At 41.7% G+C, this 144179-nt stretch overlaps 4 protein-coding genes and 1 long non-coding RNA gene across 15 annotated transcripts; 3 read left to right on the top strand and 2 right to left on the bottom strand.

Annotated features, from left to right (window-relative positions):
- Positions 1–2518: 2518 nt before the first annotated feature.
- LOC117737190 lies at positions 2519–9004 on the bottom strand. The gene is made up of 3 exons (XR_004610022.1): positions 8656–9004; positions 8444–8572; positions 2519–2851 (listed from the first exon to the last, which is right to left on the bottom strand). It is a non-coding gene; the product is annotated as an uncharacterized LOC117737190 (long non-coding RNA).
- A 7357-nt stretch (positions 9005–16361) lies between these two features.
- On the top strand, positions 16362–24224 carry march1 (membrane-associated ring finger (C3HC4) 1). Its single transcript, XM_034543582.1, has 6 exons — positions 16362–16406; positions 17270–17343; positions 18728–19552; positions 19796–19976; positions 20086–20230; positions 22320–24224. The coding sequence occupies exons 3-6, from the start codon at positions 18804–18806 to the stop codon at positions 22640–22642; spliced, it is 1398 nt and encodes a 465-aa protein (XP_034399473.1). The 5' UTR covers positions 16362–16406; positions 17270–17343; positions 18728–18803; the 3' UTR covers positions 22643–24224.
- On the bottom strand, positions 23811–26116 carry tma16 (translation machinery associated 16 homolog). The gene is made up of 7 exons (XM_034543596.1): positions 26010–26116; positions 25794–25903; positions 25523–25560; positions 25332–25416; positions 25047–25195; positions 24900–24942; positions 23811–24677 (listed from the first exon to the last, which is right to left on the bottom strand). The coding sequence occupies exons 1-7, from the start codon at positions 26010–26012 to the stop codon at positions 24491–24493; spliced, it is 615 nt and encodes a 204-aa protein (XP_034399487.1). The 5' UTR covers positions 26013–26116; the 3' UTR covers positions 23811–24490.
- A 4087-nt stretch (positions 26117–30203) lies between these two features.
- Positions 30204–37430, top strand: tmem154 (transmembrane protein 154). 2 transcript variants are annotated; one of them, XM_034540815.1, is made up of 9 exons: positions 30204–30467; positions 31115–31222; positions 32084–32137; positions 32360–32413; positions 32776–32955; positions 33283–33337; positions 34589–34665; positions 35226–35268; positions 36289–37430. In XM_034540815.1, exons 1-8 carry the CDS (start codon positions 30380–30382, stop codon positions 35255–35257), a joined length of 648 nt encoding a protein of 215 aa, XP_034396706.1. In that variant the 5' UTR covers positions 30204–30379; the 3' UTR covers positions 35258–35268; positions 36289–37430. The 2 variants fall into 2 exon arrangements, with proteins under 2 accessions (XP_034396706.1, XP_034396715.1); XM_034540824.1 differs by lacking the exon at positions 30204–30467 and adding an exon at positions 30831–31011.
- A 1729-nt stretch (positions 37431–39159) lies between these two features.
- On the top strand, positions 39160–141273 carry fbxw7 (F-box and WD repeat domain containing 7). 10 transcript variants are annotated; one of them, XM_034540748.1, is made up of 17 exons: positions 42293–42853; positions 52256–52404; positions 57377–57453; positions 63846–63931; positions 66729–67060; positions 73822–74070; positions 74336–74860; positions 121892–121974; positions 123326–123467; positions 125860–125994; positions 128009–128132; positions 128311–128447; positions 129099–129212; positions 134333–134514; positions 135852–136077; positions 136832–137042; positions 138699–141273. In XM_034540748.1, the coding sequence occupies exons 5-17, from the start codon at positions 66911–66913 to the stop codon at positions 138965–138967; spliced, it is 2547 nt and encodes an 848-aa protein (XP_034396639.1). In that variant the 5' UTR covers positions 42293–42853; positions 52256–52404; positions 57377–57453; positions 63846–63931; positions 66729–66910; the 3' UTR covers positions 138968–141273. The 10 variants fall into 10 exon arrangements, with proteins under 10 accessions (XP_034396696.1, XP_034396639.1, XP_034396625.1 ...); XM_034540734.1 differs by having other exon boundaries at positions 42293–42862; positions 138699–141199; XM_034540740.1 differs by lacking the exon at positions 52256–52404 and having other exon boundaries at positions 138699–141199.
- The last annotated feature ends 2906 nt before the right edge of the window (positions 141274–144179 follow it).

The following is a 144179-nucleotide window of genomic DNA, read 5'->3' as shown; positions in this document are numbered from 1 at the left end:
CACGCAGCAAAGGAGGCAGCATTTGCTTTGCCCGAGCCGGATAATTTAGGGGACGGATTTACCTAAATCCCGTGTTCCGCGGCTCGTGACCAAAAAAGTGTGAAAGACTTAAGGTCAACTTGTAATTACACGTGATCGGGTAAGTGCTGTGACAATTTACAGATTGCCCTAGAATTATAATGTAATGAAGTTAAAGTTAAGGGGGACAAAAACTGTATTTTGCATCAAAACTACACATTTTAATTGAAATTGTCTTTATCTGCTGACGTGGCCGTTAGATAAATGTTTCTACTTTTGTGTAAGATGTTACTCAGATACCACTTCATCCATGGGGGGGGGGAGTTTATTGCATCCATGTAAACATATATGTGCTATATCATGGCATTCTATAGTAAAATAAACGACAACAAACCAATAAAATGAGACATTTTCAGTTCATTTTGAGAGATTTGTGAGTAGTTTACATTGAACGCCTGCAGGACACCAGCTCACGGTACAGATCTCTGACTTTTACTCAATGGTTTCCTTGCAGCTTGCTTGGTGATCACTCTCTGCTTTCTCTTCAACTTCTTTTCTTTAAAGACACCTTCTTCTGAAACACAAAAGACACAATGAGCATCATCCAGCATTAGAGAAACTGACGCCATCTGTATCTGACCACAGAGGGGGGGAGTGTGTACCTGGATGTGCTGCTTCTGGTTGGATGCAGACTGAAGCCAGGCAGAATATCGAGAAGATGACGAAGGCAATGATGATGAAGGTCAGCTCAAAACCAGAGAACGGCAGTTCCATTTACTGGCCAACACAAAGCAAGCCATTACTGTCTGTAGCATCTGCACACTGCAATGCGTGACACCGGGGTGTTTAAAAAAAAGAAAGAAAAGCTCTTTACTATGATAAACCCACAACGGGACCATAGTTTACTAAATGAAGAAGACTTGGAACAAGCAGTTGAGACCATACACTGTTTACAATGTTTATACCGAGGTAGTAAATCATGCGAGAAGGAGAGTCATTTTCCCATAGACTTCTATATAGTAACTTATTTTTGCAACCAAAAGGAGTCGCCCCCTAGTGGCTAATTTCATATTGCAAATATGCATATACAGGGGTCCAGTGAGCATAAACAGACTTTTCTGAATCTTTATATGTCCGCGATTTAAATGTTGGTGCATCACAGCCCCATATTGTACTATTTACATTAAATCCAGGTGTTCAAATACAACAACAGGGCTATCGGGTATACATCTAAATGCTTGCATGTAAGGAGGACATACTGGTTCTGCTTCATGGAGCCAGATGATCAGACTGAACAGATCTTTTATTTTCTTCACTTCATCCGTTCACTGTTTGAACCACTTCACAAATCTGAGATGTGGGCAGTGAATCAGATGTTTGCAGCCCGACTGCATGTAAAAATGTGTATCCAATTAGAACTTGACTTAGTGAAACTACAGATGTTTGCTTTCTTAAATACACATCCACTTACTAGAATAGATGCATGTGTTCTCACAAACGCCACTGTTTGTGCATTACATACATAAAAAGACGTATTTGCATAGCAACACTGCTTATGCAGAGCCGGAGGTGCAGTGGCATGTCCCCTCCACCAGAGGGCCTCCCAACCTAGTTAAATGTAACTGTTCAGTCACTCAGTTTAGAATGACTCATGCTTCAATGTACCTACAGTCCTCTTAGTCGTGCTAAAAAAAAGTCTCTTTTTTACAGTAAAAAGAAGCTTAATTTTTTTTCCCATGGTCATGGAACCGTTTATTGCAGAATCCTCTATTAATGATTACTTTCAGCCTGAAACGGAGCCAGATGCCAAAGATAAGGAATACACTCCAGTATCACAGAAAGAGTGGCCGGTGGAATTGGAGGCATAAATAAAACAGTCGGTGCTAAAAATCAAAGTAAAACACAGAAGTTCTTGGAAACTTTCAGGCGAACCTTACTTCAAATTAAATATTTGTATTTTTTTAAATCTTCAGCAGCACTTCAACTCCAACTTCAACCGCATGTTTACTATCCTAACGTTAATTGTTAAGTTATGAATCAGTATGAATCCCCGACTAAGCATTTCTTGGAAATGACTGCAGTAAAGGAGGAACAGGAACTAGAATCCTGATGAGGCATCAATGAAAACATGAGCAGTTATGAAGCCACGTGGTTTCATACCGTTTCATATATTCATATTATAGAGGCTGAATGAATAGTCCTGGACATAAGATCCACACATGTTTCTTAGCTGCTGTCAATCTGCTCATTCCCACAAGCTGACCCCCGACCAGGAGCCTCGTTCGTGCAGAATAAAGTGAGAGCTCACTCTAAACCTTCCACACATTAATCACAGATGACCTTCGTGTGTCTCGATGAGCAAATCCAACAGAGAGGTAGACGCAGAATAAGTTGGTCAAGAGTGTGAGACTTACCAGTAGGAAGATTCACAGCAGCACACACACACTCACACACTCACACACTCACACTCTCTCGAAGAGGAAAGCAAGCAGCTGTGTGATACTGTTTGTTGAAGCAGGCGTTTGTTTATTAACTTTTTCTTTTTACAGTGTCAAATCTAGGCCACTCCTTTGTGTGCCACATCCTGGAAGCAAAGACTGGATCAAGTGACAACGTGCACACGCCGTCGGAGAACACGAGTTAGACTTTTTCTGACGACACACACGCGCACACGTCTTTTTCTGGCCGACTCGTCCTTGTGAGGACCGACAGGAAGAGAGAGGCCGCTGTTTCCTTCGGAGGGTTTTCATTCGCGATCAGACGATCAGTTCCTCGCGCTGTGGCTGTCCGTCGGTCTCTGAGAGGTAGACAATAGTCTGTTGGGTTTCTTTAACTGCATTGAAAGAAGAAACGTACACAATCGACGTGATTAGCACTGGTTTTGTGCCATCCATGACGTATTAAAAAAAGAGTTGTGTATGAATAATGTATTGGACCATTTATAAAAATTTTAAAAATCATAATCATTTGTGAAATGCAGTGGACTTTTGAGCTAAGATTGTTCCTCAGATGTTTAAACTACATGTCTCTATTCTATACATGACTCATTGTATACGTCATCGATCGGTTTATTCGGACTGTTGCAGAGGTCATGAATAAACCTGCCATTGCATATGTTAACATTATTATTGTATATTAATTATTAGGACAACTTCTGGACTAATTCTAGAATAGCAAATTATTACACAACAATTATTACATGGATGTAAAATGAAACAGAAAGACAATGTCAAGGACAGAACTGGGACATGTTCTATAAAAACAGGTTTTCATGGTGAACTGGCGGTTATGAGGCATTATATACTGAATTCACACTAATTCTGAAAAGGATGAAAGGATGCAGTGATGACATGTTGGATAGACATGGATATGGATGTAAAGGCATACAGCCCTCTCCTATCTCTAAAGGCTAAACTTCTCAGAAATGCAATAAATGCTATAAATTGTGAAACTGATAATGTTCACATTTTGTTGCTACTGTCAGTGAAGCTACTGTAATCCCACTGTATCCAAGGTATTTCTAATAATCAGTTTAATCCAATTAATATAACTCTGCTGGACAAAATATGAGAAATACTAAATAATATAATTTTATGTCGCAGAAAGTCTTTCCAGAGGAAGTCAGACAGAGGAGAGGAATTATATTTCAAAGGAGACATTTGGAGGCCCCCTGAAGCCCCCTTGAAGGCCCCCTGAAGCTCCCTTGAAGGCCCCCTGAAGCCCCCTTGAACGTCTCCTGAAGCCCCCTTGAAGGCCCCGTGAAGCTCCCTTGAAGCCCCCCTGAAGCCCCCTTGAACATCTCCTGAAGCCCCCTTGAAGGCCCCCTGAAGCCCCCTTGAAGGCCCCCTGAAGCTCCCTTGAAGGCCCCCTGAAGCCCCCTTAAACGCCTCCTGAAGCCCCCTGTAGGCCTCTGAAGCCCCCTTAAACGTCTCCTGAAGCCCCCTTGAAGGCCCCCTGAAGCCCCCTTGAAGGCCTCCTGAAGACCCCTTGAAGGCCTCCTGAAGGCCAACTATGCGTCTCTCCACAACAGTTCATGAGCCCAAAATCCTTCTGATGTAACCACTTGATGTAACATAAGTCATCAAATCCAATCCAGTGGATTTTTTTTTCGTCCCAAAAATCGGAAGTACTTTGTATGTTGTGGTAAAAAACACCAAGTGAACAGCTTCCCATGTTACATCCAAAACTGGAACCGCCGATTCCCACACGCTGCGCACCTTGCCACAAATGATGAATTTATAGTCTGGTTCCTTTAAAAAATTAAAATTAAAATTAAAAACTGGACAAGATTGGCCTGGGGAGGGTGTTCAAAGACACTCTTTATATTTCCACTGTTCGACTTTGTGTCCCTCTGGATAAATTAAGGTTTGTCGTCTCATCTTATGACTCCTTCGATACACTTGAACCTTTGTCATTTGTCTCCTTTTCCCTACGGTGGTGCTTCTTTGCGCCGCCCACGTGCTCCAATATCACATTTCACCATTTTCAACAGCACTAATCTATTTTAATGGAATGCGTGTCATATATTAAAAAAGCTGAAAAGCCATTTTTGTCATCAGGCTCAGTGATCCTGGGAGCTATGTTGTCCGGGGCATCAGCCCCTGGTAGGGTCTCCCAAGGCAAACAGGTCTCGGGGGAGAGCCCAGACTAAGAGCGGTTCAATAAACCCTGATGATAAGCAGCCCACGGACTGAAGCTACCTTGCCCGGACAAGGGAAACCGGGGCACCCTCCCGGAGCCAGACCCAGGAGGGGAGCTCGTCGGCGAGCGTCTGGTGGCCGGGCTTTCGCCCATGGGGCCCGGTCGGGCTCAGCCCGAAAAAACATCATGGAGCAGCAGTCACCCTGTGGACCCACCACCCGCAGGGAGAATTATCGGGGTCGGGTGCTATGTAGACCGGGCGGCGGGCCAGGCGGGAGACCTTGGCGGGCCGATCGCTGGCGGCATTGACTAGCTCTAGGGACGTGGAACGTCACCTCACTAGCGGGGAAAGAGCCGGAGCTGGTGCAGGAGGTGGAGCGGTACCAGCTAGATATAGTTGGGCTCACCTCCACGCACAGCATGGGCTCTGGAACCAAGCTCCTGGAGAAGGGTTGGACTTTGTCCTTTTCTGGAGTTGCCCAGGGTGAGAGGCGCCGGGCGGGAGTGGGGATACTCACGAGCCCCCGGCTGAGCGCCGCTGTGTTGGAGTTTTCCCCGGGGAACGAGAGGGTCGCCTCCCTGCGCCTACTGGTTGCGGGGAGTAAGGCTCTGACTGTTGTTTGTGCTTATGCACCGAACAGCATTTCGGAGTATCCGGCCTTCTTGGAGTCGGTGGGAGGGGTCCTGGAAAGGGCGCCGCCTGCCGACTCCATAGTTCTCCTGGGAGACTTCAACGCTCACGTGGGCAATGACAGAGAAACCTGGCGGGGCGTGATTGGGAGGAACGGCTTGCCCGATCTGAACCCGAATGGTGTTTTGTTGTTGGACTTCTGTGCTAGCCACAGTTTGTCCATAACGAACACCATGTTCGAACATAAGGTGGCTCATAAGTGTACCTGGTACCAGAACACCTTAGGCCGGAGATCAATGATCGACTTTGTAATCGTATCATCTGATCTGCGGCCGTATGTCTTGGACACTCGGGTGAAGAGAGGAGCAGAGCTGTCAACTGATCACCACCTGGTGGTGAGTTGGATCAGATGGCGGGGGACTCGGTTAGAAAGACCTGGCAAGCCCAAACGTGTAGTGAGGGTGAACTGGGAACGTCTGGCAGAGGATCCTGTCCGGGAGGTCTTCAACTCCCACCTCCGGAAGAACTTCTCACAAATCCCGAGGGAGGCTGGGGACATGGAATCCGAGTGGACCTTGTTCAAAGCCTCTATTGTGGACGCGGCTGCTCTGGGCTGTGGCCGGAAGGTCATTGGTGCCTGTCGTGGCGGCAACCCGAGAACCCGGTGGTGGACACCGGAGGTGAGGGAAGCCGTCAAACTGAAGAAGGAGGCCTTTCGGGCCTGGCTGGCCCAGGGGTCTCCTGAAGCAGCTGACGGGTACCAGCGGGCCAGAAGGGCTGCAGTGGCGATGGTCGCGGAGGCTAAAACTCGGGCATGGGAGGACTTTCGGTTGGCCTCAAGGAAGTTCTGGCAAACCATCCGACGGCTCAGGAAGGGAAAGCAAGGTCTACCCCAGGCTGTTCTCAGCAGGGGGTGGGGGAACTGCTGACCCGGACTGGGGACATCGTCGGGCGGTGGAAAGAGCACTTTGAGGAACTCCTAAACCCGGCCAACAAGACTTTGGGGTGGATTCACCCATATCCCTGGCAGAGGTCGCTAAGGTAGTCAAAAAGCTCCTTGGTGGCAAGGCGCCAGGGGTGGATGAGATCCGCCCTGAGATGCTGAAAGCGCTGGACATTGTTGGGCTGTCTTGGTTGACACACCTTTTCAGTGTCGCATGGGGGTCGGGAACAGTGCCCATGGACTGGCAGACCGGGGTGGTGGTTCCCATCTTCAAGAAGGGGGACCGGAGAGTGTGCTCGAACTATCGTGGTATCACACTGCTCTGCCTCCCGGGAAAAGCTTATGCCAGGGTGCTGGAGAGGAGGCTCCGACCGCTTGTCGAACCTCAGATTCAAGACGAACAGTGCGGATTCCGTCCCGGTCGTGGAACAGTGGACCAGCTCTTTACCCTCGCAAGATTACTGGAGGGGTCCAGTAGACCTGGAGAAGGCTTTCGACCGGGTCCCTCTGGGGTTTTTGTGGGGGGGTGCTGCGGGAGTATGGGGTGCCGGACCCGTTGGCACAGGCCATCCGGTCTCTGTACGCCTGCAGTAGGAGCTGTGTTCGTCTCCTCGGTAGTCAGACACGTTCCCGGTGGGTGTTGGCCTCCGCCAGGGCTGCCCTTTATCACCGGTCCTGTTCGTGACCTTCACGGACAGGATATCTAGGCGCAGCCAGGGGGCGGAGAGTATCCGGTTCGGGAGTCTCGGGATCGCCTCTCTGCTGTTTGCGGATGATGTGGTCCTGTTTGCCTCCTCGGACCGTGACCTCCAGCATTCACTGGGGCGTTTTGCAGCCGAGTGCGAAGCGGCAGGGATGAGAGTTAGCACCTCCAAATCTGAGGCCATGGTGCTCTGCCGGAAACCGGCGGATTGCTCCCTCCAGGTGGGGGCAAACTGCCTGCCCCAAGCGAAGGAGTTCAAGTATCTCGGGGTCTTGTTCACGAGTGAGGGTAAGGTGGAGCGGGAGATCGACAGGCGGATCGGTGCGGCTGCAGCAGTAAAACAGGCGCTGTACCGGTCCGTCTTGGTGAAGCTCTCCATTTACTGGTCGATCTACGTTCCAACCCTCACCTATGGTCACGAACTCTGGGTCGTGACCGAAAGAACGAGATCTCGGATACAAGCGGCCGAAATGAGCTTCCTCCGTAGGGTGGCCGGGCTCAGCCTTAGAGATAGGGTAAGGAGCTCGGACATCAGGGGGGAGCTTGGAGTCGAGTCGCTGCTCCTTCGTGTCGAAAGGAGTCAGCTGAGGTGGTTCGGGCATCTAGTCAGGATGCCTCCTGGACGCCTCCCATTAGAGGTTTTCCGGGCACGTCCAACTGGTAGGAGGCCCCGGGGAAGACCGAGGACACGCTGGAGGGATTATATCTCCCGGCTGGCCTTGGAACGCCTCGGGATCCCCCAGAATGAGCTGGAAAGCGTTGCGGGTGAGAGGGAAGCCTGGGTCGGCCTGCTGAACCTGCTGCCACCGCGACCCGACCCCAGATAAGCGGGTGATAATGGATGGATGGATGGATGGAGAAAGTCTTTTCCAGAGGAAGTCAGACAGAGGAGAGGAATTATATTTCAAAGGAGACATTTGGATAGATTTATGGAACGGGAACTTTTATCAAAGATAATATGATGGAGGGCTGATAAATAGAGAGCCGAACAAGTATTAGGCTTCAAAGACAGATGGGAGAGTGCTATCATGTTCTGTCAAATGGGTTTCTGGCAACATTTTAAAAGAGTTACGGAGAAAAGAGCCACTGCCTCAGATCCATTTTTTAAATTAATTTCACTATAATCTTTGAGGCTGTAGTTTTTAGTGCAGTAACTACATTAATGGATGTTGTGGGATTTGTTTGTATTGTACTATACACTCCGTTGCCAGTTTATTGGTATCATTGGTATTATATTGGATTATACTGAATTTTGTCAATCACATTTATATCAATGAAGGTAGACACACATTAGCCTGCAAAATGAGCATCAAGTTGTATCAACGCCTCCCTGAAACAGTTTCAACAAAACATTTTTAAAAAATCGAGAGACCTGAAAACAGTGGTGTACGTAGATTTTTCCTTTTCTTTACACCAATATTATCCTTAAAATCCATTGATATTTTAGGCGCAAAGTAAATTTGCATCTGAAAAGGGACTAAATGGATGTGTGTGTTTGCAGTCGTACCATTGGAGCGGGCACAGTCCTCGTTGAGCATCCCAGTGAGCGTGAAGAGGGCGAACACCAGGAGAGAGAACATGATCGTCAACACCTCCAGCTCCGTGAACGGAGATGCCATCTACACCCCGGCCGCTGCTGTGGACGTCTCATTTGTAAAACCACCTGTTTTCCCTTCAAAAGTGACATCCTCTCCCACAAAATGAGGTTGAATCACTTACCCAGACTGTGTAAGTGGAGCGTCACACAGCAGCCTCATGTCACACGACACACCCTCTTCTTTCTTTGTCACACACTTGCTTGAGCTGTGAAGAGCGGACTGACACTTCCCCTCTCAGGTTCAAGTGAGATCATATTAACCCTAATTATTGATGGGCCACCTGCCTGTGTGTGCGTGTGTGTGTGTGTGTGTGTGTGTGTGTGTTCTTAAACAAGTGTTTAAGAAGCGTCCCATGCAAAATGTATGAATGTATTGATTTTTAGGATTTGTGATTGCTCTCCGGTTGCTTCAGTTAATAAATGTGTGAGATCAAAGGGCTTGTGTGTACTTCAGAGAGTATGAAACTCACTCTTGGCAGGAAACCATGTGGTATTTATGTGGCTTTCCTGTTGCATTGGTATAAAATCTATCGGCAAATGTGTTGCCACTTCCCCATTTCCAACACCGTTGAACGATATTGCAGCAAGGTCTATGTGCATTTGTTTATGCGTGTGTTCATATGTATGGGGCGTACACCTGGGAGCACTTCTGCTTGGTGGAACCAGGGCCTCGGCTGCTTCTCATGCATCCGATGCAAATGTTCGGGTTACAAATCCACATCCTGCTCAAGAACAGGAAAGAATAATAATGTTCTATAATAGAGAAGTGAAACTCGAACAGTTAATTTCAGATAGTAAGTAGTGTTATTTTCAGTGAATCCAGCTGTCTAAACAAAATGAACAACCAGACAGTTCAACTGATTTGGGGGCTTTTCATTTTAATAAATCGAGTAAAAAGAATCTGAGACACAAACCTGAAATAGTGCAAAAGTGGAATGAAACCCATATAATGATGTACATACTTTAGTGATGGTAGTAAAATAGATATTGTATGTGTAGGTATAAACAGGAAGTAGTATATTATACTAGCAGAGATGCAGCATGAACAAGTAGTGACTTAATGCTAAAATGACGCTGAATAATTGGGCAAATGTATGCTTTTAAATGGGCTGAGCCTAAGCAGAGATGATAAATGTTCAAAGCCTAAAACTACGACATGTAATACAAAACGTGAAGATTGAAGAGTAACCGCAACCTGTTTTTGATGCGATAAAATACAGTGCATCTGTAGAAAAACTCTACAAATGTTACAATTGAGCACAACTTGTCAACTTAAAAGTCACAAGACAAGAAGAACATCAGTTCTGAACAATATAGCAACACTAATAATAACAGTAAGGGGTCGACAGTTTTCTCTTCACCTCATTCAGCGGCTGCTCTTTCGCGTTCTCTTTAAGCCACCAATTTTCCCGTTATATCAATCGTAATCCTCAAGATTTGAGACCGTTTGAGATAGGATTACACTCTAGCCACAAACACACACACACACACACACACACACACACACACTCTCTGTGAAGAGGCCTTTACGGCTGTGTAGGTTTCTCACTTCATGGCCGTTCGGACCATTAATGGGCCTTTATTTCTTTAACGTGACAGAAATGAGGCGGTTTATCTTCTATCAATGCATTGTTTCTCAGCAGGCAGGTAGGCTGTTTTTGTGTGTGTGTGCGTGTGTGTGCATTTGTGTGTGTGTGTGTGGCTGGCTACTGTCCATGTGCACACATTGTGTAAGCTTATTAGCAGCAGCACTGGTCAGAGGAGGAGATTGAGGTTAGTCTAAACCCTAATCCTTATGGACCGTATGGACAAAATCCTGGCTCCGCCCCACCGAAAGAGCCACCACATACACACACACACACATATATATATATACACACACACAAACACGCGCACGCCGCGACAGCGTACATTTTCCCTTGTTTACTGCTCGGCTCCATCTCAACTCTTCTTCTCGCCATCTCTCTCTCTCAGCAGGAGGGCAGAAGAGGAGGGAGAGGAAGAGGAGGAGGTGGAGCGCACTGTTGAGTAGTTTCCCAGTCGTCATGACGACCTCACACCCCACCATCTCTGGAGCGGTCTTCCTGTTGCCACGGTGAACTGATCTCATTCCAACTCGGCTCCTCTGGTTGATCCGGATTGGGCTGAGAAAGGAGAGCGAGCGCCTTTGGCTTTCCCCTAAAAAAAAACGTCTCGTGGATGGGCGAGCGGATCACAGGCAGAGACGCGGATCGGACAGGAATGCTGTAGGAGTACCACCGGAGCGTTGCCTGGAAACAAGCAGCATGCCAATACAACAGATAACTGTGGCCAAGGAGACGGCCAGCAATGGCAAGAGTGCCGCTCGCTCCAAAGACAAGACGGAGGTGAGTTTCTGAGCTCTTTGCTCTCTTCTCGAGCCTCTGAGGTGCCTGAAAAAACCTGCGGCTTGATGTTTTTTTTGGTCTTTTTGTTTTGCAGTTAAGACTTAAAACTAGTAAAGTTGGTCAGATTACAGAGTTTTAAGATTCCAGTATTTTGATGGTCCTTCGAGCATCGATCTTGATTGTGTGTGAGTTTCCAGTTCCAGTCTCTTCAACGCGCATACATTACATGTGGCCTTTTATCACTGTTCCCTCACTTGGGGTTTGATGCTTTCAACTGCCTCTCCCATAGAGCCGGACATCGTGTCACATCTTAGAACGTCTTAGAACGTCAAAGAACATCTTAGAACATCGCACTAAGTCCTGTTTTTTTTCTGGTAGCATTTAAAGTAGAGTTAGTTTGTGTTTACGCCGTCCCTCACCCGGACCAGAGCAAGAATTAATTTTGCTCTTCTTCACTACCAATCTACTGTGGCATGAAAATGGTTTTACTTTCTCACATCTGGCCCAATATTATTGTGTCTTTTATTCAATGCCCTACATAGATAACAAGATCTGCATCTAAGAGTCTTAGTTGCGAGCTTTTCATTCGCCAGTGACCTAAATAAAGGAACAACTCCAACCACAGCCCGTTCTGTAAGTTTGATCTCGACACATATTGTACATAGCTAAGCCCAAGGTGATGAGTGGGTGCATCTGTTCACATAGAGTGAAAGCCACATCAATGTATACAGAATCCATCATGACCTTAATTAAGCTTCAGAGTGTCAGTTATGGTTATGGAGAGAATGGAGGTCGTTGGGCTGTTTGGTTATGTTTCCACAGAAACATGAGGTTTCCACAGAAACATAACCACAACAACACAACCCTGGTCAACATATTTCCTCACGGATATCTCACGTTATGAAGAACGACTTTAGATTTTTAAACAAACTGCGATGTTTCAGTAAAACGTGTCATGGCCAAGCGTAAACGGTGCAGCTGCAGCTTCATGGCTGGTCGTCTAAATGTGGCTGTGGAGGTTTTTTGATCCGAAGCCCAGAGTCCAGAGCCAAAATATAGTCCTCGGTCCACGCTACACCACGCAATCGCCTCTGCAGAAACATGCACATGTCCACACTCAGACTCACCAAAGTCTGTTCTGTGCATCAGTCAGAGTGTCCAGAGGAGCAGACGCTGATGTAAGCAACAGTGGGATGTTGTCTCTGATGCAGCGCCTGATTACCACTGATCAAGATCACAGCGGCGTGCTGTGATCTTGTGTGTAGTTAACTCTTCTTGCAGTGTTGTCAATAGGTCGGCCAGTCAGGTTAAGGTTAATTGAGGATTTTTTGGATGTAACATAACATGTTATTTGCTTGTGGTGAGTATAAAACCTTTAGATATGTATAGTTGGGACCATAGCCTGTATGTGTGTTAAAGAAAGACTGTGTAGCCCGGTATACAATATTGCCTCATACATTTAAGGGAAAAGATCATTTGCATGTTTCAATATTTCTATTCTCTATCTGTGTTTATTGGGTGTGAAAGTTGGGAAATCTGAGTGTGTTATGATACAGATGCATCCACTGTACAGATGCTTCACACACACAGAATACTTTATAGGCTTTATCAGACAGGGAAAGTAATAAGACTGAACAGCAACTACATGTTAAACGTATTGACGTCTGAAAGACACTGTCGCTAGCTTACCTGCTTACTTCTTCAGAGTTAGATGATTAACAGATTGGTGTTTTCAGAAAAGTGTTCCAGTTGTGTTGAGCTTAGCTTGAAACCAAGCAGAGGAAAATGGGCAGCTGAGCTCCCCGTCAAACAAGTCTTCCAGCAACAATTTCAGGTTTAGCACAGTTTAAGACACCTTTCTGTCAAAGTTGGTGAGCTTTCACACACACACCAGGGGATTGTCAGCATTTTAGGGAGCTAAGCAATGCCACACACCTGTTGGACCAGTCTCTCACCAGGAAACTGGTTGCAAACTTCTCATCCTACTGTAAAAAAAGAAAGAAAAGAAATGTGTGGATGACACTGGTCATGTTTACCTGTTCTAGACAGTAAACATTGGCAGTTATTGAAACCGCCCACTCCAAACTACTGATGACCACAGTGTGTAGGATACAGTATACAGTACACACTGTGTTCGTCAGTAGTTTGCAGTGTGAAACTGTTGAGTCAGTTAATTTTGTTAAACAAGCTCTTTAAGAACTCAACCTTTTGTTTATGACCTCTGCTCGTTTACTTTAAAAAGGAATGCATGGTTTAGCTCCCCCGACCCTCAATCAATGTATTCTTTGGCATACTGTATATGTTGTTTTTGTTACAGAGTGCAAACAACACAAATCAGTATATTTCTGCTTTCAGGAAGAAAATCTACCAACTCCTCATTATTCTTATATATTCTTAGAATCATGACCATTTGTGTTTATTGTTTGTTTTTCAAGTTGTATCTTCTGACAGCTTTTTGACAGCCTACACTGATGTTTACATGAGCACATGAACGCACCACATAGCTAAGGCTATTACAATGATGAAGTGGCACAAACTTGCACATTCAGACGAAGGAAAAACCTTCTGAACTATTTTTCTTTAACTTTTTCTAACGACATTATGAAGATAATTGTTGGCAGATAATCGGTTTTGTGACTGAAAATGAGTGTCTGATCTCTCCTAAACATCACAAGCATGCACCCTTTGTCCAGGACTTGTCTCCATGTAGTCTAACACCCAGAGGAGGCTACAGTGTGCTTTGACTTCTGATTTAAACCTGGCTACCAGCAAATCCCTTGATCAGCTTAGAAGATGCAGTCCTCTACTTGTCAGTGTCTCTATTTTCACTGATTTGCACAGACTGTTCAAATCAGGTTGCTTTATATACTGTATATATATATATATATATATATATATATATATATATATATATATATATATATATTTGGGCAAGTGAGCATTTATTATTGAGTCGTGCCTATAGGCATTATACATTGCTTATATTGCATGTAAATTAAAAATGACCATCAGTATTTTAATAAATGTGACCATATACCAAATATTAGAACACCGGTTTCCTCCTATAAGATATATTTATGACGATAATGAAATAATCAAAACTCTAGCTGCGTGTTGAAGCTCCCCTTTCAAAGTTTCCACTGTGGGAATTTTAAATGATTCGATCAAGCTTTGTCGATTGTTGTCATTGCACAATATCGTTGTAACCTCTGGTGTTGTGTGTTTGTTGTGGTTATGTTTAAACATAACCACAACAAACACAACCCTCGTCAACGTATTTCCTAACGAATATTTCACGTTATAAAGACAGACTTTAGATTTTTAAACAACCGAGATGTTTCTGTAAAACATGTCATGGTTAAACAATAATACTCAACAAAGTCCTTCAGAAAATCAAAACAATGAATTGTAATTGAAATTGAATGCAGTATCTGTATAGCCAAAGCCTTATATATATATATTATTCATATGTGCCAGAGAACTCCATTGCTTCCAAATTGAGGATGACATGTTCTCTTCCTACAATGAACATCAACACTAGTTCATTTTCAGTCAATCCCAGCTGCACTTCCTGCTGCTGTAAATACACATATCAATAGTCCTTATTCCTGTTCAAAGAAAATAACTTGGCCTTTAATAATAAATATATATATATATATATATAATACTTTTTTAAAGCCCAACATCAGAAATCGCAAATATATATGTAATGATATCTATACATCTGGACATGTTTTTTGTTTTTTGTTGTTGTTGATTTGGAGGGGGAAAAAAATGCTAAAAATCGAAGAGAAAATAAAGAAAAAATGTCCAGAATGTACAAACAAAACTGTAGTCGCTGAAATATTGTCGCACACTTGATACAGATAGGAAAGAATATACATACACATATGCAAATATGAATTCACACACACACACACACACACACACACACACACACAGCAGTCGACATGCGCTCATCTGTGATGGTTACGGTTAATATTTACATAAGGGGCTCGGGAATGCATCATGTCGATGGGTGTCCTCACAAAGATAGAAGTAGGGACGTGTGTGTGCAATTTTTAAACATAGCTCCTACAGAATCCAGCTCCTTTACTCCACCGTGGACCGCTGAGCCTGCAGGTGTTTCCGAGACAAGGCGTATGTAATCCCATAATGCACCTGGCAGCCCGTAGCATCATCAGTGTTGCTCGGAATGAAAGCCAATTGGAACTAGTGTTTGAGGAAAAGTTGATTGGATTTCTTGCTGCAATTATTCCTTCAAGTCTGTATATTTGCTTGATAGATCCGGTCATTTCTAAATATAGCTTTCCCAACAAAGTAAGTGTTAAGTCAACGTTGTCTAATCCTCACTCACTATGTGGGCCAAATCTCTGCAGCAACCATATATAAGCCTGAATCCATTTATTTAAAGAAAACAGGATTTAACTCATGTGAACACAGCTCAACATATATATGTATATGTTGAGCTGTATATATATATATATATATATATATATATATATATACTCTACATCTACTGCTGACTGAAACTTGTGTAAGATGCTGCAGGAAGTAAAGGAGGCCACAGATGTCCGAGGGTTGAGTTCAAGGTACCACTGTTGAGTTCGGACAATTGGTACTCTTGGAAGTCCTAGAAAAAGTGCTATTAGTTTGCTTAAAATAGAGACACATTGCAGAGCGGCGTCTCGTACACTTAGAGGAGGACGACCAGGTAATAGGATTGACCGGCTTTAGCTCGGGTCACAATGAAATAACAAGCACACGTGGCCACGCATGATTTCTGATGCTGGATTTGAACCAATCAACACACCGCCGGTCAACACTGAATAATTATTTAATTATTATGTTGTTCTTTTGCTGATTTAAAGCATTAGCTTTTCTAATTTGTCTTTCTATCTAATCTTAAACTACCTGAACCACACACAACTCAAGGAATTGTCCCACATTTCACTTATTTTTGGAGCCTTTTTGGAGAACAAAGTCTTGGAACAGTGTCTGACGTTAAAATATTTCACCAATATGAAACTGACAGCTGTTTAGAGCTGAAACGATCGGTAGATTGAGCGACTAGCTGATCGACAGAAAAACAATAGCCAAGAGTATCAATAAACCATTGGAAACAATCTGGTTTCAGATCTTGAAGAAATGTTCCGCTTTCTTTGTTTTATAATATATTTTAAATAAACAAGACATTTTAAGACGTCAGCTTCTAAACTAATAGCCAATTTCCTAATTATTAATCTGGCAGATTCTTACAGCAGATCACACTGCAATGTTATGGTGAGATGAATGAGCCCCGAGCTCCGATGTTCATGTCAGTGCAGTGAAATATTGTTTGAATGGTTTACAGAGAGAGAAATCTCTGGTTCACACCTCAGGCTGCATTGACATGTGCCAGTGAAGCATCACATATGTGGTCTCTAATGGTTTTCTGTGTCTCCTCCTCCCTGCAGCGGAGGAAGGTCCCCGGGCGCTCAGGGAGTCGATCCAGCAACATTTCCAAGGTAACCGTCGAATATCAGAGCTCTTAAAGGGACAATATCAAGGTCACAGCTCCCAGAGTTATGATAGCATTGTTTATTCAAGCAGAATCTAATGTGCAAGAATGTGCCAATGCTAGAAGTCTTACTTACCAATCAATACAAGGTATGCTCTCAGTACACATGACTCATGAGACACTACGTTATGATTGACTTTGTGTAATGTGGAAGAGTTGCTTGTAGTAATAAACCCACAGAGAATCAACATGTGTAGCTCAACAGGTCACGTTGGCCTTTATGCATCTCTTAGCAAATTGTTTTGTATTTACAAAGAGCAAATTCACATTTCTAACAACAACAAAAAAGATAAATTATGACAAAGTTAGAGTATTTTGGTGGATCTAACAGCAGAAATGGAATAAAATATTCATAATCTGTGTTCATTAGTGCTGGAGTTTTTGTATTTTTGTTATCTTAGAATAATCCCTTCATATCTACTGAGGGAGAAGGTCCTCTTAATGAGTACCTGTCCCTTTAACCACGAGCTAATGTACAAAACCTCTAAAGTTTTTTTAACATTTCTCATGAGTTGGTGGAGACCAATCCAGAGCTATAAAGAGAGTGAATAGAGGACTGAGATTTGTCAGGTGGCCAGAAAAATGAATGCTGGATGCTTCTGGATGTGTCCACGCTAATATATTAGCAATACTTTATAAGGCTGTCAGCATATCTCGGGCTGTTTTCCCGCAAACAGTAAAACAGATCAAATAATTAAGCTCAAAGACCCTTTATTTTCATTATGTGTTGGTGATGGTGAATTGAAGGGCATCGTTGTACTCGCAAAGCAACGTGAAAGAGTCATGAATTGAGTCTGTTGGTGGTTTCAGGCCAGCAACTCCACAACAGGACTGACTGCAGCCTCGAGAACGTCCATCACCCCGTCTGCTCAGGACATATGCAGGTGAGCGCCAACACAAACATTTCCCTAAAAGCTCGCGAGCAGCCACAGTTCTCTCTGTGATATTTGCATGCACAGTGTCGTCTCCACTAATGTTCTGCCGCACCCAAAGGGCGTTAACAAAACTAACATTGATGCGTACATGCAATGATGCTCCCCTAGGGCAATCAATGAGGGGAAGATGGCCCATTGCAGGGATGGGATCCTTCATATTATTATATCCTTTGGTGGTGCGGTTACAGCTGACAGGCTCAGTCCTGTGACTTCCAGTCGGTTTTATAGCAGTGTGAACACATGCGCTGGGTGTGAGTGTCTGGACCTCCATTTGTCGAATAGCATGCTCGTTCCATATTCATCATTTCCTATTCTGATTACCCAGATAATCAATAAATTTTGTTTTCACTTCATTGTTGAATTATGGCCAATTATTTGTTCTTCTCTATATTATTTGGCGTTTACACGGAAGCTGGTGGGAGTTTAAATGAACAGCTAATTGAATGTGTTTCACCGTGTTTTGAAAAATGTGCTGAATTTAGATTATTATTATTAGTAGTATTGGTCCTGATGCTCGTACAAACAGATCTGTTCTCAAGTGGCTTGTTTTGTGTTTAGGACAACTTTCACTATGTGAAATTAATCCGTTGTTATTCAGGCAAAGTTTTTCACTAATGGATTGTATATTTTCATTATTTTTAGGCAATTTTGAGTTTGAAAATGTTATATAGATAACATTTCATTACTATATATTTTGATTCTGCAAATCAAAATATAAGCTAATATAATTCTAAATGTATTTATATAGCCTAATGCTAACCTATTCATTTAAATTGGCTATTGATGCTGTAGTTGTAGTATACTATTGCAATTACTGAAGACTTAACAACTTTACAATTATATAAATGTTCTTGCATAAGGGGCAATGTCTCAATGTTTCAGGAATACGACATTCATTCAAACCTCTGTTAAGCTGTCAAAAAGACAATTGTTACAACCTCAAGTGGTATCTAGTCAAGCAGGTTAGTGTGGTTTGTGAGGCTTGTATGACTGTGTGTGTGTGTGTGTGTGTGTATGTGTGTACAATAGGGTCAACTTTAACTTTATCGGCCAAAAAAGGTAAACTCTCTTGGTCAAGGATGCAAAATAAGCCCCTGAAAACAAAATCAATCCATAAAAATAACACAAAGGCTTCATATCCTGACCTGCTCTTATATGTGTGGTATGTTGGTTTATTTGTGTAAAATATTACTCACGATAGGTTTCAGCCCATTTGTTTAATGTCATTACATTCATGTCTTATCCATCTTGTTTCACCTTATCATATATCTGTGTGTGTGTGTGTGTGTGTGTGTGTGTGTGTGTGTGTGTGTGTGTGTGTGTGTCTGTTCAGTGCGAGCCAGCTGACCCGTTTAGAGGAGGAGGTTTCTGAATCACACAAAAGCATCAAGCACACACACGCCTCTGGGATGACCGTCGCCAGCACCGCTCTGGGCTCGTCCGCTCAGGCGCAGAAGAAGCAGGTGAAGCGGCGCCACCGGCGCAAGAGGAACAGCTGCACCGCCAGCGACTGCGTGGAAACCAACGGCCAACGGGAGCAGAGAGACCGCAGCCTCAGCTCGGACCGCAGCGAGCACGGGGAGAAGAGGGAGAAGAGGGAGGAGAGAGAGGAGAGGGAGCGGCCCTCCAAGACCCGGAGGGAGCTCCCCGCTCGCCTCCGCTGCTCGGGGGCCCCGCAGTCAGACTCGACCTCCGACGACGAGGCGTCGCGCGAGGCCCGCAGCTGGAGCAAAGAGAAAGCACGAAGGGGTCGCCGCAGCGGAAGCAGCCGAGAAAGGGACGGAGCGAACGGGAGCAAAGGAGGAGAAGACCAAGCAGAGGTCATGGAGCTGCTGTCGGTGGGCTCGGATGAAGGCAAGGAGAACCTCCCTCTGGTGGAGGACAGCGGGGGCCTTAAGAAGCGCCTCAGGGCCTCGTTTAAGAGAGACGGCCACGTCTCACAGAGGGAAGGCTCACACAGCAGAGGAAAGGAGAAGGGTCACAGGTCTGGAGACAGCTCCTCTTTGGCAGAGGATGCCGAGGAGCTCATCACCAAGAGCTACCAGGAAAAGGGGTCAGGGAGTGGGGACATGTCAGTGCCCACGCCACAGAAACACTGCGGGATGAATGGAGGCACCCTACGGCAGTACTCTGATGACTCTGAGATGGAGGTCTGCAGGTTAGTGTGTGTGTGTGTGTGTGGGGGGGGGGGGGGGGGGGGGGTTTGACTGTGTGTGTGTGCACCATAGGGTCAAAAAAGGAAACTCTCTTGGTCAAGGGTGCAAAATAAGCCCCTAAAAACAAAATCAAACCATAAAAATGGTACAGGCTCTTATGCGTGTGTGGACTGTTTGTTTATTTTCTCTGTGTGTGTGTGTGTGTGTGTGTGTGTGTGTGTGTGTGTGTATGTGTGTGTGTGCAGGATCTGCCACTGTGAGGGGGACGACGAGTGCCCGCTGATAATGCCGTGTCGCTGCACTGGGAGCCTGATTTTTGTCCACCAGACTTGTCTCAACCAGTGGATCAAGTCCTCAGACACTCGCTGCTGTGAACTCTGCAAGTTTGACTTTATTATGGAGACAAAGCTCAAACCTTTACACATGGTAGGCACACGCTCATGGATCTTAGTCACAGCTATGAGGAAGCTGTCATAATGAACAACCAATGCCCCCCCACCCCACCCCCACCCCCTCCATCTCTCCATCTCTCCAGTGGGAGAGGCTAAACATGTCGAAGGGCGAGAGGAGGAAGATCTTCTGTTCAGTGTTGTTTCACCTGATAGCAATAGTGTGTATGTTGTGGTCGATCTACGTTCTGTTCCAGAGAACCGCGGAAGAGATCAGACTCGGGAAGAGCGGTGAGTACCGTCCTCCATTCTCTCGCTCTCTCTTTCTCACATACCAGAGACACACAGAGTGAAAGAGTTATTATCTAGTTTTTAATGTTCACCTGAAGGTATTATGAGTAAGGCCGAACAAACATTTTTACTTCAGTCAACATTTTCAAAACGTTTTTAAAAAATGTTTTACTTTTTAAAACATTTTTTATGTGTACCTATAAGATTTTAAAGGTTTTATTTGTCACATGGTCATACAAAGGTGGAGTAAAATTCATTGTGGCTTACTCGTGAAGCTAAAACGTAGGGATGCACTGATCCTGATAGCGATACCTGGACTTTGGTTACTGATTAGTGATCCGATACCAGAGTATAATTAATACGCTGAATGTCTCACTGTGTGGAAGATACTGGGAGCATTCTTTGATCTCTAACTTTGTAAAAAAAACTAAATATAAGAAATACATACTAATAAATGTATACATTTGTTATTTCATAAAATAATGGTAACCGGTATCAGAACGGTCTATTGTCACCGATATTAGAATCGGTGCATCTCTACAAGAAAGGCCAGTTTACAGTAAAGAAAAATACTTAAAATAAAATGTGATACTCCACAGAAGTGTGTATCACATCCTGCCACCTAAAACAATACAGGACCATTTAACTGCACTATAGCGCCCCTTGTGGAAAGAAACTCCGCTGGGCACCTGTTGATCTCTACACCTGTCTGACTCTGGTGCAGTGATTATTGAAGATACATTTCCTCTGTAGTCACCCACAGTTTTCATGTTTTCTCCAAATCAAGTAAAACTAGTGAAACATATGTGTATATTGTTCAGCATAAACAGTTTAACATATTCATGAATCCAAAGATTAGATAATACAATTTTATCTCAAAATGACCAGACGCTTGTGTTTAAATATGGTAACAAAGTGCAGTAACTTTCCGATAAAGCTACTGCTGCATCAGAATGCTTCAGAATAAATATTATATATTATTATTATTATTAAATTATTATTATTATTAAATCAGGGCATTTAGCTAGACTACATACTTAGCCTAATAATTAAAAACTTAATTAACTTCAGACCACCTGTTTTGATTAATGTCACACTTTTTAGGCAGTTGTTGACGTGAGGACAGTGTTTTTTGAGAACTTTATAGCTGACAATATTTGTAGGAAAAACATTTTATTCAAGAGCAGAGCAAATGTCTCGAATAAAGCTCACGTCAAGTTTCAGATATTATATTTCATCACAAAAAACAGAGTTCACCAGTTTTTCACTACAATTTTATTTGAGTTTGGAAATAGACCCCTCAGTACTTCTGTCTCTTTGTTGTTGTGTTTGTTGATGGCGTGGTGTGTTGTGCTGTGATCACAGCATAACTGTATTATTCTCTGGACCTCAGATATATTAATTGTATCTAATAAATAATAGCCAAACACATTATTTGTTCATTTGGGGATGCACCGATCTGACTTTTCAGTCCTGATACCTGAGCTTTGCGTATCGTCCGATACCGAGTACCGATCCGATATGTCTTTTAATAAGCTGTATGCCTCATTGTGTGCAACGGGATCATCTTTTTATGTGTGAGGCCTGAATAAATATTGCTTTCCTGAGTTTGAAGAAAACATAATAATTGCATACATGGATACACATTTACTGAACTGGTTTGTATCATTAACGTAATAAACTGGCACCAACAACTTGGTAAAACCTTCCTTCGAAATTAACAGGAATTCATTTTTAATGCAGCAATGAATTGGTCAAAAATTCCAATGCATAATGTGTATAATAGAGAATTTAATTGATTAGATCAATTGTCAGTGATATCCAAGCCAACTATATGAGTCAGTATCGACCTCATATACAATATCGGTATCGGTGCATCTCGAGATTATTCAGAGCTCACAGAATTAAAGAGAAATTACACTCACTCTTGGTTGCAGACGCATTTTGGAGAGTTACTCTTCTGAAATACTATACGCCAAATGGTAAGCACAGCTCTGCACAAACCACCATCATGATCCATTACGCGTGAAGCAGGTCGACGTACAATGTGTGTGTGTGTGTGCGTGTGCGTGTGCGTGTGTGTCCTCAGGTGTGCTCGAGTGGCCCTTCTGGACCAAGCTGATTGTGGTGGCCATAGGCTCCACGGGCGGCCTCATCTTCATGTACATCCAGTGTAAAGTCTACCTGCAGCTGTGGCGCCGCCTCAAGGCCTTCAACCGCATCATCACTGTGCAGAACTGCCCCGAGAAAGACCTGCACCACCCCCAGGCCCGGACCGGCACCCTGACCAACGGCCGGCACGAAACGGTGGAGGTTCCGGCCAGTCCGCCTCCTGTCCCGGATGCAGAGGCGCAGACGGACTCGGACATGTCGGTGGAGGGCGCGGTGGCGCCGGCACAAAACCCCGTCTGAGTGGTTCTCCTCCCACCCGGGAAAGAATTGTGAATCGCTCCCTGTTGGCCCAACGACACAAGCTAGACTCGTACAATATGTTAGTGATGTTCATCTCGGCTCCTGTGGTTACTGCACCTTGAGAGACAAGAGATGGATTTAATGCCCTTCAGTGATCACGGAAAGCTGGAAGACAGGAGGGCTGCAGTGACGGGAATGTGCAAAGTACTGAAGAATGTGGCAGCGTCGAGAAAAGAGGAGGCGGAGGGCTGTTAAGTAGAACACAAAAAAAGCCATCAGCAAGAGAAGTTTGTAAAGACTGTAGTTATGTGATATATTTACTTTTATTCCTATATGCACTTTCTCCAACAGCACTAACACGAGAAAAAGTTGTGAACACCCTGAAGATGCTTTTCAAGGTCTCAGAATGCTTCAAACCACGGATGTAGACAATCAACCATTTAACTGTTATGATTTCGATTTTTTTTTTTTTATTGAATAATGCTGTCAGTTAAACAGTTAAAATAAATATTGAAAATGCTTGGTAACTCGAGAGCAGCGGCTTGTCACAAAGGCTGTTCACACCTCGCACGCCAGGCTAAAGGTGCATTAAGGGTTATTGCACTAAAACGTACGCATGCGGTTCTGTTTTTACCACATTTGGTGTCTGATGGTTAAAGATAAAATTGCTGGAACTACCCGGGTATTTTAGTTACTTTTAGATATCAAATTTGCACTTACTCAAGGCCCTCAAACGTAAAAAAACAAACATCTTAAGATACTTTAAAAAAAATGTTTTAACCGTTTTCCCAAACTGCGACACACATCTTAAACCTGGACTGTTTCTCACTTCGGACGTCATTTAGTGCACTCTGATCTTACCTACACAGTAACTGAATTCAGACAGAGTCCTGTAATCTAAAATCAATTCTAAGATCAATCTTTGATCGCTTCTTTGTTTTAATAGTAAATCATAACCGGGCGAAGCATTACCGCCAACAGTGGACCGCTAAATTATCTGCCGCCTTGTTTGCTCACTTAACATTTGAAATGAAACGAATTAACAATAATATGATTTTTCAGGCCTTCAGACACCAAAGAGTCAACACACGATTAGGAGAAAGAATTATTTAGCTCGGTCTAAAATCTGAAAATGTGATGTTTGTGGAGAAAAAAAAAACAAAGAAGAGAAAAGAAATGTATTTATTATCGTAAGAGTTTTTAATATTTCTTCAAATAGCTAATCTTAAAAGTATATTTTTGACGTTGTTTGGACAGTTTGCAGTTTTATGAGGTTGTGTTAATCATACATTAATGTAACTTTGTTCATGGTTGTCATCCGTTCATGTCTTTACATCAGACTTGACCCAATGTGTGTGTGACTGACCGGTTTGCCTCTAATAAGGCGACTGTTTACACGTATTCACTTTTCTACAGGTTTAATTTGGTTTTTTATCCATGTCATTTCACACAGATTCTCTCTGTGTCTTGTAGCCACAACGTCTATCAAAACCTTTTTTTTTTCTATCCCCGATTGGATAAAATTGAGTATTTAGGTTACATGCAGTTTGTTTGTGCAATAAACAATGAATGTAGAACCCTTCACAGGCTAGTGTGAAGTTACTGAGCAACAAGAAGACTTCAAAGGAGGACAGACTGATACAAGTTTAGTTTGATGTCTTTGAGAATTCAGCACCATCTTCTGGACAATAATGGAGCAGCCGCATTTTTTTCCCCCACAGACACACAAACACACTTTTTATCTATAAAAAGTATTTTCTGAACTTGGTCTGATGTCCAGCGCCAGTCGTTTGTGATGAATGGACGAATGGAGCTTTGAGCTACAGTCAAATACGAAGAGTGTCAGTTTCAGTCCGACATCAGCACCATCTCATCCACCTGCGCGTCATCGTCTTCATCATCTTCATCCTCGTCCTCATTATCATCTTCTGCGACATCTTCTTTATCCTCTTCTTCATTTTTTGTTTCCAAACCTTTGTTAGAAACCTTTCGAAGTTTCAAATTCGGAAGTTTCTTCCGATCACCAGTCCACTCGCTGCCGAAATAACGGATAAACAAAATGTAAAAAAAAGGATGTTTATGAAGACTTAATACCACAATTGTAATCAAAATCAAGTAGTTCTAGAAAAAATGAATACTCTAAATTTCGGCATTAGCGTGATCATGTTTGTCAAATAATGGAAGCTGAATAATTACGGCTACTTCTCAAATACAAAGATTGTAATAAAACAGACATCTGAAATCTCTACCGACTCACCTGAATGTTTTCAGATTCTTTGCATTAATGATGTCTGGAATCTCTGCGAAGACGATAAAACACAGGATCATGGCGTTTTTTCCAAAACAAACACTGAATGGTTGCATGTACAAGATACAGTATGTGTGTGTATTCATATCCACTCACCAAACCCGACGCCCTCATACTGCGCTCTCTCTCGCTCGATGGTCTGTTTAATGACAGCCTCTCTGGCGCCATGGAGACGACCCTGCCTACCTTTGATCCCGTTCACCAGCTCAATCTGCTCTAGTTCCAAATCAAACCTTTGGAGGTATCTACACATACACAAAGAACACACACACAAGCTCACTAGATGGCACAATGCTTCAAATTAGAATATTTTGACGCATTTCACAAGTTAAATGGTGATTGGCAAAAAAACTAAATTAACATAAATCTTAAATCTCTGACCTTTCAACCAGGTCACAGGCATCTTTTCTGGTGTAAGTTGTCTTTTCTGGATCCAACTGTTCCTGAAACCACAACAGCTTCTCACCTGCGAGTCAAGAGACAAATAAATAAAAGAAAAACCAAGGTGTTAATAGAGAGCAATTTGATTCTTGCTGACAACAAGTGTGCTATGAATGATAAAAGGAGCTCACCAACGCCGCTCAGACGTGTTGCTTTGTCACTCCTCTGCCTGCAGCATCAGAAAAAAAACATTCAACGAAAGTAACCAGATTCTGCAAAGCGTGTGCTAAGCAATGATGAATTGCATACAAATGATTAACGAATTGCATTTACTGTTCTTTCTTTAAGTATTTCAATGTAATGCTACTTTAAACTTATACTTCACTACAATTCGGGGACACATATTTTACTTTATAATCCACACATTTATCTGTTGGCTGTTTTTTTTGTTATTCCTCACACCTTTCTTTCTTTTTAAGTCGGATTTCTTCTCGGTTCAGGTAAGCAGCTTTCCTGCTGTACGGGTGAACAACCTTGTCCGGAGCTTTTCCGTTTCCTTTCTGAGGCCTCGGCTGAAACACATTAATACATATTCATAAGGTTAATAGTCGAGCTACTGATCTGTCATAATCATGAATAGTACACTGACAGAAATACGTTGCAGAGCACCAGTTTTACCATTTTGAGGGATTGAAAACACGTGTGGTCCTCTTCTGTTGACAACTGAACCGGAAGTAGGCTGGTCCGTCATCCAAATCTGTCCGTAGGTGTTGCGTTGAAAAAACAAAAATGATTCCGGTTTCTAACGCGTCACAAACTTAAAATGATTAAACGGTTCATTAAAGTGATTCAACGTATTATTTGGATAACTCAACAGCCAGATATATACTTATTCAAATTAAACCGTGAACTCGTTGGGATGGATGTGCTTAATTTAAATGATGGTATATATGGATGTATGACCATAATTAGATGAATAAAGTGTTTTTTTTAAACCCTGAAAATGAATGTAACTCTGCATTAATGCACGACGTAAAACCTCCTCGGTTGCTGCACCGTTATTTATTATTGTACAATTTAAGGTTATAGTTTTAAATTGGTGTTTAAAATGCACTTGGCTGGTATCATCCATGTCGCTCCACTGCAATTTGATTGGGCTGTTTTCCAAATTACTGTTGTCGTCATCGTGGTTTTCGTTATCAAAAGTGTGGAACGTTGGCTGGATTAATTTCTCCCTTTTGAATCATAAACGGATCAAACAACTTTGTATTACGTTATAAACCAAACCGCAGGTTAATAAATAAACAAATGATCAGATTGAATGTGGAGTGGTTCTCCACAACTAACTGCTTCCCTTCCCTTGTGCGTTGTTCCGAGTGGATGATGTTTCCAGGCTTTCAGTATCACAAGCATCTTTCCGAGCTCATTCGTTACCGGAAGTGAACGCAGCAGGACAACACGGTAAAAATGGGCCACCATAGTTCCTCAAGCTGACAGAGCACACAGGCAGGTGAGGCGCGAGGAAGAGGCAGGTGTTCAGTCTGATTATCACCTGTTTTAAGCTGCTTGAGAAACGTGAAACAGCCCATTATGACACATTGTAAAATGGTGTTATGTGTTGTGTTTTTTGTGTGCATGTTTTATGATAAACAAATACACACACTTTATTTGTGCAACACTTCATTTCTAAGCATGACATAGTGTTTTTGCACACTGATGAGTAAAGCACAGACGTAATGAGGCCTACACATTATTATCTCTCTACATGTGTATTGATGATACTGATCATCGTACCAGGTCAAGCTGCTGCAGCAAGGCTAGTTGAGACCAGTCAGGCTCCTGCAGCACCTCAGGCTTTGCTTGGTTCCTACGTTTAAAAGATCAGATATGAGGCAATGGAACAAGCTCTGGTTTGCTTCACGCTATCATTTAAAAAAACAACAACAAAGTAATTTTGAAAGTCTGTTGATGTTAGGCCCAACACTTGTATTTGTTGGTGGTATTGCGACACTCGTACCGTTCAGATACTTTTGTGTACTTTTATTCGTGGGGCTGTTGTTCACAGTTTTAAAATGCTTTGACTCGACAATAGCGCCTTGTGCATAAGCAAAACCTATTACAGAATTTCCCAGTTTTGAGGCCCTGACCTTAAGATGGGATGCATTGAAAGATAATTGCCCTACTTCAGTGTCACTAATGCTCTTGTGGCTGAATGGGAGAAAATCCATGCAGCCAGTTCCCAAATCGTGTGGAAAGCTTTCCAAGAAGAGTGGTGGCTATTTTGGTTGTTTGATGTAGATGTTCAACAACCACCTATTGATTTGATGTTCAAAAGTCAATATGCTTTTCGCAATAAATGTGTGTCTTCACCTTTTTGTTCAACAGGAAATTTCATGTGCGTCGTTGGTGAACTCGGATTTCTTCACAATGCCAACGGAGGAGGAACATAACACTTCCAAGGTCGGAGACGCCTGGTATTTTTCACTTCATCAATGAAATAAAATTCTTATAAAAGAAACCTTTCTGGGGAACAATGAAGTTCAGAGTTGGAGGGAGAACCTTTATATAAAAAATACCTTAGTACAAATACAACTAGTGCATTGAAAATCCTTCGTAAACACAAGTACAGACTTTTTATGAAATGGTACTTAAAGTATCAAAATAAAAAATACAAAAATGTACAAAAAAATTGTACACTATGGCAGATGCATTATTATATATGATATTATTAGATGTTAGTACTGATACTTCGGCAGGAGCTGGAGTAAGTTTCATTGATTTATTTTAATCTAAATCTTAATCTAAATCTTGTGGTCCATCTGACGTGAGATGATTAATGGATGAGGAAGTAAGAAAAAAACAATAGTACTAATTGGTGAAACTACAAATTAACTCTGAACACCTGGTTCAGTCATTAACAATGTTTTTTATTCTTCATAACATGATCTTAATTTCTGGTTATGTAAAATTGAATCTAGAATCAGTAAAAAGTACAATATTTCCCCCTTGTTGTTGTGGGGTATAGAATAACAAAGTTCATAAAATGTACATACTCAAGTAAAGTACAAATACCTCAATACTGTACTTAAGTAAAGTACTTTTCCACCACTAGAACGCCACCATCAAACTCCCAGTAATAAAACAAGTGTGTGTCCACTGACTCAGATCTTATGACGCAGTTGGATAAATATATCTCTTGAAAGAGCAACGACAGCCATGGAGACTAAAATGATTCCTTTGACACAGGCGAGAATTAATGAGCAAGAGATTCTTCAGAAAAACATCATTAACTTCCAGTTTTCCCAGAGGCAAAAGTTCTGAGGTGACGGTTATGAAATGTGAACTCACACAATGAGCTCAGCAATTACTGTCTAATATATAAATGTGTGTGTGTGATATTCAATGTTTGTGTCACAGGGCGGGTATGAGTATGACGCTCCCAACATATTATTAATTTTTGAAGAAATGTCTCGATAATTTCTGAAAGGATTTTTTGTAAAACTTTGAGATGCATGTAGATGTCCCTCTCAGAATGATGTTCAGTCTGCACAATATCAGGGGTTGGCCCGCTGAGGCTCTCTCTCTCTCTTTGCCTGCGGTGGGCGGTGCCTTCATGATTATTTATTTTTTGGGGCTGTGTCCGGCCGAGCCCCTTGTGTCACCAGAAGCACGCCCGGGAGCTCTCCTCACAGGTCTTGCTTGGTCTGGCCCCTCCCTCGGGACCCTGCCAGGAGCTATTGCCCCCTTCAGCTCCCAGGGTCACTGGAGCACACACACACACCTCCACCACCTGGCTTTTAAGGCGATAGCCCTGTTGTGATAGCCCAGGTAGGGCTACAGGATAGGCTTAGACCCAGAAGAGACCCCAAGGTAGACCAAAAACACGCTGGAGAGATTATTATTATTTGTACTTGTAGTACATACTGCAGCCGCCCTTATAAAGCATGTACTGTTGCATGCAGTATGCAATCAATTGGGACACACTACTTCCTCATAATGTGACACCTTGAACTTTGACTCTCTTGCTCATATATCTGTGGCACAGAGGATTGTGGGTCATAACAGCCAGAAAAGGATGCTGGCTTGCGTATTGCAAAATGCGATTCAGTACATCCTGGTATATTTGGCATACTGCATTTGCCATACTATGCTTTGGGACACGTGAAATCTTTTTTCTGGCATATTAAATACCCATAACCAGACTGTAACATATTGTTTTAGAAGTTATTTACTATTTTAACAGGAAAATGTTTTTTTGTTCTCGGAGCATGTCATGTCCTGGATCAATTAACCGTTAGTTAGATTTCTCTCATGTAAGAATCAGCAACTATTGCCTAATTCTTTTCAGGCTTAGCAGAACTGACAACCAGTCTTCAAAGGAAGTTGCAGACGAGGGGTTTTGTATTGATAATAATCAAGAGTTGATAGAAACCTCAAACCCCCGCCATCATGTGGGAACATCATGTACAACCTGTTTCTTCTCCGAGATGAAGAAACAAATGTAGTCTTCTCAAAGTAGGCCAACAGTCTTCATCCGTAGAGAATCATAACAGCATGACTATTATATTCAAGACCAGTTTTTTTACAACACAACAGCGACTGCCTCTCATACATACAAACAAACAAACAAACATGGAGCACATTCACAGCCGGCGAGTTATTTTAAGCAGAAGCTCAGCACCTTCACAATTCCTTCAAGAGATATACACCACCAGCTGGCCCTTTGCTGAGCTCACACACACACAAATAGTTTATTTTCCTTCCTTAAAGTTTGTTCAGCTTCCCCCTCGCTCCGTAGGGCTGCATACTGGACCGGCAGGAATGCGATTGTACTGCAGCTGAAGAGCCGTCAGACTTGTGGCGACAAGCACACAGTCGATTGCATCACATCCGAGTGAGTTATCTGAGGAGTGAGTCTGAGGGTGTGTTCGTGTGTGAGTGAGTGAGTCTCTTTTTTTTCCCCCTTTTCCGTCCTTTTAACATATTAAGTCAGATCAGGAAGTGTGATGCGGTGACAGTAGAGAAGGAAGTGGGCACACAATGGCATTATGTTTGCTCCTGGGACTAGTAGCATGAGAGGGCCCCGGATGAAGACCCCTCTGCTCCTGCTGCTGCTGGCCACTCTGACTGGAACAGGTAGATTAGTTTCTTTACCCTCACCTTCGCTTTCCTGTCTCCTCCCTGCTTTCTCTTTTTGCGCTTTAATTTCTGACTTTGTGACCGTGAGTGCAACTTCTTGATAGGGTGGATGAATTAAATAGCAATGCTTGAAGACCCAAAAGTACTTACAGTTTAAAGCACTTTTTTTGTGAAAACTATGCCACGTGTGGCAACTTAATCCCTCCTGTATTTCAAATTAAACAATGTAACGTTTTTTTTAAATCCTGGATCAGCTGAAGAATTATATTTGCACGCTGTCGTCTTAGTATTTTAAAAACTGAACTTTTGCATTTCTCTTTGGTCCTAAAGCAAAAGGGAACTTTTTTTTCTCACAAAGTGACATTGTGACAAAGCTCTGTCGGGAACTAATTGCTCAACATGTTGCAAATCTCCACCTTCTCTGTGCCGTCCAGAAGGTGCATTTTGCAACATTTTCGATCTTTGTAGCAACAGCTTGAAAACATCCTGTGTGATCCGACCGTGACAGTTTGTCAGATGTTGTTTTAGAAACCCTGCAGAAGTAACTGTCCTCATTCTCTTTGTGTTTCACTTTCAATATAAACGCTGCACATGTTTTCCTTGAATGGCGGTACCATGAATTAATGAGAGGCGTTGAATTGCAGTGATATACAACGATGGATATGATGATGCAGACACAGAAACGCAAACAACCGAAGAGGACGCCATTGTTGCAGAGACAGACGTGAATGGTGATACAGAATTATTATCAGGTGAGGCGAGAATAATAAATTCAAGAAATAATAATACACTCTGTGGTCAAAATGTAAGTGGACACTGTGGGGCTAGACCTTGTAGTAACATTGTTTCCATTTTTTAATAAGATACAATATCTTGAGATGCAGAGCAGCACTGTTGCTGATGATGATCAAACGTTTACAGATGTAAATCAAGAGCTTTCAGAGCAAAATACCTTATTAACGCTAATGTACTTTTGTTCAATGAAAAATAAACCACACACCATGGGAACATTTTTTTTTAAATTGTGGAATATAAACTCTTTTTTCGCCTTGTTTGTGGTATCCCAGGTCACATCCTGTGAAGGGGCTATGGTCAGTGGACTGAGTGGTGGTTTCCTTTTTTCTATCAGAGACAGATAGGAATACATCTTTTTTTTAATCACATACACTGATAGAAACACAGATGGTAGTTTTGTGATGAAGACTTCTGAGTTTTGTACTTCTCCTCATTCTGGTCAAAACATGAGGTTTGCTGTCTTCAATACTTTTGAACCTATCTGGTCTTGCCTACAGTCAAAATGACTGTAAAGGCTTTCTGCACGTTATGACTTGTTGTAAACTCTTTAAAAATTTTTTTTAGAGGAGTGGAAGCTCTAACAGCATATTCGTGTAAGGTAGCCAGTGGTTTTGAAATGAGACGTCAAGCAACCAGATAATGCTCACTTGTGTCTACGTACTTTTGGCCATGTGTAATAAATCTTAAAAACTCATGGGACTTACTCGTTGCTGTCATAACAATCATGTGCTTGTCTCTCTCTCTCTCTCTCTCTCTCTCTCTCTCTCTCTCTCTCTCTCTCTCTCTCTCTCTCTCTCTCTGTGTGTTTGTACAAACAGAACCATCTGATTCTGATGCCACTGCAGCCCCGGATGACTCCCTCACAGTGGACAGTAAGTCCACAACAGCTTTTAATATACACGGTGTTGTTGTCCATCTACCCTCAGGGAGGCTATAAAAGAAATGATTCATTGTTCAGTCGTTCAGAATGTAACAACGTAAAGCAATTTCATGTCACTGCTTGGCACAATGTTGTGGAGGGAAGAGAAACATCTGAGTACTCACTAACATGTTTCAGTAAAATCCTCCAATCTTTCCTCTGTGGTTGCTTTCAGTTCAGAATACCGATGAAGAAGGTCGTGGCTCAGGAGGGACCGCTCCCGGTAATGGTATGTCATGGTATAAAAAGTATTTCCGCCTCACCCTCCTTGGATGGTTCACCCCTATTGATTTTATACAGGTGGCTTTTCTTAACAAGAATTTGCACCAAAAAAAAGCTGTAAAAAGATCTGTTTTCACTTTGACAATAAAAAAGCTTTTTTTGGTGCAAATTCTTGTCAAAAAAAGCCAAATTATACTGACCATGATTTCATGTATAAAAGCAACAAAAGGGTGAAACATCCAGGGACTGGTGAAAGGCACTGTACTATTAGATAAAATGTCAGGACAAAGATAACAACCCTGCAGCAGCACACATTTATGACAGAAGTAACAGATCTAAAGACAGACAACCGTTGCCTTGCTTCTGCAGAGACCTTCGACCCGACAGCGGACGGCAATGTTACTGATCCTAGGGAGGGGTCGGGCGATTCGGAGAGTTTGAGTCCCACCATCATCCTGGTCCCTGTGGTGCTGGTGTTCATTATCATCGGCATGATAGTGTGCGGTATTTTCATCAACCGCAGGTGGAACCAAAAAGTGAGGAATCAAGGTATGTCCATCACAAGAGGGAACACTCATGGTGGCCAATGTATTTATTTTTTTATCACATCAAAAGCATTGGAAGATATCTCTGTATTTTAATTTATAACTTCAAATTTCCTGCTCAGTCATAAACATGTCAAAATGTAGCAGCATTTGAAAAATAGCACAGAAAATGTCCTATGGTTTCCTATATTGACTTACTATTGTTGAAAATAACTTGACTACTTGTCAGTGTTTGCTATTTATATAATATGAAAACTCAACTTGGCTCTTTTAAGTAAAATATGGCAATTTATCATCATGAAGATGACTGAGCCGTGTTCTCTTCTCATAGAGCTGAGAAAAGAGGATCCATATTTGGATGGGTCCAGTACAGAGAAGGTGCCAATGTAAGTATTGAGAATTAAATTTTCTTTTTTACAGCTGCTAATTTGAAAGACAATTATACATTTTAAAGAAACATTCAGGAGCCCATCTTAATGCTTTAATGCTTAGAGAGATGACACTTTTCCTGTTTGAAAAACATGACCTTTGTGTGAAAAAGGTTAGGTTTAGGTTGCATGCGCTTACTACCGTGAGAGTTAAGTTGAAGTAATGTAGGGTTAGCGATGTATCTGTCTTCACTGCTATAGAACATCAACAACATCTCAAACATTATATCTTGATACATTGAGTTCCCCAAATTACACATTCTTCCTCTCTCGCCATGTGCGTCGGTGCACGGCTATGCAGGGAGCCGAAAAGCACCTCAAATAAAGGTTGAAGATGGCCGTTGGCCTCGAGGTCTGAATGGAAGCAATTGTGAAACTGTGAAAAACAGTCTTGAACAAAACACAATAAATTCAATGAAAATAGTCGACCTAAGAACAAAGGAAGCCTGTAAAATGTAATTGGTACAGTAAGAAGGAAATGGGATTCACAAAACTCTATCACCAATAAAAAGCATCAACATTAGGTCATGGAAGGAAGTACAGTAAACATGCCACAAAAGTACAAGTAAAAAGAGTAACGCTGCTTTTAGCAACACTGTTGTGCTAACAAACCTCTGAATGCTAACAGCTAGGTTAGCAACAAACTGATTTCAGGACAACTATCAACAAAACAATTTGAATAAAAAGAGTACTTCCTCCAACAATGGCATTATGGGTTGAAGATAAAAAGATGTCGGCCATTGCTTGGTCACTAATCTGACAACATGTTGTCCGTAACAACGTCCGTTAAACTGGAGCAGTGGTTGCTAGCAACAGAACGTTCAACCGAAACCACTTGCTGGTGTCAGAAAATACATTCGAAGGCTGTTTGATCCTCAACATTTCAGTCCTGGTTGATTAAGAATTTATATTTGAGTGAATGGAATTATGCTCAGAGTTTAACAAGTGTGGAGTTTTTTTGTGCAATGGAAGAAAAACTGTAATAGGCCTACAGCATTTTCTTTCTGTGAATGTCACCACAGACACCATATTAGTAAAACTGCAAATATTCGCCAGTGGGCCATAGGCTCACACACCACTGTGTTGCCTCCTTTGGCGATTGAAAGTGACCTAACAGACATTTTAATCAATAATAATCTTCAAGATTGACACTTCAACCTTTTTTTTGTTGTGTTTTTTATTTGATGTCCATGACTTTGTACCTTCCAGGCCCATGTTTGAAGAAGACGTGCCCTCGGTGCTGGAGCTAGAAATGGAAGAGTTGGACCAATGGATGAAAAAGGATGGTAGGTATCTCTAAATAAAGTATGTAAGACATTAAAGTATAAACATCTGTCAAAAAAACAAAACAGAAGGGTGATGTTTTATGCAGAAAAGGTTGGATTCACTCTGAGGGGATCTATTGAGGAATATTATATATATTCATTATTACCCATGTCTGGAAGTTGAAAATGTATTTGTTTACACTTTTACTATCTTCAAATTTGTATTGTTTGTATGTATTTCCGTTTCCTGATAAATGTGTGTTGGGAACTCTTTTATAAGCCTAGTTATTGTTTTTATGATCTTCTCTACTGTATAATTCTTTTCTAATTGCACTATACAACATCCTTTGTGTCTGATTGCCTGCTCTGAGATGAAAGCTAGAAGAAAATGATCAAAAGTGGTAAAATGGATCCTTTTCTTACAGTAAGATTAGTTGGCGGAGTTTATCCAGCAGAGGTCACTGTTACTCTAATTGTTGTCATTTTATGCCAAAGTCATTTTTTGTCAACAGAGTATTTTAAAGTGTGATGATTTAGTGACTATTTGAGTAACCTCATGTTCATTTGTTTGTTTGTTCTAGTTGAACCTGCAGAGGACTCTATACACGCATGAATATATTTATGGTGAGTACAATTTTCACTTCCCTTAGTTTATGAAGACATACAGATTTTATATAGTTTCATGTCATCATGATCAATAAGCATGTTCTCATCTTCAACTTGTAAAAGTATCTCTAAATTATCACCTTTAGTCATAATGTGCCTTAAAATGTTTGATGCCTTTGAATTTATCAGCTCTAAAATATTGTTTTTAGATATCAAAACAAATGTAAATGCATAAAATAGTGCGTATGTATATATTAGCTTTAGTTAATATTTTCTTTTCCGTAAACCTTAAGAGGTTATTTGTTATTGTTGATGACTAGTCAGTAGCAATGTGTCACAGCAAGGGTAATTATTTATTGAGCAACGTTCCTGCAGGTGTGAATACGCCTGCTTCTTTATTATGAATACACTCAAAACAATAATGCAACATATTGCAGATCAACAGTCGTGTTGGACTGTTTCCCAAACGTTTGCTGTTTCCTGGCAGCCCGTGTTTGTTTTGATGCACCAGCTGGTTTCAGAATAGCTAAAATGAACTGTGACCCTTTCGTCACTGCACACTGGTAGCGTTTGAACACCTGCTAGTCATTACGCCAGGTATGTATTGAAGTGTGCGATAGTGTCCTTACTGGAAGCGCTAGGGAAGGCGGGGTCAAGGTCCACTTCAGCATAAAAGATGTTGACTAACATAATTTACACACAGCTTTTTTTCTGAGGATTTTATTTCTAAAGCTGTGCAAAGGTTAGAGGGTACTTTCATTCAATGTGGCGGCCCTCTGTACACGTTAGGTTACACAAGAGAGGTCAGAACAACAGTATGTTGCTGCTGCAGCGTGGAACCGCAGCAGCTCTTCTGCCCTCTTTTTCAGGGCTGTTAAAAAGAAGAAAAAAAATCTTCAAACCAAATCAACAAAATAGCTCTAATCGAGTTGAAGGTCAGAAAAGAAAATGGCCTCAGGCCACCAGCGTTGAGATATTATTTAGCAGTAACCTCTCTGATTCTAACATTGTCACCTCTCTCTCTTTCGATTTCTGCAGGTGAACAAAGGACGCTCTCCAGGCGCGCAAGAACACACAGTCCACAATGTTCTGACCTTTTCTACAAAAAAAGGACTTAAAGGACACTAGCAAACATCATTTTTATTTTTGAAGAAAAAATGAATTCTTAAAACAACATTGTCACATGTTATTCACCCTGAAAGTTTTCAGTGGACAACAATTGGACTTAAACTTGTTAAATAGTGTCTCTTTGATCAGTGTTGTGCCTTTCATGTGTTGCTTCATTGCATTACATTACATTTATTACGCTTTAATCCAAAGCTACTGACAATAAGTGCATTCAACTATGTGGCTATAACTCCAAAAAGCTATGACATTGATTTCAAATGTGGATCTACTTCAAGTGCTACATTTAGAGACAATAACAGATGGAAAAATATTGTATTGTATTTCATTTGCCAAGGTGTAGTCTGAACAAAAGAGTTTGTACGGTAATCTCTGCCAAAATCAAAGAAACAGCGGGAGAAGTAATTAGATTGAACTTTTAAAAAAGCCCTGTGCTTCCCTTTTCTTCAAATTCATGCTGTTAAAATGAGGCTGTGGTCACCACAGATATGACCGCTCATAGTTTCTGCTGATGGCTTCTCTTCAGCTCAATGCCTCATTGTTGTATTACACTGTGTGACTCCCTCCAGCTGCAGGTTTTAATGGGGAAATATCCTGCTGAAGATTGCAGGCATGCATGACAGAGAAGGCCACTCCTTTGCATGCCTGTGCCGAGCTGGTTAGGACTTCACTTTAAGTGTGAAAGCAGTTGCACTCATTTCTAAGTCTTTTGATGAATTATTACCGTTGCTGAAGCGGCTTTTAAAAAGCAGCTACTGATAAGATTTTCATCTCACCGTACAGTAGATAATAACTCTCTGACTGAATACTTTATGTCTACAGATGCTGTTGTGTTTCCGGTTTGGGCTTTAAATGTGTTGAATCTAAGCAGTCATGACACATGAGAGTGTCAGTCAGTATTTTTGCATTATCTTGCACAGTAAATATGAGAATACAGTAAACCAAAAGATATTATTTTCAAGGAATGCCTTTTGTAAATATTTCATATGAGGCTGTTTGTTGTCTTGTTGTTTTGCTTTGAACACAATTTAATTAAATAAACTCTCTTGATAAAATCACGATGCCAGCGTGGCTCAGGGGATGGAAACGTTGCTTTTGCTTTTCAAATATCTCCACAACGAATGGATTGATCGCCATCAAATTTAGTACATGCATTCATGGTCCCCAGAGGATGAATCCTACTGACATTGGTGCCCCCCCCCCCCCCACCACCACACACACACACACACACACACACGCACACAACTTTTCATCTGGCGTCTCCACAAGGTTGACATTTGTGGTTTTGAGTTAAATGCCTTGACAAGAACTTAAATACACACATTCACATTATATAAAAGTTGTATATTGTGAAAGTTTGGTGAACTCCATCTCAATGTATTACTTTGCGTCATGAGCAAATACCTGCAGAATTAAGCTTGAGCTTTCCTTGGTGCTATTTAGCATTGTTTCCAGGCTAAGATTAAGAACCTGCCAAACATTTCACCTGCTACACATCCACATCGTACTCTTGCTATTGTGAGCATGTTAGCATGTTGACGTTTTCACTCAAAGCACCACTAAATAGCTGCGAGCAGTCTTGTCTTGTTTAACGTGTAAGATGAATGGCATATTCCATCCAGGCACACGTGATAGCTGCTTCCCGTTTTCAACTACATTAAATATAAAACGGCGTGTTTAAAGGGCCTCACATCTGCCCTGTATGTGTTGCTGTCACAGTACCGCTCTCGACTATAAATCCACTGATGAGCTCTGTATGTGTGACGGAATTCAAACCAGTGGAAGGTCTGAAGGTCTGAAGGGGTAAGGGCAGACAATCCATGCAAACCAATGAATACAAATGAGTCTCTCTCTCTCTCTCTCTCTCTCTCTCGTTAATATTTCCAGACAGCAGTTCTGTCTCCCACCTCACAGCGTCTGCATTGCCAGTGCTGTCTGGCTGCTGACTAAACGTTGGCATTTTTCATAATCGTCAAATAACGCGTATGAGGAAGTACTGAGTTACTGTTTACACAGGTACCTCAAGCCTGCTGCCTTTTGTCTGGAGGTCACTTAAGTGTGGGGTGTCATAGCTAAAGGATTGTCTAGTAATGTTTTTATCAACTCGAAAGAAAGATATATTTCACATTTTAGAAAAACGCACTCCATAATAATAATAATAATAATAATGCATTATATTTGTAAGGCACTCTTCATCCAAGAATCTCACATTCTTCTATCTTTTCACACCTTGATTGCTGCATCAGCCTCTGGTCTTAAGAAAAGGACTATTGAGGTTACAGACCTCCGCTGCCAAGGTCTTTTTAATCAGAGCTGTGTGATCACATTACACCTGTTATTCCCTCTTCATACTGGCTCCCAGAAATGTATTTTATGATGTTATTAATGATATTTAAAGAGGCACTCCAGTGAGTTCTAGTTGTGTGTCGTGCTACTACTCGGCCTGTGAAAACAGTTTGATTCTGTGGCTTCGGAGTAGCTCTGTCAAAAGTACTGCTTTTTGACATCACCCATCACTTGGAGACGGAAATCTTGTAACATTTTGAAAGACGACGGGGATGTTCACTGTTTACCTGCTTTTAGGGCCACTCAAGGTGTTTATTTCTGACCTTTTACGATGCGTAGCTTGAGATCTTCGGGCAGAGGTCTTTTGTTTGTTCCAGACTTAAAACGGGTCAGAGTCGTTGCAGTTGAAACCCAGAGGCTGTGAGATGACCTGAATGAGGAAAAAAGGGGTTTCCTCACTTCTGTTATGTTTGTATGTAGGATTTGTTTTGTAATATTTCATCCTGGGTGAGTGTTAATGCTTTTTTTGTGCTCTAAGTATTTCACCATCTTTTATTTAACCCAACTAAGTATGTCACCATCTTTTATTAAATCTAACTAAGTATTTCACCATCTTTTATTTAACCTAACTAAGTATTTCACCATCTTTTATTAATCAAACAATTGGTCAATTAATTGAGAAAATACTGATAAAGGAGTGCTCGTTAAATACTCATACTCAGCTCATGAATATAATGTTACCTCATAGATAATGTACATTAGATGTTCTACAGCAGCACGGGGAAGGTTTTTTGAAGTGCACGTGCAACGTGACTTTTAAACAGCATTGTTCCCACTGTGCCAGATTCTGCCCTGACTGGTTTTATAGGCAAATAAAACAGAAATGCCTCTAATATGACTGTGTCAAACAATACGCACATAGTCTCAAACCAGGTACGATATATATTTCCTGGTGTATGTGACAAAAGGTATGTTTATAACTTTGATTGAAGTCATGTCTTTAACAGTGAACAGAAATGGGATGTAATCCTCCAGAGGTTCATAACATCATATTTTCAGTGACCGTCAGATCTGAATTTACTTGTCGACTGAATCACATTCTGCCCAGCAGGCACAGTGGCTGCTTGTCACACTCTATCAGTCCCATTTCACAGCTGTGTTTGTTTGCTTTCAAGAGCTGTGATGTTACAGAGCATCGTCCGTCTGTCGCAATCATCGCATTCAGTCGTCATTCTTGGGTAATCTTTGAGTGGAAAACACAGCGTACACCAGGGAGTGCGTGGGTGTGTGAGTGTGTGTGTGTGTGTGTGCGTGTGTGTGAGAGAAAGAGAGCGAGCGAGCGTGTTTGTGTCATTATAGGGGACTTACTTCACAATAGCTTTGAGTTTGGTCCTTTTGTAGAGTCGTGATGAGCAGTTTACAGCGTGTGAAACTTTCCTCGGCCTCTTATGAAAGACTGCCTGTTGCACCATTTGGAAAACATGTGATAAGACACGCCAACCAGGGCTGAAGCTGAGCACACCGGGGTCATGCCCTCTGTACTGTTTTCCCAGGAAGTTTGGGAATCTGAGGCACATACTTTACATTATGGTAATTTTAAATGGTTGAGACTTTGTTTTAGACTTGGACATTCACAAAAATCTGAATAAATAATAACAATTAAACCATGTTATTATTATTATATGGTTGTTTTTTTTTAGGAGGGGAAAAAGCTCCTAGAAATTTGCTTTAAGACCACTGGTTGCCAGTCTGGGGGCCGGGTACCCTCAGGTAGTCTCAAGACAAATGTGAGGGGGTCACCAAACACTTACTATTTATACACTATTGTATATTTGCAGTATATACATATGAAATCACTCTCTAGATGACTTTATTTTAAGAGGTCACTGTTTGGACGATAGGGAAACTGTTTACATGACATTGTACACAGTTTCATGAGATAAACATAGTATGTCATCTGCAGTTTGTATGTGGATACAATCTCTTTTTTAAAGTCTCTGACACAAACACAGACAACACACACGATTATCAAGTATTTGAGTGTTTAGTGTCACTGACAAAAGGCCTTAAACAGCACATAGAGAGATGACACCAATGAAAATCTCAGACTTTAAGTTCAGATTTTAGAGAGTCCACTTTCAGGAGCAATTTTCATAAAAGCACACAGCTAGAGAGTATTTAGTGGCAAAGTGAGGATTTTTACAGTCGTTCTTTGTATCCCAGGGTCTGTGTTTCGGTCTTCGTTGACTAGATGCCAGTCTCAATTCCACACTTCTCAGGAATCACATGTTTGGTGCTTAGTGATATCTCAGGGTTTCAGACTCTCCCTGGAGGATCCAGATACAGGGCATGACAATTACCGTGAGCCAAAGCTAACCATGACTGGCACAGCAGGGCTAACCTAAGCAGCTGCAGCAGCAGTAGTGGTCTAATCCATTATACATTTTTAAAGCTTTATTTTTGGCCTGAGTAAATGTGGCGCAACAAAAAATTAAGTCTACATTTTCAGCGTGATTTCTGAAATGATGCACATTTTGATCTACCTCCCATATACAAAATATTTCTTATCTTCGACTTTCCTTCAGAATAAGTAAGGTTTTGTGCACAATTTTAGTAATCCACCATTAAAGGTATTTTATTTGCTCAATCTTGATGCTTTGCTTACGATGAATTCATGGTGGCTTAATAGAGAATTTGCATCTGTTTGTGAAGCTATTGCATATGGTCTGTTTTATTCTCTAAAAAGACTTATGGGCTTTGAAGTCATTAATAATTTGAACCACAGAATATAATAAGTGGTCTAGATAACACTGATTAAAGTTGCACTAATTGGCATTTAAAATACACAAATCCTCTTGGAAATTATTTTGGATTGAATTAACTGAAGATAATAACTGGAATAACAAAGGGGTCATTAACATATACATTCTGCATATACAATAATGCTTGAGAAACGCATACAAAATCCAGCTTGACATGTTTACCCTCACTAATGTTTTTATTTAGGCTTTATTTATATTCATGTCCATCAGTGAACTTTTAACTCCGTACTGTCCAAAAAGGCCTCTCAGATCTGCTGGCTTAGTCCTGCAAGCTGTTCAAGAGTCCAGGTTAATTTCAAAGGCTTATCAAGCGTTTGCTGCACTGCTTTGGAACAGTCTTCCAGTTAGTAGTCGCTTGTTTCAGCTTTTGAGTGATTTATTAGTACATTTCATCCAGTCTTTTGACTGTCTGCTTGTATTTTGCTGTTCTGGAATTTTTTTCATTTTTAATTTGTGATTGTTTTTTTCCTTCTTTTTATGCTGTTTATGGAAATCCCTTTGTACAAATACTTAAAAAAAAAAATTATTATTATTATTATTATTTATATTATTAATTGAAAATAGAGACATACATACGTGTGTTTATTTATTTAGTTTATATTTAATGTTCCCTTCTATCAAAGGTTAGGTATGTTATCATTAATTTGACATATATGTCATTACACATATAATTAACCTGTTTCCAAGTCCATTTGCGGGTATCTGAAAGGTTAACCGTATTATTCCTTTATTTTAAATGTAAAAACAAACAAACACTCGAGCGTTCCCCCTCACACGGACGTCTCCCAGGGAGTAGACCGTTACATCACATTCAAGCGCCCGCGACCAAACAAAAACGTGGCGTCATCACGTCGCGACAGCCATTCTCTCCAGTCGGCGGAGAGTCAGGAGACGAACAAACCTGGCGGTTGTCGAAGAGCCCGTGAGCGGCTAAATCACTCGCAACCGACACGCTGTTAGGTCTCGGTGGACGCGCGCCCCCTCCTCTTGCAATGGTCGGACGCCTTCCAGCGTCGCCCAGTGAAACAACGGAGCCAGTGGGTCGAGCAACAGTCAGTTTTGACACGGCGGCTAACGTCAGCGGTGTTTCACCAGCCAGCTAACGTTACACGAACTTGGGGTCTGTGGAGGCTAGTTAGCTCCTCCAGCTAGCGTGCTAGCTCCTGTTCGTCGGGTAACACTTTGACGTGCTGCTGCTGCTGGAAAACCGAGACGCGAAAGAACGAGCGTCGCCACCTCACCGGAGCCCCGTCGCGTTAGCGTCACCGAGCTCCAACGGGGATATATATTTCTGTTTTGGATACACAGCCAAAAGGAGTATCACCGGAGAGGCCTGCTTGCTGTCTTTTGTTCGCCTCCACACTTCTGAGGTAAACACGGTGTGTATGATTACAAAGTGCAGAACGCCAATAAGTAATAATAATAACGGGGACACGGAGCGGTGGGCCCGAGCGTTAGCCCCCCTCGCCGAGTGGCTCGGTCGGGGGAGTCGGGTTAGCGGCGCTCACGCTCGCCGTCTGAACGCACTTCTGTTGATGTGGGAGAGCTGGTTGACGACTTGAGAGAAGTTATCGGTGTCGGATCCGGCTCTCCTCCGTGGGTCGCACCGTTCTTTTAAACAATCGGACCGAGTTTGGCACTTGTCTTTCGGCTACAACTAGAACTAAAACTTTTTTGGGCTTTTGAACGAGCCGCACAAACTTGAGTCAGAAGCTGCAAAGTGCGAGGAGGTGAATCCGCGTGCAACATGAGCACAAACTTTAGGTGCAATTTGGGTGCTGGGCGGTCGAGTGTTCTTTTTATGCTTTTTATGCTCGCAGACCACATGCGCGGTCAACATCTACCTTACTTGCAACATAACTTTTATTTGTAGCTAAATCCAGATGTGCTCGTGGGCACACTGATGAGAGCAGTTTGTTCAGAGATATGGGGTGCTAAAGTTTAGGATCCCTTGTAGATTGTTCTGTTTTCGCAATGCACAGGAAACCAATTTTACTCTAGATGGGTGCATCTTTTGACGTAATAGTTTGACTGATTGTAAGAAAGGTCGAACAATCTTTTCCCCCGTCTAGTTGCCACTTTATTAGGTACTCCGAGCTCAAACTAATCAGGTCTGCAACATCAGCCCTCAAATAAATCATACCCTCATCGAGGTTATGCTATTCAGTCTAGGTTGAATTGGTTTGAGAGATGTTTATTTGTCATTTTGTAAACTGTAGTTTGCTGATCCTTTGAATTGCATAATGTTCTACTCTGAGTGGTGTTCATTACATTTAGTCTGTTTATTGAAGTATGTTGAAATATAATAGGAACCCTAGTATTATAGTTGTGAGTCTCATTGGATGCCATTTGTGATGTGGAAAATGGACCACAGAGAGACCTGGTTATTTATGTCACTGTATAGGATTCTAATATTATCAAAGTTTATGATCATCTGCAGCAGTACAGCCCTGTCTTTGACTTCTTGGCATCCAGAAGATCTGTAATTTATATACTGACCGAGTGAACTCAGCCTTTGAGGATGAACTCAGTTTGATTTCTTGCTGCTTTTTCAATTTTAGTCTCCAGTATAATCTTCTGTAGTGGAAGAAGAACAAAAGAATGTCAACACAATTCATTGTCTGCTTACTGGTGTCAGACTTTTACTTGTATGTAGACCATCATTATGCATTTTGTGTGCTCAGTTTTTGGTTTTCTTGAATTACTTTCATCCTACACGTGACAGAAAGTTGAGAAACTTTGATACAGTGTTTATGTGCCACGGTGTCCTGGTTTCCATCGAAGGAATCCAGGTGGCAAATTCAGGTTTTTCAAAACGGGGATAACATTTTATCAAGGTACCTGATAACAAGATATATTTACATGTGCTACACATAACCAGGATAGTGCCAGAGTACACTCTCTTTCAAACTTAGTTTGACCCCATTGCTTCACATCTATGGTTAGAGAAATCTGTGGGTGTGTATATTCACACAGACTCAAGTCTGGAACTGTTACCACACACACTACTGCTAAACAATAGAAATTACATAAACACCAAATAGATTTTCAGTTTAATTTATCTCCACACCCCGATCCTCTCTAGGTGAACCGTATGGTGTCTTTCTCTCGTGCTGTTTTCCGAATCTGTATGTCAGTTAAGTTTGATTCATACAACACTAACATTGAGATGATTTACCATCCGTAATAGGAAAGGCATTTCACAAAAGTTGTGTTCAACTGTTGTTAAACCAAGGTCATGAGGGGGGTTGTGAAGTCGGGTCAAATGACACTCATTGACACAGTTAATACAGGTTTAACCTACTACTACACTGTTACTTTTGAAAGAGGATGTAGACAAGTGGCTCTTATTTCCTCTTCAGGAGAATACAGCTGCCTCTCCACCCTACCCTACCTGCCAGTTACCCGCCATCCCCTGACCTCTCAGGTCTGAGCATGTCCTTCATGAGACGAGTAGAATAAGGCACACATCTATCTCTGTCACCACAGGGGATTTGAGATGCGACACAAATAGCATATTCAAATGTGTAAGTTGACCTGATCAGTATGAAAGCTTTGATGAGGAAATAAGGAAATGAAAGAAGGATATTCAATACTTTTGTATTTGGATCAGTGTTTTTAAGGACCGTGTCAAAGAAGAGTCATGTTGACTCCACATCCTCGGGGTAAGAAATGGAAACATTGTTTTCTCTCCCGGGGATTACAAAAGTGGAGCTGCAAAGGTGCTTTTCTTTTTGCACAATATCCATGTGATTCCCAGAGCCTAACTACAGAATCCAACTTGTTACAGGCAGTCGTTAGACTGAATAGATACTTTATTGTTTACTTGTCAAATTAGATCAAGTAATAGGCTTTTCCTTAATGTATCAATTTTAACAACCTTCCGTATATATGTTAAGAACCATAGCATGAAGTACACATTTCTCTGACTCACTGTCAACAAAAGAGGAACACACAAAGCCCAGAGGTAGGATTCATTTCAGTGCTGTTATATTGGTCTTTGTAAGAGTCATCTTTTTTCTAGCTAACAACATTTTCATTTTTCCCTCTAATAATAACAATCTAGCTTATTGTTGTCAAAAAAAATAAAAAAATATCAAGGTCTCGTCATATGTTGAGTAACTTATTTTGTTCAAGGCCTCGTCATATGTTGACTAACTTATTTTGTACTGAGCCAGGTATGTCCTTAAAAGAGATTATCCATTGACGAGGGTGGGGACTTTGTGCTGTTGATTTGTTGTCAAATTTTGATAGTTGAATAATTTCTTGCCTCGTACACTCTTGGTCTGGTCATGGTCTAGTAATTGATAATTTTGATCCCAGTGTGATGAATGGACGAGGCCTTGATTTTATTTATTTTTTACTACTCACCAAGAGTCAAAATGCCCTCTGTGTATCCCTTCGAAAGAGCATGAGCAAGTATTGAATCCTCGGTTGAGGCGATTATAAAGTTGTAGTGGTGATGTGATGAACCATTTTTTTTCTTTCTTCTGTCTGATTGCTGCTGCGAGGCCTTGGCGAGTGAGAGACGAGGGGGTATCCTTGACTTTGTTTGCGGAAAGCTTCACATTCCCACACTCCTAACTGTTGCTGCGTAACTGACCCCAGGGCCTTCCTCAAACCATTCTCATATGGACAGTGAGATTTCCTGGCTTTGAAGCTTATATTGACAAAACATGAAGGGGGTATGAGTCGGATTGGTTATTAAGGATGTCTATAGATGGGAAGTGTGGTATACATTCCTGCAGCCAAGACTGATCTTAGTAGCTTCATGCGGAACTTTTTATGATGCTTAAGTGAGACTAATGTTTGCTGATAATCACTCCTGGGATAATAAGATATTTCCTGTAGGCAACCACTCAACCCTCTGAATTTTAACGCAGTTATGAAACTGATCATATACTCTTGGGTTATTGAGCAAAGCTGCAACTGCATGTAAAGTTTTTTCGATGTGTTGCAGATGTTTTTCTCCTTCTTTGTAATGCCCAATGTGCTTTGTAATGCCCAATGTGCTTTGTACTGCGCCCCTCGTCACTGCTATCTTTGGTGGAGGCCCGAAGGAGGCCGCGGGCGGATTTGTCCTTTTCCTTTCGAACTCGGGAGTAAGAGGAGGTGGTGTCAGTGTAGACGTTTCCATTTTCTGCCATACATTGGGAATACCCTCAAGTCAACAAGGATGGCAAGGGCCATCTGGCCGATGGTCTTAGGTGAAGTAGAAAAGACCAGGAGGATGAGGAGCGTCTTGTGTCGAGTGCTTTATTAAAGCAACAAGTGCAGTCAGGTTATAATGGGAAGTCCTTCAGGGACCCAAAACACTGTTACGGGAAAGGGGCATTTGTATAATGAGGGAATCAGGACATCCACGGGATTGGGGCAATTGATGATGGTAGCAGCTTGATGGGAAGAAATGCTGGAGGACTTCCTCCTGGTACTTTCACATGAGGCTTGAGAGAGTACGCGCTTGGGTTGGGAATGTTTTAGCTGCAGAGTTTGCATTTAGAGGAGAGACTGAAAGTTGGTAGTGTCATTTGAGTCGGTCTCGTTAACCGTGCCAATTTCTTTTATTTCGCTTTAATTTATTCAGGCAATCATATTGACTGATGATTTGAGGGGGGGGATTCACAAAAATATGTAAAGTGTGTGTGTGGACGACATATTAAAAAAGTTAGTAAACAAGGGAAAAAAGAAGGAAATAAAATATTAAGAGAAGCAAAAAATATTAGAGCAGGCAAGACAAAAGTCCAGCCATCTGTGCGTGTGTGGCAGAGGTAGTTGAGAGAAAGTGGGATCAAGGATAGAGGAAATTAAAGTGTTTTTCTATTGGGAGGTCCAAGCCACCTTGAAGAGAGTGGAATCTCCAGGAAATCTCCAAGAAACCCATCAAGTAGGACTTTAAAGCAACAATGGAAAAGGTTATGCTGCACCCAGGTCAGATGTTATATTGTGGCAGACACTGTCGGCTTTTTAACCCGCTGTGAAGGAACTCCTGATTGCTGTGTCCAAAATAACTTCTTTGTTGACAAGTTCACACTAAATCTTAAATAGTAAACACTAGTTTACTAGTGAGCACTAAATTCAGATTTTGGATGCTTATTAATCATCATTTGGTGGCATCACTGACTAATACTACTACTTTGTTAGTTCTATATGCGCATTTTTGAGGTAACAATTTAGAACATGGATTTCACTTTTGGACCCTCAAATATAATGGTTGATAGTAAATATAGTGCACTATATAGTGGTGGTAATAGTCAGTTTTGTTTTTGTTCGGGGTTGACACCCCATGAAGTAGCAATTGTGAGCCACATGAATGTGCTCAACCTCAACTGGAGTTGTGGGAGAAAAAATGAGTAACATTAGGTACATATTGTTATCATATGCAGTCTCTTGTGTTATCTTTTGAAATACAATGTGAGTTAGTTTGTAGGTATCATTTAATAGCTATTGCACAGACAGCTGTGAGGGTAAAATATTGGAGCATCATAAGAGAACCCCCTGGTTTGAGGTTGAATCCTGGAGGAAAACTGACATTTGAAAATAATATGGAGGGTGAACCTGTGTAGACGCATTCATTTAAGTTAAGCTTTAGGCACACCTTTGGCCTTAATCAGGTTTTATGTAAAGTTGTTGGGGCCATAATAGAAGTTCATAGTGTTTTTAAGATACATTTGAGACCTATCTTAAAACTTAAAATCACATTCAGACATTATTTCCCTACAACTTCTAATTTATTCACTTCTCATGCCCTACTATTCTTGTAGTTCAGTAGTGCGTTTTATTGCATGTTTCCACTGTCTACACTGCTGTCAGCAGTCATGTGATGTACCTTCTGGTCTTCGCTCCCTTAATGTGCTAATGAGTTGTCAGGGTTAACTAGAGATGTAAAGACAGCCGAGAGTGGGCGGGTTCTGCAGTTGTGAATCGCCCTCTGCTCTGTATCTGTGAGGCACAAGGAGCACGTTAATAATTCAGTGCTGTGCCATGTAGCCCAGTTGGTTAATGAACACGGAGAGCAATCTCCCAGGCATATTGTTTTGATGTGGGCTATACTGTGAACGCTGTGTGACATTGTGGTCGGGGGGACGAGCGAGAAGAAGTCGTAGATTGGGACATACCAATTCAAAAGTGGATATATTATAGTTTAAAATTATGCTGTGGCAGACTATTCTTTAGGCTCTTAAAGATTAGTTAAAATAGGAGAATGGGGGAGTGTCCCTTTTCATCCTTTCCATGGAGGTGACACCTTCTTTGTCTCTTGGTGCTGATGAAGCACATTTTTCACAGTATCCTTTCACTCGTCATGTCTACAGGAACGTTTAACGGGACTGTTTTCTCACACAGAGCAGATCTTTCATCTGTGTATTCTGACTACGGTTCAAATTTGTGTTTTTGAATCGATAGTCATATCTCTGAGGCATTTATTGGTCTGTACACTCCCACATTTTAAATTAGGAACTCGTTTTTTTAAATGAATCACTAGTGGTCAAAAAAATAAAACATTATTAGCGTATGCTAGGTTATTCAATTCAATTCAGTTTATTTTGTATAGCCCAATATCACAAATTACAAATTTGGAGGAGTTCTGCGCTCTCAGAGTGCCCTTCTTGATGCATATCATTCTGTACGTCATTTGTATCATGATACAATGCATCAATATCTATTAGAATATAGCACATTTTCTGTCAATTAAATTGAGAATCATTCTTATAAATAAAAGACCTAAACATTTCATCAAATGAAAAAATAATTAAATATCTCACAATCAAAATACCTCATCACTTTGAACATGCTATAATTGAGGGCAGGGAGTTGTGAACAAGTTTTGTTTAAACATGTTGGCAAATGTTTTCTTATTTACACATCCAGCAGCTACACAGCAACATTATAATTCATTTGGAGTTGTGTTGTCAGCCACCTGATGACTCTAAATCCGATATTCACGCTCTCTCAGCTCTGTTTTGGTCTCTACAGACTCCTGATGGAAATATCTGTCACTGGCAGTATGTTGTGTACAGCTACACAATGAGCTGACACTCTTAAAGCTCAGTACAGTTGAGGGGAGCTGCAGATCTGGGGAGAAGATTGACTACAACCCACCTCTTTCACATTGTTATTTGGTACATGATTGAAAATAAATATTGTTTATAGCTCTCATAAATCTAATATGTCAAGCATTTTCAAAGTTGAACACTGCCACAGATTTTATGGTATAAATATAGTTATAATGGTATCGTAATATCTCTTACAGTTGACACATTGATATTGTCTCGTGATATATTTTGTCATATAAACTCTCAGAATAATCTACAGTTTAATTAGTCTTGAAACTAGCACTTAGTCGCAGCCCTAATGCACTCAGGCTGATGACAGGTGACGATGTCATGATGTAAGTAGCTCCCCGACATACAGATCCGTCTCCTTGCTCTAATTTGACTTCCTATCGGAGGCTCTGTGGCTCTCAGCTCAGACCTCTTCCATCTTGCCTATACACAATTGCATCTCTTCACTGCAACCCACAACTCATTCCCTCTCAAATGCCAACCAGTCCTTCTCTGAGACTGCAGCAGAGGTGCAGGACAAAAACATTTGAAAGGAGGCCTCTCCCAGCAGAGGTCCTGTTGGCATGGAAACGCCTGTCTTTGTGAATGGGGGCTTCTTTTAAACGCCTGGTCAGTGGTTTCCCACTGTCTCATGGTCCAAGAGGAAGCTGTCAGACTTCTTGCAGAATGCCCTTTAAAGGTTTAAACAGAACTTGAGTTTTTGTCGGTCTATGGTCCATCTTTTGGTAACGCCGTTTGTAGTTTTATTTAGCTTCTCAACTGTTGATTCATAAGATTTTGTTGCATTTCTTTCTGTAGATATTTAGCTTAGTTACCTGATTATGTGAACACTAGACTCTCACTCATCTGCTGTTCACACTTAAGATACAGGGCCAATGTGGACCTAAAGTTTAGAGAAATGCTGATGTTGCTGGATCAAGCAGTGAGTCATCTTTGTTTCTTCTGTGTTTGTTCAACACAACCAGCACACAATTGCAGGATTTCTCTGAACAGGTTCAATGTGGGGTTACATTTCTAATCGAAGTCTGTTTTCCTATAGTTGACCAATATTTTAACTGATTGGTAAAAGCTCATTGAGCTGATGAATTAACTAATCAGTTGTTTTCACAAATATTGAGTTTAAGAGGTCTTTATGCTTTCACTTGTGGATGGACAATCTTACCATTTGGCAGATTAACAACCTTCTCCATGATACGTTGGAGGTGTTCACCAGATTCTGATTAAATGTGCTTTACATGCAGGTTAGAATGGAGGAGGAAAAAGAAATGTATAAAATATCTTTCATAGTCGTCATAAACAACATTGGCGCTTATCACCTGATTGTCCAAATATCAAAATCTCCCTATTAAATAGCTACAAATGAGTAATTAGCATTTCATCGGTCCAGAAGGGGTCAGGGAAGATGAACCTGAGAGCGGGAATGCAGAGAAAAGAATGAATAGTTGGTTTTCTATGTAGTCATCAGGTTATTTGTCTAAATTAGTGCATGGTTAGATGTCTCGAAGGAAAAGCAGCAAGTGTCTGTACTCTGTGGAGCAGGACAAAGAACCCCTGACCTAATTATGAATTTCTTCATTCACCTTAATCAACTAAAAAGCTGAGGTCGCTGCAGCTTCCTGTCCTCGTCTTTTTTTTGCCACACAGATGTCTACAGTTGGCCCACTCTTCATCGTCTGCCCTTCATACTAAATTGTGATTAAATTGTTGGAATAGTTATACTTTCTCCCATAAATATGCATTTTATGTCTTGAATTTTGCCCAGCTTTTAATGTGGCCAAAACCAACATAACCACCTGTGGCAATTAAGTCAAAATCATTGTGTGTCGTCTGTAGATTCAACAACATTTTCTTCATGGCACAAGTTTACAAACATAGAAAAAAATGCAGAGAAATTGTCTCTGTTTGAATTTATGTAGATCACAGTTCACTGGCCCACATACCCTTTTTTTCTGGATGAATTATTTACTGTTTATCAAAATTAAAGTAGGTTGGGCTGTGCTTTCTGCAGCTCTAAAATGTATCTTGTGTGAATTGATCCCAATTTAACAGCTTTGAATAGACACGGATGAATTTGATTCCAAATTCCTCCTCAATATAAAGATAGTTTTGGTAGCTACATTTATTTTGAGTCTTTATTTCGTAAAGTGCACTGTATCCAATACCCTCTTCAGATCAATAATTGGCTGTTTTGGTGTCATAAAGAAGCAAAGGCTCTATAGGAATGTGTGGCATTGTCATGGTAGGATATCCTCCCTTAGACTTGACCTGGGTGGCTTTCTGTTGGAGATGCAGGCAGCTGGTGGCTCAGTTAAAGTGCCTTTTAAGTCTATTAGAGAGGATAATCCTTGAGGGAGAGTTTCAGTGAACAGAAGGAGCCGGCAAAACAGTCTGTCAATTCACTTTCCTCACTTTTGCCATCTGACTGTCCCGCGTACATCCCCTCTCGATGCAGCCCGCCGCTCCCCAGCACATGGCCACCATATGCCTTCTTCATTACTCCTTCAAAGGAAAGATAGCCTCCCTAATCGGGCCGATGTAACCTGAAATGTTTTGCTACACTTCAAAGTGGCTATAAACGATCTCTGAGGTGCATTTTATTTTAGTCATTACAAGATGAAATTTAACAGGCATGTTTTGTTTTATTTCTCTGGTGTTGCGGGCAACCCAACGTTGTTTTCTCATCGTTTATTGCTTTCTGTGCATTTTCTTTAGCTTCCCACCTTCCACCTTCACTGCCCCTGGCTCAGTCGGTGTTCAGCATCACTTCAAAGTGGAAGGTCTGCGGTGCTGCAGATAACACGCTGTACCCCAAAGCACCGGCGAGCTTTTCCAGAGCCCCTACGCAGTCCCTCGGCTGACAGGTTTGGCCCCTTCTGTCTCTTGTTGGAAAGCGTTTCTGCTTCTCTGGTTTCCTTGCTGCTGTTTCAAGGGTTTTTGTTTTGTCTAGTAGCTCTCTGGCTCTTGATCTGAGCCCCAGACTTAAATGTCCAGTTGAATTGCATTGTTGCCTTGCAGCATTTGTGTATACTCGTGAAACTTGATGAAAGAAGGAATAAGTATTTTGAAGTATTACGGCCTATCACATAAGACTCCTATATTTCTAAAAGTATTATCTTACTTGGATCAGTGATTGATTACACCTTGTCTCACCCTCTGCATGCCTCTGTAAATGATCATATGGCAATTATAAAGATCAAATATTGCAGACAGCAAGCGGTGTGAATTGTTTGCTTCACAGTAATTCAGTTTTTATTCATGACCTTGCGTTTGGCAGTTGGAAGAGAAATTACTTTTTCCTTTTGTTTTTTTGTTTGTGCCTAGCTCTTTAAACACTAAATAATGAGTGGGACACTATTCCTTCACGAAAAAAAACAAGAGAGACAAAATGATTTTTTTTAGCATCGGATTTTAAGTCAGTGCTGTGATATAAATGGTAATATCCAGTTTCAGTCAATTCTGATTGGGGGAATTGAGCTGTTGGACATTTTGGATGGCCGCTCTATGTTTCAAGCACAAAAGTATTTTGGTAATGGTCAAAGTCATGGCTTATCTTTGTTTCCATGGTAGCAGCACGTTGCTGCTCAGGTTCCTCAAAATTTCCTCTGGGATGAAACACCCCATAATCTGCTCTCTAAGAACATTGTCTGCCTGTGGTTTTCTGTGTCACTGTGTCTCTAGTGCAAAAAGATTAATACACAAGCATGTCTTCCATATAATATGGAGTCAGATAATGTTACTAAATGTATATTTAATATAAAGTACCACCTAACTTAATGCAGAGAAAATAAGAATGTAAGTAAAGTGAACTGTCCTCCGATAATAAGCTCCACTAAACTAGTTGTTGGCATAACAGGAAAGGGAAATGATTATATCACACGCCGAACAAAAGATTAGTTATGTTCATCCTTGTTATGTTTATTCTCTGGCAGTAGACACATGTTGGCGTATTTCCCTCTCAATATCGTGCAAACGTATTATTCATCCTTTCAAATTATGTTATATAAAATCTGAATCATACGCTTTTTTAGACCTGCTATTTATCTTGCAAAATTATATTTACATGCTAATTCCTCGTCATTGTGGCTCAATATTTGTAGCCCCTGGAAACTGGATCACGATGAGCTAGCTTCCACTGCAAAAATCATTTGATGTAAACTTTGTATTAATTTCCATGTGCTGCAGTCTTTCTTGTTTTTCTCTCCAATCAGTTGGAACTTTAGGTGACATCGCATCTGCAGACTGAGTGTTGATTGTGATGCAAATTAGGCACCTGACAAAATGGAAATGTTGTGACGCAACAGATAAAAAAAAAAAAAGAACACGTTTTTAAGGAACATACCGACCTGGTCTGTTGACAAATTGTTGTGAATCTTTTCCGAGCAGCAACAGAACGGTACAAAGGAAAGGAGAAGCATTTTAACATCTCAACTGCGCCTCACTCATCCTTTTTTATTGTTTCCACTACAAGTTTAGGAACAATGTCTGTAAAAGAATAGATTTATTTTGAAGTAATGACATCAAACAACTCTGAATCAACAGTCCAACCCCCCTTATGATCTTACTCTTGTTAATTCAGCCTCCTTTCGTTAGTCTCTATTTGACGCCTGCTTTGCATGACTGTAACGTGAGGTAGTTTGCTCTTTTTCTTTTCCAACTGCTGAAACGCAGCTGCAAATTGTGTCATGATTGTGATGATCAGGCCTCAGTGGGTTGGTGTAGAAAGCTCCTGGAATTGGAGGAAGAAGCTGTTGAGAAGGTGTGGTCACAGAGGAAATGAGGCTGCATTCCAGCAGTGATTTATGAAGTGTCTCTCATTCTCTCTGTACTGCTGGCAAGTTAACAGCTGCTTCAGACAGTTCCCTGACTTTAGGAGAGCTGGACCCACCTCAGCATATTGAAAGGTAGTCAGTACTTGCCGTGCGAGCAAAGTTAATACTGTGCAATAAGCTAGGTAAGCTACTAATTTGAAGATTCACCTGTGGCTCTTGAGCTTTTCATTATTTCAAAATCCCTTCCCTTTTTACTTTGCCTTAATACGTCATCCCTGCTTGCATATCTCCCCCCTTTCTTGGCATCCTCATTTTGAGACTGGTTTTCATTGACTCAGGAAATATCCTGAACAAAAGTGCTTATGTGGACCACAGGCCTTGGAACAAAAATGCTGGAAAAAATACAGAATGAGTCACGTCTGAAGCTTGTGTCCAATGTGACTAGAAGAGGCCTGTTTTATTATTAATCTGTTAGAGACTCGCGGCACTGCTGTGTGAGAACATGTCAACCATTTGGGTCTTGGCGTTCACACCTGCAGCAGGAATTAAAGACATTCTTCTAACGCCTCTCGGAGGTTGTCTCACCATGTTGGAATACCAGTTCATAGTCTACGATACACAATGTATGCTTGGTAAGATCTGAAATTGGCAGGCAAAGCAGGTACAATCTTCGGCGGACAGGGAAAATTCCTACGTTTAGTAAGATTATCGTTGCATAGAGCTACATGCTTAAGTTAAGTTAATTTCCGACTCTGAAACTATTGCATAGCCACATAAAAAATATTTACCTTTCGGCTATTAGTTATGTATGATCTCTTTTTTTTTCCATAATATTTCATAATGGACAAGTAAGACCTCTACAACTACAGGCCCTTATTTCATTAACGTGTTTCAAACTTTATATCTTTTTTTTCCAATTAAATGTGATTCAAGATTTAGCCAAAAGAAAAGGAAAACTATTCTGCAGAGAGCCCTAAAGCAGTAAGAGTGCTTCTATGCTTGTAACTTAAGTATTTCACGGTATTCTGTTGCATCTCCAAGGTTTTTCTGTTATGTAACTTTTGTTCTAATTTGTTATGTAATAATAACAAAGTAATCTATGTTAGTTATGTAAAAGAATGAAGAGCAATTGATGTCCATTAGGTTTACTATTGCCGCTGTGTCCTCTAAGCAAGTGCACACAAAAGTGCATATATGAGTTTAGATACTTAAAACGTATTTTGATTAAAAAAATATGAGAAGCACTGAGGTTTGCAACCGTCTCCAGTGAACAGAGTTACTGAAACGAAGCCAGGAAACACGGCAGCTGCATTCCTCCATGTAGACTAATTTTATTTGGCACATCCAGACACAGTTGACCCAGACTGAAGTTGCAGGCATCCATAACCTGTGTGTTTGCCTCACTCAAAGGCCTCTGGGGAACATTCAGAACCTTTCCTAGAAAGCTTTTAATATAAGAGTTTAAAGGTGGGTTATTTTGTGTCTGAACATGGGAGTTTTCTAACAGCTGCGGCATACCTTTGTGTCCATATTAGAAGAGGTTATAGAGACCAGTATAGTCACTTACTGAATAACACAAGTATGTGTATACTCGCTACGCCACTCTAGAGCCAAAGGGACTTTGGCTGAGTAAGAATTCTCCTGTTTATCTCGAGATCTTTCAGCTTCAATTCTGTACTTCTTTGCAAAATTAAAGCCCAACGAAGAATCCCAAATTGTGAGACTTTTCATTCAGTCGACCATCTTTCTTTCTGTCTCACGGTTATCAAATGTCAAACAGCTGGACGTCTGGACATCTGTTCATTTCCCAGAACGGGAAGATCATATCCAGTTTTGTTTACGTCAACTTTTGAAATCCTATTCTCTCCACACAAGCCAGCTCCCCGGCGCTGCTGGTGAGTCTAGTGGGTCTAATTATGTTTCTATGCAGATGCTTTAAAACCAATAGCTCCATTACTCATGTTAAAACACCTTTTGTCTGTGTTTGACCTGTTCGGCAAATTATATTCTGGGGTACAGAAATAAGATATTGGGTGACTTATGCTGTGTTGACTTGAGTTATGGATTGGATTAGAATGATAACAATCAAGCACTCTGGCTCACAGACTGCAGTGGTAATCGCTCTACTAGTATCATGGATGTCATATTATTGGTTGAACATTGTGGGGACTGGCTTATGTAAGCGCATTACTTTTTTTTAGTTTTACAGGGAGAATAGGGGATTGGATTTTGATATAAAAATACGCAGAAATTGTTTTTTGTTTACTACGTGTACAATATGACAGATGTGATCTAAAAGTGTTTTTTAAAAAAAGGCATTTTTCATTTCATCTTGAATTTTAAAATTGAACTACTCAAATTGAGTGTTATTGATGAAAAACTATGATCATATCATGCGTGTCTTTTTTCAGCGGACTCTCCACATCAGTTTCAGGAATCCTGTTGTACCGTTTGAACGTTCATTTGTAGCATGTCAACAATTTAAATGCATAGATTTGTATCGGCACGAGGAAGCGAAAAATAAGGCGTGTCAGAGTTGGCAGCTGTTATTTCACTGTCAGATATATCGTTATATGAAAAGTATGAGATCGGACTTGGGATCGGCACATACCCAAAGTTAAGTGATTCGCATCTTAACCAAAAAAGACGGACCAGGACATGCCTTCTACAAAAGCCAGGAGAATTTCCAATTTCAGTTTGATTCGCAAAGAGGCACCATCGCATTCATGCTGTTAGCGGTGCACTAGTTTGCCACCAGCTTCTCCATGTTCACTTCCCCCAGACGAGACGGAGGAAGAACTGACTCATCTGTGGTGGTGACTCACTGTTGAGCGCTGATGCAGGTGTTGTATGTTGTGCCAGGTTCTTAAATTTTAGTTTTTTTGGCGTGTTCTTCTCTGGGTTTTCGGAGAATAAACTGTGAAATGCCACCATCCTTATCTCACTACTCCGGCCCTCCTGCTTTCTCCTCTCGTATTCCAGACGGCCCCCACGGCCGGTTAACTCTTTGATGACCTCTGAGATTGTGGCACTGACGGCTCTTTTTTCCCTTCTTTGTCCACAGAAAGAATCAACTCTCGGAGTCAGACCTGTAGTGGAGAAGACCAATTGTGTCCTGAACAAAGACTGACGGAGAGAACTGTAAGTAAACACTGCAACTGTGTCAACTTCTCAGGGGTCAGGATGTTTGTGTGTGTCTGTAACTTGTGCTCAATGCATTGGTTTACGCACAGGAATGGTGAGGTTTGTGGTTTTGAATGTCTCAGTACACGTGTGTTGTTTTGTAGATGACAAAGAGGCCGTATAAAGTGTGCCTCGGTGTATCTGAGGCTTTGTTTGGATGTTGGGATCAAAATGCAGAGATACGAATATCTAACAGGCAATTATAAATAGTGGTGCAGCGGATCATAAAACTCACGGATCGGATCAGCACAAAAGATAAAAAGGAGCAACTCTAACTTTATGAGATCCCTGATCACGTCTTTTTGCAGCCGATCTTTGATCAATATTGGCAAATACATATTCCTTTGTTTGATTTATACTTGCCGGTCTTCAAGGCTCCATCTGTCCCAAAAATTATTTCAACCGCTTTGATGTCCGAAAACCATCAATAATTCTAAATGTTATCCTTTTACTTTGTTGTGTTTTTTTTTTACACCACTAATTATAAGTCTCTCTCTCTCTCTCTCTCTCTCTCTCTCTCTCTCTCTCTCTCTGTGTGTGAACAGCATTTTGTTCACACACTGTTGTCAGAAAATAAAAAAAAAAGGTGAACAAGGCAAACAAGGTTATAACGCTTCAATTAAAAAGGTGAAGATGAGGTTTGCAAGTTTATAGACCATTTACACGTTTCACACATTCACAAACATCGTTAACGGGCTCAAGGTAATGCCATATTAGTGTTTGTCGTTAGGTGTTGTCAACAGGTGATGGGATGTAAGCTTGAACCCAGTTGTTTCCTAGCAACACATTTCCCATGTCATGGTCCGTTATCAAGTCCCTTTTATTCCCACTCCACTGTGGAATCGGCAACATGAATACGTTCTCAACCTACAGGAAACATAAAAGGATCCAAACTATATGATCAAATGAACACAAGACCACAGAAATGTACAATTAAGATTATGTCAAGATTTAAATGGGAACACCAGAAGGGTCTACAGAGGGTTTTACATCAGTATTAGTATCTCACGTTTGCTGTTGTACAGTCTGGTTTTTCATGTCTTGAACAGAAGTGGGCTTGTGGTGACGTCGCTTTTCTTTCTTTTGGACTCTGAAGTAAAAGATGACAGCGTATATTTGTCAGTAATCCAGTAATGCCAGTAAAGTCATTTTCTTTGAATACCCGTTTTTGTTTGACCAGCAGTCAAAAACCCAAAGATATGCTGTTTGCAGTGACATAAAACAGAAACCAGCAAGTTGATTATCCAGTTGGTTGCAGATTGATTGTCTGCCACATGTCTATGACTTGGATATCTCAATCTCAGTGTTATTATGCATTGCCTATCTGTCTTTTACTGTATGGTCCTTCACCTTTTTGTTGTTGTTTTAGATCCTTATTTTCTGGTTGAAAGTGAAAATGTGCTCTGCCAAAAGTAAAAGATGTCTGTGTTTCACATCAGAGTGGGTCGTCTCCATAAGCTCCCTTTCTTTTTTTTTTTTTTGAGGATGTGTAAGCCTGGCTAATGAAATAGAAATAAGGTGCCACAAAGATCAAGGAGGGCAAGAAAATGGTTGCTGTCGTGTTTGTATGGAAGGCCACACCCTGGGTTTCATTGTCAGCATCTCAGGCAGGATGCAGACCTTTCACACTTGAGCACGAGTCACAGTGGAAGTTGTTGGAGTTGTTATGAACAAACAGGAGGAGAATTCACTCAAGAGGCCGTGTGTGTGTGCGTGTGTGCTGAAAAGGTACTTGTTTGTAATGTTATACTGTTTTGTTTAGACTTTGGTATAGATGATTTACATTTTTTGGAAAACTTGAATATTGGCAAATTTGTCCACCTATAACATTTATTTTTCTTTGAGGGGACTGCTATAGCAACTCTTTTGATAATCGATTAATCTATCGAATATTACTTTAATTAATTATTATTTTCAACTTATACAACACCATTTGCCATAGTTTGTGTTGTTAGCACAGTTAGCTGTTAGCACAGCCTTTAGGTAGGTTGAGTGGAAATAGAAGTGCTTCCAGTCTGGTATATAGCACCTTTTTACATTTTTCATGCCTAGCATGTGGTCACAGGGTCAAGTTGCAAATATTGATTATTGTGATTCATTAAGGTCGTTGAATGTGTGTGGTTTACAGCGTCAGAGGCACACAGTGATGGTGTTCATGGCGTATTCAGTTTCCATCGCTGGAAGGAGGATTCTTCCTTTTAAAACCATGTGTGGTGCAAGGCGTGAATTATTCATCCTCTGCACGCGCCTGTGAATTAAAGGTAAAGCGATAGCACATAGTGCCTTGCTTGGCTCGCTGCTGCATTTTTAAAGTGTGGACGGGCACTCAAATGTCGAAATGTTAACATTGTCTTCCCCTAAAACTGTTACCACTGGTCTCAGGGACCGGATAAAGGAAATTTGATATGGGGGTTTGAATAATTCAGCACGAGGGTTTGGGAGTGAATGTGCAACTTCCCCATGTGAATCCTCAGTGTCCTCTCCTTGAGCTCCAGAACATTATGAATCTGTCAGTCTTTTATGCAAAAATAATTTATAAACGTCTTTTTTATTCATTACGTTTGTTTTGACAAATGGTACTTGAGAACGTCTCATCTGGAAACCAAATTCCTTTTGATATTTGTTCATTGAACTGAGGACGCCGTTACATTTGCAGGCAGAGATTTTTATAGATTTTTTAAATTTTTTTATAGATTCAACATGAAGAAATAGAATAAAAGCGTCTGCAGAACCCATGTAGGAGGAAGGGCACTGCTGTCATTTCAAGGAAAGGTCCTTTTAAAAAGAATTGCATTTGAAACTGCTTCCTAAGCAGAAAGTAAAAGGTCTGAGATTTCACCATCCTCTGTGTCGCTCCCTAATCAGTCCCACACCTCTCACCCCCCCATTCTCTGTAAATAATTCAGAACAGCCCTTTGACTGCTCCAGAGAGGAGCGTACACACCATTGATAATGGAGGATAGCTGCTGGGGACAGTAAAGGAATCGCTGCGGATGCACTTTTCAGAAGTCTAGAAAGTTTAAACTACTTTAAAGACAGTGATTCTATCATTTTATTCATACATTTGGACATATTGTTCTCGCGATTTAACGTCATGTTAACAATGCACATAACCACGAGTCCTCATGACGCCAACAGTCTGGAGCAGATGAAAAGTAAATGAGGTGCCGTCTATACAGTATCTTCTATAAGCATCTTTTCATTGTATACACTAAAAGAGGACGGTCATTCTCAATGTGAGCCAGATGGGGTTCAGTATTTTACTTGCTTCAGGCTCAGTAAATATGCTTAACCAGTTATGTTTTGTAGGACCAAACTTCTAAATTACTTTCCTAAGGTGTGTGTGTGTGTGTGTGTGTGTGTGTGTGTGTGATGTGATGATGGATACAGAAGATGACTAGTAACCACTTTCAGTTCCAGTTTGCAGCGTCATTTCTTTTTTCCTATGATTGCTTTTAGTGGTCTGAATATATAACTCACTGCTGTATGAGGGAATCTGGGCAAGCGGGTCTACAATATCGTTGTTTTTTTAATACTTTTTATCGTTCTGCTCTCAGGCTGCTTTGTGTTTTAATCTTAAAATTGTCAGTGTAACAGGACAAGACGGGCGTTGATGTGAGGATCTGTGTCATCCTTTGAGGGGTGTGGTTAACACTTTCTCAGTCATTCATGCTTTCGGGATCCTGTTGGAAACAGGACATCCTGCTTTGTCCCTGTGTTGGAGACAGGAAATTGTGACTTTATTAGACCTCTTTTGGCGAGTGCCAAAGAGAACTTCTGATGATGGTTAACTGTTTTTTTTCTGTCATTTTCTCAAGGTACAATATGCATTGTGGCTGCACTTTCAACTATCACGATATAGGTCATTTCATATCTAACTATATATATTACGGTAGTGCGTCCTTTAAAGTAATTCAATACACATATATTCTGTATGAAATAGCAACATGGTTAAGCCTATTGTTGTATACTCCTGTGTTAATTAAATACCAAAAGAATGAAAAGTAGTGAGTATTTTCTCATTCAATTAAGACATTTAGTGCAAAATGAACTTAAGTTTTAGTGAAATTACAGTGAAAAACATATGTATTCCATATCTACATCGTTTTTTTTAAAATCTCATTGACCTGAATAATTAAAGTGCGACGCAAAAACAAAACCACACTCTTGAAGTGATATTCCCTCCAAAATATTTAACACATTTTCTGAAGAATTTGAGTTATGTGCTTATTATCAATGTATGACTTCATCCTGATTCCATCGAAAGATGACGCATTTAAATTGAATTCTTGCCCAGCCCTATTATGTATGTATTTATTACTATATTTAATTGTATTACGATAAAGGATGGATGATAAATCCTCAGCACATCCTCGATTTAACTTGCTCGTAAATGCATGCAGATGCTTTTAATTGCCTCAAGCGGTGAGCAATTTTCCACAATCTTCCTTTTCTCCACTAGAGTGCAGCCTACTCAGAGAAAATGAGTCGTCTGCAAACCAGATATCTTGTGATAATGTTGAGGATTTATTTTTGTTTAAAGTGACACACAGATTTGTGCAGTTAACAAAACTGTTAAACTGTCCCACTTCGTCGGTGCGTTTCTTTTGGGTATGTCAACATTTGGGAGCTTCCTGGTAATTGAGGACATCATTTGCAAACTCACTTAAATGTATCAACCACTAATTGGTTTGAAGAGATTAATGGCACCATTTGCCACTTGATTAATAACTACTGAAGTAATTTGTCTCCAAATCGTATTACTCAGAGTGTTACTCGTCACTTTGATATTCAAACACTAAAGATTAGGTCACTGTCGGGTTAATAATTTACCTCTGACGTTCTGCTGGCATTAATGGTTCTATTGTTTTGTTCACCTACCTCAATGTCTCACTCGTGGCTTCATCAGTTTTCTTCCGTGAAGAGCGTGCTGCAGGTTTATTCAATGGCAGTCGCACCACAAATAGCCTTAAAACAATAAATCCAGGATATAAATCTTAGGAAAAGAGGACAATAATTGGCCTTTTTTAAATGAGTGCTTTACGTTGACATCGGGACAATATTAAGAAACAATATGATTCTTACCTCAACTGCACGTGTTTAGTTTTTAGGGGGTGGCAATGTGAACATGTTATAAATTTAAGCATTTGGCCATGATGTATTTTGTTTTTGTGTTCTTTTTTGTTTTCTTTGCACAGGCTTTCAACATATAAATGAATCTACTTACTTGCCAAGAAAACAAAATACACATCGGACTTTGTGGAAGAAGCCAAATCAAATAGGAGATCATCGGTAGAGGTCAAAGTATGTTTTTGTGACCTGTTGCATCATATTTAGATTTCTAGAGCGAGGTGTATTGTGTCTTTGGCTCTACACCGTGTTAAAAAGAGCACTGGTATCGGATCATCACTATCTATTCATAATGAGGATTTGGATCAGGAGAAATAAAAAGGAAAAATCCATAAAATGTTATCTCAGTAATGAATAATAATATAAAGAGGCTTCACAAAAGCATAATTAAGGATGAAGTGCAGAAGCGTGAAAGGTTTTTGAGACTGTAATTATTGATGTATTGTGGCAGTGCTTCAGTATTTCATGCGCTGAGAATGTGTATAAAACCAATATACATGTTTGGATGATTAAAAAAAGAAGTTTGCGTTAACACGACAGCAGAAGGTGGTAAAGATTCAATTTAGATCATATTCTTTGAGCACATTAATAAAGGCTATTTTGTGCACTGGGTTCCTGAAGGGATCAGCATGCGGTGTAATGATGCCACAGTTCAGACGCCAATAGCAGACACCCTGTGATTGGTTGTGGTGAGATGACCACAGTTCTGATCATCGTCCGGGGGTTAGGGTTGAGTTTTTTTTTTTTGGTTGATATTCAATTTGAAGCACAAACAGCTGCATTGGCCTTCAGGCTCCTGTTTTGTTTTCTAATAGACTTCATCAAACATATTTTATGGCCCTTAAAAACTAAACCAGTTTTAAAGTCAGCGTGCTGGTGAAACGGAGTGCAGAGTTTCCATCCATTTCTTGGCTCTTTAAGCCTATTGTGGGATATTTGTACATTTAGAATCCAGTCAATAAACAGTTTTAGGACTACACAATCATCACATGGGGAGGACGGTGGTATAAGAATTAGATTTACTTTGTAAATTGCACTTATTGTAAACTCTTCAACAGCTTTGTCCTCATTCTCCCCTCGAGTACAAGAAACAACACAGATCGTTAGAGCACAGTATTGATCGGAACAGCGTTTGTTCAGTTAATGCAGTGCTGAATATGACTCGACGAGCCACGCTGCAGATTGTAGAATTTATACAGTCCGGTTTTTTCCCCCCACAGGACAAGTAATACAGCGATACTCATTCCATGTGAGGTGCCAGTCAAGCTGGCCCGCTGGGATTCGATTCTCCCCATTTGTGCTGCATGTAAGTTTCGAGTCATTATGTCTTCCTCTAAAACCCTCCGCAACGGTGCAGCGAATCTCGTCTCTATGGATTAATACGTGAAGCGAGCAGTGAGCTGACACGGTAAAAAATAATATTTATGAATAATGAGCAGGGCACCCTTTCACCCGGCAACATCTCTGTCCTGGCCGAGAAAAGAACAAAGTACTGAACGCGATGCTTATTCTTCCGTCTGGAGCGTTCTGATTAGGACGAAACATTTAGTCACTGTTCTGCCGTAATGTACGCGGCTGGATACCGTACAGCAAAGGCTTGACTTTCGGTAATGCAACCCTTTGTCCTTATTTACGGTCTGATAGTGCTACCTTTTTTCTTTCTTGATGGTTATAGATGGAGGTCGCTGTGTTTTGTTATGTTAAATTTCTCCCCTGATGCGCTGTTTTATTCTGGGAAGACGGCAACCTGGTGTTCGAGGTAATCTCTGTTGCAATGATTCACAGCGAGGTGTCACCTTTTAGTAGCACTCTCATCCACAGCACCAAGTTGTGAGAGCGAGGAGAACCTCTAAGTGCTTAATTATTGGCCGTTTCACCACCCTTTTTTTTTAAATTTTTTTTTTTTACTTTGTGTGCACTATTGGCAGTCGGTCACAGCTGCACACCAAAGGATGATGCACGGCACTCAAATAAACGGATGTAGCAATAAGTGTTCTTTGTCAATTTTGCAATATCCAGAAGAAAAGAGACTACGGGGTGTCTATGCGTCATTGAACCCAGCCAGCCAGTAGTAGAGGACGGGGTGGACAGCCCAGGGCCAAAGTACTGTTGTACCCTGTGTGGATACACACATCAATTGACTCAATAAAAGTGTATTCAAGCACAAAGACCATTTAAGAGGCGGCGTATTTTCATATAAACTATGTAGACATTGGTGGACATTACTAGACCCATATTTGCTCTTAGCAGGAAAAACTGAGCGGAGACGTGTCACAGCGTCAAACTCAACCTCCATTTTAAACTCAACTACACATCTGTAAGGTTGTAAAGCATTTTACCGCAATGGTATTTGCGATCGGTTTCACTGCCAAACAATATAAATACTCTGACATAGTCTCGCAAGGTGAAACAAATGCCAGTCGCGACTCGTGGAAAGGACAATGTTGGTGAAAAAATGACAAAGAACCGTTAGATTCTGAGCTGTCAAACGCACAAAGCCGGAAATCACACGCATACACGGTCGCTGAATAGGTTTCTAGCTTGTTTCGTACAGTTTGGGGAAAAATTAACTCTGACCACAGAAACCTGTTTAGTGTTTCAATTTACATTTTGATTGGACTAATTGTTTAGTCTATAACATTTCAGAATGAAGGGAAATATGAGTTTAAAAGCTATAATTAAGTTCACAGTCATTCAAGACAGAGGGTTTCAAACTGTGAGGTGCAGTTTGCATGAAACATCGCAGTTGTTCGTGAAGTCATTACTCTTAATACGATTCAGTGGTGATCTGAATAAACATCCATAAATTGGTTAGAAATAATAGAAAGAGACACCCGTCATGGCAACTAGAAATCAGTTGCCCTGCGAGGCAACACAATGCACAGAATCTACTGAAAGAAAACCCTAAATCATCCGATTATTCAGCTATTGCCTTTTTTCTTGCACCAAAATATTGTTTATCGGCCTTTTAAAAACATCCACTAACGTTCATTGCCTTTTTTATATTGGTGGCGATAGCAGGCAGAATGAGCCATTTAATATTATGTGTGTGCTATTAATAGCAAGCTGCTGTTGTTCTTGTTCCAGAACCCGTTCTAAGTTTTTTTTTTTTTTTTTTTTTTTTTTTGGTCCGTCTTTGCCGTACCATTATTGCCGCCCCTCCTACTCGCTATTGCTCCCTAGCTTCATCAGCTCTGGTAACTATTGGCTACTGTGCTGGACAATGTTAAACCTCGGCGATGAGGTGTGCACTGAATATGTGCTCTCGCTGTCAGTTTTTTTTGCAGATGTTTGCGCTGTATTGGCACTAATCAGACAGGCTGGCTGCATGTATCATATTCAGTAATTTACAGTGTTTGTTTTCCACTGTTTATCAGTTAGAGAAACTGTAATTGGGAGAAATGTTCGGCTTTTAAAGTGATTTTATTTATCTGATTATTACAGCAGACATCAGCCACATCTTGACAGCAGTGACAGATTATTATTACCATAATACTCCCTTCCGCGCCGTTATTGTCCCTTAAACGCTTTTCCCGGACCCCTCCTCCTTTGCGTCTGGCTGTATCGTGCTCATCGGCCCTTCTCATATGCATGCAGAGTGGCTTGGGTTTCTTATAATATTCTGTCCACTGCTTCCTCAATTAATGGAACAGCCAGGAGCTCAGATGTCATGGGAAGCACTTTTATCAGCAAGTTGGAGGAGCTCAGTCTGAGTGGTTTACCGCTGGAGCTCGTGGGGGTGGAGGGGTTGGGCTGTACAGTGGTGGTGGCAGCAGCATTGACGGTGATAGCATCCTCATTGCACAGCAGCCGAAGGCAGTGGAAAGACGCGCATGGAAATTGTGGGGTGGGTGGGTGGGGGGGCAGAAGCGAGAAGTGGCACAGACATTGCATCCAGAGTATTATTTGCAGTATCGGTGTTTTGTGGATGGGAAAGGGAACTAGAGGAGGTGCTTGCTAGAGATGGAAGAAGTACAGCAGAGGGAGTCGAGTAAATGGGAAGCAATCACGAGGGAAATGGACCAAAAGCTGTACTTCACAACTCGCGTGCGGTTTACTGTGGATTAAGGTGAACGTCAGCGCCTGTATTATGTTGACTGTAGATGGATACTAGACGGAGCTCGTTGACGGAGTACCTGTGGATCAGCACCATGTGGAATAATTACAGAAAAGGCACCAGCTGTGAGCACAACTGAGTGGTTTCGGCAAGGAACAGGAAGTGACTGTGGCTTGCAGCTCGTCTCTCTTCCACGCGTCTTCTTACCCCAGAGCAGCCGGGCAACTAATGAGCAAGTCGATGTGTGGTTGTGGCTGCAGCTTCATCTCCTCTTTGATGAAGAGATTGGGCCGCACGGCGTGCTGCTCGGATCTCTTCTTCAGCCATACTTCAGAACAGCTGCAGAGACTGGCCACCGGCTGCCCACCTCAACCAAAGGTAACAATGTGTTGGCGCCCACTGACGGAGCCACGTCTGCGTCTCCACGGCCTCGCGATCAGTCAGCTGTCGGCTTTTTATGTGTTGTCTCCTGTGTGCAACGCAAGAAACGCCTGAAAGCATATTTGCAGAATGCGCAATGCGTGAAATACAGCATCTTTGTTTATCTGCCTTGGTTGTCTAAAACAATTTCCCAGGTAAGTGTGCTTCCAGGGAGAGCAGAGCAGTAATTGATTATTTAATGGCACCAGGTGATTTAACTTCTGTCTTGCTGCCTTGACAACAGTGGACTTGCTTTCAGCTGGCAGTCATTTAAATGGATGCCTTCAGACTGCCTGTGGTTTACAAGAGAAAAAGCTTTTTCTAATGGAACAAATAATAGCCAAACCAGATTGCATCTAAGTGCATGCGAGCGTGCATGTGAATGAGACTTTGCTCTAAGACAGACCTCTGTCTCATGGCTATAGCATCTAGGGTTTCCCCTGTCATTGTATCTATGTACACGTTTTAATAGTTGGCTGGCACTCACTGGGATTTGAAGTCCTTTCCAGTCCTTCTGGCAGAAGGCCATCCTCACAGTAAAGATGGAAGAAGAAGATGTATGCTCTCTGAGTAATGACAGAAATCCACCAAGAAAAATGTTAAAATGTTATTGGGTTGTTCCGTGGCAACAATTCCAATAAAGAGATAATGAGTGACTGTTTTAGAGGAGGCGTGGTGCTTATAGACTAGACCGTAATGTCACTTTTATGTTGAAAAGATGTTTATTGTTTTCCCGAGAAAGCATTGTCGCAGAGTGAAGTAATTTTGAAGTGTGAAATAAATGTGGCAAAACATTATCCCTCTGTCGAGCAGCTCGGGGATTGAGGTTTCACTTTCTTCCGCTGAGACATCACAGGGCACCAGCTCTAAATAGAAACATCGATTACTAGCTTCTGCATCGAAATGGATACACAAAGATTTCAGCAAACAGAGTATGTATAGGATTTCTAGACTTTGTCTTTGTCTTTCAAAACATTTTAAAATATATTTTAAATGCAATCAGAAAATCATAGCATTACTTTTTGTACAATCTGAGCAAAGGAATTAACATTTGCTGATGTAAGTATGAACATATAAACGTACTTGCAGGATTCACAAGGTAAACAAGTCAAGCATTAACAATGTAAACAGACTATTTTCTTACACCATTTGCTTGGTCAGTCTCCACCAATGTCCCACTTCTATTGGGCTGTTTACAAATCCAAGAGGAGCCACAATACAGCCATCAGCTGCTTGATCTATATCTGTTACCATGTTTCTTGTGAACAGACAATATTTCTGTATACTCTCCCGCTGCTCTATTAAGCTCATCTACACACACACACACACACACACACACACACACACACACACACACACACACACACACACACACACACACACACACACACACACACACACACTAACATCAAACAGACTCCTCATTAATGCATCATGCACGTCAACGGTTTGAAGAGGATTTCTTTTCATAGATTCCTCATTGTTTTTACTTACTCAACCGCCATCAGACATCAATTATTCATAAATAAGTGTCGGTAGAACACAGATTATTACAATATAACCTTAATCACCAGAATAAGAAGAGGATATTCACACCCCGTTAAACCAGACTTAAATTACAAAGAAACCCTTAATGGGAACCGGTTGCGGTAACGGATGTTACATAAAGTGTGTTTTGCTCGTGCAAACACTCTTGAAACAGTTTCTTTTAGCCACCACTGTCAAAAGTAATTGAACCCAAGTCTCTTCATAAACTTCTATCCAAACTATGTCTTTTTGTCCTTGACCTTCAAAACATCGCTTTCTTAACCATCTTAAATAAAACGGGCATTTACTAGACACTACTTCACACGTTTAATGTGACGTGATAATAGAAGTTTTGCCGACTGTAAAGGCTCTGAAATAAATGAGCGGCTCACTTCTGTAACCTGATCCGTACTGGATTGTGACTATTGTTGGTATTTGAGAGTTTCAAAAATCTTTTAAGGACATATCAACGGATGACTTTGTTTTCACAAAGGGGTAGGAATATTTTTTTTTGTTTGTTTTGTAAGAATTATGCAAAAGATTTAATTGGACTTAATGAGAGATTTGCAGTTGAAAATAACAAATGCATTCAATTTTCTCTGACAATTGGCACCTGACACTTGGATTGTTGATACAGAATAATTAAAATGCATTCACTGATCAGATGCTGCATATTGCTCAGGGCACCCTTATAAATTGCTAATTTATAATCGGCTTACTTCTACCCCATAACATGACAGCCATTAGATTACATCTTGAAGTTGAATCGGCAGTGATTGAGTGGGTGATTTGAGCCGTTTTGAAAAAATAACTTATTTTAGCATGAACAAGGTTTTACTGACTTTTGGTTTTGTCCACAGAAGTAGGAAATAAGTTTGGATTTCAGCTATGTGGTGGGGCAGATGCTCACAATAGAAAATGCATGCATACCCACCCATCACATCATGTAGATCAGTCGGTCCAAATCCACCCAGGTGAAGTTCATTCTTTCTGAAGTGCCCCATGTCGAGTCTTTGCTCAAGGCTAAAGTGTAACGTCTGGGCCACAGCTGTGACTTTATCACCGAAGAGCCGACTTGGCCCTCTGATGAAATCCCAACCCCTCCATAACAGCATCTACACCTGGGACTGTCTGGATGTATGTCGCACTGCTGAGCACACATTATTATGTTCTTTCTCTGACAAGCATTTATAACAAGTTTAGGACCACAATTAATGATACGCTGCACAGACTGCAGCGTATCATTCGCTCCGCTGAGAAGGTGATTGGCTGCATTCTGCCAACCCTCTATGATGATAGTTGGCGACCCCTCCCAGCCTGGGCACAAACTTTTTGAATCAGCCTCCTATATTTAAAAAAAAAAAAAAAAACATAGATATTTGTAAATCAAATATATTCATTAATTTACATTATATATATATATATATATATATATATATATATATATATATATATATTTTGACTTTCTCCTATTCTTGTTTTTTGTAAAATGTTTTCTTATAAATAGTTTTCTTACTATGTTTTACTATGTTTATGTTTTATGTTATTATTACTATTTAGTGGCAGTGCCAGTAAACCCCAAAAAATAAAATGGAGAAATTAGCTCTGTCCCATAATTTAATAATCCCATGACTGGGGGGGGGAAATAAGCTTTCATTTTCTTTGTTTACTCCGAGTGGCTCTCTATCTCCGGGGCACCTGTATCACCTGTTTTCGTCAGGAGACCCAAATTCACACCTGCTCCCTCCAGCTACCCGACAGCTATTTGTGTCCACTACATTGCTCTTGCATGCGCACCTTTCATTCATCAGTCTCTATTCTTAGTCCTGCAACACTAAAGGCCAACTCTTTGTTCACTACCAGTGTTCCTGGAATCTTTATTTGTGTCCAACCGCGTTATAAGCCTAGACAGAAGAGCATTTTTGAAAGTGTACTCTATTCCAGTCTGCACAGGACTCTGAAACAATTGTCACAAAGGTGCCTTTGTGTCTAATTGAAGGTGATATATGAGATATATGAGAATAAACTGACTAAAGCTCAAATAAACAAATTAAAACTCTGTTACATTTGTCTTGTCTCATCAGCAGCACATTTTGACTGTCACCCTCTCTCACTGTTTGCATTACACACAGCTGTTTGAACGTCAACAACAACAAGCTAATTTCATGCTGTGTTTAGGAAACTAATAACGGAAACCTCGGCTGTTCCGGTAGAAGGCAGGGACAACTTTAGCTATTCATAGCCTTCCTCTTCTGAGCTCCCAGCAATGAACTGGTAGTCCCGAGAGGGGTCCGTGCAATCTGAGATAGGTCTAACGCTTCCCACCACAGCAGTGGGGCCGTGCAGCATCGACGGGGAGAAGCACATGAAGGGACCGGTGGCTTTTTCTTCAAGGTCAAAGCATTTAGCTTTCGCTGAGACGGATAGAGTATGTGCGCCTCCCAAAGAAATGTTCTCATCTCGCATGTAGTTCATTGAGGAGATTTGGAACTGCGGTCTGCGGAGCCGATTCTTATTTTGTCCCAGTTGAGATTAGCGAAAGACCTCCATTAGGGCTTTGAAAAAGATCATTGGCACCTTTTTTATAAAGCTACATTATCTAAGATTATGCACAATCAGCAGACAAACTTAACTTAACTTATTCTCTGTAGTGTGTGTGTGTGACCGGAAGTGAACCTCTGACCTCATGTGCTTGATGGTGAACCGTCTATAAATCAAGAATGAAGATAGCCAATAAAGTTTCAAACCAAACATAATTGTTTTTACAGATTACAGAAGAGTGGGAAAAAAAAACCGTCCGTTCGGAAATGCTCTTTTGTATTTATTGTGGAACTACTTTGCCAAACGTATGTAACGGCGTGACCACCATATGGTCTTAAAACACATTGTACATGTTAAGTGACAGGAAAAAGGTGTGCGCTCAACTATAATGATGTTTTACTTGCCTTGTGATGCACTGTAATTATGATGTAGCTAATATGGATGTCTCACACTTCAAGTTATTCAAATCAATCTAATATAGACTATATGCTTAACAATGGAAACGCTCTGCATTGCATTAAGAAAGAAATGTCTGCAGCCAAGCAGTTTCTTTTCCAAAATGGCAAAGTATGAAATATAAAATATCATCTTTTTGGCCTTTTCACTGTCAAGGATGGCTCATTGATTGCATTAATAAATTACTCTAATTTACTAATCAATATTATGGATTAGTTAAAAATGCCGCGACTTTAACCCCAAATAGGACATTTGGTGTTCACTGCCATTACTAATTTATGCAAAGTTGATGCTCTTGCATAAAGAAGCTTGACTTTAGTACTTACTTTGTCTTTAAGCTTCACATGTATTGGTGGAAGTCATTGTTACTAAAAAGCCAAGAGTCACACCACTTTCCGTCACTTACAAGTCTTTCTTGCTGCTTGAATGTTGAGTCGGGAGAATAAAATGTGTGTATTCTATGAGCTTGTGTCTTGGTTTCAGAATACATTGACATGGATGTTAAACTAAAAGACCAAAGCAAAGAGCATACTCCTCTTTGTTTTACAATAAATCACGGTGGTTATAACTAGACTACTTTGATACTGATCAACTGAAAACACTGCACTTGCACTCAAATGTACTCCCTGTGGACAAATGGAAATATTACCTGCAAATCTACAATCGATACAAATTGTAATACTATTTCTATATATTTAAATGTCAACCATCTTTGGACGAGAAGAATAGTTTCTTTGAAATAAATATTTTATACGGGTCAATAGTCAACCAAGGAAGCCAACTGTTCTCATTTTCCTTTTTTTGTAACTAAATTAGCAGACTGATCAGATCTTAGAAGCAACACTTTAATCCATTCATTGACATCTTTTGGCTGCGTTACTGTTTCAAATCTAGTGACGACTGAGATTTTGTGTCCTGTTACAGCCCTGTCTGTCGGTTAATATATATATATATATATATATATATATATATATATATATATATATATATATATATATATATATATATATATATATATATATATATGAATGAGAGAGAGCCCCATATCACACATTTGCACACCACCATCTTTCCCCTTAATACTGAAGGAAAGTGCCACAAAATATCTCCGGCTGTAATATTGTAACTCTATTTCGAGCTACCCTGTGAAGAGGTTAAATGGACGTAACTGCAGATTTTAGAGGGTGTGATTGAATATAACAAGAAGTAATGAACCGCTGCTCCCAGTAGAACAACCGTGGCTTCTGGAAATGTCGAAACGTATCACACGTTTTTTGGGGGGTTAGAGCTTTATTTAGGAAACCATTTGGACTTGAGGCACCAGAGTGGTAGCTTATGCTACAGGGTCTGTTTAATCACATTTGCAAAAGCTTTGTGAAAGGTTTGCCGTATGAACATTATTATAGTATCCAAATGTAGTTTTCGTAAATCATACGAACAGTCGTATGCACGTAAGTGTGAGGACATATGGATTGAAATAAAGCTCTAGCTCAAGAGAGGATAATTTGACGGATTAGATATAAGTTGGACTCCCGTCTGCATCGTCTCCTGTGACTCGGTGTCTGAGGTGGAAGCTGTCTCATTGTAGATAAAGCTCTGTTGCCTGTCATTCGGTTCTACGTGCGGTTCGAGACCTTACAGAAGTAAGCTGTGTGACTTGTGTGTTTTATTTAGTAGGTTTGCCTCCGTGAATGCATAGCAGCAAGACCCAAAAGGACAGTTAACAGACTCAAACCTCAAGGACAGGTGTTGGACAAGCTTCTGGTACATTTAAGCCATGTTTTGCATTTGACAGATTGGACTTTAGAAGCTGGAACACGAGTAGCTCTCGAGGCTTTTCTGCACATCCGTCTTCATGTGAGACACGGCATCCACCGCTGTGTGAACTGAAGCCAAACACAATCACTCCCACCTTTCTTCCTTGTCTGCTGCTGAGCAGCAATACTGTGGCTCCATGAGCAAATGTTTAATGTCCATTGTTTTACACTCGGGTCAAGAATGGAATATGATGACGGATATTCACACTTGTTTTTGGAGAAAACAAGGAGTTGAGCATGTGCTTGTGTGTGTGCAATGATTCTTTCTTTTTAGCAATTAGAATTTTGCCTCAGACACAAGCTGAGTGTGGACACAAGAAAACAAGTGACATATTTTAACAATTTGTGTCCTTTGTCCGTTTCTGTGTCTCTTTGCAGAATGCCAAGCCCTTCTCCTCCTCAGACAGCCTAGGGAAGGTCCAGGAGGTAGCAAGCTGGCTTTTGGAAATGAACCAGGATCTGCTGTCGGGGGGCAGCAGCAGCAGGCGGAGTCGGGGGTCGGGGGGTCCGGCAGTGCGAGGTAACGCTTCCTCCACGGCCCGGGCACCCCAGCAGGCAGCAGAGGAGGGTGATGAAGATGAGCACATGAACCGGGTAGTCGAGGAGGAAGAGCAGCTGCAGCAAAGGGTAACTGACATTCAACACACGGTACACTTGTCATATGAAAGGATTTGAAATAATCTAAATAGACCTATAATCTAAATCGGATTAGCGAGTGAGCTGAGGCGTGAGGATGCATAGATCAAATCAATGTAATTGTGGAAATTTGATTTTGCCGTGGTTACAAATTAGGAACTTTTAGGCAAGTATAAATACAACAGATTTAATTTAGCATCAGACCTTTCCTCTGAGGCATTGAATTTTATTTCCTTTTTTTCCTGGCACTTCACAGCCTGAGGCGTCGCAGGTCGATGGCGAGAGAGAACAACCATGGGCGCCAAGTGAGTCGGGAGCCAGCAACGGCCCTCGGGGAGAGGAGGAAGACGAGGAGGGTCCGCCAAACGAAGTGAACGGAGGAGAGAAAGGAGCCCGATGGATGTGGGGGGCAGAGCAGAGGCGACTGCGTGGCCAGCCGCTGGGCGAAGAGGACGAGGAGGAGGAAGAGGAAGAGAACAACAACAGCAGCAGTCACCAAGAGGAGGAGGAGGCGGAGGAGAGGACAGAGGGAGGGCAGGGAAGGGAGGAAGACGAGAGGGAAGAGGGCGAGGAGGAAGAAGAGGAGGATGAGGACGAGGAAGAGATGGACCAAGACAGTGATGAATTTGAACATTCTGCGGAGAGTGGGAGGGAGGAGGAAGAGGAGGAGGAAGGAGACAGGGAGGAAGGGCTGCGGTCTCCCTCTCTCAGGAACAATGTGTCTGCCCCCAATAACAACCGGGACTCGGGTTGTACTCACCAAAGCTCTTCCAACAAGAAGGTAAGCACAGCTGTTTGTTGTTGAAGAGTTTTCATTGGCCGCCCCGGTACCTTCCACTGAAGAAATAGTTCCAGTGTAAACACTTCACTGGCTAAAGTTACCGGGGTCACTGTTTCTGGAGGAGCATTTTCTTATTCGTCTCATTTTTCAATACTATTGGCACCACAAACAAAATGCCATTCACCTCCATTGTATCTCAGAGGCACACACACCATACATCTCGAGCCGATGAAACATTAAGCATTTCCAGTCTTCAGTTACAAAATGCATAATTTGAGCGAGTGGACTCTTCAGAGTTTCTGCATCAGGCGCAGCAGTTCAAGATGTTTCTCATAGGCAAGTTTGGTTATTATCACACCACTGCTGTGAAAACTCCACACCATGTGCCGCACTGTCAACACTGGGTTCATATTTAATACGGCAGCGCCCTCTTTTGGCGTAAGTGTGTTACTGCGCTTTCTCTTCAACAGACAGTGACAACATCTTCCCACTGGAGTGATTAGGATATTAAAACTACATTTCATAATTAACAATGCACATACAAACCAATGACAAGTTAGGATTGAATTGGGCAGATCTGATATAATAAGAGATTGAACATAAGCCTGGACTAAAGAAGTGTTTAAGACTGGGGAGAAGGTGAAAGATGTATGTATGGACATTGCTTTTCTTCCCAACCTCACCAAATTCGGATTTTAGTTATTCACTTTCCCGCTTGGTCACATGACATTTATTGCTGGCAATCTCGTCTCATTCCAATCATGTCAGATTCCTTCTCATTCTTGTATCACTCCTGAGTCAATGTGGACAATCACAGAACTTCTACCGAAGATTTGGATCAGAGAAAGTTTGACGAAGGGATGCATTAATGTTGAGACTCTGAATAAGTACTCCCTCACCTGACAGCACCTGAAAACATGACTAGTGTACATACTTCTTCCCATTTGCTAATCATTACAAAGTTCTTATCGCCTTCGATCTTTTTCCGAAATCCTTTCATCACCAGGGTGACGGCAAACCATTGAATAAACCCTCAAGACCGATGGGTGGGTCCACCAAGTGTTCAAATTATGTGAATCATATGCTACAATCTTTACAGGCAACATGTTTCCATGTTTCCACTGTTCTTGTGTCTGCTGGTTTTGGCGTACAGTGCTCTGTAGCGCCTACCAGAGGGGAGGAGTTGGAACAGCTTGTGTCCTGGGTGTGAAGGTCTGTAGTGATCTTACCAGCCCACTTCCTGACTCTGGAGGTGTGCAAGTCCAGGATGGAGGGCAGGCTGGAACCAATAGTTCTCTCAGCAGACCTGACTATGCGTTGTAGTCTGTCTCTGTCCTGTTTGGTGGCCGATCCAAACCACACAGTAATTGAAGAACAGAGAACCGACTGGATGATGGCGGAGTAGAACAGGATCAGCAGCTCCTGAGGCAGGTTGTACTTCCTGAGCTGGCGCAGGAAGTACAACCTCTGCTGGGCCTTTTTCCGTATGGTGATGTTTGCTTCACTTGATGGTGAGATAAAATCTTATGACATTTCCCTTCATTTCTGAGAGGAAAGATGATGTTAAGCACATTCCCGTCCTGTCATCGATACCAAAACACATAGAGGAGATGCTGGATGAATGCTGAGTTACATTAGTCACCGGTGTCAATAAAGCAGCTGCCGTGTGCGGTCACAACAATCGGAGAAAAAACAAGATTAACGATGAGTAATCGCAACTGAAAGTGGGGTTGGTCTTTCTTTGCATCTTGTTTCACCCCTTTAATCGCACGCTGTATTCCAGGGCCATTTTGTTATGCCGTTTGTGATGGAGTGACAGCACTGTATTTAGTAATTATAGCTTACCACCCTCCTCGTGAGACACGTCATAGGACAATAAGACAGTTTTAGGACATGGTGAAGCCCAAGCACGTTCATGCCTCACTCATGGTTTGCTGACATGACGAGTGACGAGTAGGGAGAAGTGCTTGATGTTCAGAAGGCAATGTTCAGACAGATGTTCAGACAGATTTTCAGATTGTTGTTGTCTCAGTAACAGAATCAACGTGCTCAGTTTGATTTTAGGTTTAGTCACAGCACTGTCCTTTAGACCTCATTGCTTAATATAGTACACAAGCGTTGTTGGAGTATCAGGATCACTTCAGCAGATGGAAGTGTGAGTATATAAAAAGAAAAACTCACCAGTACAAATCTTCGTTTCCATCATAGTACTAACTACATTGCATTTGTTATTTATGTCAATTAAAGCAGCAATCAGCCCCCTTAATCTAGTGTCTTCTGGTTTTACATTTGATTGTGGTTTTCTTTTCCAAAATAAGACTGGTGGTCAGATATTAGTATTACGTGGGATGTAGACCTACTTGTGTTAACAATGTTTTATTGTGTTGTATCATAGGAGACAGCAGACATAATACACCATCTCAACAGACAGTAACGACTAAATCTGTGACAGATGTATCATCAGCAGCATGACGAGTACGCTGCTCTCTCCACGCCCTCCTGACAATAGCTGATTCTTACGGTTGAAAAACATGTGACTCTTAACCGTCACAGTTCCTGTATTATATGCCATACCTGTGGTCTTAATATAGAGTGATTTTATGTATGTGTGTGTCTGTGTGTCTGAGCCTTTGATGGAGATATTGTCCTTGCTTGTATTGGCCTAAATATAGCAGTTAGCCTGAAATGCTCCTGAGTGCCCCTTACCATCTGACACAGCTGTTTGTCAGTCACTGCAGAGGGCCAGCTGGCTTTGATGTTCAGCTGTGGGTCCTGTATTCTTGGAATTAGGAGTTGTGCCGAGTAGATGACCGTTTATCGACAGATCACCTGGGATTCCTTCAACATATTTACACTTGCGTTTTAGGTGAAAAAACGCCGGTGTGGATAACGGCTTCTGAATGTGAGTGAGGCTTGAAAGTTCTGTTTTTCTAGCCATTTAAACCATATTGGAGAACGTGACGCACATTTCCAAGGCATACAAAACCAGGAAAACTCATTAAATGCCTTTTTTTTTTTTTTGTACATGCAGTACATGTGGGGATACGTCGAGAGCGCTTTCCAAAAGGGCTGTACAGAATTAAAACGGTGTAATTGGTTAAAACAAAATAATGATATCAAACCCATGTTGATCAAAAAGGTTAAAACGGAAAAAGTGGAAACGCAATACAAATTATAATATAGAAAAGACGAATAAGCAGTTTAAAATGTTAAGAATTAAAACAACAGATTCAGTTCTGAATGTGTAATTTCCGCCAAAAGCTTCAGGTCTGGAGCTGCTAGTGTTTCATCTAGAGTTGATCAGATGATCATCAGACGTCTTGAAAAACAGGAACTGCAGTTTTACGAAGTCCCCAACACTGTATGTTTAAACTTTATGTAGCATTCACAATGATAAAGACTGTGGTCATATAAAAACAGAATATCTTTCTTTTAAAATGGTCTGTATAACAACAAAGTCAGTAGTTATATCATTTTAGTGTCATCAGTCGCAATGACTCGTGTGCCTTTTTAAAAAAAATTGTATTTCAACAATACCAGCGCTATTAAGGGAAGTGGTGGTAGTAGTAGAAGATGTATTACCTTCATATAAGTTACACATTTAAAGGTTGTGTGTAAGCTCCCATGGAGCACACGCATGCAGTCTTGCAAACTATGATCTGTGCATTTTGACAGCTGCAGAGCCAAACGCGGGGCAGCAGGGTTGTATTAGAGGGTCAGTGCCCATGTTTGGACCAAAGATGTGTGTGTCCATGTGGGGTCAGGTGATATCCACATGCGTGTGTGTGTGTGTGGCAGAAGTGTGCAAACGCAACGCCATGTGTAAAGTAGAAGTAGCACTTTAAAAACATATAATGTGATGTTCAGCTTTCTGTGCATGTCTTCACATGTCCCTGTTGAGGACGGATTGTGTTCCCAGGATATCACACACACACACACACACACACACACACACACACACACACACACACACACACACACACACACACACACACACACATGCCATGCTTGTCTTTTGACTCAGGAGGTCACGTTCTCGGTTCACCTTTTTAAAAATTCTTTTAAGAGCTTCGTGAATCAATATTCAAGCCGTGCATTAACATCTCTGCAGGTTTAATATGCAAAGATATTCTGGAGTTGAGTCTGAACTTCATTTAGATTTACATATCGGATGCCTTTCTATTCAAGGGCTCTAAGAAGGGCATGCATCATATGACATTTTAATGTGTTGAATGACAGAATATATGGGGTTGGGTGAACATGAGGCGTGTATTTGAAGCGGGTGTTGACTGCAGCATAGTGTGTCATATACATTAGCCTCTGGGAAAGCAGTAGCAGATGGGTAAAAATATATATATTTACGGTGTTAAATATTATATTCCATATAGTGGAGTACATGTTTCCTGAAAATTAATGATCCCACAACTAATGGAAATACTTCCCCTCATTAAAGGGTTACTTTTCGGTTGGCTTTGTATCTGTGCGATGTGGGTGGTATGTGCAATTGGCAAAGTGGTCCTTTAAGTTGTTTCAGAGAATTTTAAGTATTTATTACACCACATACTGTGAATTAATGTTCAGGGAAGAAAATGATGTTGTACAGAAGCAAAGGAATTGGCCATTATTTCAGAAGCCTGTCAGAACTGCCAGCAATTATGAACATACAGCTACTTGAAGCCCTATATATTGCTCAGCTTCACAGAATAAATGGCAGGCGAGCTTGAAACATTTAAGCTACTTTATTTGTTGGGCTGTAGATAAATTACTACTTTTATGGTTTGTGTTCCACCTTTTCTTTATTTCCATAACTCTGCATGAATCGTTTTGCAATTAAAAATGTTCAGGTGACTGAATGTGTTTTACCTTTTTAGATCTGAATTAATTTTACACGGCACAGGAGAGAGCCTCAGACACGTTTTTTTTTTTTTTTTTTTTTTTTTTTATAAATTATAGCATATATTTCCAAACCAAAACCACTGATCTTTAAATCTAAAAGTTCTGGTAAACTTTCATAGTTTAAAAAAAGATATGCAACATAAATAAACTGGAACATATTATGCCCATTTTAGGCTCCTGCTGCCCCACCATTTTCAAATTAATTTTAACATATCACTCATGACTAATTACTCGTGCATTATGTGATCTTACAGGATTAGATGTCTCATACGGATTCATCGTTGGTGGCACATAGATCTGCGGAGCTATGATGGGGCAAAGGGGATTGCACGAGTGCATTGACAGCATGACACATTAACCTCAACGCTGGCTAAATGAAGAAGTAAAGGATCTGGATTAAAAGAAGATATAAATATATTAGTATAGTGAGATGTGTGACTGATATGTTCAGCTCGTCTTGACTAAAAACAAATCATCTTTTCAGCCTTTCACTTCAGCCATCGGGGTAGTTACATCTACATCTAGATCCGAATGGCATTGAATGTGATGTAAAAGTGTTTATTTAACTCTAATCTGTCGGCTCAGAGTAGCTCAGATGTCCTCCTCCTCTTTGTGTCATGTCTTTTCAGATTTCCAAAGCCATTACTTTTTGAATATTGATGAAAGGACATTTAAAGAAAGATGCTTACTGGTTAATGGCTTTGGGGACACGGTGACCTCCATGGGCTTCTACTCCAAACTTGGACATTTTGTGGTGCACTCAGTGCTCTGCTTTTCTTCGCACACACATTACCGTTCATTTTCGGTACTTAAATGTTTTTCCAATGGAAAGACAGCCGGCTTATTGTAGGTGGCATCTCCCACACACTGGCCTTGTCACACAGGCAGAAATGAGCCACAAAGGACCAGTGTTCTTATCCTCCCACATGAAAGCAACTCGTTGAGGCCACTACCAATATATGTTGACGGCAAATTGTCTTCACTTAAGCGCTCATTATATACTGATGCACTTCCACAGGCCTGTTGAATTGGTCGTTACCCAGCAGTAATAATAATATCATCACAACTGCTCATCTGTCTTGGTTAACATGGTTAGTTTGTTTAATATTATTAAGACATTAAATCACAAACGCTATTAGTGATGCAATAAATTCCAAGACTTTTTTTTTTTTTTTTCAATTTCATTTTCCAAGTTTCGAGGCTACATCACACTAACATCAAACCAATCAACAAGAAGGTTATCCCTCACTGGCTTCCCAATTTTATTCCTGGGTCGTCTACTTCTGCTGCAGACCGCCGCTAATTGTCTACTGTTCTGCAATTTGTAGTTTTTGTTTAAATCCAAGTGCGCTAATTGATGTCAACGTCACCAGTCGTTGAGACTTGGATAATTGCCTCAGTTAGGCTTTGCTCAAATGATTCTTGGAAAACCAAAAGCCGCTCTGTTGTTGCGCGCTCACACGTGTGTGTGTGTGTGTGTGTGTGTGTGTGTGTGTGTGTGTGTGTGTGTGTGTGTGTGTGTGTGTGTGTGTGTGTGTGTGTGTGTGTGTGTGTGTGTGTGTGTGTGTGTGTGTGTGTGTGTGTGTGTGTGTGTGTGTGTGTGTGTGTGTGTGTGTGTGTGTGTGTGTGTGTGTGTGTGTGTGTGTGTGTGTGTGTGTGTGTGTGTGTGTGTGTGTGTGTGTGTGTGTGTGTGTGTGTGTCCACGTCCACCACTCCTGCAGGCTCAGCATGTTTTTCCCCGTCAACGGCTTTTTTCTGCTTTAGAAGGTAACGACAAAGGCACATGGTCCAAAAGGATTTGCCCTTCCACAGCAGCATACAGTTGCATTAAACCTGCAGCTCGTCTGTCACAAATCCGTTGCCTGTAATAGGCAACCACGTTTGGGGAGCAGCGGCCCAGTTTAGTTGTGATTTGGTTTTTGCACCGCGCAGCTATAATTTGCATTGCGGGCTTAAAGGGATTGTTCAGGTCTTTTGAAGTGAGGTTGTATGAGGTACTTTAACATAGTCTGCGTAGTAGATGAACTATTACTTTAATATTAAGAACATGTCCTGGTCCTGTGTTCATAAGGTTTTAAACGGTCTGTCAGATTCTTGTCAAAATGATCTTTTCACAGGTTATTAGTGGATCTTGCAGCGCAGCATTGTTGTCCCAGTCTTCGCCACCAGAGGGAGTCATGTGCCTACAATAATCCGTGACCCTGCATGTTGTGGGTGCTTGTTGCAGCTGTGCTCAAACTGCACCCCAGGCTTTCTCCAGTAATGACCTGTAGTGAGTGAGCTCTCATGTGTTTGCTTACTCCAGTAATCCCCTTGATGCTTGGCAGAGGGTTTAACTTCATTGCTTGCTGATGTAGAGACAGCGTGGGGGCGAATTGAAACCTTTACTTGTATAAGTATTTAAATGTCATAAGATATGCCCTGCCACATATTTGAGTGGCACACTGCATTGTCCAACGGAGACGGCAGAACATGTGCCTCAATCCGTTACCTAAATTAAAAGGCTGATCACTGCCTGTCATTAATGTGGATTTTATAATTTTGTTATGTCATCTATTAGATTTTCTACGCTCTCAAGAGTTGCAGAGATGGCATCTGAGTGATATTGGCACTAAACCAGCAGGAATAGTGTGCAGTGCTGTTTATATGCAGTTGTACATTATTTTACTGATTTTAAAAACTGGAAACGTTTCGTAGCTTGAGCAGAACACTTTTTCAACTACAACATTTCTACTGCGAGGAGAAGCAAACTGATCGTACCCGTATGCAAACACAACAGTCCCTGCTTCACTTCTAAATGTAAATACTGTTGTGAGAGTTTATACATCTTAAGTTTATCATTGTTTCACACCTGTTTCTCAACTGGAGAGCGTATGCACGATGTTCAGGTTTTTACAATGTTCACTGTTTTTGTGCATTTTTCATTGGATGAGAAAGAAAGCGCTTCCTTTTGTGTGTTTTTGAATTGTCGCCATTTACTATGCAGCAGTAGTTCCAATATGCCACGATGAATACTTTGATCGCTGATAACGTTATACTACACAGGGATGACCTACAGTGTCTCCCTCTCACAGGGACCTCGTCATCTCAATTGCGCTGAGAAGCAAGCAGTGATTTGTAAGTGTACTGAGTTACCAGAAGCCAAACATTCTTGACCTCTGGCACTACAGGGATTGTGAACTCAATAACCTGTCAGGGATACCGGGGCACAAGGAAAGCAGACAAATGTGCAGCAGACATTCACCCCTTTTTAATAGTTTTGTTAGTGGACTTTATGGGCAGCTTATGAGCTTGTACAATAGTGACCATAAAACGTTTTTGTTTAATTATTAGTGTATAGCTTCATACTACAGACCTTTTTTAAGATGCTCACTATTGTTTCTCCCATTTTTTCGATATTCCTTTTGCCTGTTTCCCCAGATCCATTTGTATAAAATAGCTTTGTGTATGAATGGATGTTTAAGAAAAATATTCTTTAATGCATTGCAGAGGCTCCAAGGGTAAATCTGATTGCATGGCTTGCCATTTAACGAGTTACTTTGGGCTGATCATGTTGTAGCAGACTGGAACACTGAGTCTGTCACATAGCTTTATGGCCTAAGATTAGTCCGGAAGCTCAAGTAACCTCCACAAGGCGAGTCAGAGTCGCAGCCATTCACAGGCGCTCACTGCTCACTTCACACTGCATGTTGAGTTCTGTCAAAATTTAAATAATTGTAAGCCAACTGTGGAATGGAAAGACATTGTTCTCTGTGTTTGTCAGTGTACATTTGAAAGACTTGCACTCTCTGACGCAGCGGGCCGAACCCAAAGATCTAATGCCACAAAAGGCAACTGATCAAACAAGTTGCGTTCTTTGCAGAACGGTGTATATGTGAATAATACTGCAGCTGGTGGTATGTTCTATATTCTGCTCTCATGGAAAGGTAAGGTCACATTACATTTCAGTCCTCTGAACTCTGAAACAGCCGTGTTTGGAAATGAAGTTATTTTTCTAGTGTTTTATCACAATTTTTAGTACATTATCAAACTACCAGACCACAAACTGTCTGGTCGCTCCCTCCCTCTGTTTTATAGTTTGCGATTTGATCCCGTCAATATTGATGTATTACGTGCTGCAGAGCCATGATGTCCCGGGGCATGTGGGCTTAATTTAATGGAGATGCAACTCGACCGGATCCAAAAAATCAACGGCGAAAAGTTAATTTTCACACACTTTTTTTTTCCTTCACCATCATGAATCTATTTGAGTCTCATTCAGTGCTTGGAATACAAATTGTGGAGGTGATTGATTTAAAAGCGGCAATTGCAAGCCTTTAAAGTTTGTCCTTGGCCGGCACATGTGTTGGTATAATGTGGTGTTTTGCTTATGAAGAAGTGTAAAGAAAAAAAATAAGAAAAGGCTGTCATAAATGGGTGAAATCACTACTCTATTTGGTCATCCGAATGTTCATCCAGGGAGCTCTCTATCACCAACAGCGTCTGCCGTTTGTTCAACATGCTCAATTGGCTGAACAGCTGCCGATAAGGCGCCAACTTACTCCAATTGTGCTGAACATACTGTAAAAACTATGGCCGTTGGTCCGCCACAAACACTCCATAGCGTCCAGCGGCCTGGTGTGTTCGCGCCCTCGACCTACTCTGATAGATGTTCCTGCTCCGTAATCCTCCTCAAACAATGGCGCATGTGAGAATAGAAGAGAGGTTAAGCCCTGTAGGTCTGTCTGTGTTACCATGTGTTCAGACATGTAAATGCACACAGAGAAGGCTGTCTCTTGCCACTTGCTGTTTCTGTAGATGTGTACATATTCATCAGCATGTCAGTGGCTTCCTGCTGCATCTTTATCATCTTTGGGAATCGGCATAACCTGCATTAATAACTTTTCTCAATGCCCCTCTCAAACACTTTGTTAGCGCCTCTTTGTGTATGAAGGGTTGGATGGAAAAAGACCAACACCCTGCTGAGGCTACTTGTAGCTGCATGTGAACACGCTTTTATAGACTTAAAAGTCCATCCCTCTTGATACTTGGTCAAGTGAACCATTGTTTAAGTGCGTGTGTTAGACATACTAACATTGAACTACTGTGGGATCGTCTCCTGAAATATCCTCAGCCTCTCTGCTGACATGGACGGAGTGGCTCACATTCCTGGACACATTGGTTCATGTTGGAGAAGGCCAGCGTAAAAACAAATCCCAGCGTCAACGCCTGCCCTGACCAATGTGATTCAGGGGAGGATACTGAGCAGTTTTGTTGTATGCTGACCTGCTTTCATGGCGTAAAGTTAACTGTGCGCAGTGTTGATGTAGTCCACTAAGTTGGGAGCACCACGGGGGGGGAAATCAGAGAATGACCACAATGAGGAAGCTCTCCGGACTCGTGGGCTGTGTCAGACGACTGCTGGTTCACGTTCCACCACCGAGGGGGCAAAAGAGCAGATTCCAGAGTGCCCGTCTGAGGGGGTGTGGCTGAGTTGGTCCAACCTTCTTTTTTTTTTTTAGGCCCTGACGGCAGCTGCCTTGCCTGGCTTGGGCGCAACAGTGACCTCACACCTCAGAGATATTTTAAAGGGGGCCAGTCAGCAGAGAGATGAGTTCTGAGTAGGTAGGTGCAGAGGCTCAGGGAGCGCAGCGTCGAGACGTCTGTCCTATGATCGTGAGGTCCGAGGAAGGTACTAAGGAAAAGTTGTCTGCTCGCGACGATAGTGGGCCAGGTTTGGGAGCTCATTCTGGGATATGATCCAGTAGACGACCTGTTTTGCGATGCTGAGGCATTGCCCTATTCCCCGTTTCTCGTCTGGTGCTCGGAGAAAGATGCCAAATGTTGCCTTTGGGAAAGAGAAGACTTCGTCCCACGACGACAAGGCAGGCCCCAAGAACGTTGACGCGGAACCGCTACCCCCTCAGAAAGTTCTCAAGATATTCAGCCTCAACATCATTGCACAGGGTTTGCCTTTCTGTCGCAGACGGGTGAGTTTTGTACGTATTAGACCAGTCACCGTTGAGCTACTAACCTAAAAATGTCAAAGGTCATCTCACTCTCTTTCCCCTAGGTTGTTGTTGCTTTGTGTCGTGGCTGTTGTATCCAAGAGGTGAATCAAAATTTAAGCTCCTTGGCTACTTTCACCTCTCTGTTGGACGAATGCCTATTTTTGTTGCATAACGAAACATTCACTTCAACACGTTTACTCCAGAATTAATCTTTTTCAGTTCTACTTATTATTAAAATCCATCCAAATAATGTGAAGTCACACCCCCTCAAAACAAACAAGCAGAATATCTTCCTTTTTAATGATCACTTGTTTGACCTCATTTATCAAATAATATTTTTACATTGCTGGTAGGAATAAATGAAAGGGAACAAATTGAGACATTTATAATTTTAAGATGGATAGATCTTTTTATCAGATGTACTTCATTTGTTTCCGTACGTCCACAGATATAAAAGTTCTTTCCACGGCTCCACCCATGACGGACGGCGGACACCAACATATAACCTTAAAAAGGCCGTCGCCCAATGAGCCTATTTTTAGGTCATGTTTTAGATGAAGATATGCAAAAAAAATCCATGCATTAATTGGAGAGGAAATTGCAATAAAACACAACATTCTCCTGCTGCAGTTAATTGAATTATTATGCCAAAAACTCTGTTAGATCATTAATATCTTTAATATTTAGATGCATTGATCATTTGGTTTCATTATGAATAGGGTTGTAGGATTTGTTAATACCCTATAAACTATTTGTCTCTTAAAATGTAAAATACATAAATTGGTGGGGTTGCCTCAATTGGGCTATATGTTTGCATTATAATTTGCCATTCCTTTTATGTGTTGGAGCAAGTTGAAGGTTGAAGCGGTTCCAAAACACCATTACGCTCTAACTAAAACTGCTTGCATTAAAAGTCTCCTTTGATAAATTAATAAGATTAAACTACCATTTCTAGTAAGATGTTTGCTAGATGAACCAGAGGCAGTGTTTGAAAGAATAAACCCTCTAAATGATGCTAATCTCGTCATGTTTTGTCACCGGCAGTCTAACGCTCAAACGCAAAGAAATTAAAGCAAGTTACGACACATTAAAATAGTTCAACCATCACATTTTAATTGATATTATAGAAATTTAGCAGCATTATTCAGACAAATAATTTATTCAAGCTGCCATTTGAGAATTTAGGGTCTCCAAACTCAAAATATACAAAAACAAAACAAAGAGAGGATTCGCTGTCAATATCTAGTTTTGGTTTATTAAAATGTATACAGGAGGAAATAAATATACTTCCTTATACTTAACATCTGTTTGCTTTTTCATATTATATATATTGGGCTTACATACTTGACCAACCAGTTTTGAGTGTGTTTGAATTAACCACCGTTTTGTTGTACGGCTTCATTCGGCGCTGACAGTTTCTTTAATGTCACTAAAGATAAAAAGGTAAGCAGTTAAATCAGTACCCTCCAGTCTGTCAAAAAATAAATGGATAGATTGGGATAGTGAGGAAAAAGGTTGTGAAATGTGGAGACTAAAATGGAAATGATGGAAGATGTCACAATGACAGACGTGTCCGTGTGTCTTTTCTCAGATCAAAGCTTGCCGCTGTGTTGACCAGCTTTACGAAACAAAGATTATAGAGATTTAGTTTATTAGTTTATTATAGAGATTCACTGTAAGTTTGGGCTGTTTATGCAGCATTTAAACAGTAGTTTGAAAGAATAGCTGTGACAGACCAGGAGGTTTCTTTAGATAACAGAGTGAACACGTCCAGTCACATCTTTTGATGTGAACGCGGCATTGATTCAAGCAACAACATAAAATACAATAAGGATAGGCAAAGAGGGAGGCTGTGTGTTGCACCTCCTTTTGACATTAAGATGTTATGCATCATCCCTGATTGCATCTCTACACCTAGCCTGTATCCTTTTGTATGATAAAGTCATCTTGAGCATCAAAGACATTTGGTCTTTACTGCCAAGTTTGGTCTGGTCTTTGGTTTAAGAACAACATTCCCATGAGCCTCAGCTTTGCTCCAACTGAGCCTTTCTGGCAGCAGACTCTTGGTCTCATTCGTGTATGTGGGGTCCAAAATGTTTTTAGCTTACCGGACAACTTCTGGCTGGTGGATGGCAACATTATATTATTTTTTACTAAAAAAAATAATAAGTAATGTTTTACTATTGCATTTTTCTACTACTACTATTTGGCATGTCATCATTGTCACGTAGGTATTTCTCAATAAATCTAATATTATTATAGCAGTAACACTAAGTGTATGCAGAAGTATTAATCCAACTTTTTTAAACATTTGAAATATTAACCTTTTAAGCTCACAAAGGTTTTTTTTATTTTATTTTTAGGCAGGCTGAGAGTATGACAATTATGCAGAAATTAACCATACAGTAGCAAGTACAAATAATTAACAGCAATAAGTTCAGAGTAATGATATGTTTTTCTATTCTGTTGTAACGTGTTGCATGTTAATCTTCATATGCAAATATGTTTTTAAAAAAAAAAGATATATATTTGACTTTGTTTACAGCGTTATTCCACATTTGCCAAATTTGACATCTAGTGTTATTGGGAACAGCAGTGACGAGATCTGTCAGGATAATAATTGGGTTGAACTGGGGAGAAGCACCGTGTTGATCTCTTTAATCTGTTTGCCGGTGGATCAGACTGAGGCGTCTGTGCGTGTGCTCAGCAACACTTTTACTTTAGATTATTTGCGTTTCATGTTTAAGAAGGCAAGCGCATCAGTAGGCTCTCGACTTTAAAAAAATGGAACCTGAGATTTCCGGCTGTTTATGAAGTCTGTTAACTAAATGGAGGAAGCCACGTCTGCTCTACTGAACACGTGTCAGCTGTCTCCAGTGAATGACATCGCTGGGATTTCCCAGTGCCTCTGCGGTATGGTTCCAGCTTTTAGTTGTCTGAGACTACCTCTTCAAAAGAAACAAACTATATTGTAAATTACATATGTTGATGCTTCTATTGTCTAATGTATCCTTTTTTTCTTTTCTTTTTATTCCAATTTCAAATGTTAATTTGGAGTTGGACATGGGAGCTTTCTACGAGGCAATTTGGTTTCTCGTACCTACAATGTCTGGTATCTTAAAGTCAGATAAAGATGGTCCTAGTTAACATTTCCAATTACCACGTGACCAGGAGAAGCCCACATGTATTTCCGGGAGCATAAAAATGAGCATCCAGCTGTTGCAGGATAAAGCGATCAAGATATAGAACATTAACAGCAGGACATTTTCGGTGCGGTATTGCTTTTCTCACCCACCACACCCTGCAGGACAGGCCTGTTGAGTAAGGGGATCCGGACCTGCCCATGGCAGCTATGTCTGCATCAACAGTTATCGGAAAGATGCATTTGCTGCCTGAGCAGGTGTGTGTGTTTTGTGGATGTGGGGCAACTTTGTTTCGTGAGTTTGAAATCGAGCCTCTGGGTTTCCTGGGGTCTTGTCTACAGATTCGTTAATTAGAGCCACACAACTGCTGTATTTTCTTTCCTTTTCTGTTTTTTCGCTCGGTTTATTTTTTCGTTTGCTTTATTTGTCGGCTTTTCTCGGTCCGTCTTGCACAAATGTGAGTTTTTGTGCATATTCTCTTTAGTTGAATATGAATCGTGCTATCAGAATAATATCAAAAAGTCATCTCACTATTTGAATGCATTTTATTTTTTTTATTTTTTACCATTTTTATTTTTGAAAACATATGCCTGGATACACAGAGGACGATCTTATTCACTTTGAGTTTGACTCGTCTGTCCCTGACGGTTACGTGACGACCAGGGTGACATGATACGGCTCCTGATCCTGCTACTCCCGATTCGGATCATCTTATAGCGGCTCAAGTGTTATTTGTCTTTACTCTTCATATTTCAAAACCAACTGTTGTCCATCAGCAACACCTTGAAATCACCTCCGCTACATCAGTGTTTGTGGAGCTCATTTTAGCATCACAATCAATGCCTTGTCTTTGCGGATCTTTACACCTTTTTTTTATTTTGTTTTGCAAAAATGCAACTGTTGATATCTGTGTACACCTTTTTGTAGTTCTACAATTCTTTATTCGAGTGACCGGATAAGAAATGAATATTAACTTTTTTTTTTAACTATCGCAAGCAGCGCACATTCCGGACGTCTGTGGTTGTAACGAGAAGTAGCCACAGTAGGAACACCAACAGGAACTAGATTGGGGCAACTGATTGAAACACCAAAAGTTTCTTAACATCAAGAATGCAGATTATTATGTGCGCTTTATTAAGCACCATTTAAATGTCAGTAAATGAATCTCCTCAGTGTCTCCGTAACAGTGCATTTATTTTAAATGTGCTACATAAAGGTTGCTGCTCCCACCTGACTCCTCATTATTCATTAGCAGTCAGCGTTTCACTTAAGAAACTCGTAGCCCTGGAGGAGCAGCTGCCTTTCCTAATGTCGGTCTCTGTAGATTAGTGTTGTAAAGAAAGTCAGCCTCCCCTGGCAGGAGCATGCTACTTAACAAACACCATCACGCAGCCCTTGAAATCGTTTTTTCTCCTTTTTTTTTTTTTTTTTTTGGGATAGACAAATGTAGAATATTGGGTTTGACATCATACGGATCTATTTAATCTTTGAAGTTTTTGACTCCCCCCTCTTCTTCTTCCATGACTGATGCAATACATTGAAACACACTGAAGTAAAGTTGGCATGCAGTGAGATTCCTTGCTTAATTTGGTGTTTGACTGCATTTTTGTCTCGCAGCATTATCCTTGAAAAAAATAGAAAATGTCTAAGTAAAATTGAACTATGATGAAAATGTAATTTTAAATGGTATTTTTGTTGGTTTTTAATATTGGATAAGTATAAGTCGTAGAGGTGGCGACGCATCAATGCAGCGACGAAACCTAATCAGGAGTCTGGTTTTATTTCATCTCAGTGGGAGATACTGGATACTGAAATGTCGCAGCTTTTTATCGATTTTTTTTCCCTTCACTGTAATGAAGATAATGGTTGATATGCGTTGATCCGAAGGGCCGCTGTGGTATGGTCACGTTTTAAAGCCTACTTTTCTTGCAACAGAGTCATCCTATGATGTTACCTTAATGCAGACTGATGATCAGACTCTATGGTTAAAAAAACGTTTGATTTCAGACATTAAGCCTTCCTCTGAAGTAAGGACCCCACCACCAGGAGGTTGGAATTCATTGTCCTTGGGCTTCAAATAACATCAGAGGAGGAAGGCATCTGCCATTGGCTATTCTGAGAAGCAGTCCCATTCCAGGGAGCACATGGATCCAGTCAGCCAGCTACCCGGCACCCAGATCTGCCAAACGGTTCTGTTTACCCCCCAATTTCAATCGAGACCCAATTGTGGCACCGGAAAAATGGGATTATTTTGTTAAAAAAAAAGATAGTCTTCTTTGATTGACGTCTGCCTAGCTATTTTTTTTAAACATATTGCAATAAACTGAATATCTGCGTACAGCTTTTTTTTATAGACCTGCACATGATCAGTGGACTTTAAGCCTGATCTAGAAACCGCTTTAGTGTACTACTCTTGTTGCGCTTTACGTACAGAGTACCGGATAGCGATGTGCTCCCACTTGTCACCGGGCTGCCTGAAAACTTTCCCCATGTTGTTTGAAACTCTAGGAACTGAAAACAAGATCCATTCTTCCTTTTAGGAAAGTGTCACGGCGGAAAGCTAAACATTATTTTATGTGAAGCAAAGTGGAACAACTTAAACACTCACACATGCAAACACTTGCATTACTCCTCCAGATAAATTATTCATCTCGGTTGTGCTGCATTGCGCACACACTATTGGTATTTTACTTGTATGTAGTTGGTATACAATGCATACAGAAAATAGCTGAATATTTAATAGAAACTGTTATATTTTATTTTTCACCATGGAAATTGTTATATATTTTTATTAGCCCGATAACCTATTCTTTTAATCAGCATTTTACTGTGAGGGACGGGGTGCATACATGAGCACGCTATTTTCTGCCAAAGCTATAACAATAGGCTGTTTTGCATATGAGATTTCTGTATTTTGGGGTTCTTAATTTTGGCACATTTGAATCCAAATCTGATGACGGTTGGTGGGATCTTTAGTTTGCCAGGAACCTGCCGATCATATGTGATCAAACTACAAATGCATTATTCTGATGACGCAGAATAGGAGAGGTTTTGTGTGTCGAAACTAGACGTGCACCGTTTACAATTTTCTTGGCTGATTCAGATTTTTTTTTTTTTTTTTTTTTAAAAGAGCTTTAATTGACAGCAAGGATGTTTGTTTTTTCTTAACTTTTAGTTGGCTTATTTAATTGTGAATATTTAATGTTACAGAGAAATACTCACAACCTATAAGAGGATCTAAAAAGTGATTTGAGTTTGTACTCAAACAAGTATGCAGATACTGTTTACACCGTTACTGCCTGCGTACCGCAGTTAAAGTTCCTTTTGTGTCTCTGCGGGATCCAAACACTGAGAAGTTGTCTTTTCAGTTGATCGCCGTTACCACAGTGACAACATTTGTATTGGCGTCATCAATTTGACATTTATGTCATCGGACGTCATTTACGTCTCCCAGACTTGGCTGTGATTTCCCTCCAGAAATGTGAGCCGTGAATCACCGTGTCTGGTCCTTTTACCCACGTCTTTTTGTATCGCCACTTCTCTCTGCTGACCTTCAACAAGCCGCCCCTGTCCCTCTGATGGCGTCCTGCTCGCTATAATCTGGTCATCAGTGGAGGCAGCCCGTGAATGGGGAGCTGACTGCCTGTAACTGATGCGGCCGTCTGCATAGTTTGTCTAATCTTTGTATGAACCCTGCTGTCGGAGCCGCGATGTGTGGTCCTCCCCCCCCCCCCCCCCCCCCGGCTTTTGATGTGCACTTGTGTTTGACTGCAGTGCTATCTGGACACTCGCTGCAGTCCTCGGCTTCCTGCACGCTACAGCAACATGCAACGTCGGGTCTGTGACGTGGGTTTGCCTCGTGAAAGTAATCGGTAATGTGAATGCTGTTTACCAAAGTTTAAACGTTAGATGGCATTGTCGCTCAGCCAGTTGCAACTCAACAAATATTTTTTTCGCTCTTTTTAAAAAAAAGTGTCTCTAAAAAACACACAAGAATATGTGTCAGGTCTGACCCTGTTAAAAAAATTAATTAAAAAAACACACCCTAAAGTTCTCCATATTAACTATTTGTAAAGATATAAACAAATTGAGCTTCAGCTTCTGTTGAAGTGCTTCCTTGTTACTTTAGTGGCAGGAAGACGAGATGTTGTAGGTGCTTGAGTGCATCTTGTCTGTCACAGAGGTCTGTTGTTCAGGGTGAGCAGCATTTTAAATACTTGCTCAGCAACAACAGATTTACACTCTTTTAGAATACAAGGCCTCTAACAGGGCAAGACGACTAGAAAGCGTTTGAAAAGAACGAGGAAAGGAAATATTTGTGATACAGAGGAGTTCTGCTGGGTGTTGAAGCCGTTCATCAAGGCAACAGAACAAAGGCGCATATACTAAGTGTTGGTTTTTGGCTTTTTTTCTAACTATTCTGTTTTTTTCGAGACATGCACCCAAACTGTTGCTTAATTATCAGATAAAATATATCAGCGATTATCCGTGAAAAACGTTTATCTTTAAATCACCAAGTTATCCTGAGGCAATAAAATGCCCTTGATTTCAGCATTGTGGCAATGTATTTTCCAGCTAACCCAATGGGTTTTTAAATAATGATTAATTGACTTATTTGATGGATAATAAACATGTGCAGCAGTCTTAAGAAGATGGCACATTTTCTAAAACCATAAAATATCTTAATCCTTCAGTTTTTCATGGAAAATTAAAAATGGCCAGCACAAAGTGAACTAATTATCCTCTCCGAGATGTACAGTCTCCGGCGGGTGCCGGTTGCCCAGTGACCGCCTCCAGTCTGAGAGACACTGTTCCCGATTCATCATCTGACATTGATTAGCACGCATGTAGGGATGATGGATGACTGCCAGTTTGGGGCCATGACATCCGTATTTATAATATGTGTGGTTTATCAAATGACCTTGGCACTGGTGTGCTGCACCTCCAGGTCTGGCGAGTAAGGCCGTGTTCAGAACAAAAATAGCACTCGGTGTTAAAAAACCCCACAAGGGGCTGCGTTGCTACAGGTACCCAGTGAGAAAATGAAATGTGAACTGGGAGGTTTTGTTTTGAAGCCCACATCAATGACTTTGAAGACTTATCACATACCAGAACACTACACAGGGGTTTATAATACTTTCAAATGACGTTCTCAAGGTAAACAAAACAATCACCACTGTTAATGTTGTAAATATCCTCCCAGGAATATACATTTCTGACCACGCATGGGGCTCATTGAAATGAATGAGGAAACGGGGTTATCATCAGTCTGAATGCAGCCAAACTCCCCAGATTCTTACCTTTTTTTTTAACTTTTTTGGCCACATTGCATGAACAAGCTTCAAAATGGTTAATTGAACCAGTCCTGCTTCCCCCTTCTTACTTTCTGCATTTTATTATTCAAAACATCAACGCATTGTTGCTGCGACGAGGAGGATGCATCTATTGAAAATGTTCTAATGTAAATGGCGACTCGGATAACTATTAATAGAGACGTGACCGTTCCCCTTTGCCATGAGTTGAGAATATTGTACAATATTCCAGCACAGAAACACCGGACAATCCTCACTTCAAAAATACTGTATGGCCAAAGAGTGCATCAGTTAATAACCGAGTCTGAGGGAGAAGAGGTGTTAAGAATAATGTATAAATGACTGCTGCCGTATAACGTCATATGACATAAGATGAATTTTCTTGCTCTGGAGATTTCATTCTTTATTTTACAGAAATGTGTCTTTCTAGTCTGTAAAGGACAAACCTCTCCTTTGTGTTAACAGTATGACGATGTGGAAATCCTAGCTTCCCTTTCAGTTGCTCTTCGTGGGTTTAGAACGGAGAGGATGGCTTCGTGCCTGGCAGAATATTGACTCACTCTTCATAAAACTCTTGCTTTGTCTCCCTCCTTATATTTCACCATCCTCTCTTCCTGCTTCTGCAGCCTTTTCTTTCAATCCCTCATTCATTCCCTCCCCTCGAGAGCGAGGACTCCTGGTCTTATCTCTGTGGAGCAGAGTCAACACCGGCCCTCCTCTCCTGATGGGGCGGCTTATTGTCCCGATGCATTGAGTCATTCAGTCTCGCTACAGATCACTCCCTCTGACTGAGCTTTGCTGCAACACAAACTGTCTGATTGGTTTTCCAAAAAGGTGGCTTTGTAAAAGTGAAAATTACTTATTTACGAACTAAAAATCTATTTTATCTAGGTTTTGAACTTAGACGCCGCCATCCTCTTGTGACTTCATGTCTTTCTATCTTTTAAATTTTCCTTTCTATATTGTAATAATTTAGAACGCATTTTAATATTCACTATTACAAAATACAGCTATAAAAGGAAGATCAGACTGCAGTCAAGTTCAGCCATAAAGGAACTGTGTCGACATCGATAATAACTGAGAAATGAGTCTTTTTTTGGGAAACATGAACATGTTGGTATATGTAATATACCCCTGATGCTGCTCTTTAACTGTGACGTGGCGCTCCAGGTCCAGGAGACTTCAGGGGGAATCCTCACGTTGCTGATGCAACAAAAGGCCCCCGACGTTTTGTGCCAAGCTGTTTCTTTGTGAGAGTCGGAACAATAAAGCAGCCTTTCATATTAAAACAAATCTACAAATATGAGCAAGTCAGTCTTTGGTCCATGTGATTAAAAATTTAAAAAAAACTTCAAAAGGCAGTTTTGAGAGCAGCCTTTGAGGAAAGGTTTGGAATGACTGCGGCACTTTTTGTTAATTAACAATATTTAGTTAAAGTTTTTCCCGTGTGTGTGTGTGTGTGTATAACCTTTTAAATTTAATAAAGTAATGAAATATGTGACAATAAAATGGGGGGGGGAAATAAGTGCAATTTAATTTGTGACGCCGACGCCTTCTCGCAGCATGTGGACCTCTGCGATTCGAGCGTGGGCGCTGTAGTTTCTTTCAGACCGACGCTGTTCTTTGCTTCAGCTCCGGTTCATTCCTTTTAAGCCAAACACAGAAATCTCTTTACTTGTCAGCTGTCATGGCACTTCTAACCACTTTAGCTGATGCCGGTCGGTACATTTGGTCCGGAAACTAAGGAACCCGAATTGATTTCTATGAACCAAAAGTGAATTTGCTTCATCACCTCCACAACGTGACATCAGACACCCACAACAAACACCGTCGTTACTGAATCCCATCCCTCTGTCGTCTTCAGAGTCGGCCTCACAGAAGGCTAAACTGTCGGGTCTTTTTTTTTATTTTTAAAACCTGCACACATTTTAATGGATTCAAAACTATTCCCTTGGTATGAATCTTTTATAACTTTTGTGCAGGTTGTTGTTGTTACTGCTCTTCTTTTATCACATACCTCATTACTCATTCCTCTGCATAATCCTTCCATTGATTAACGCCCTTACACCTGCAGTCGTGGTGCTTTAACATTCAGTTTACAGGTCGAATGAGCAGGTGAATTCACCAGGTAGATCAAATGCTTCAGGCGAACAGCTCGACGGATACTTAGAAGTGGTTCGTCCTGGTGAGACCTCACTTGTTTTGTGTTGCAGTTAAACAGTATTTTGTTAAGGAGAACAATACTTATACAGTCAGTTCTCCCAAATTAGACAAACAACACATTTATCACTCAAGTCATAGCAGTATCAAATGCAATGCAAAATTACACCGTAAGTAAATGCATAGTTTGATCTTAATTTGCCCTTAATTACATGCATCAGTCTCTAAACGTCTTGTCTCATCAATCAATGAGTTGATTTGATTTCGGCTGGTGCCGCTCCAAAATACGGAAAACTGACACCTTGAGTTTTTAAATATGGACCATTTTCTTCTGTACCAGGTAGTTTGAATAATAACTGTTCACTGCAAAGTTTTTCAACGGCGACTCCCCGTTTTACCAGAAAGTGATCGGAGCGCTTCATCGCTCCTTGAACCTGCTTATAATGCTCTTATTTGAAAGTGAGTCTTTCACTGACATACATTTGTTTTCTGTTTTCTCCCTTATGTCCTGACCCTTGTTATGAACCACACAGGTAAGAAAAATCTCCTTTTTTTTGTTATTATTGTTATAGCTGATCAGAACCCGCTGTGGTCTCCACTGGTGTTTTAAGTATTTTGTACATGCTGTTTTGATACCTCTAGGGGGCAGCATGAACTAAAAGTGAAATGATCACCGAGGAAGTAGAAATCTCAGCGTAACCCTGCACCTTCGCCATGTTGGTATGCTGAGAGGGCTCGTGCATTAAGGCTCTGTCTGCACACTGTGTTTTTAATTGGGCTTGTTTTAACAGCATTGTGGCATTTTCTGGTCTTAAAGGAATCCCTCATGCTGTTCGCTGCAGTTGTTTTCGTATCCGCAGTGGTCTCGGGGCTCTCTGTTGTCATGCTTTTCCTTTGGTGAAATCATCGACACCGCCCAGTCACATCTTTAGTGCCCGAAGCCTGTTTGACTCCTGCTGTACACGGCTCTGCCTCTTGCAGAAAATTAGTATTTATAAGCAGTTCCCGTGTCCCTCGGACACACATCTGCTGTTTTTCAAGCACAAACTCTCCCCTACTCGCTCATTTTCCACATGCAGACACTCCCAGCTAAGAGCTTCAGTAAATGTTCAGGTTGTTATGACGACTATAAGTGCTGCATCCAATACTACATTAGGAGTCTGAAGAAGCTCCTCCACTGTTGCACACGTCTTCGGGTTTAATGCAATGGTAGGCAATTGTACAGAAAAGCCCTGTGCTAAAAGATCTATAGGTTTTGTTAACGGTTTGATAAACCACTTAAATGTGAATTTGTTGCCGTCCTTTGCTGTTTCGTGTTTCAGGCCGTACCACATCGGCCTATAATATCTGCAATCTGAAAATAATTTTGCCTGTCATTCTTTGGTAAATAAAATGTTGCCTTACTATTTGGCCCTCGGTCACTTTGCGACGCTCTGGAGATGGCATTGCTTGGCCATCAGTGTGCTACAGTTTGATGCAAAGTGGCTCCCAGTATCACAACTGTGCACGGGAGGAAGTGGCGCGAGGATAATTGAGGACCTTGTGCTGCATCGGTGCACCCTGATTTTTGTGTGGGGTCAAAAGCGGCATTTCTGTTTTTTTCCAGTGCTTCTGTCTCACTGCTGGGAGGCTTCAAGGCCAGTCTGCAACACAATGTTAGTCCAGGGTATCATTTGTGTGGAGTCACAGTGTCCTGTTTTACACTTTAACTGATAAATAATGCAGTTCCTTCACATTTAAAAAAAAAAAAAAGAAAAGTTGACCAGTTCATAGATTCTTAGACCAAAAGGATTCTCTTGCAAACATCTTAGATTATTGTTGGGATAAGAAAGTGATCAACTTGTATGATCTTTTTAAAAAAATTTTTATAAACTCATGCTTTTAAGTTACTTTTCACAACCCGTCACCAACAACCACACTACCCTAATCTTATAGGTCCTTTTCCAAGTTTCCAATATGCTTCGTGTGAAATCAAATTCATCATCCTCCAGTTTATCTGTTGTAAACAATATGGACAGTTTCATATTTGTCAAGTCTCAAGACTTTCTTTCACTTCAAGGCGTCTGCAAGTATGAAAAGCATCCAGTTGCACATGGGCCGCACATCTGCATTCATGTTGAAGCCACGTCGGGCTACACGTAATGCAGAAACCAGCAGCTTCCCTGTTGATTATTCATTATCCGTCTCATTGTACGTGGATGTTGACCGGAAGAAAAAAGTAGCCCCTTTCTCAGCCCGGCAGCATTCGTTCTCGGATGTATTTTTTACTGCTCAGGACATTTTTGACCTCCCGCTGAATTTAAGCATTGTCCACATAAAAAGAGTAAGAATCTCATTTCAGCATCGCGTATTGATTCTTTTATTCACCCAGCTGCCTGCGTGCGTTTGTCAAAGTTTACACTCTTTATCTCGGCGTGAAGTGAAAAGAATTTCGCTGCCTCAGGGATGATGATGGTGGCGCAGCAATTGGAAGGAGGTGCGTATTAAAGCAGCACTTCAAACGCTCCAGTGTTTTCTGGAGTGTTATAACCATCTCAGAGTGCACAGAAACATAACAGTCGACAGGAGCGTGGAATTAAGTGCCCGACCAGTAAAAGTATGTCACCAGTAATCTTTCTGTTGCTGCCAAGACTAATTTAAATTCAAATTGTGCGATATGCCTTTGTATTTTCAGCCCAAACGTATTGTATGCCAATAGCACACACAGGGCTTAAATGTCTGCGCTTAATAACTTTTTTTTCTTGTATGAAAAAAGTAGATTATTTTTTTTGCAATTGTAGGCTATCAGGAACTGAATTATTGCATGCAGCTATATAAAGTATTGTGGTGTTTGAAAAACAAACCAACAACGACAAACAAGCAAAAGTATGAGAATTTGTTTTAGATGTAACTTGAACCATGATGAGAAGTTAATTGCCGTTACAGTTTTATTTGACTTAACTTAAACAACTACCAGATCTTTTCCTTTTTTTTCCCGACAAAATGACCAAATATTCTCTGGTTTCAGCATCTTTATTTTCAGGGTTTGCTGCTCTTCTTTGTCCGATATCATTTTTAGGTTTTCCGGTGTTTGATAGACAAAATGAGTGATTTAACCGCATTTTCACATTTGTTCCAGACATGATGTGTAATTAACGATTTCTCAATCCAGAAAACAATGATAATGATCATAATCTAGAATTCATATTAGGCAAAAGTAAATCATGGTTAAGTGTTCAAACCTTTTAAGTATTTAAAAGTTGTTTCATGTCTCTTAAAGTATAATGTATGCCTTTTCATTTAAATAAACCTTGCCATTCCTGGATTTTCAAATGGACAAAAACTAATTATACAAGGTCACAAGCAGTGACTCGGCTCCATGTTCTCTGTCCCCCAACAGCTAGGCTCCGTTTGTTTTGTGTAACTAGGAATTTTACATTTGCCCTGATGCAGTTCCCTGCAGAATTAGTATTTTGATTAGCAATTCATGGGCTCCTCAATGCAATTTAACCAGGCAATCTGATGAGGACTGGGGAGGGACATTGTTGGGATTAAATTACCAATACAAAATGGAACGTCAATAATGGGCTCACATACATGAACACTCTCTTTGTTGTTATTACAGCTGCACCATGTCAGTAGTAGTTATATCACTGTGATGGATGGCAATGAAAGGGATTCCATGGCTACATTAGATTTTCCAGCTCCATCATCTAACCAGGCAGCAACAGACTTCCATTTAAACCGAGCTCTGATGTAATTAGCGACGCCTCATTACTCTGCCTGTTACCCCTCCCACTTGTTTACCATTAGTCCAGTGGAAAAACAGACTTCAGGTTTAGCCAAATTAAAGTTTCCACTGGATTACACATCGGTAACTTTTAGAGGCAGGCATTCCCCGCTGGATTCTCCCTCCTGAATTGTTGTCAATACTTATTGGCTCATTCCTTCGTCTCTAATGAAATGTACTGTAACCGAACGTAATGAATCATTTCTCCCGGTATAATATGTATAACCTATACGTGTTGAGCATATTGATGAAGGATCTATTTCCTGGAGCATTTGGTAGAAATGGACTGATCCTCTCAGTGGATCAGTCCATTGTTATGCTATTAAAGTCTGTTTACAGATGTTTGAGTATTACTGCATAAATTCCCATTGTTCATGTTTTACTATCTATAATTCTTCATTCGACTTCCTTGCCTTTGTTGTCGGGAAACCACTCATAAAAACATCCCTCCATAGAGCAACTAGTGGACAGAAATGTGACTCTTATCAACCTCTAAAGCCTGAATGGGTGTGTCAAATTTGGGAAAATGCATACATTGAATCTTAATGACTAATAATGTGAAATAATGTTGCAAATCTGCCACGTTTCCCGTCCATTTACTTCCTATCTAGGCCTCCACACCATTTGTAATTAAAAATCTTAATAGCTCCTATATACTGACATTAAGTACGCCTGGCCGTATTGTATAACCCTGAATGAGGAACACCAAGAAGGCCTTCAAACTGAACTGCCAGTTTGGGGTCGTTTTTCCAGCCGCTGTCGGATGAGCCGCACATTCCAAGATTATTCTCCAATATACAAAACAGTCCAGTGATGCTTCCTTGAACACCAGAAGGACGTCAGATGTGATCATGAACTCTTTTTGAGAGGTTCTCATGCACATTGGATTTAACACCGTCAGTGGGGATGAAGTCAGCCTGGAGTGGCTTAAGGCTCCCAGTACCCCACGTGTGCACTTCATGCTTCATCTCACCGGATCTTCTCACGGCCTCCCTCACACCTCTGTACAACATCGGCACGCTACAGTGGATAAGAGAAAGCGCTGATTTGCTCCGACTGGCCGGTTTAATTTGTGATGAGCGTGGGAGAGCGGGACCTCACGGGAATGCTGGAGAGCCTTGTGGGCAGGTTGTGCTGCTGCTCCGCCCGTCGAGCCAGCTCTAGACGGCGACGGTTACCCAGAACACCTTCTGGTTCTCGCCACTAAGAGTAGCATTTCCAAGCTAAGAATTACACTCCTTTATTTTTTTATGACCAGAGAGGGATTTGAAAATGTCCCTTTTTTTCTTTGGGTACTATCGGTGAAATCGTTATTTAAAGTAAACCTATTGCACCCCAGATATCCTTGCACTTAATTTAATTTTAGGCTAAAGAATAATTTGGTGTCCAATCTCTTGAGTGTATGCGAGTTCTCTCGCACATTTCTTTTTACCAGTATGCAAATTCATACTTTAATACTTAAAAAAGATATTTCACTACCTCTTATGCTGGCAGGCTGAACGTTTGTGGGCCCTCAACATCTCGTAAAAGAGAAAACTGTTCTGAAAATCATTTCTGGAGAGTGGGCACACAAGAGACTCAATTTCAGAGTTTGTGTTTTTATATCAGAGCTGTTGCAAAGGACAAATATGGTTAAAAGGAAAGAACTACTTAAGTTAAAAGAACTGCTGGAGTTGTTGAGTGCATCTTACTCCAAATCTGCATATATGCATTTGTGTGACTCGAACCACATAAACAGGTTCGAGTCAGGTTTATTTCACTGGTGATCAAAGGGAGTTTCCAGCAGACTAACGGTCCAGGCGGCTGTAAAGTTCAAACTGTTCATTCATCCTGAACTGAGGAATGAAAGTCTTGTCTTTCAGGGGTCATCAAGACACAGATGGCAGACAATGGCTCCAGACACCTGGACAATTTCATATTAATGTAAACAGTGATATGAATAATCATGTTACTGTTCAGAGTATGTAAAAGTACTTTAGGGACTAAGATAGGGACTGTATGTATGCATGTATGTATGTGCTGATATGAACCGTGAGACATGTTTCGCTTGCTGTAATCATTGCTCCCGTCTATAAAAAGATCCCTTCTTAAAACGATTTAAACTTTCAAAAGAAAAAGTGGAATAAGTGAATCTTTCAAAGTTGTTATTTTTAGTCTTCGTGCCACCGTCTCTGCACTGCAGCTTGACAAGGAAACTGTGTCCAGGCAAACAAGAAGAGGAAGAATTGTACTTTAAATGATTGTAAATGTGGATCCTATCCTGATTTGTCCTCCTCAGGCTGCTGAAGGCCAATATTAGTTCCAGTGCTTATTTTGTCCATCTCCTCCATGGAACTCGCTTCAGGACGGGCTCTCTTTAAAGAACCGACAGGAGAAATGAATGCAGCAAGCGAAACCGGGGGAACAAGTCGGTGGTTTTCTGAGGTGGTTCTTGGAAGGCAGAGACCAACTGGTTTTAATTGAACTTGAGAGAACTTGAGTGCTGAATTCTAAAGGAGTCCGTTATACAACTGGAAGGAAGGTTACCATGTGTGGTTTGTAGGTCATCGACTTGAAACTCCTCCTCAAAGATGCTTTGGAATGTTTTGCACTTCTGGGGAAAGTTCTTTCACGCATCCCTTTTCTGTTAAGACCAATTAGGAATCAGTAATGCAAACATTTGCTACGAGCAGTTTCTTGCTGCTGTGTTAATTTGCTTTGTTTGTTGCCAGGTGTTTTCCCCTGTGCATTTCCAAATGAAAACAAAGTTCTTTCATTAAGACATGCTTTGGATTATGTCGAGGTTGTTAGCTGAGTGTTATATAATAAATCTGTATCTGTTAGGTTTCATCCAGTGCATATATTGTATGCGTGTCTGAGCACAATACATGAGAAACACGGATGTGTCTGTTTCAGAGACTGGCTGAATGCTTGGTAACCATCCATTTGTTGTAAACACATCTCCCCTGCATAACAATTAAGTGTCATCGTCACTGTGTGCATCAGAGACAGATGGCATGGCCAATACAGGAGGGGAAAAGAGAAACTCAAGATGTGCCGTCTCCATTGTTTCCAACCTCTAGTGGCTGTGGCCTGATGTTCATGCCATTGTCGTCTGAGTGGCAAACTGTAATAATGCACATGGCAAGAAATTCCTGGTGCATATCCAGCCCTGCTTTTATGAGTTTGTCACATTTTGAGACAGAATTGCCCTTATTCTCGTGAAATTGAAGCCTTCATTAGCGGCATCTGCAGGAATCATTACTTGATGGCAATCCCTGCATGCAGAGCCAGAATTGGTTGACTCTAATGGCTAACAAGAGCCTTATCCCTGGATGAGGCCAGAGGCAGCACGCTGCAGCCAGGAGGCCAGCGAGAGTGAATCCTGTTGCCAGGCAACAGTTTACAGAAGTAAGGGGGGGTGCGAGTAGCAGGGTCTTCCACTGCTGCCCCCGCCCCTGTCTGTCCTTCGTCATTGTCGCGTCAGGATTAGATCTGCAACTTCCCTGGCCTTGAATTATTGATTTGATTTTCCCTGAATCAACATTTTCCTGCGCTGGTCCTACCGGAGTCATCTGCCATCAGCTGTCACTGACCGCCAGTCTGCTATGTGATGAGGCTCTAGACCAAAAACATCTAACAAACGTTTGCAGCCGTGCGAGAGTAAAATAAATATTTCCTCCCGGTTTGAGCCATAAAGAAACTGACAATTCTAATGCTGCTGTTTCTTTTTCCTCCATGAGGACTCTTGAGGATCGAGGACGAGCTATCTGTGATGTCTTTCCTAATTACTGGATGTATTTGGTTTTCAAAGGGAGGAAAACCCACAAGGTGGCAGGCAGAGTTCTTCAGTCTCATCACTGAAATAGTTTCAGAATTCCTTTGACTTATTTCGGGCTCTCTCCGCAGCCATGAGTGTTTGGTGGTTGTTCTTGATTTCGGATGCCTGTCTGTGAAGGAGTCTTATTTGTTTCCTGAATGTCTAATCTGCCAAGTTCATGCCTTTGGCTACCCACTGAGAAGGGGGTCCTTGTTCTGTGTCTGCCTGGCAATCCCAGTGACTGGTGCTGTCCCCGGCCTCTTGTGCACATTAACATACAGCTGTCCCACAGGATGTAGTGAGAGAGACACCCATGAGCTTCAGAGGGAAGCTGGGCACTCCCTCTCCTCTCCCAGATTCAACTCACGAGCAGCAGCCGCAGCAGATGGGCTGTGGAGATTAAACCACTCGGCACATGGCGGCTATTGTGGGCTGCCCATTGTGAAATTTAAAGGTCATCTATAGGGTCAAGGCTGAATTGGCGTGGTGAGTCCCGCCTACCATCCATGAACTGTGTTGGTGAAGGGTTTTGCTAATGATAGCTTGTGTAGGCTTGTCAGGAATATGGATCAATAAACAACGTGCGAAGGGGGAAGCAGGAGTCAGAGTGCAGGTTACCAGCAGGGTCAAATGTTTAGCATCAGCAGCATTATTGCTAAAGTCTTGTGATATTTTATGTTCTCCTTTTTATTAGTTGGAATGCTTCAGCACTCCAACTATTGTTCTTGTAATTGTCAAACACCACTGACAAGTATTGCCTGTGTACTAAAGGCTTATTGTACATTACATTAACTTATTCCTCTGATCGATATGTTTCTTATTTTGATGCCCCATACAGCTGCAATTGCTTACTAAATCTATACCTGAAAATAGTCCCCAACAAATATACTAATTACTCCTGTCTGAGTAATGGTTGCCAAAAATGTATTTCCAGCTGCTGTTGGAAATTACTCATGAAAGTATGTATTCATCACCTGCTTTCAGGGATTAACTCCTGCAGTCGGAACAAATGGGCTTGGCAGTGCATTGAGCACCATAGAATAGCAAAAAAAAGTATTGAGAGACGGACTAACGCGTTGTTGGTTTTCAGTTTTTCCATGGGATTTTTTGGCAATAAGAAAAACATATTGCCGACCTATTGTTTTTAATGAAAGACCAACATTTCAGCCTCCATATATGCCCACCTGCTTTACAAAGTAAAACTACATCCTGGAAAAGCTGTCATAAGCTTGTCGGTAAACACGGTTTTAAGTAGCTGCCTCATTTTGACTTTCCTGACATTTCAAATCTCTTATTTTTAGTTTCATTTGACTTAAAGGTTAAGAAAGATGGCTGAGGAAATAGAAAGTGACTAAAAGTAATGATCCCCTTAAACAACCTCCGCTGGAGTTTTCCTGAGGGTTCATGAGTGACCAGAGAAACCCCAAAATATTGTACTTTATCAATTTTAAATTTCATGAAATATTGATTTTGGCTATGAATAAATGAAACGAGTTGCATCGACGCCCACTCTAAATGTCTGCTCCAATAAAGAGTACTGCGTTGATGGGGATGACGTTGGGATAACCTACTCTGGCTGCTGTGCTCATTCATTTCACTCTACTTTCCTCTCGCTGAGCGCTACTGACCCCAAAGTTGTGTCCCACTATTTTTTTTTAAATGCAGGCCAACATCCCCTAAGGAAAGACAGTGTGGCGTCTTAGTGGGAAACATTAAAGCCTCCCATGCTGTTGCGCTTTGAGAGTATGGCAGTATGTGGCCGGGGGAAGTTTATTTTTGGGAAGTTGTTCCAACCTCACTTCCATTTTCCACTGGTTGGAGGGGAAAGTAAAGAAAAAGAAGTGACAGCATGACATGGCTCTCTATTAAAAAATACCCCATCTACTCAACACAAGCAGTTGATGGACTAAGTTATTACAGCTCTGTGAGTTTTAAAAAGAGGATTGTTGAGTTATGGATGAACGCGTCACTCAAACATATTGAGCGACTACAATCCCGACGCCTGTATCAACATTTTAAAGGTCAATATTTAAAATGTTAAAACTTTGAGTGTTCGTGCTTGACGTTTGAACCCAGGAGTGAGTGCCCCGTTGAAGCAGGAAGGCATGCTTCCTTTTTCTTTTTCCATGCCTCTTGCAGGAATGCAAGTAGATGCTGGCGAGCTCGCCCTCGGGCCGGATGTCGTTTCCAAGCTGACAGCTCATCAAGATGAATGACTGAAGCGGAACAATTAAGAGCTTGAACTAACAATACATATCCCGCCACAAGGGGAAAATGCATGTTAGAGCTTGTTATAGGTTGACCTCTAAGTTAAATGGGCAGATATTATCTAAGTTAATGCCACACCTCTGACCTTGAACTGAAAATACAGAGGGATTTCCCGATCTGGCAATCTGTTACCGACCAAAATCTCAACGTGTTAATTTGTAGCTACTAAAGAAAAATTTCAAGGCTATTTTAAAAAAAGAAACTTACTGTGAAATACTCAATAATTAAATCAGGTAGTCTCTTTAGAGAGAGACCTGAGCAGAGCCGAGGGAAGGAAGAATAAACACAGCCAGACAAACAAAGGCAGTATATGCATACAAAGAACACAGCCAGACATAACACAATCAAATACACCATTAGAGACGATCACCGGCATCGCTAAATGGATTTGAAGTGTAAAGTTTAAAATCAGCCGGTGGGATGACATTCAAGTTTTAAAGTCCTCGGTTATTGATTCCATTTGAGGTGGTGAGCACCACACAGTGGAAAGCAGTCTTCCTAAATTCAGTATTTATCCCAGGGGAAAAATATAATAATAATGCATATATATATATATATATAAAAATGCATACACACACTTTGTGCAGCCCAATGATAGTTGTGCACAGACATTGATGGTTTACTCAATGGCTTCAATAGAAGATCTCTTCTGTGTAATTTGAGTTACATTAGTAAACATTCAGTTTACAGAAAGTATTGTTAACTTTTACTCCTTTTGAATGTCAAATATTATCAATTTGTATTGCATTTCAAACTAACATTTCCATAATGTCGTGAAAGACATTGCTCTGCCTACAAACTCTAGTATCATATAACAATATTACCTCATGCTCAAGACTTGCACTCTGCTGCTGGTGTATGACGATGCATTGTATTTTCTTGTTGCCAGAGCTCTTGGGGGAGTTCTTGTTTCCATTATGCATGGCATAAAGCGCTGCACATAAGCAAAACAAATCAACAAGCACACACCAACTCAGAGCTCCTAAAGGTGCTGCTCCAAATGACCCAATATACTCTCTTCGGCATATTCATCCTCTGCCAGATATGAAGTAATAGAGTGGCGTCTTCTGTGTAGTTTGGTGTGTAGGAGTGCTCTCGGGGTGTCAGGCGCTCTACGAGTCGGAGGCAGGGAGGAGGAACAGACTGCAGCAAAGTTTGAATCGAATCACTGACGCATAACTCCTGCTTTCAGTGTGTATGCCCCCCTTTTTTTTTCAGGATGAAGCCACCAACAGAAACTTGGAAATGCTCACTAAAACCCTGCTACACATTTAATGTAAGCATTATTTCAAAAAAAGCAATGTCAGTTCATCTTCTGACGTCTTGGATATATCAAATAAGGTCGTGTGACAAAAGTCTGACTTTTGAGGAGTTATGAAGAACACAAAGTATGTCATACTGTTCCATTTATTTTTCCATAAAAATGCATTTCCAGCTATTCAAGCTTTCCTTTTGACAGCAGCTGGGTTTTTCCTCTGTTCTCCGTCTGTCTCCATGTTGCCCAGCATGGGCTGCAACTCCTCAGAGACCCCATGCTGCCCGCCCTCACAGCCATACACATTTCAGTCAATGGACATATGGCAGCCACCTAACATCAGTCGTTTCAAGTGTAACTGCATACCTAGTTGTATATGTATTGTTCTTCTGTGATGTTAATAATCATTACTGCAGATATGCCAGAATTAGCCTGAAGGCTAGTTTTATATCCGGAGTCCCTGACCAGGCATAAAGTTTGCAGCCTAAAATCAAGAAACGAGTTTAAAACATTGATTGTGTCAATCAGTACAATTTAAACACAGACGGAGGCAGCAGTTAAAACACTATTTGTGGGTTTTATTGAGGTGAAGACAAAGCTTTTGCAATAAGCTGTTCATCTCTTCCAGATGTCTCTTATGTTAGTCTATTGTTGAGCTTTCTTTCTTTAAAGTGTTGACTGATATTCTTCCCCATGAAGCCTCACATTTGAATAGTACTTTGAGGATATCCAGCCAGCACATTCTCTTGAATACCACTCTACTGCAGTAGTACCAAGTATTTGTATGTCTGTGTGGGAGTTAAACAAACATGCTTGCACTGAATCCAAGGTTCACTGCTTCTCTGCCCTTCCTGAAATGAAACATTTATGCCCCTTGACCTTTGTCATTCCATATAGCCTTTTAAGTCATGGGAGACTCATCTCTCTCTCTCCATCACTTCTCCGTTTGCCCAGTATTCCCCCTCTACTGTGTCCGAGCATGGTCGGTGTCCTTCAGAACAAAGAGATCCACTCTTTTCCACCATATTGTACACAAATTCCAACCTAGATTACTTTTCTTATTAAGTTGCGTTGCCTCAGCCAAAATAGCTACTTGATCCTCAGTCCAACCTGGATGGCAGATGAAATGCGGTAAATACGATCCCATGGCACAGTACACTTCATGAGCCCAATCATTGCTTTAATTCTGATCATCTGCTGGTGCATTCTTTCTTAACAAGCAATTTTCTCTTTGCTTCAGGCTGTTTTATTAAGAAATAGCTCCACGCCTTCTGTGTTCACAGTGCACACCACTATTCAGTGTCTGTACTTGTTAATGTGGAGAAATACAAGATACATTTTATTGCCATTTCTGATTGTCTGTACACCGCTGGCAAAAAACAAGCAATTAGAGGCTCCTAGGTCCACCTATTTAGGCAATTTTTATAGATGCATTCACCAGGTTACTGACGGTTTCTTTTTATATTCTCAGTTTTTCAAATACGTTTTTTTTTTACGTGCAACATATTTTACTGTCATGAAAGCTACATTTAATCGAATTCACAAAATAAATGTATTCATTAAAATGGAATTTTTAAATCATGCAATTAAAAAAGCACTTAAGAGTTATTAATTTAATAATAATTTGATCAACCTGTTAAATTATTCTATTTCCTGATTATGAGCAAATCTATTTATCTTAAGACTGATTCTTTAAAGCAGCTATTATGTGTTTTTAATTGCGAAATAATGTTATATAACCCCCTGACTGCGCTCTACCTACTCGGAACAGAAGACACAGAAAGTTACTAGCTGGTGAACGTAATGGAGCATTTAACAGCTGAAGAACCAGACTTTTCCCCCAGGGACCAAAAAAAGATTGAACATTGGACTTTTACTTAATTAAGTGAATGTTATTGTCACTGGGTAATATTAACCACAGCAATACCCTGCGGTTGGGCTGATGTTTCATTGATTTAATGTTTACTTAAAGAGTAAAACGGTCAAGTCCAGTCGAAATAGTTGCATTGCTGTAACTTTGCATCACTCATCTTTACCGACAAACGGGCCAAATACAAAGATGTGTAAACTGCTGTCTTTTTCATCTTTCGACATATAGCCATTATGCGAGTCTCATTTTGTGCCATCAGACATGGCAGTTGATAGCAGTCAAGTCGGGCATTTAAAAAGGTTGCTATCGCCCACATGCTGGTGGTGCAGCAAAGATAACCATAATCCCAAACATTTTAGACATTTAGCATGGCCAGTAGACTCATCCAAACGAGATCAAATGTACCCTTCACTTTGTGGAAATTGGATTTCTGTGACAACATGGGAGTCACATATTTCACTCTTATCAAATGTTGTTGTTTTACGCTCACTGTCCATTTGAGCCACTTCTCTACTTAACTGAATTTACTAGATGTTCTACCTTTTTTCCCCCAGATTGCCGCATTAGGATCCACCGGAGTTTGTCTTCCTCTTTCTTGAGTTTGGTCATTCTTCAAGTTGTTCAAAATATCTCTCCATTTATCATAGCAGTGGAGACGGATGTCATTATTCTCCTTGAAACTCCCTAACCTTTCTGCTTCCTCAGATCATTAGTAGTGCCACCGGCACGTAACTTTGAACACGGAGCTCGTCAGCTGAGAGAGGGTTAATGCTGACTGGGTACTATACTTTCACACCTCTGGGAAGCTTTGCTTCGAGGTGCTTAACATCACACACCACTTTTAATTATACAGAGTACGCAATGTTCATATAGCGCCACTGTTATTGTATAACAAGTGTTCATATTACATGAACATGCAGATGTGAAGACTTGTCTTGTTCACCTTATTTCCTACCCCTGTCATTAGTTTTGCTCATATTTGGCCATCAGTGATTCCCACAGGATTGTGTGAGACAGTGTGGGTGGACCTTGGACCTTTTTAAGGGGTCCATGTGCATGCGCCCTGTGGAAAGATGTTGTCCAATCAAAAGTTTAAGTGCATCAATCTGGTGCACTTTGAGAGCAAAATGTACAGTGCTATTTTGTACTCGAGCGGTGATGGAAAGTAACTACGGACGACGGCAATGTGAACTACTCGCCATAAACCAAATTATTGGCAAAGTGCAACGATGGCCGTACATTAAACGTCAAGGGATTTACAGTGCGGTATTTGAAGCTTTTTACCCCAAACCAGAAATGTCATCCCAATGGATCATCAAAATTATTAGGAAAAATAATCTGAAATTGTGTAATGTCTGTACACGATTACGTGTTGGCACATTTTGTAGTTATTGATATTTTATTGGATAAATGAATAATTTTACCCTGATGGTGGAGCTAGAAGAAAAGTCACAGGATCCCCAAAGTCATTAGTTGACCTCCTTTTTTGAATCATGACTGCCGCCACAACATTTCCCGACGATACATCAAATAGTTGTTGAGATATTTCAGTCTGGGCCAACTTGGCAAATACTGATCAATATATTCGCTTGATTCATTACTTCTAACAGACTGCGTTAAATAGCATCCTCTGATCTCTGATCCACTTAGATTAAGGTGACATCTCCGTTCAGAGGTTACTCTGGCATGTTTTCTTTTGAAAGGCCTTTATTTGGAACAGCACATATGCTAATGGCTGCTTTGTTGGAGAGATAAAGGGTAGTATAAGAAGATGGCGTTCCAGATGAGATCAGTATCACAGAGGGGGATAAAGTACCAAAGGCAGTTTTATGCATGAGTTTCTGTAACAAGTTTAGGTCAAAGCATGCGAGCAAGTCACCGTCACAATGTCCCCATGCGGTTTTCTCCCCACCTTCTCAAGCATATTTAGGGATCTGCATTTGACAGGCAACACCCAGCAGGCACAATTTGGCTCGCTCTGCTCCATCTCGGATGCAGAGTGGTAATTCCGGATGATTAAAGAGGTTTATTCGTTTCCGTGTAAATGTTGATGCCAGCCCCAGCCAAGTTTCACCTGGCTCATCACACACATTTCCATAACCCCTCTTTAATTTTTGAATCAGATATGACGGCTCAGACGGCATCCAAATGCAAAAACTAGATGGGCCTGTCGTCGGGAAAAGATTAGAAATTAAGGAAAATGTTAACTCCTATGATACAATCCCCCCCCCCCCCCCCCCCCCAACACACACACACACACACACACACACACACACACACACACACACACACACACACACACTTATCGTGTAGTATATTCAACATTTTAGGGAATTTATTTTACTTGGAGAAAATCAGAGTTTCATTACTCTTAGCCAACATCTGCTTTAAAACTTTTAAACAGTCTTGACCAAATGTTGACTTTTTGAAAATGTTACAACTTCAAATACTGGGGTCAGTAACCTGGTGCGTGAGTCACATTTGACTCACTCTCAACTGCACCGCTGCTACACAGCTTGTATTCGACCTGGTGAGTCTGGAGGAGTGAGGCTCGCTCGTCCAGGTCTTCATTGATCTAAGGCTTTTGTTCAGATATTATTGTGCAGATTGTGCAGTCCTCTGAGACACACTTTATAAAAGAATATACTTGCGTTTGGATGAGGGGAGGAAGGTGATGCAGTTCAGAGAGGTCACTCACTGAGTAGAAGTTGTCTAAACACGATGGCCAGCTTGTTCTCGCCATGTCGTAGGTCAAATGTAATAAGGGCTCCTGGAGAGGGTCACGCTTTTCTGTTTGAAGCTTGTTCTCACAGCAGTTTCCCTCAAAGGAAGTTCCGCTGAGCACTGGACACGTTCCTGATGGCCTCAGGATTTGGGTATGATGTTTGTGATTGGACAACATGTCGATTTGAGAGCATCAGCAAGTCTTTAAAATGCAAAGAGACTCACACGTTCAGCTATTGATTGCTTGGACATCATTACTTCTAGTGCAACACATACAAAAAATTAACACTTTTTTGAGGACAAATTAGTGATGCAGTGTCCATCTTCATCCCCACCACTAAAATGCTTCCAGACTACAAGGACACCTGGACAACAGTTGTCCTTGTAGTTCCTCTGGGGGAGAATCACAGTCTGCTAGGAAGTGCGTATTATTCTCCTAAAGTGAGATTTTGTGTATTGTTCTAAAATAGATTAAACAAACTTGTCTTGTTTGAACATCAGTGGGACACGAGTGTACTTCGAACCCAAAGCTTTGCATTCCTCCCCACAGGAAACCGTTGATGTTTATAATACTACTTGCACTTTTTAATGCCTTTTACACACCAGAAGAATCTTTTTTTTTTCCTGTGTGTGTGATTATTCACACCTCAATATATTGTTTTTGTCAGGAATCTTTTCCCACTGAAAGCAAAAATTAAGCAGCAGAAAAGCAGCATAATTGTTTTTCCCCAAACAAGGTCAATTCTTTCTGAGCTTTTGCACCACAAAGAAAGGCATCAACCAATCACAGACATATTTAAAATGCACACTAAACGGAGGCTCCGTAGTCCCAACAATGTACTTTATTAGATCCAATTGTTCTGTTCATAAACATATGGAGTATACTGCGTAACTAATAGGAAACTCAATAAAATAGCTCCCAGTAGCTCCGGCTGTCCAACAATTTACCTCAGCCAGACGCTACTCCGGGTCAGTAGACTCTGGGTAGTTTGTTTTCATCCTACATAAATCTATTAAAATCTGTTGTGTTGTAAATAGGTCTGCGTTAAATGGAGATAATCTAATATCGCAATATTTTATCCCAAATACTTTAATATTGATGTTGCAGTGATATTGTAGGTTTTACCATTGATGTTTTCACTAAATATGTACATGAGATAATTCTAAAGTGGGCCAAGCTAAACGGTAGAACCGTCTAGTAAGTTCACAAATGTACATCATTTACTGTAATGCAGCCTTTAGGTCCAGGAAAACACTCATGCTCTATTAAGATATCCAAAATCTAAGTTGATATGTAGTTTCATGTTATAATATTGTCAATAAAATATAGATGTATTGCCCAGCCCTAGATGCATCTGTCGCAAACCCTTGTTGTTAAGGTCTTTCCACAGCTGAATCCACGACAGACATTTTAGCTGTCGAAGCCAATCAGAAAGCGGTATCTGTAGGCACATTTTTATTCTGCCCATCAAAAATCATAATGTAAAAGATTTAGATTTAGTTTTTTGCTGCTGATTCTGAGTGTTTTTGAGGTCTTTCTGTGTACAGATGTCATCGATTGAGTGTACATATTGGAGCAGTGTGGCGATATCATCTTATTTTTCACAGGGAAATCGGCTTCTCTGTCTTTTTATTGCTTCAATGAGTGCTGTGTGGTTACTTTTGATAGTACACATTACTTAATAAGGAGAGGCAGGACAGATGCAGTAGGACGGACTGTGAAAAACATTCTGTTCAGAAGCCAAACAAAAGCCTCCAGCCTGCAGTTTAATTAGAAACTTCTATATCTAAGAAATGAAATTCATTCTCTGCTTTGCATCATTATTGTGGTCTTCTGCTGATTGCTAAAGCAAACTTTATTGTGACAGGCCCTGTGCAAATGTATTTTAACCAGTTTTGTAGTTGGACATCTCACATTTCATTAACTGGCAAAAATACCAATTTGTGTTATGTTTGGAGAGTGATACGCAACAAATATGACTCTGCATTAATATTTTTTACTGGATGGTCGGGAACAACACTGGACACCAGCTCTTTGAATGTTCTCCCCTTAGTGTTTGAGCTTTTGCTATTTTTCCTTTTCATTGTGTAGACCACTGCCTATTAATTAATTTCTCTCTGCTTGTATGCATTTTAAAATGCTGCGTGTGTTTGAAACTCCAATTTCTAAATAATTACCAAATACTGACCTCTGTTTTTCATTTATTTCCAATGAACACCATCGATGTCCCAAGGGAGATACCATTGGCTCTCGCTTTAATTTCTTTTTTGACCTGACCCTGTCCAACTTGAATGTTTCGGTCGCGTGGGTGGCTGCAGGATATGATAATTCGGCGCCTTACAGATGATATTATTATCATCCTTCGCAGAATGCCATGATCCATGGTTTCCTTATTCATCAAACCTCCCCCACACGCATTGCATCTGTCCAGCCTGGAATGGGGCTCACGCTTCACCATTTCAAGGAAAATCTATTGAGGAGACCCCCTAGTCCTCTATTTTTCTTCTTTTTTTTCCACAGAGAAGACAATCGCACAATGACACGGCGACCGTTTAGTGACGCACCGCTGCCCGAGAAGTATTTGCCTCCTTCAAGTTCACCACCTCTCAAGAAAGCTTCTTTTTTTTCCTGTTGTGAAGCTTTTTCCCACCAACATCTGCTGATTTGTATTAGTAGGCCATTCACGTTCCTCCAATAGCACGAGACAGGTGCTGGACCTTAAATACCTCTTCTAAGGCTTAAACGATTAATGGGTGACTCAACCAAAATGTTATCTGACAATTAAGATCGGTCAATTTAGGGCTGCAACTAACTTTTGTTTTATCTGTTAATCTGCTGATTATTTTACTGGTTAATAGATTAATAATTTGGTCTATGTTCTAGCCCTGTTGTAACTTTTCACAGACCAAGTTGACCCAACGGTCCACAACCCAAATATATTTAAATTACTGTCGTAGAAGAAAACAAATGCATCTTGACATTTCAAAAGCCATAACCAGTAAGATTTTGGTATTTTTTACAATTAATGAATTCTTGCACATTAATTCTCTGTACATCGATTAATCGACTGATCATTTAATCTATCAATTAATTAATTATTTAATCCGTGTCGAGTAAAAAAATATTTAATTCTTGCTTCCAAAATGTGAGGATTTACTTTCTTTCAAATGCCTTTGGATCGTAAGACATAACCAATTTTATCTTTTGCATTAATCGATATTTTTAAATGCTATAGAGAAAACAGTTTGTTCATCAAAGAGTGATCAACAAATTGACTGAAAAAGTATTCGTATTTGTCGTCAGAATGTCCTCCCACATGCATTAATTGCCTCCTCCTGTATCTTCATACATCCAGGATCCTCGTCAAATCTTCAGGCTTCTACAGTTTCTTTTCAGTGTGCTGAAACCTTGCGATGGATGCTGTCTATTATTTATGCACAGTCAAATGAGACGAGCTATCTACTGCACTGTGATATAATATGTGTATTTTTACACATTTTCTGCTGTTCAAATATTGCAGTAAAAGGAGCTCTGACGGAGCACTGGTACCTGAAAGGTTTTATTTAATTGAAAAAGTTGTTTTGAGGGCAAACAGTTTTTTGCAGCTTAACGACAGACCAGCAGGATTTTGGTTTTGATAAGCAGAAGGTCAGTATCAGGGGGCGGGGGGGCAGGCAGGCCCGTTAATGCTTTACCAACTGGCAGAAGGAGAGCAACAAAGAGGGCCACGGCCTATTCAAAGGCCACAGTGCAGCCGCTCTGGCATGCCAAGCATTCCAATGTGCTGTGTAAAGGTTGAACCGGCAGAGAGCAACGAGAGGGCCTTTCTCATGAGGGACACCTTAAACACACAAACACACACACACACACAGCTCGAACCAACTTTGTCTGGGCATCCCAACATCCACCAGTTTGAGTTCTTTTCTCCGTCAGTGTGTGTTGCTGTGGTGAGAAAGTGTGACTAGAAATGCCAGGATCAGCCAAATCCTTTTGACGCCTGTCGTGTCATTCAAACTGACTTTTTTTTCAGACTTATGGAACATGATTAGCTGGTATTTGATTTGGTAAATCACAGTGAAACAGTTGGAGCTCAAATTGTGGCAGATTTTTACCAGAAGTCTTTGTTTTCTTGTCAATAATGAGACCTAATTACACCCCCACCCCTACACCCCCACATCCCTGCCAGGACACGCAGTAATTACAGGTGTATGCCGGGCGTGTCTGGAAGGCTGCTTCCCATGACCCTTCGTTGCGCTCCGTGTTTTTTCAATGATCTAATGCAGATGTCTTGTAAGGTCACGGGTAGCACATTTTGAAGCTGTATAGAAACTCATGGTGTGGTCCAAACGAGTATGAACGGGATATCTAACAAGTGAGTTAAGGCAAAGCCATGCTCAAAGTTTAGTTTAAACTGCACGCACATGCCACTGTTGCAGAGGTCAACTGGTCAGTTTAAAGCATCAGTGTGTTTCAGTTCTCTTGCAGCACTTTGGTGTCACATAGGGACACTTGTTTAATAGTCTATTAAGATACACATTTACTTTCACCTGCACTAAATCTGCCATCGTGAGGCGTTTCATCGTTTTTTTAAGGAGCTGTAATGCTGTCTTGAAGCAGTACATTTTTTTTCTGTTAAGCCGGCAGGTGCTATCACCCTTTACCTGCCATACTGAAATGTCAATATTGGCCCGCTCCGTGTGCGTGTGCGTGTGCGTGTGTGTGTGTGTGTGTGCGTGTCTGTGTGCGTGTCTGTGTGCGCAAATTAGCAGGTGCTGCGGACGTGGATCCATTCACACTGTTGCATGATGGATTATAATGGCCGACTGTTTGCTTTATAGGCGCAGTACTTGAGTAAATGTACTTGTGACTTTCCACCACTGCGTGTGTGCTTCACATGGAGGCGAGTTTTCTGTTCGATGCAGAGCATTTTGCAGAAGTGAGTACAAATGAAGGGAGCGTAGACTTGGGCGGAGAGAGTGGATGTTTGGTCCTGCAACAAGTGTGTGTGTGTGTTGTGGGGGGCGGGGGGGTCCATATTTTACGCATTAAAGACGAGCGCTGCCTCCGTCTGAGCGCATATGTCCCCGGTGCTCTGCTCGCGGGAGGATGCCAATGTTGGACTGCACCATTCCCGTCGTCTCCACCGGGGAGGCTGTAACTCGATCCCGTTCGCAGGAGCCGTAGTGCAGCCTGTGTGGAGACCCCTCCCACTTTATGCGGAGTGTCACCCTCTTCCTCCCTCATCTGTTCACTCCCCTCTGCTCCGTGAGGCTGGTCGGCGGCGCACACGCCTGCGGGATCGTCGCATCGCATTGTTCGCCCCCCACCGACCGAGCTCCATTTAAATCGGCGTGACACGGCGGAGCTTTCTTTAAAAAATATATATATATATAATATTTTGCTGTTGAATGCCTACAACCCGGGGAATCTACCGCACGCACGCCAGTCCGGTGACGTGCCCGAGCATGTTCACACCAGAGACGGCGTCGGATTTACCTGAGCGTACACTGCCCTCACACCGTCAGAGCTTCCTCCACAGCGCGCACGCAGATCTGGACTTCACCCAGTGTCACTGAAGAGGAGAGGAAAAAAGGGAAAACACCGGATTACAAGGATGGGGTTCTACGGCACTTTAAAGATGATTTTCTACAAAGTGAGTAGGATTTTTTTCCGCTCGTATTTAACCTCCAACACACACACACGCACACACACTCCCGTCTCCTATTATTTAGTTTTTTGGGGTTTTTTTACTCGCTCCGTCGCCCTCGCTATCGTTGACGCGCCTTCTCGCGGCAGATCGTGCGGCCACTGCGGATGATGATGAACAGCAGCGTGGCGGACCCCCGGAGACTCCGCGCTAATTGCCCGGGCCTCATATGTAACGTTAGCGCTGCGTTCAATGTCGGGATTTCCACGACGCGGAGCCTGGCACCATTTCCTCCGTAGTAACTTCGGCCGCGTGAACGAAACGCCACCGAGGCGAATCGTTGCATTTTTAAATGGGTTCCCGCTGTGGCACTTTTACATCTGTTTTTAATTCTGCAACGCTGGATTTGAAAAGATGTTCCCATTCCTGCTCTGTACGCAACTTGATGTTCTGGCTGGCAGGAGATCTAATTGCGCCTCTCATTTGGCTCGATGCTGCCTGCACCTGTGCTGTGGTCCTCCCCTCTCCATCATCGTATAGATGCTTTAGTTATAACGAACACACTACATATAGAAGGTTGATGCCACCTCCTCCTGTGTTTTTTTAAAACATGCACATGTCCACTTTTGTAAATAACCATCGGTTCCAGGAAGAGCAGCCCATTGCCCCTGCTATGCTCCCCAGTGTGACTGCTTATTATGATTCTACATGTATGCAGCAGTGGTTATCTCGCGGTGACCAAAGCGACTGCTTGGGATTCATGCATGTGATCAGTCTCCCGTTGCCTGTTGGAGCAGCCTGACATTGTGCACTCGCCTCTGGCTCCAACCGCAGATAATGGGTCACTGTGTCAGACTGCGTGAGTTGGAGAATATCCTCCAGGATGTTGGGTGTATTATGCTGGATGGCAGTCATGAAATGACGCTCCCTTAGTTGGAAATGCGGAGCGCAAACGTGAACATGAAAGGGAATCCATTACGCAGTGTGTGTAATGTAAACAAATTAGTTAATCATTCAGAATCAGACTCTCCTGTAGTGGAGGGATTTGTGTTGTGTGTTGGCTGTGAAGCGTTGAAGCCTTTACTCAATTTATCCTAACAATTAAGTGAAAATGTCACTGAATCGATGGGCAATAAAAAAAAATTAACCCTTTTTTGTTGTTGTTTTTCTCCATCCATTTTGTGGATGTGCTCATTCTAAGATATCATGATTTTGAAGTCAGCCTCTGGAGCTCAAATGTGTTTTTGCCGCTCTTTGATGATACTGAAACGCCAAGAATGATTCATCTAAGGCATATTCAAACCCATTTTCCGGTTCAATTGGTCCCTTTATCAATTCCACAAGTTGCCAATTCTTTCCAAAATGGCCAGTTCTCGGATGCGTTGTGACGCCGATTGACACCATTGAACTGTTTCATGTCTGCGTGAAACAGTTTTTTTTTTTTAAATGAGAGAAGATCCTGCAAGTGACTGATGCTGCAGGATGTAGTTTGTGTTGAAATGAATCAACACATTATGTAAGAGAGATTGCTGTCTTTAAAATATCATTAACTCTCTGTGTATCCATCTGTCGTGCTTTTGGGCAGATAGGGAAGCCAAGACGAAGGAGGGAGGACTGATTAGTGGTGATTTACAAACACTGCGTGCTCTGGTTACCTTTTTCCCAGGCTGAAACACAAGAAGAGGCTGGTTTTCCACGCTGCTTGTTTTTTCACGCCTGCATTTAGTCAGTTTTTTTTGTTTTTGTTGCCTGTACACACACACACACACACACACACACACACACACACACACACACACACACACACAGAGGCACACACACTCAAAGCCAGCACTCCCCCTTTTTTTTCTCTCCTATTCTACCACTCGGAAACACGCACACACACACACTCATGCATACACACACCCAGGCTCTCCTTGGCTACTGAACTGCCTTTGCAGTGAGATCACCCCTTAAAGAACAAGGCAGTTGGGTTTAAGAGTTGGATCTTCACAAGTCGGAATATCTTATAAACCCCCCTTTTATGTTCCTTAACACTCAAACTGGCTTTCAGCCAGATATTTTATATGGAGACAAGTGGAACCTAAGATGCATATGTACCAAGCTTCTGAAAAACATTTGGACTACATTTACATGTTTTTTTTTGCCACAAAGATTTTATTTCCCAGTGCCTCTTCTCCACGTTCCCATAATAAATCACTCAAGATCTGTGTGGCTCTTCCCTTGAATTCCCCCCCCCCCCCCCCCTCCCTTACACTGGAGCTGACTTGTAAGGCGCGGATCACAAATCATTGGTCAGATCTCAGTGTAATGTTCAGGGGGCACCTAACCTGCAGTACAAGTTGGTGTGCTGGTCATGTCCACATGCCTCCTATAAACTCTGGCTTTAGTTGTCAGTTGCTTTGGTGCATTGATTCATTCTGGAGTCCACGTTTAATACGGAGATAGTGAAGCCCGTGTTGGTGCCTAATGCTGTGGGTGTAACTGGTGATATCCTGCTCACCGTTCCGCTTTTTGTGAATCGTTTCTCTCGGTTCATCACGCTGCTCTCGCCACTCATACGTGGCTCAGGCTGAAAACGCAGAGCAGACAAACGCGCATACTCGCCAAATTATAGTGATAAACAAAACAAAAACACACATCTTGAGGAGAGATGTGTAATCATGACACTGAGGAGCCAGACAGTATGGAGTCACATGTCCAGTGCCAGTGTATTCTTAGCATCCAATACTACAATAATAAGCTAGAAATACAACATATAGTTTGTCCCAAAAGAAGGGGAGTTTATTTTGAATGCGGTTTCTGCTCTCAAAGATATTATCAGCTTCTAGTACAGGCTGCTCTGGAACTGGAGACCAATAGTAGACACATTATTTTAACCTTAAATGGAAGTACCAAAAAGAAAAAGATTGTTGTTCCAGGAGTGAAAAACATGCTACGTTCTTTTGTGCAGTAATAGATGCTTCATCTGCACCGTGAGGTCCATTTCTTAGTCCAAATGCAGCCTTGTGGTTTTCTGTTGGTGGCTCCTACGATACAGCATTTTATTTTAAGTGAAGTCCAATTGAGAGAAGAGTCTTTTTGTTGTGTCTGAGGCTGAAACCGAAGGATCACAATCAAATCTACCTAAGCTTTCATTTCGGCATGAAACATGTCTAATTACTCAAGAATACAAAACGGCACTGTTGCATTGTAAATCTTATTTTGGCCAGACACTCCAGTTCCATTACTCTGTTCGCTTGTGAATCACAAGGGGGCCGGCGATGAGATGGTGATCACTTGCATGTGTAGTGAGGGGCCTTGCCAGAGAGAGTGGCAGGCATGAGATGAAGAAAATTGGCTTGCCCGGGCTCACACAGGCTCCTTTGTTTGCACAGTTGGGTAGGTGGTAACAGGGACTGGGTGGCGTGTTCACATGCAGGTGATGGAAGGAGATAAAGAACTCTGTTTTTCTGTCTCAAGTGTCCGTATACATCAAGCTTTAACAAACGAAGAATGCACCCTGTAGCCTCCCTGAACGAGTTTCTTTACCTTGTGGTTATTTTGTGTGCATGAACATGCTTCCACTTGGAGTTTCGGGCCTCCTGTATATCACGTGGCGTCTGGTTGTCTCGACGATCACCTCCAACATGGAAGATAATCAAAGGAAAGCTCAGCGTTGTTATACAAGCTCCTGCTTTGTACCCCACTATCTCATATCGTCGAGCTGCCTCCTCTACAGATGGGTCATTACCGCTCTGCTTTGTTATGGAACATGTTAATACATTTGAATCTCTAGCCGATTCATTGGAGTTTAATTTCCTATTTGCATGAAGCTGTTGCAAGACTGTGGTGTCTGTATTTTTATATGCTGGATTTCAGACGTCGTTTTAACAAAGTCTATGCCTTTGCAAAAGCAATTTTCTGCATGACCTTTTTTTTTCTTTCTTAAATGTGCTTTTCAAGAACCGGCTTCTCAATTAAAAAGTAAAGTGACTCGGACTCTGTTTTTGAATTAAAGTTATTAGAAGGGAAAAAAACAATGATGGATTATGCAAAACATGAATCCACCCACATTCTATGGGTGCACATTTGTATTTCCTTCTCAGAAGGATGCAGCGTAATAATTAGGTTTCTTTTTATACTAGTATCTCCTCCATTGGGATGCCCTGCTGGTTTTTAACGTTTTCATTCTCTGTGAATCTTTTTCTTCCTCAGATGAAGAGAAAGTTGGACCATGGCCCCGAGGTCCGATCTTTCCCTTCAGGAAAAAAGCCCTGCAAAGGCCCAGAGTATCCGAGGTAAAGCATTCTAGATTTCACCCTAAAGTCTCCCAGTTGCTCGTCAGAGACACGCCTTCTCTCAACTGTCCTTGCACTGCAGCGTTCTGCATTTATTCCCCACCTCGGGGTCAAGACGATCGTTTCCACGTTCCACAAGTCCTTTCTCCTTTATTTTAGTTCTACTCGTGTATTAAATGAACCTACCATGACAGGAGAAGATGAAAATGATATCGAGCGCCATGAAGAAAGATGCTTTGTGTCTTCAAACAGAATAATGCTTCACAACATATTGCATCTCCAGCATCCAGGCAGCTGTCCTCAATGTTTCTCTAACCCTGAATATTTAATGCGCGTGTTCACATGTAGCCACATTAAAATTCAGACCGAACACAGTCACTTAACTGTAAATGTTCCCATGTACCTCGCTCCGGCTCAGTTTCCAAAATTCATTAAAAATTAATCAATAATGAAATGGGACCCCCAGCTTTCCATTTTGCTGCCAGCAAGCAGAATTTGAAAAAAAAATGGAGGGATGCCCTGACATCACATGTGCTCACGGGCGTCCTTTTGAAGTCGGGTGCTGCTTTCCACATCCCGGTTTCTCAGGAAACTCGACTTCACCAGATTTCTGCGGGATTGTGCACACTTTGAAGTTAAGGATAACATTCGGTTAGAAACTAGAACATGTGTGATGAGGATTTAAAGATATCCTTAAAGTTCTGTAGCTCCAATGTTTTTCGGTGAAGTACAGAGTTTTATTCACATTTGTAGATTTTGGTAAAACAGTTTTTTATTCACACAGAAGTAATTATATTCTTCAGGTCCCACAGCAACCAAAATATTCTTCTATAATTTAAAGAGATTCAACCCTTATTATCACATCTGTTCAGCTGGCCATAAACTGTACATAATTTTTAAAAGGGGGTCAAAAATTGGGGTCAATTAAGACAATTAGAATAATGTACAAAACAAAGACACTTTTTTTTTATTTGCTTAGAAGAATACACATGCGTTAAGCTGAGGTTTTCATAGCTAAATCAAATCTGAGTGGCAAAATGCACGTGGATATTTAACTCTGCAGTGTTTGCCATAATTTGTGTTCTGTGTTGTTCAAATTTGCAGTGGAAATATCTGCAGAAGTAGCAGCAACAACTCGATGCTCTCATATTGAGTTTATTGTTCTCATTAATAGTGTATCCTTAATGTCTGTAATATTCTCCTAATGTTTCTATTTATTTAAAAAAATTTTATGCATCTTGTTGAGCGAGTTGATTTCTCGCCCTCCCTCTGTCTGCAGTCGGTCGTTTGCCGGTGAAGATCTCATTTTCTTATTAGTTTTTAAGCGTTTTTCCTTCCTTGTAAATTGCAGCCCGACAGGAATCGTCCCATGTCCATCCACACCCACCACATTTGGCCACATTAGAACAGCCAATTGTCAAGGGCAGCAGAGACGGCGCATCACCTCAATCCAGCCACCCACGGGTCTCCAAGAATGGCTCCGAACATTTCAGGTGAGCGCACTGGAGTTTTCTTCTTTTTCTTTGTCTCTTTTTCTTCTCCTCCCACGGGCAACTCCAAAGCCCTCGAGCAAAAGCTCCTCAAAAAAAGCAGATGTTGTGCCCAATAATTGTTCACTTAGTCTCAGAGATAATTGCTGCCTTGTTGTCCGGGCCCACTACATTAGCATAACCGCTGTAGCGTGGAATTGGAATTTGCCGTACCTGTTCAGACTTAAAAGCAGTTATAACATCAATTGTTTCTACTTTAGACTTAAAGTAAAGTCTCTCAGATGTCATTTTGTGTGTCCCTGATTAGAAAACTTGGAGAGCATTGCTCTGGGCTACCCAGAGAAATCCAGGCGGAAACAGACGGCAGTTCTTACTGGTATCCATGTATGTCAGTGTTGCGTCAAATGACTGCTGAGGGATTTATTGCTTCAATCTAATACATTTACCATCGACACCGATTGAACAGCCGACTAGCTTAGCTTAGCATGAAGACTGTAAACCGCTGGCCTGGCTCCTTCCTATAGTCACCTCTAAAGCTGACTAATTAACACAAGATATCTGGTTTGTTTAATATGTACAAAAACTGAAGTCTATGCACATGTGCTTTTATGGAGGGTTATGTGTGGGATTACTTGGTTAAAAAAGAAGAAAAATCTGAACAAAAAACACATCTTATCTACTGAGTTTATCCAAACAACAAGGCATAATTGCGGTTATTATCAAGGGCATAAAAGATTAAATAATTGCCTCTTTAGTGTCTCAGCAGCTCACAGTAATCGTAGCTCTCAATGAAATGAAGTGTTTCTGAGCAGTTACTTTCACACTTCCCTGAATGTCTGAACTGAGGTATTTTATCAGCAGCTCGTCAAAATGATCAGTTGTGAACAAGTGGTTCACACTCTCGCACATCTGTGAACCAGACTGGATTCCCTGCATGCTTAAGTGTCAGCACTGATCACAGATGTTAACTCCTGGGTTTTTTTTCATTTTTTTTTTTCTCAGGGGAAATTTCTGAAATCGGTAACGACTGACATATTGAGGGGAAAATAGTTTGCAAAAAATTATAAACATCAATGTAGGACTGAATTTAATTCGATTCTGGAAGCTCTTAGAATACTCTGCTCTTCTTTTATCAATATTTAACAGCATTCTGCCATGTTTTCAATGCCATCGAGAACAAAGAAATGGAGCTTACTTTTTTAAAGTTCTCAAATTATAAGCTAGAGGGTTTCAGTTTTAACATACAAAAATCCCCATCACATGTTGTGAATTGTGAACTTGTGGTTGTTTAAACAAAAACGGAATGATTATCAATGGCAGAAAATTTATGCAACACATAAGTAGCTGTTGCATGGCCGTCCCAAAGGCAGGGAAGAGGTCTCTGAACCCCCTGATTACCCACAGAACCAGCACTTCTGGCCAAAGCTTTTAGCTGCCAAATTACAGGTAGTTTGCGTGTGCCAGATTTTCCATCCTGCCTCGTAGCCTGTAATCATTGTTAGATTTCCGCCCTCCACAGAGAAAAACAACTGCGGCTGTTGGATCCAACATGCAGCGCTAGTCATCAGCCAGCGTTAAACAACTGCATGTTCAAGCAGAAGAAATAACCCCACAGAGTTTTATAATGTTGATGAAGTCTGGTTTCTGATCTTATTTTCCTAGAAATAGCCAGGTGAAGTAACTCTTTGCTGCTGTGGAGGGCACGAAGGGAACATTGACGTGTTAGTCACAAGGCTGTTTGTTTCCAAGGCTCTCCAATCAAAGTAGAATACGAGCTTACACAAGCACACTGATGCGTCTACTTTGACCACGATGAAACGGTCCGCTGCTATGTGTTTTTTTTAGTTTTTGTTAGTTGGCACAGCTGTGTTGGCTGTAGCAATCCAGATGTGGCGGTTTGATGAACATTCTGCTGACGGAGTTCAACTAGTGTATTGCCACCTGTAATAGCCCAAAATGGTTTTTTTCCCATTTTTATTTTATATTCTTTAGAGAGCACATTACAGAGACTGCAGTTAAATTTAAAAGCAATGAAAACCAGCAGGACACATTATGAACGAGTCAAACAGCCCCTCTAATGTTGTAAGATACCATATGAGGAGAAACTCGGTAAAAAGCTACAGCAGAAAGTGTTAGTCCATGATTTAGTGTATATATTAAAGAAGACGCAAAGCTACTTCACGTAAGATACAAATTTAAATTATAGGAATGTTAAGCTGTGTTTGAAATCATAGTGAACATGATGCTGCCGATGCAGAACTGTCCAAAAATGTCTTGGGTGTCTAAAAAGTGGAAACTTGCGCAGTCTGAAAAATAACATTATTTTGCTGTCATGTAACTCAGACGGAAGCGTTTTATTTTTTTTATTTTAAACAAGTTTCTTTTGTGTTTCCAGAGCTGGACTGGCCCAGAGAAGCTGCTGGCGCTGGATGAGTTGATTGACAGCTGTGAGCCCACACAAGTCAAGCATATGATGCAGGTGATCGAGCCGCAGTTTCAGCGAGACTTCATCTCCCTGCTGCCCAAAGAGGTGAGTTCCTGAATCCCCTTTTGTCCGTACACGGCTTCCTCTTAACCCCTCGTCCTTCCGTCTGACCTGAGCACCCGTGGGAACCCCTTCAGTTAGACATTGTTTTGATTGTACAATACGTGACGGGGCTTCCTCTCCAGCCCAAATCCTATCGCAATCTTCCCTCAGATCATTTAAAGACATCCATGGTGGGGTGTCTTGTTTCTTCCTCTGCATCATAACTGACAATACAAACTCTGAAGTCTCACACTCGACGATAAGATCACATAAGGAACAAAACAGCCTCAATCCACCGTATCTGGTGCAGCTGATCAAATACTTACCACGTCGACTCGCTCTGGCAGGTGTGGGGATGAAAGCTGGGGGCTGCTAGGATGGAGAGTGAGGCAATACGATGCAAGAAGCTGCTCTCAAGCCAAATACACAGCAGCATCATGTTTGTTCTCACCATGCCATGGGTCCTCTCTTTTCATTTAGTTTTCTGTCTCTCCTTTTGTATATATTTATTTATATATCTTGTTCCCTCGGACTTCTTTTGATAATCCTGTCTGTCCTCTCTGCCAGAGCTGCTGGAAATGTATTGAGGGGGGTCTGTCGAGTCATTTTAACCCATCCCCGTAGCAGCACTACAGATACAGTTGAAATTGAAACCGTGAAGAAAACCTTCAGAAAGCTTAAAAAGCAATCACTGGCGGCTCAAGGTCCATTCATAAAACTTTTGAAATATCCTGAATCCCGGTAATGACAACTGGCTTAGACAGGCTCTCAGGTGATTTAGGAATGTCAAGGTGTGTGGGTTGTGTCTGAGGCAAGTGATTTGAAATAACCCTAAAACCCAACTTTAATACCGGAAAGCCGTCCGTAGGTTGAGAAAACAACATGAAAACCTTCTGATTGCCCTTCATAACATCCCCCAGTCCTCTTTAAAATGTTGTCAAAGGAGATTTGAATCCAAATCAACAATATTCAGATTTGCTTGATGGCTTTAATCAAACTAATAGATTTTTAGATTGATGTCTGAATTCATCTGTTGCAAAATAGCTGTCTAATTCTTAACTATCTAAACTCGAGTAAATAAACAAACTAAAAACAAAACCTGGTTGACAGTCAAACCTCAACTAATGTTTGCCTTCTGCAAAACAACATTAATTTATATAATGTTCTCAACAGAATTTCTCAACCAACTTCTCAAATGTGAGGATTTGATGCCAGGATTGTTCGTCATGAATAATAGTTAATGGAATATCTATTGGTTTTGGACATTTGATTAGCTATAACGAGCAATATGGATTAATCAAGGAAATAGTGGGCAGATTAATCTATGGGTGAAAATAATATTTAGTAGAATCTAGACATGATCTAAGAGCAAACTGTTTTTTTTTAAACCGGCCCTGGTTCTCCTGATGTTCGTGAGGCCACTCCTGAATGTATCACACAGTGTGTCGAGGGTCATTATCATCTCGGATTATTGTAATATAATAAAAGAACAATATTTACACAACCGGTTACGAAATGAACCCATCATCTTTCCCCTTTTGTGATGATACGGCACATCTATTGTCCTAAAGGTTGATTCACCGCATTGTTTGGTAAAACAAACATTGTGTGTCGAGACCTTTGTCCAAATATATACCTGCTACAATATGTTAAACAGCAGACCATAGAGGGGTTTTTCTCTATTGCTCAGGGGTCCAGATTTATGCTCATTATACCAGGTTTTGTGTCTTTTTTTTTTATGCCGGCTTTGGCTTAACGAACTGTAGCCTCAACATTATTATCGTCAGTGTGGCTCCTATTGTGTATTTTATGTTGCGCTTCAAGAGAAATGTTGATTCAGTTTTATGGTAATGCCTTGCTCAGTTAGACTCATGCTGTTAATATATTGAACACAGTTTGTTCCGTTTTGTTGTCGTAATTTAGTTACTTCAAGGTGAGTCAGGCGTTTGTGAGTAATGTGTCCTTTTTGCGTCTCCTTTTTCCATTTACCCCTCTCGCATTCCTCGTCTTTCAACAGCTGGCTTTGTACGTGCTGTCATTCCTGGAACCGAAGGACCTCCTTCAAGCAGCCCAGACGTGTCGCTACTGGCGCATCCTGGCAGAAGACAACCTGCTGTGGAGGGAGAAATGCAGGGAAGAAGGTGAGTCTTAAGTCTTTGCAACAGAGAACATGCACTCGCACAGCGGGCGCAGTCTGGAGCTGCAGCTGTGGCCGATGCTGTGCTTAAAGGTGCCGTTGTACCCGTTTTTATGATAAACATTTAGAGGACAAAACATGAGCCGTAATCCAATCTGCCTCCATCTCTCGTCTCCTCATAGGCATCGATGAGCCTCTGCCCCTCAAGAAGAGGAAAATCGTCAAGCCTGGCTTCACCCACAGCCCCTGGAAGAGTGCCTACATCAGGCAGCACAGAATAGACACCAACTGGAGGAGAGGGGACCTCAAATCACCCAAGGTACCTTTGCCTTCAAACTTAAATTCCCCAGCTGGTGGATGATCTCATAGACCTGATATAAAATGGCTTTGAGTCACAGAAAGATGGTGGAAAGTTAGTGGGAGGTCAGGTCTCCACAGTATTCTTGTTGAATAATAATTAAGCTGCAGCACAGGATGCTCTTAATCTTTAATGTAAAGGCTCCATTTGTCTTTTTCCTGTTCAGAAGTTTCCCTTAAAGCATGAGCTGCATGCGAGAGTCGATCTTTAATGGGCCTTGTTTGCTTTGGCTCATTTTGAAACCGCTGCGGGTCGTTTTAGGCCGACGCTGGTGCTCTTCATACTCCTTTGCATATGTGGTCTGTTGTTTGCTGTGCTAGCAGTCCTGCGACCCAGTAACACACACACACACACACACACACACACACACACATACACACACACACACACACACACACACACACACACACACACACACACACACACACACACTGCTTAAAGAGCTGTGTACAACCTGCAGCACTTGGTGACATTTTCCTCTTATCTCCCCTTTGATGTACAAAGCACCAGAGACGCCTCATTGTCAGCCTCGATTCCCGCTGTGTCATTCTGCCTCCACCCCGTCGTCCATGTCCTTCTCATTGCATCTCTCTCGATCCGTCTCTTCTGAAGGTGCTGAAAGGTCATGACGACCACGTGATCACCTGCCTCCAGTTCTGTGGCAACCGCATCGTCAGCGGCTCCGACGACAACACGCTCAAAGTCTGGTCGGCCATCACAGGAAAGGTACGGGTTAACTGCTTCTTTTTTTTCTTCCATTTCCTGGTTTCTCCTTTCATCTTAATGGGTTTCTTTTCTCCTGCTCAGTCAGACTATAATGGACGGTAGGCAAGTTCAAGCTGTATTCACTTTATTCATTTTTCGGACTTATTTATCTGGAAGCGGATGAGACATTTATCTAAATTATTAAAAACATGAACACTTTGCTCCTTGTACCTTCAACATAGTTTATTAAATAGTAACATTAGCCCCATCGGGTCAAAACATCCTGGCAAGACTCCATTCTGTGTCTCTCTATTCTCTCCTCTTACATTTAGCTGACTTGTTACACGGCACATGTCTGCAAGAGCTGTTAGTATTCACAGCTGAGGCCGGTTCAAGCTGCACAGGCCTTGGCCGCAGCGTTACGATGCTGCGTATTAAAAAGAAAAGCCGTGGTTGTACTGTGGCGTCGGAGAGAGTTTCACAGATTGTTGTGAATCGGCTCTTTCATGCCTCGGTGTCGGACTATATTTACAAAAGAGATTTTGTTGCATATTCCTCTTTTCCACTCTGTTCCTTTCACGAGGAATGGCGGTAAGTGGAACTGTGATCTCCCCCCAAAAAATACTTTCATAGAAAATCCTTTAGAGAAGTTCTGCACGATCACACTGCAGTAAGTCTCTCTTTGGGTTGGACGCAATATACCAGAGTTTGTTTTCCATTGCTTTCGAGACTCGGTCCAAACAAATAGTAAAGTTGGCGTTCAGCCAACTGCCGATTACACGCACATCGGTCTCAGCATTTGCTGATCTGAACAGATCTTGCCACGGTCATCCGATAAGCACGGAGCACGATTTGGCCGTCCTTCACCCAAAGACATCTGGATGACGGGTTGTTGCGTTCCAGCTGCAGCGGAGCCACATTGGTGGAGGAAGTCTGCGATGAGTCACATCACCAGCGGGCTCAAACGCTTTTTTTTTTTTTTTTTTTTGTGTGAAGCCACCCTGCCTTCAGTCCAACGTCACAGAATTGTCTGTGGTTTCGACAACACTAATCCGCCTAAGATTTGTTTGAGGAGATGAGCCTAAATCCGTTTCTGTTTGGGTGATGTATTCAGAACACAAACCCCTCTGCCTAAGCCTAGTCAACCATTTTGGGTGAGGAGTCTGTCAAAGCCAGTAAAGTAAAAACACAATGGTATTTATTACCAACACCTGTACTTGTTTTTCTTTCTCTGTCAACATCCTTTAGAGTCTCTGCGAGCGCTTTGAGGACTTGATGCTACGTTTTCTTCGCGGCCAGTTGTCCGCCTGTAAAGTGTCCATCCGTGATCTCAAGGCGTTGAGAAAAAAAAGACACAGTTTGCGACGGCCCGTGGCTCCAAAGCCTCCTGCCAATATCATTCCTCTTGTCCTTCATATTGCAAATCATATCTACTCCATAATCTTCCCTTTTTTTTTTTTAAGTGATGTGTTTGCCCTTGATGCGCCTTTTTTTTACCGCTCGCATGAGCCCTCCAACTTCAGAGACGGCTCAGGGTGACCTTCCACAGCTCAGCCGCCGCTAACACAAGAACGTAGGTCCTACTCTGAATTGGATCGATAAGAGATGACAGTGCTAATCAACAGAGATGAAGAATTCTGATGTTTTGAAGGTTCTCCTTTTTGAAACCTGACGCCAGTAGACGTGATGATGAAAAAGAGGTTTCTGTCCTCACTAAAGTAGTCTCTCCGGTAATGAGTTAATGGGTTACAGATTATGAGCGTACATTGGCTCATACTCTCGTCTTTCTTCAGATGAGAGATTTGAAATGCAGCGCTGGCGGCTTTCACTGCAGGTAGAGGATTTTAAATTGAGGGGACGGAGAAAGAAATTGGTCATAGAAATAGACCAGATGTGCCAGAGGTGGAGCAGCGGTAAACGCTTTTTGCTGCTTTTCCTTTTGTTCAATTTAGAACGATCCAAAGGATTCTCGCTGTGATGAGATGTGGGGTGGATCAAGTGGTGTTGCAGCGTCCAAATCGTATGATACGTCTCCACGCACAGTATCCTCTTCACAGCTCTAAAGAGTGCGTTATGATGCTGAAAAGATTGATAACTGATGTTACTATCAGTTTCATGAATCTGTCCAATATTCTTATCTTCCGTTAAAGATTTGTTTGTGAATCATGTGTGTATATATATATATATATATATCATTTTTTTTAACTCACTTGGCATTTCGAGCACAGAAAGCAAAGTGTCACATCATATTGACAGGGTTGTTAGCATAGACGTGGCTTAATTTAATATATTTCAATAAATACTCATCAGTGAAGGACTGCCAAATCCCAGAGGTAATGTGAATCGCTAATGTTTCATCTTTGCTGGCAGTTTTGTCTTGTCCTTGATTTAGCTGGTTATATAAAACGCACTGAATTGAACCCTTGCTGTGAGGCAATCTGAATTAGTATACGAGCACTTTACATGTAAAAGCCGCCATACCTCTGGCAGCACTGGGCCGTTGCTTAGCGATCAGGTAAGACAATGGGGATTTTATTGCTGCGTAAGTATTTCATCAGAGATTTAACAAACACACCAGAGTCTGAGATTAAAGAAGATTAATCCGATTTGCAGTCTGCAGGAATTTTTCAAAAAGCTTTTTTTTTTCCTTTTTTTTCCTGCTGAAGCAGCGGATGCTCGGACGCCGCCTGTAAGCTTTTAGTCTTTACCTGATGGACCTTTGTCTCCACGCGTCCTCCAGCGTCAGTGAAAGATGTCAATCTTCCACGCATAAACGGTCGCACACATTTCATCGCTTCAAAGGTGGCGGCCTGGTGCTTAACCGAGCGGCACATGTCCTTGGTGGTGCCCGTCAGCAGCAGCCTCAGCTGTCAGGCCGATCCAAGATGGCGAACCTGTGGGCTGCCGATGCCCAGGGAGAGGCGTCCTCAGCCAGAATTCCAGTTTAACTTCTCCTCTTTAACTCGCGGAGATAAGAGATTGCTTTTTGAACTGGGAACTTAATTGGATTGTCGTTTAGATAAATTATGGTCATCTAGCATTAATGCAACCGTGGCTTTGTATTGTGTATCTGTGATGACGCTTTTTTCCTGTGGAGGAAATCGGTGCTGCTGTGCGTGTGAGACACAACAACAGCCCGTCGTTAATTGCAGTCGACCAGTAAATCATACCCATGTCGTCAAATCGGCGGAAGAATAATTGAACATGTTGCTATCCTCGCCCTCGCTCGGCTCTCATAATACCTTCAGTCTTCAGACCATTTTGATTTATCTCCCTTCTTCCACCAGCATGTTTCTGTGAAACAAGCTGAGACCGGGGTCAGCTTGAGCCGCTGCACGGTGCAGCAGTTGACTGAAGTGACTCAACAGAAAAGGACTGCAGTCATTACTTTATCTATCAGGATGCAATGAAGGCATTTATGTTGGGCATTATTGGTTTAAGTATTTGGTAGCCTGGATTCATAACATACATGGTCTCCATAGTTGTCGTTAGGCCTTACTCTCAATGTAGAAACCGTTTGAGCAGATCTATTTTTGAGTCGTGTTATTGGACTCCAGCGTTCAGCCAAGCAGAACATTTTTCACGGCCGTGATAGAAGTACTGGCAACACCCATCTTGTGCTTCTGTCTTTACTGACAGACTGTGAAATCAGTCATTTAAAATGATATGAAAACAGTCTTAACGGTAGATTCAGCTGTAGCCTGGGGTCATCTTAGTCATGAGTCTATAATGTGATTTCTTGAACTGATGTAGTTTATCTTAGCCGTTGCAAATAATTCGCTCCATCAGCGTTATCACTTATTTTCAGATATTTCCTGCTAAGGCAAAGAATGTGTCTTTTTCAAGAGAAAGACGAAGCTCCAGTATGTAGCCGGTCTCACGTGGTCTAGATCTCCGTAGCAGGCTGCTGTACTGGATACTCTTCCACAGTTCTTTCTTTCAATGTATGAAAACATAATGCAAATGTTAAGCACGGTATAAAACCCCTCATGTGTAAGAAAAGGTTCATTAAAAGAATGCACATCTTCTTTCACTCAGACGGCCTCATTGTATGTTGGTTTCACAGACTGATAAAGATGCTTAAGCCCTCCATTTCAGATACTCTGTTCCCACGCAGTGTTTGAGGAGGCTCTAATCACACACACTGGTTCTTGTTTTGGAACCTCGACCACTGGCTCCGATTCACAAGGAAAATCTTTCATCCTTGAAAGTGTGCTTACAATAAACTGCAGGCCTGTGGTTGAGTATTACAGAAGAAAAGCAAATATGTCTGTCGATAATCCTCATAACGTCCCACGATATTCCAAAGCCTTAGCCATGTAATGCAGAATAAGATGTAATTTAGCCAGATGTTTCACTGAAGCTCAGGTGATGAAACAAGAGACTTTTAACACTGATTGTCAGGTCATGCCACATTGGCCCACAGTTAATGAAGTGATTCTCTTTATCACGCAACAAAGAGGGCGAAGGCGGGCGGCAGCAGCAGCCCCTTTCACTCGCTGCAATAAGAGCTCTCGCCATTAGCTGCTCAGCGGCTTATCAGCTGCATTCAGGGGGTCACATGTCGATCCCCTCATCGGCGCTCCACTCTGAACCTGACATGACCACAGCACTCACCACCGAACACGTCCACAGATCGCTCCTGTACCCAAATAAATGTCATTTAAAACATTAAGCTTTATTAAATTGAGGGGCAAATTAGAAGCTGTGGAGACGCAAATTCAATTGATCAGAACTATTTCCATCAATAGCTAATCTACCATCCCTAATGAGGATGAATGGGTGGATTTCTTTAATTGAACAGTTGTAAAACCTTCCTGCAAAGAAAAAAATCCACAAATTTCCAACAGATAAGTAAAAGCAATTAAAGATGCTCAAAGAGCGATTTTGTCCCAGCTGCAGATATTCAACGACTGGGTTCTTCTTTCCCTGATAAGGTCACATTTAATTGTTCTTGTCTTTTTTTTCCCCTGCAAGCAGTCGGGGGTCACAGTGTGTGGGGGGGGGGGGGGAGATGTGCAAATGTGATGTATGTGAAATCACCCTGAATGTCTCTGAAACGTAACTTTTCTCTGATCCAACGTCTGCAGTAGCAGTGAGAAACGTGCTCAAGACTTCTTCTTCTTCTGCCATCTTTTCAGTGTCTGCGCACGTTGGTGGGCCACACGGGGGGCGTGTGGTCATCCCAGATGCGAGACAACATTATTATCAGCGGCTCCACTGATCGCACACTCAAGGTCTGGAACGCAGAGACAGGCGAATGTATCCACACCCTCTATGGGCATACCTCAACAGTGCGCTGCATGCACCTCCATGAGAAAAGGTACGAAGCCCATTTCACTCCTAAATCTAGAGCTGAGAGAGTAAATAGATTAATTGAGTTGATCAACAGAATAATTATGTGCTCAAGGTTTTATCTTTATCGTCAGGAAGGTGTGATGCACATTATTCACTTTTTTTCTGACAAACAAACTATCTGTTACTTGAGTTGATGGGCATATGGAAATTAAAAGTTAGTATTAGTAGCAGCCCTAAATGAACCCATTAACGTGTTAATTAGTGAGCTTTACAAATAATTGTTTGCAAACCAACACAAGATTTATTTGTAAACGATATTTCTCTTAAAGGAATAGTTGATTAGATTGCGAGTGATATTGATCTTATAGTTGATGATGAATATGAAGCTGTTCCCAGCAGCAGTTAGCTTAGCTTAGCATAGAAACTGTAAGCCGGCGCAAACGGCTCGTCTGGCTCTGTCCAAGGTAATAAAATCCTCTGACCAACACCTCTCCCCAAATAACGTTCTTTATCTTGTTTTGTTGAAAACAAACAAACATGGAGACTCTACCTTCAATGCGCCCATGTGCGCCGTTATTATTAGAATCATTACGTCCGACTTCACAGCGATCCCACGGAGCAAAAAGAGCATCTCTGCAACATTCTTAGAGGACAGTATCTCTATGAAAGTGAGCATGTGGTCTTTTAGAGATTAAATAAACCCTGTGAGCCGTCTTAAGTGAACTGCTGCTCACTCATTCACTTAGTATGACACTCCGGAGACTCAAAGTGCTCCTTTCGCCTTAAGGCCCACCAAGGTTTTTGTATAGCATTTGATTACTCACTCAGTGGAAATGCTGCAGGCAGACAGTGAATAACATGCTGGTGATCTCCATCTATGTAGCGCTGTGAGGCGTTCTATGAATAAAGAGCATGTGCTGTGTGTGTATTTACGGCACTTTACAACTAAGGATGAAGGATGTAATAAATTCTTCCTTTAATCTAAATAAGTTTTTCCTAGAATCTGGAATTTTCCCTCAAGGGAGTTTCCCTTTCTGTAACATCTTTCCGCTCCGTGGGGGTGAAGATGCTGCTGGAGGGGCGGCTGTTTGAGTTAAATGAGTGTTTTTGTGCTTTTATGTATGAACGTGATGCTGTAGTTTACTCGACGTGAGAGGAGTGAAAGGAAATGTTCATACCTGACTACTATTGAATTTTTAATGGTACAGAATCTGTTACTTGTGGGAGACGTTACTTTTGTGGTAAAGTGAAGCTCAACATTAAGACTTCACAACAGTTTGAACTCTTTCTGCCGACTCTGAAAACGTAACGCCACATGTATCTGACCCGTCGCGTCTCCTTCTCTCCTTCTCTCCTTCTCAGGGTGGTCAGTGGCTCCCGTGACGCCACGCTGCGTGTCTGGGACATTGAGACGGGTCAGTGTTTACACGTGCTCATGGGCCACGTGGCGGCCGTGCGATGCGTCCAGTATGACGGCCGGCGGGTGGTCAGCGGTGCCTACGACTTCATGGTGAAGGTCTGGGACCCTGAGACGGAGACCTGCCTCCACACGCTGCAGGGCCACACCAACAGAGTGTACTCGCTACAGGTGAGCAGCTTCACGCACATTCAGCAGTGGGAGTTATTTCCGTTTGTACAGCAAATGCGTTTAGTTAGTTATTTTTCATCGAGGAAATACAGCAGGAGTGGGTTGAGCCAGCGATTCATAAATACGCTCGGATCAAGTGTTGTTTTCAATTCAGTTGGAACATATTCGCACATTAACGCTAGTTTCAGATGGTTCAGTTGAAGCGTGGCAGTTAGAGTGAAAATATGTATTCTCTCTAAGGTTGTTGCCTTGTCATAAACCAAGTCAATGTGATTGCACTAACATTTTTAACTGTCTTGCCCATTTGTATCCACTGTTTTAAAGTGTGTGTGTGTGTGTGTGTGTGGTTGTTTTCAAATGCATGCCTGTGTCCTCTAAGATGTCCTCTCACCCACTCTGTGTGATTACGGTGCACTTTTAGCCGGTGCCATCAACCTCGGGGAGGAAGCTGTTTACTGCACGGATAGATTGGTTTTTGGAGCGTGCTGCATCGTTTTTTAAAGTGTCGATGCTCTACTATTGGATGTCAAAGATTCACACGGATCAATAAAATTCATTAATTTTAATGGGTTTAATCTTAAGTTTGTTAATAGTAAGAAAGTCTGCTGCTCCAAGTCAAAGTGGCGGTTTCTGTCATCTCGAAGTGGCAGCTTGATGTTCAATCAGTTTAAGATGAATTTCCTCAACATTCAGTCCGCTCTCACAACGGAAAAGAAAAGTCTTGGCTGAACTCTTGATCCCTTCTGCCTTGTAGTTTGATGGGATCCACGTGGTGAGTGGGTCTTTGGACACGTCCATAAGGGTCTGGGACGTGGAGACGGGCAACTGCATCCACACGCTGACGGGGCATCAGTCCCTCACCAGCGGCATGGAGCTCAAAGACAACATCCTGGTCTCAGGCAACGCAGACTCCACTGTCAAGATCTGGGACATCAAGACGGGCCAGTGCCTGCAAACACTGCAAGGTGAGTCTGCCATCCCAGTTTGGCTTTAAGGGCAGCTTCTGCCACTCCAAGAGGTAGACGTGTTACTTTTTACTGGTTAAATCGAAAAATATATATTGTAACAGTATGTTTACATCTGAATATTATTACTTATATTATTATCGTTTTCAAATGTACAGTCTTATAGCTTTACGTTTTACTGCAGACTGTACAAAAAGTAAATCATTCAAATCTACATCTGACTGTAAATATACATAAAGATCTAAACGTATAACTTAAACATAGAACAATGTAACAACAAAAAGCACAAAAGATGGGACTTTAATTGGATGGTCAGTTTCAAGCGGTCTGTGTGGCCGTACGGAGCCAACACCTTGTGTGCCTGCAGGTCCCGATTACACTCACTTCCTTTTGTGTCCGTCTGAATAGTTTAAAATCCATTAGCAGCAGCACTGGTGCTTCACAGGAAGTTGGAAATCCTTTGCTGAATAGCAGCAGCAACCAGCAGCGCCCCCCCCCCCCCCTAAATGCCCTCATTAGCAAACTACAACCCTGCATGTTAGTTCTACAAACACCAAACACCCCCCTCGCTGAACAAAGGGATGGCCCAGTGAGAGTCTGAGGACAGAGGGAGGGACACAGTGGACCGGGGGGGGAGGATGTGTGTGTGTGTGTGTGTGTGTATCCTGTAAAGATGGGGTGACTACAGTGAAGGGATGGAGGCCGGGGGACTTTGTAGGTCATATAATTAGGTCAGCGGACAATTTCTGCTATTCATTAGTGCGTTTTGTTAAAACAATGGGCCCACAACAAGGTCGTCACTGTCAGCTGAAGAGAGCATAGGTAATGACGGAGCTGGCTTTGTTGTGGTAATGCGGGGAGGAGAGAGGCAGGCATGTTGGGGGTTGGTGCACAGCACTCGTGAATACTCGAGTAGATAACACAGCCTTTGAACTAACTGGAGACAGAAATGGAAAATATGTGAAAGCATGTTGATGGGGGGGAGATTCAAAAGGAAAATTCTCTGCAAATTGATTGTGAAAGCGGAGAGAAATTTAATGAAATGAAATGGCTGCTATAGCAACTTCCGTTAAATAATAAATAAATAAAAGCAGTTCATTTGCCAGCGCTTGTTTGTGCTTTGTGTCGCCCTACTTGATTTAATTAAGATATCATTTTCAAGCCCTGAAGGAAATCTTAAGTCACTGCGCACGTAGTGTCACAAAGAAAGTCACCTCAACGAAGGCAGTAAGTGCCGCCATCTTCACTTGGCGTGTGGCGTCCTGCCAGCCGGCAGCAGACGGAGGTGTAGCTGGAGCTGCTAAGCCTCCGTGACAATGACGAGTGCTAAAGCCTGCTCCCTACAGCGGGAAGTCTTGACGACACTGTCACAATAGCTTCAGGAATAAAAGAGGGGAATTCTCCCTTTGTGTCTCAGTTATTTATTCTGTACCCAAGTCTCATTTCAAATTCACCCATCCAACGTCTCTCTATAGACGCTACTCTATTTATTACCAACGGCCGTTTTTGACAAAATGATACCAGGAACTACAGAGGCCCGGGCATGAAATAGTTCAGTGGACGTGGAGTCAGACTGTGGTTCCTGCTGGTGGGAATGCAGTGAAATGCTTCTTTACGTCCTTCTGAGACTCCGTTTCTTTGTGTGTTTCTTTTCAGGTCCCCACAAGCACCAGAGCGCCGTGACGTGCCTCCAGTTCAACAAGAACTTTGTCATCACCAGCTCGGACGACGGCACGGTCAAACTGTGGGACCTGAAGACGGGCGAGTTCATCCGGAACCTCGTGACCCTGGAGAGCGGCGGCAGCGGCGGCGTGGTGTGGCGCATCCGAGCCTCCAACACCAAGCTGGTGTGCGCGGTGGGCAGCCGCAACGGCACGGAGGAGACCAAGCTGCTGGTGCTGGACTTTGACGTGGACATGAAGTGAGAGGGCAACGTGGTGGGGAAGGACGAAGAGAGCGAACCGCGGAGAGGAAGGAATGGAGAGGGAAGGCCCCAGAACTCTGCAACCAAACTCGCATAATCTACCACCCCCAACCCCCCCCCTCTACCATCAACCTCCCCGTCCCCCTTTGGGCAAATGTTACTGACGGAGCCACAGACCCTCACGTGTTCAGCCCCCGCTTTTCAACCCCCTACCACCTGTAGTCGGAGGGGATCGGGTTGGAAATGAGGAGGCGGGGCACCACCGGTCTGCCCCTCGATTGGCTGGGAGAAAGAAGAGAGGAAGAAAGGAACGACTGATGACGACTGAACTCTTTTGAAGTGACTCTCAACCCTTTCGGTTCGGAGGTCCGCTTTGCACAGAGACTTGGTTTCGCTCAAGCCTGACAGATTTTGAGATGTACAGAGATATATTATTTTTTAAAGACCCCCCACCCACCCTTTCTCACACACACACACACACACACACACACACCCTCCCCCTCCCATAAGCTCGCACGCCCCCTCTCACACACACATGCACTCAAACGGCCAACCGGAAAGTTGGAAACATTCGCTGTAGGAACATTTTGAGGAAGGTGGGAGACATTTAAAGGTAACTTTCCACACACAGCTGCTCGTTGCAGAGGAGACACGCGACCGGAGGCTTCGGCCTGTAATCAGGCTCGTTTCTTGTCACTCCATTTCCGTTCTTTGTTCTCCACTCGGTTTCTGTAGTTTTCTTTACAATATCGCACGTAAACACAACTGTGAATTTCAATACGTTCTTGATTTATCACATGAAAGGGGTTTCACTCGCTTTTGTGTTTTTCTTTTGCTTTCTTTGCGGTTGCCAACAGCAACACATCCCAGTATTAATAACCTGCTCTGTTTAGGTTTGCTGTTATTATTTCACAAGGTTTTTTTTTCTTTCTCCTTTTTCTTTGAGTTGTTTGTTCTTCCTATCTTTTTTTCTGTATACCTGAGTCTGGAGCTCCGTCTCCACATAAACATCAGTGCTGTCCAGAGTTTTTCAGTCTAGCTGGGGAGGTTTTCTCAGTGCTGTGACGAGAAGAAGTAACGGTTCTTTGCTCCAAGCGCTGTGGACTAATGCCCCTGAACACCCCCTCCCCCCGATACCCTCCAGCCCTTCCCCTCTACTGTTTCCTCCCAGTGGCCAAACTGTATTTATGCTGCTACATGAACGGAAAAAAGAGAGAGATGGAACTTTTACTTGCTGTGACGTTTTAGTCCCAGGCAAAATTCCAAATTGAACTCTATATGTTTGGACTTTAAGGAACAAAAGATCACAAAAGATAACATCCAACTTTTTTGTTTTATTTTGTTTGTTTTTGCCACTGAAACTTGAGCCAAACGTGCCTCTACGAGGCTGAGAGGAGGGAGCGCGTCCGACAGATACTGACGGGAGCGCCTGCAGAGAGGAAACCAGGGGATGTACACTGTTGGCGTGTGTGTGTGTGTGTGTGTGTGTGTGTGTGTGTGTGTGTGCGTGCATGAGTGCGTGTGCTAGCGTGTTAATGGGCAACTTGTAAACACATTCCTTGGGACAACGCTCTTTCAGCCTGTTCTTTGGGGAAATGTACAAATGCTGTGTGGACTGGCAAAGAAGAAGAAAAAAACTAGCAGATGTATCGATTTTAACACGTGAATGAAAGAACTGTCCGTATCCGTGTGTGATTGTTGTTCAACTCAAAGATGTCTGAAGCAACAGAGGAGACCATCACAAGCATCCGCTGACAGGTCGAGCTGCCGGGAGTCTTAGTGTTACATGTGTTGCAGTTAAAATCTCCGTGGCGGCGGTCGCAGCCTCGAGGATCGTCAGTGGGGGAAAATAAAAACACAAAAAGGCAACAAAACGTGAACAGAAACATTGTAGCCAAACGAAAAATCGTCTCAATCTCCAAGAGTCACAACTCAAGCTGAACTGTGAAAGTGGTATAACACTGTATATTAAAAAAGAAAAAAAAAGAAAACAATCTTGCTCTATCTCCTCTCGTTGTTTTCTCCCTCTGTTTTAATTTATGATCTGGTTTGAGAAATCAGATTTGTTGCAGGTGTTTTATAATTTTTTTTCAGTTGATGTAAACCGCCTGGCAAAAAAGAAAACGGACAGAAAAAACCTTAAAGGGATTGTGTATTTGTTTGATTCACTTAGAATTTTATTTTCTTATAACTTAAGTGCAATAAAATGTGGGTTTTTCTTTTTTCATTTCAAGCATATCGGTTGTCTGTTTTTGTTACCTGTGTGAAGGCATCTTATATGTTCAATAAAGCAAATTATTTGGTTAATTACATCCACGAGGGAATACTTTTAACATTTATTAGAGTGCAGATTGTGTAGACCAAAGGATGGACCCTCATATTCAGAATAAATTTTCCTGCTACGGTTTTGGAATAATCGTTATTTTTGCAAAATATAAAATGTCCAATCTTTAGCAAACCAGGCTTCAAAAAAAAGAATTCTATTCCGCCACTCACTTTCTTTGACGTTGGATCTTTGGGGGAAATTAATTCCCATTGCACCAAATATAAAAAGTTTTTCCGATGCCAGCATTTTAAAGCGATACATTTTAGAATCATATTATTTGTAATCTTTCCTCTGAAAGCATAATTATGGTAATTGTCTTTTCTCCCAAATTGAATTCTTGTTTTCCAACCTGTTGAGATAATATATGCGATCACAACATGTTGCTCCTGTGCTGCTGTAACTAACGCGCCATGAAGATGACCACATTGAATGAGACTCTCTTGTGTGTTTTTTATATCCGTCATGAGCCCGTAGCGCTCGCTGTAGCGGATTCCCTTCCTGCCTGTTGCCTAGCGATGGCTCCTCTGGCCTCGCAGTGCTAGCGACGGCTGTACATCCGCACATGAATGGACGCGTGGGGGAGTTTCCACTTTGGTTGGCACGGTTACCCCGAGCGCCTGTTTGTTCCCAGGCTCGCCTCATGTGTTGTGTAAGCAGCAGCTCCGCTCCGCTGACCGGTCACGGAGGAGAGTAATCTAGTTTATACACACTTTGTTTTTCTGGTTTCAGACGCACCAAATGCAACAAATCCACGATTTCTGGGGCGAAAACAAATGGCCACAATTTAAATCTGAAACAATTTTGGTTCCAGCTTCGCCCAATGTAAATTAAATACATTTGGGGGTTGGACTGTTTGGTCCTACGAAACGAGAGGTCTGATATGACCTTCGGCTCTGGGAAAATGTGCAGAGCATTTTAATCACTACCTTGTGGACGTTTTATAGACTAAAATGGTTGTGGAACTAGTGCTCAGATCTTTTACTAAAGTAAAAGATCCAATTCCATAATTTAAGGATGCTCTTTTAAATGTACACTGGTAAGTGTGCTAGATCTGCAAATAAGTCTAATTAAAGGTCTTCAGCAGTAGGACGGCATATGTGATTATTTTCCCTTCTGTGGCTCTCGAGGGAGTTACACTAAATCTGATAAATGACCTCAAGTGATGTCATAATGTCCAAAAAAAGACCTTTCTTCAGGCGCAAAGCCTCCTCTGCAGCTTCTGCAGGACTGAGGTGGAGCGGGCTGACAGACGCAGGTTTCTGGGCCTGGAGCAATGGTGAAGAAAAGCGCAGCGTCGGTTTATTTTCATCAGGCTGCTGAAGAAGCCATCAGCCCTTCACCCACAGAGGACTCCGTGGGATCGTCGTGTGGTTTGGAAACACAAGCCGGCTGATAGAAAACCTCTTCAACGAGGCGTTTCATTCATCTGCTCTGACCTCCATGGACACTCAGCTCAGAGCATCCTCAGAGGCACAGCAGGAAGTGATGAAACAAGTTACAGTACATATCGACATTACATCAACACTATTATGACCAGAGTATAATATGTCGAAAAATGTAAAGAAAATGCGTCATATTATGCCACGTAGTTTGTTGAAAAATAGAAAAGTCTTCGTATAGTTTGTCCAAAAAAGTAGATGGTTGTAAAATGTAATGAAAAAAAAAATCATAGTGTACTCTTAAGTCAAGTCGAAGTTGGTGCACGTTGGACACTCGACACGTTCGATATTAATAAACGAGTGCTAGTGCTCTGGGACCTCAGGGCTCTGTGGAGGCCCGTTACAGACACATTGACTGAAGTTCAAATGCTGCTGCTGATATTCCAAATTCTTCTTCACTTCCCTGAAGTCTACAAGCGAAGTTCCCAACAATGCTGCAAACTGCTAATGGGAAATCTACTGGGAGCAGATACTGGGAGCCGAGCAACCGGCCTGTTCTGGAAGGGCACGCGCTCCGAGCGGTTGAGCCCTGAACGAGCCGTCTGGAATGTGGCGAGGGGCCAACTACACCTCCAAAAAGGTCAGGGCCCGCTAGTGTACTAATGTACCATAGCATAGGTTTAAGTATCAACGTATTTTCTCTCTTTTTATTGCACTAAGGGCTGGTTATTTTCTGTGTAGCACTTATTTCCATGTTTCACTAACAAAACAAGACTAGGCAAATAACAACATATATTATATATACATACAAGTACAGTACTTATTTACTTTCCTCCACTGCAAGAAGCATATCGTTGGAATCCATGATGAAAGAAATGATATGTTGCAGCCCGACACCTTTCTTACAGCTGTACTGTAACCAACAAGATCATCTGCAGTAGGCGGTCATGATGGATGTCCACGGGCAGTTCTTTAATGAACTTAATTTGAGGAAGTGATGAATCATCTCCCTCCTCGAGGTTATTAGGCATCTATCTAACTTACGCTTACTGCCTCGATTGCACTGCACTTCGCCTTGATGAATGAACGCACTGACTGGCGACAAACACCACGCCGCGGACGTGAGTGATGCTGCCTCAGAGTAGAGTTTGATGGTATGGGAAGCATTTTTTTTAAAAAGGGGGGAGAAGGGGGAGCTCCCACACCTCATTCCATATCCCTCCATCTCTTTGTTCCGTAATCCTGCCCTGCAGCATCGTGGCTCTTCTGCTTGCCAGTGGATTCTCAAAGGGCCGTAGCATTAGCAGTGGCGGTGTTTCACGTCTCCGCTTAATCCTATTTTGGACCTTTGTTGTAGCCCGAGAACTGATAAAAGAGCACTTAATCGCCATGACCTGCTGTCAATGGATGATGCCGAATGGAGGTACAGTATCAGAGCTCTCCGTTGATCCATGCAAACACACATTGGAGGATCTAAAATGGCTTTGTTTCTTTCAGGGAGCGGATGT

Source organism: Cyclopterus lumpus, chromosome 1 (assembly GCF_009769545.1).
Source record: "Cyclopterus lumpus isolate fCycLum1 chromosome 1, fCycLum1.pri, whole genome shotgun sequence".
Taxonomy (NCBI): domain Eukaryota; kingdom Metazoa; phylum Chordata; class Actinopteri; order Perciformes; family Cyclopteridae; genus Cyclopterus; species Cyclopterus lumpus.
This window is presented reverse-complemented; position numbering and strand designations above follow the sequence as displayed.

Coding starts and splice junctions, on each gene's coding strand:
- tma16 (XM_034543596.1), bottom strand. Junction 25,561..25,793: donor CGACTTAAAAAGAAAGAAAG/GTGTGAGGAATA, acceptor CTGATGCTGCAG/GCAGAGGAGTGACAAAGCAA. Junction 24,943..25,046: donor GTATGAGGGCGTCGGGTTTG/GTGAGTGGATAT, acceptor TCGTCTTCGCAG/AGATTCCAGACATCATTAAT.
- fbxw7 (XM_034540748.1), top strand. CDS start 66,911: ATGAGCAAGTCGATGTGTGGTTGTGGCTGCAGCTTCATCTCCTCTTTG. Junction 123,468..125,859: donor AATGGCTCCGAACATTTCAG/GTGAGCGCACTG, acceptor TTGTGTTTCCAG/AGCTGGACTGGCCCAGAGAA. Junction 136,078..136,831: donor ACAGAGTGTACTCGCTACAG/GTGAGCAGCTTC, acceptor TCTGCCTTGTAG/TTTGATGGGATCCACGTGGT.
- tmem154 (XM_034540815.1), top strand. CDS start 30,380: ATGTTTGCTCCTGGGACTAGTAGCATGAGAGGGCCCCGGATGAAGACC. Junction 31,223..32,083: donor TGATACAGAATTATTATCAG/GTGAGGCGAGAA, acceptor TTGTACAAACAG/AACCATCTGATTCTGATGCC. Junction 32,138..32,359: donor TGACTCCCTCACAGTGGACA/GTAAGTCCACAA, acceptor GGTTGCTTTCAG/TTCAGAATACCGATGAAGAA.
- march1 (XM_034543582.1), top strand. CDS start 18,804: ATGACCGTCGCCAGCACCGCTCTGGGCTCGTCCGCTCAGGCGCAGAAG. Junction 19,553..19,795: donor TCTGAGATGGAGGTCTGCAG/GTTAGTGTGTGT, acceptor GTGTGTGTGCAG/GATCTGCCACTGTGAGGGGG. Junction 19,977..20,085: donor AGCTCAAACCTTTACACATG/GTAGGCACACGC, acceptor CCATCTCTCCAG/TGGGAGAGGCTAAACATGTC.